This window comes from Pongo pygmaeus, chromosome 19, assembly GCF_028885625.2.
Source record: "Pongo pygmaeus isolate AG05252 chromosome 19, NHGRI_mPonPyg2-v2.0_pri, whole genome shotgun sequence".
Taxonomy (NCBI): Eukaryota; Metazoa; Chordata; class Mammalia; order Primates; family Hominidae; genus Pongo; species Pongo pygmaeus.
In genome coordinates, this window is record NC_072392.2 from 19,664,822 (window position 1) to 19,774,963 (window position 110,142).

At 50.5% G+C, this 110,142-nt stretch overlaps 4 protein-coding genes and 2 pseudogenes across 5 annotated transcripts; 3 read left to right on the top strand and 3 right to left on the bottom strand.

The window, feature by feature from the left end:
- Positions 1-4,651: 4,651 nt before the first annotated feature.
- Positions 4,652-9,195, bottom strand: LOC129017727 (keratin, type I cytoskeletal 14-like; annotated as a pseudogene).
- A 21,955-nt stretch (positions 9,196-31,150) lies between these two features.
- On the bottom strand, positions 31,151-33,637 carry LOC129017510 (keratin, type I cytoskeletal 16-like; annotated as a pseudogene).
- A 6,977-nt stretch (positions 33,638-40,614) lies between these two features.
- LOC129017729 (keratin, type I cytoskeletal 17-like) lies at positions 40,615-46,135 on the bottom strand. The gene is made up of 9 exons (XM_054458407.2): positions 46,014-46,135; positions 44,240-45,030; positions 43,866-43,872; positions 43,400-43,619; positions 42,630-42,791; positions 42,001-42,126; positions 41,693-41,913; positions 41,559-41,593; positions 40,615-40,719 (listed from the first exon to the last, which is right to left on the bottom strand). Exons 2-9 carry the CDS (start codon positions 44,682-44,684, stop codon positions 40,625-40,627), a joined length of 1,311 nt encoding a protein of 436 aa, XP_054314382.1. The 5' UTR covers positions 44,685-45,030; positions 46,014-46,135; the 3' UTR covers positions 40,615-40,624.
- Positions 45,609-97,061, top strand: LOC129017511 (misshapen-like kinase 1). The gene is given in 29 exon segments (XM_063657028.1): positions 45,609-45,662; positions 46,281-46,460; positions 67,800-67,865; positions 71,129-71,185; positions 71,277-71,399; positions 74,468-74,495; positions 74,498-74,577; positions 75,021-75,111; positions 75,590-75,720; positions 76,018-76,072; positions 76,225-76,303; positions 76,556-76,731; positions 77,208-77,277; positions 77,680-77,872; positions 82,303-82,391; positions 82,722-82,882; positions 83,023-83,450; positions 86,981-87,058; positions 87,351-87,521; positions 92,992-93,079; positions 93,082-93,170; positions 93,495-93,755; positions 94,188-94,273; positions 94,687-94,799; positions 95,031-95,119; positions 95,473-95,636; positions 96,321-96,409; positions 96,698-96,782; positions 96,956-97,061. Coding segments are annotated over 29 exon segments (3,480 nt in total).
- On the top strand, positions 81,650-83,781 carry LOC129017728 (CMT1A duplicated region transcript 15 protein-like protein). Of its 2 annotated transcripts, XM_054458405.2 has the most exons (3): positions 81,650-81,732; positions 81,985-82,882; positions 83,023-83,781. In XM_054458405.2, the coding sequence occupies exons 2-3, from the start codon at positions 82,618-82,620 to the stop codon at positions 83,601-83,603; spliced, it is 846 nt and encodes a 281-aa protein (XP_054314380.1). In that variant the 5' UTR covers positions 81,650-81,732; positions 81,985-82,617; the 3' UTR covers positions 83,604-83,781. The 2 variants fall into 2 exon arrangements, with proteins under 2 accessions (XP_054314380.1, XP_054314381.1); XM_054458406.2 differs by having other exon boundaries at positions 81,652-82,882.
- A 671-nt stretch (positions 97,062-97,732) lies between the features above and the next one.
- Positions 97,733-108,638, top strand: LOC129017512 (macrophage receptor MARCO-like). The gene is made up of 8 exons (XM_063657029.1): positions 97,733-97,790; positions 98,428-98,526; positions 98,617-98,679; positions 105,520-105,564; positions 106,662-106,760; positions 107,317-107,360; positions 107,953-107,986; positions 108,484-108,638. Exons 1-8 carry the CDS (start codon positions 97,733-97,735, stop codon positions 108,636-108,638), a joined length of 597 nt encoding a protein of 198 aa, XP_063513099.1.
- Positions 108,639-110,142: the final 1,504 nt, after the last annotated feature.

Here is a 110,142-nt window from a genome sequence, read left to right on the forward strand (position 1 = left end):
CTGAGGTGGGAACAAGCAAAGTGACTGCCAGGGCAGGAGTCCTGTGTGGCTGAAGGGCAGTGGATTAAGTCAAGCAAAGGATTTCGGTGGGAAAAAAAAAAAATAGTTCTGACCTTGGCCAGGCACAGTGGCTCATACCCGTAATCCCAGCATTTTGGGAGGCCAAGGTGGTCGGATCACCTGAGGTCAGGCGTTTGAGACCAGCCTGGTCAACATGGTGAAACCCCATCTCTACTAAAAATACAAAAATTAGCTGGGCATGGTGGTGGGCATCTGTAATCCCAGCTACTTGGGAGGCTGAGGCAGGAGAATCGCTTGAACCTGGGAGGCTGAGGTTGTAGTGAGCCCAGATCGTGCCACTGCACTCCAGCCTGCGTGACAGAGCGAGACTTGGTCTCAAAAAAAAAAAAAAAAAAAAAAAAAATAGTTCTGGCCTCATGAGGTTGTTGTGAGGCTTAAAAGACCTCATATTGTAAAACTGCTGGTGTGGGTCTGGCACATAGTGGGACATCGTCCTGACTGTCGGTGGCACTGTGGCTGCACCCAACTTCCCCATGGACCGTCTGGGCGACTTGGGTTCTCAGCTCCGTTGCTTATTATTTGCCCATCCCTCTGGCCTATTGAGCCCCAATTAAGATCAAAGACCTGTCCCTGTGGGGCCTGGGGAGGACACTGGATGGTTGGAGGATCATAGTTCCTTCCATCAAGGAACCTCCAGTGTTGCAGGCGAGACCCTTGTTGCTTTGTCTGCACTGTCGAATTTAATCTTCACCAACTGTTTCAGGAGGTATGTGTTAATTTTCAAATCATTTTACAGGTGAGGAAATTGAGGCTCAGAGAGGGTATCTTGGCTGCAGTCACAGAGCTAAACAAGGCGGGAGTGGAGCCAGGGTTTGTCCGCCAGTGAGAAGGAGCTACAGTGGACACAGGCTCAGGGCTCCTGCTCTCTGTCCCAAGCCCCACACATGCGCTGGGTCCTTCTCTACCTTCTTCCTCATGTTGTCTCTTTTTTTATTCAGTCTGTCTCAATTCACCCCATCTCCCCTACACCTACAACAGTTAAGTTTTGATAAGTATGTGTGAATGAATGAATGAATGAATGAATGTTCCTCCCTGCCTAGTACTGGCCCAGCGCCCTCACTATCCTTTCTTTCCCTGGCTCTGTCTCTCTGACTCTCTCCCTCTCCTTCCCTCTCTCTCTCTCTCAACTCTATATCCATTTGTTTCTCTCTATTTCTGTGTGTCTTTTTGCCCTCTCTCTCATGCCAAGTCACCCCCAAAGTTCATCAGAGCATCTTAAAGGAAAAAGACTTCCTTTCCCAGGCCTGGCCTTACAACTGAGAGTGGCACAGAGGGAAGCCCCGTCGGGAAAGCTTGCGCTCAGCAAACAGCAATGGAGGAGGAGCTGGTGACTGCCCTGCACCTGCCTGAGGCCCGTCCATCGCCCTGGAAATCCCTGACATCCCTTTGTCCCCTTTGTGGCAGCCTCCAAGGTCAGTGAGGTGGGCCAGAGAACCTCCTGGGGTCCCACCAGGACATCAGGACCCCCCAGCCCCTGAGGATCAGGCCTCCTTGGGGCTGCCTCCTCTGATGTCTTCCTGTAGGAACAGTCGCCTACATTACCCAAGCCAGGTTGTCTGTGGCCTTGGGGAAGTGCCATTTGCCTGATTAGGTAGGCACATTTGCCAGTTGCTGCCTATAGAGTTCCCTGGACACATTAGAGATCTTTTCACTATAAAAAAAAAGTTCCCAAAAATAAAGGGGATTGAGAATTTCAAGGTCAGTTCCACACCATAAAACAAAAACCATGGAGTAAGCTAAGAAAAATGCACACTGCTCCCATGGGTCTCTCGGTTTTATCTCATCCCTGAGAAAGAACGGAACAGGAATGAAGCCACCCAGGACGTGGCAAAGCCTGAGCATGGACAGGACTTTGTCACTTTCAGCCTGTAGGACCTGGAGCAAGCCAGTCTCCCTAGGGTGAGGTTGGAGGAGTCTTCTCAGTGGCTCACCTAGCACTGCCCAGTTCTGAGTGCCGGGAGGGTGGAGAGAGGGTTTACAGGGAGGCGGAGCCAGAGAGGTCACCTGACCAGCCCCAGGACTCAGAGACGCAATCCCACCTGCTTCCACTCGTCACTTTGCTGGTCTGTTGCTTAGCTGAGCAGAGGCCGAGGGAAGGCAGTCACTGTTGTCAGAGCTGCTGGGCTCATATCTTGAGTTGGATGCTTGTGGCTGCCAGGCTCTGTGAACAAGAGCCCTGTTCATCAGCAGGATCCAAACACTGGCCCTCCCCTCCCCAGTGAGGTACGGTGAGGAGATCCCAGGAGGAGGGGCGTCCATGTGAGACCCCTGGGGCCACTGCCCTGTCTGCCCTCTTCCTCTGGAGTCTGACAGTACAGGGTGGGACCACCTCCCAGCCTCCCTGCTTGACTTCCTCCTCTCCTGGTTCTGAGCCTGTTTTCAGCCAGGTGGTCCCAGCCGCCATTTTTACCCGCAAGCAAGCCCAGGTCTCCTGTGTATTCCCTCCAAACAGTAACGGCAACCACTCAGAGAGGAGGCTCGCCCCACCTCACCCCAGTCTAAGAGACCTCAAGTTTCTATATTCCTCTAAAGCAGGTCTCCTTTGGGCACAGAGACTTTAATCTGGCACCACCTCCAAGGTAGAGAGGTGTCTGGGGATTCTTATGAAGTTCAGGGCGTTCTGGGCTTCCATCCCTACTGGTGACTCTTGCCATATTTTGCTCTCTGTCCAGGCTCATGTGACCTCTCAAGTGTGGGCCACTCCCAAGATTCTTTGCCACACTTGGGCAGGAGGTTCTTTGCCCAACTGGGAACCTTAGGAACCAGAATCCAACACCCCTAGGAGTATCACAAAGCCCCTCCCCACACTAGGGTCCTGTACCCTCTAGGGACCTCAAACCCACCTCTTCTCATTCTCTGAGGAAGCACCCTCAAACCTTCCTCCTTCCTGAGTTGTCCCCTGTATCCCTGAAACTCTAGTACTTCACCTCCAGGATGGCCCATCCTCACCCAGGGATCACCCAAGGTCAACCCTTTCTGATGACAAAATTTAGGTTAAAAGATATCCCAGAGTTTCAGAAACACAAAGCAGTCCTCTTTTTCCTGTGGTGGAGGTAGGAACAAGAGAAACCAATATCTCTTCATTCCTTTTCCTAATAACTCACCCCATTACCATTTATAGGATGCTGACTATGTGCCAAACACAATGCCAAATTCATTGCCTGCATGAGGTCATTCACTCCGGTATCAGCCTTATGCAGCAAAGGTGTTTATTCCCTACCTTGTGAAAGAGGAATGTGGGGTTCAGTACCTTGCCCAAACTCTTCAAGGTTATTCAGCGTAGGAGCCAGGACTCCAACCCAAGCAGTCTGATTCAAAAGCTCAGGCTTTTAGATCCCTTGCCCAAATTTAGTCTTTTTTCAGTCCCTTCCCTACCCTTGACTCCCCCTACAAGTTTTCTTCAGGCAGCCGGATGAATGAGCTGTTGAAACTGACACAGGGCTAGTCAACTCTTTCCTAGCTTGGGGCAGTGAGCCCCATCTACCTCTGGAATCTTCACCACTTACTAGGGTGAGGCTCCTTCCCTTCCCACTCCTTTTCTAGCCTCTCAAAGAGAAGGAAAGGCATTCCCCACCCAGGGGAGGCTCATACAGTCTTGGCTCTTAAGGTATAGTCTCTCACTGGATTCTTGTATCAACCTCAAGAAGCAGGGCTCAGCATCCTTACTATACAAGTAAAGACACTGAGACTCAGACTTTCCAAGCTCACATCTGTTACAGAACAGAGCCATGGTTAGAAACCGGTCTATTCCCAAACCCTCTAAAAATGCTCTCATCGTGGGTGGATAATCACCATGCCCTAGAGATAGTTTACCCAGTATTGCCAGCACAGCCATGCCTTGAGCCAGCACTATGCCAGGCCCTGTGCTGGAGGCCTTAAAGGCATTCTTCCAGTGAATTCTCCCAACAAGCCCATAAGGTAGATACTATCATTATGACCCTTTTACAGAAATGGAAGCTGAGGCTGGGAGATGGTCATCAACTTGCCCTAGGTCAACCAAGTGTAAGAAGGATTAGATCCAGTACCAGAGGCAAGAGCAGGTGGGGTGGAGGGAGATGAGACTGTCAGGAGAGCTTGAGTTCCTACCTTCGGTTCATAGACCTCCAGTAAGGAATTCTAGGAGACCCCTGAACCCCATGAAATTGTATGCAAATGTATGTATGCTTATTTGAAGGTAGGGGACAGAAGGAAAGATCTATAGCTTTATTATTCTCCAAGGAATCCCTGATCACAAAAACATTAGGAATCCTTAACCTAACATAGTGCCTGACATCGGGGCACTCAATGTCTGGTGAATGAATGGACACACATGAACATGAGTGAGGAAATGAATGAATATCCCTCCTTACTCTAGGAGACACCCCATATGACCTGGTACACTCATCTATCTTTGTCTTCTGAGATGGCGAAAGATATCCTGGGACCTGAGCCCAACCCACCCACATGACTTTTCTCCCAGTCCCAGGGGCCATAGCCAGGTGCTATGACAAGCTCAAAAGAGATGCTTCTCCCACTTTCTCCCCATTCCCACTCCTAACAAAGACCAGACAGAGGCGAGAATTATGCAACTCAGATAATGAAGCTGTATTGATTGCCAGGAGGGGGTGAGGGTGAAGCAGGGTCCAGGTGTGAAGTGCTTAGGGGGCAGGAGAGGGGATCTTCCAGTGGGATCTGTGTCCACACAGGGGGCCTCCTAGGCCTGAGTGGGGCTGGGCAGCCTCAGTTTTTGGTGCGAAGGACCTGCTCATGGGTGGACACCACCTTGACATCCTGCACATCCATGACCTTGGTGAGGATTTGGTGGCTGGAGGGGGTCACTGGGGAAGAGGCCAGAAGAGGACGTTACCAGAGGTGGACAGACAATGGACTAATCAGGAGTAAGGAGGCCAAGAAGGTGAGGAAACTCAAACTGTCTCCCCGTTGCCCTCTCCCCTGATTACTGCTTCACTCCCTGCTGTTGCCCAAGCACTGATACCGTCAACACATTTCTTTCAGACTAGGACTCCCAAAGGTCAGAGACAGAGTCTTTGTCCTCAGATTAGAGCTTCCTAAGAGCTCACACCCGGCTGGTTCCGTCCATATTCACCCAGTGGAGTGGTCTCGGTGGGAAGAGCCCTGCAAGGCCCTGTTCATGGTGCTGAGCACCACAGCAATGGGATCTGCCACAGACACCAGGTAGAAGTAAGAGGTGGGGGCTGCCTCTCCTAGCCCCAAGGAGGGTTTAGAAAATAGCTTCTTCCATCCAAGGAGGTTCCCAAGGGAAACTGGGTGACATCACTAGAGCTCAGCCCCTCACGGAGCCTCTAGCCAATGCCTAGACCTGCTTGGGGTACAGAGGGCGGCCTGGAGCCCAGGTCTGCAAAGGATGAAGGTCTTACCGGTCTCTGGATGACTGCGATCCAGAGGAGAACTGGGAGGAGAGGCTGTGAAGACAGAAAAGGGCAGGATCATTAGATACATGGTGGGGCCGTGACAGTGCCATGGGGGTGTGGATTAGGGGGAGGGCCAAGAATCACTGGGCATCCTCACCCTCCAGCAGGCAGCGGTAGGTGGCGATCTCCTGTTCCAGCCGCATCTTCACGTCCAGCAGGATCTTGTACTCCTGGTTCTGCTGCTCCATCTCGCAGTGGAGCTGGGCCAGCTGCTCCTCCACGCTGTCAATCATCTCCTGGATTTGGGCCAGCTGCACGAAGTAGTGACCTTTGGTCTCCTCCAGGCTGTTCTCCAGGGATGCTTTCTGTGAGGGAGGGAAAGGGAATCAAGGATTAGTGAGTGTGGCCATTCTCTCTCTGCCAGTCCTGAGCGCACCACTGGGCCTGGCACTATTCCTACCATGCTGAGCTGGGACTGCAGCTCAATCTCCATGTTCTGCATGGTGTGCCAGAGCTCCGAAATCTCATTCTTGCTGCTCTGCACCAGCTCGCTGTTGGTGGCTACCTCGCGGTTCAGCTCCTCTGTCTGCAAAAAAGAGAATGACATTCACACCAGAAGGCCCCAGAAGGCAGGTGGTCTGGGTTCCTTCCACCTCAAATGACACCCACCTTGGTGAAGAACCATTCCTCCGCATCCCTGCGGTTCTTCTCTGCCATCTTCTCATACTGGTCACGCATCTCGTTCAGAATGCAGCTCAGGTCCACACCAGGTGCAGCGTCCATCTCCACATTGACATCTCCACCCACCTGGCCTCTCAGGGCATTCATCTCCTGCACAGCCAGGGATAGTCCATACTCAGAAGCTCCACCATGGCAGTGGATTGGGGTTCCTTAGTCAGGCCTGAATACTGCCCTCCCACCATCACAATTCTATCTCGACTCTCCCTTCTCTCTCTCTCTCTTTTTTTTTTTTTTTTTTTGACAGGGTCTAGCCTTGTTGCACAGGCTGGACTCGAACTCCTGTCTTCAAGTGATCTTCCCATCTCAGCCTCCCAAGTAGCTGGGACTGTGGCATGCACCACCGTACTCAGTCTCCCTGCGCTTCTTTTAAGCTGGCTTTTCCATATAGTTCTCACCTCGTCGTGGTTCTTCTTCAGTTAGGCCAGCTCCTCCTTCAGGCTCTCAATCTGCATCTCCAGGTCAGCTCTGGCCAGGGTCAGTTCGTCCAGCACCCCAGCACCCGGCACATGCCATTGATGTCAGCCCCCACACTCATGCGCAGGTTCAACTCTGTCTCATACCTGGAATGACCCCAGAGAAAAGGAATGAGACACCCATCCTGACCACAGTGAGGGCTTTGTTCTCTTCTCCCTGCAGCTTCTCCCAGAGCTGGTGCCTTGTGGGTGGTTTAAGGAGCCAATCTTGAAAATGGCATGGTTGAACACAGTGCCCATGGATTGCTCAGATATGAACATTCCTGGGGCCTGGGGATAAGGCAGTTCATTTTGCTGCAGAATTCAGGAGGGGGTTGCGCTTCTAGCTTCAGCCAACAAATAATGCATAAGTCCTCCAACTATGATTCCCTCCTATACTTCAGGGGCAGTTGGGGAAGTGGAAAGTGCCTCTCCCTGAAGCAGCGGTTCTGAAAGCTGGCTGTGGACAAGAATCACCCAGGTAACCTGCTATAAATAGCTTAATCAAAACTCCAAGGGTGGGGCCCAAGAGTCTTATTCTTTTATAAGTACCGCAGGGAGTTTTCATGCAGCTATTCTGGCACTGGCTAGTTCTATTTGGGAAACACTGCTCCAAAAATGCCCTACTTTGGGGACACTGGATGTTCTGGCTCACCACTGCAAACTCGCTTGGTGCGGAAGTCACCCGCGGCCAGATGGGCATTGTCAATCTGCAGAAGGACCTTGGCATTGTCCACTGTGGCCGTGAGGATCTGCAGGATGGAAAGGGCACAGGTAATTTTTCAAATGGACTTCACAAGCCAGACTTCACTGTCACCTACATTAAGCTCTTGCTTCATGTTCTTGCCTGAATTCCCCTTTTCCCCCACAAAACTTGACCATAGCAGCCTAAAGGAAAACAGATGCCCCAGGCCTGTCCTAAGACTTTGCTAACTCATGGTCAACAGAGGGGGTAGATGCAGCCCGGGGCTTAGAATCAAAAGCCCAGGAGTTCTGGTCGCAATTCTGCCACTGACTTGCTGCAAAACCTAATGGGTCTTGGGGCTTCAAGTTCCCCACCTCCAAGTAAGGAGAATAATCTGAGACTCCCTAGCCCTCCTTCCTGAGCTGGCCTCTCTTCTCTCTGCATCAGCCAGCCCTGCCAGTCCTCTGCAGAGATGCACATTCCTTTTCAAGCTCATGGGCCATGGGACTTCAAATGGAACTTTCTCAAGAGATAAAACCCAACTGGCACAGGGGATTAGAAAAGAGGACTCAAGGGAAGAATAAGATATATTGGCCCCTGAGTCTGATTGGAGTTCCCCACCTCATCATTGAATTTCCCTAATCCATGCAAGGCATTAGAGCCCAGCAGACTCCCGCAGAGAGGGATCCTAGGTGATGTGGGAGCAGTGAGGAGGGGGCTGGAGTCAGGGCACAAGCCTGCCAGGCTCCCTTTGTGCAGGGCACATCAAGGGGCCACACTGATTATCTCTGCAGGCTCTCCGTGCCTGCCTGGCTGTGGGGAGGGACCAGCCTGTACCAAGGCCTATGGGTGGCGGCAGCCACAGCCCAGACTAGTGAGCTAATGAGTGGTTTGGATGTCTTGCCTGGTCCCATTAGAGCCTCGCTCCTTGCCTGTGCTGGAAGGTAGGACACAAGGGCCCCAGCCTTGGCTCTGCCATTAATTTGCTATGTGACCTGCAGCTGGTCACAGCACCTCTTGAAGCTTCAACTGCTTCCTCTGTAAAATGTAAGGACAGGAATCACTGATCTCACTTGATCTGAGGATTTGAGATCAGAAGGGGATGAGCAGGCTGGGGAAGAGAGAGCATCCTCTCACTGATCAACTCTTAGGGCATCCAAGACCTCAAAAGAAGGGATCTGGGGTGGGCTCTGTCTTATAGAGAAATCTTAAGGTGTCAGTGTCCTGGGGAATCTATTGTTCCCAGAAGGAGCTAGATGGAATGGCACCTTCTGCTGCCCATTCACTCGTCTTGTTCCTCAGATCCTCGATGGTCTTGAAGTAGGGACTGTAGTCTTTGATCTCACTGGGCCGCTGCTTCTGGTACCAGTCACAGATCTTCACCTCCAGGTCAGCGTTGGCCTCCTCCAGGGCACGCACCTTGTCCAGGAAGGAGGCCAGGCTGTCGTTGAGGTTCTGCATGGTCACCTTCTCACTGCCCACCAGAAGCCCATCACCACCAGCAAAGCCACCACCCAAGCCAGCACCCAAGACACCACCGAAGCCAGCACCAAGGCCACCACCATATCCTCCCCCAAAGCCACTACCAAAGCTGCTGCCGCTGCCGAAGCCACCGCCATAGCCGCCCCCCAGCCCGCAGGCTCCCCCAGAGGAGAAGCGGGAGGAGGAGACAGACAGGCCGCCCCCGTAGGTGCTGGGGGTGCGGCAGGACCCTCCGGCCAGGACGGAGGAGATGCGGCTGGAGCCGCCCCCGATGCCGCCCCCGATGCCGCAGGAGCCCTTCATGGAGCTGGAGGAGGTGAACTGGCGGCTGCAGGTGCTCATGGTGCCGAGGAGGGAGGTGAGTGAGCAAGCAGTTGGCTGAGTGAAGAGAAGGTGCTCAGGTAAATTGGAAAGGGATGTGAGTGCTTTATACTCCTGGGTAGGGGGTGGGCCTGGCACTTTCCATTCCCCTTGGCTTTCATCACCCACAGGCTAGCGCCAACTCCCAGCCAGGTCCCTCCTCTCCTCCACCTCATCATGTCTGTCATATTTTACTGGAAACTTATTGTTTGGGGTGTTTTTGTCTTTCTTGTCCCGCCAGGCGTGATTCACAGGGGAATGTGTGGGCCTGCAGGCTACACTTTCCCATGGGGTCCCGGGAGTCCCAGCCCTCAGGAACCTGCACACTGGGCTCAGCCAGGGTGACAGAGAGCAGGGCCTCTGCACCTTAAACCTGGTGACCTGCTAGCTCTCCATGAACTGGATGGGCCTTTAACATCCACTTAGAGGAAGCCCACCGCTGCAAGGGACAGGTACCCAGCTGGAGGGCACCGGCATGGCAAGGTCATCTTGGGCACAGAGAGGCCTCCCTCACCATGACCCGCTATTAGAGACAAGGAGGTCTGGGGGGCCCTCCCAGGCCTGACCTGCCATGCTGTGCTGAGAAGCCTGTCCCGTCCCTGAAATACACTCAGCCAGTCAGGTGTATGGTGATTCCCACCCCAACACCCCCATCAAAGAGAAATCCAGGCAGCTCTCCCCAGCCCTGGGCACAGACCCTAATTTCCTCCCTACGGTGAGGATCTCACATCCACCACACCATAGGGTGGGTGGCCTCATGGAGGCCAGGAAACAGCCTGGAGTCAGGTGGGTCCCGGCTCTGCCATTTACGCCCTGTGACCCAGGGCTTGGCACTTCTCTGAACCTCAGTGTTCTCACCTGCAAAGTGGGAGTCATACCATCTACTCTGCCTACTGCAGTCAGCTCTGAGAAGCCAATGCGATGGCGTAAGTGAAAGGCTTTTGTAAACCGAGTATGGCAAGAAGCCTGGTTGGCATTGTTGTAGCCCAGGCTTAGCCCCAAAGTGGATGGAGCTGCATCCAGGAACAGGCCTGGGGGGCCTTTTTTTCTTCCAGCCCCAGATATCCTCTCAGACCCCCAGAACATCCCTAGTGTAGGCAGAAGTCTGGCTCAGGCTCCCTCGTTTGAGCCCCTTATGGAACTGGCCCAGGAGATGTTCTGGGGAGGAGTAGAGGCTGGAGTGGTGCCGGGCTGTGCCAAGGGCAAGGCTGAGGTGGACACGAGGGTCCCTGACTCCTGAAGCCCCAAGGGTCGGGGGACATTTCTAGGAGTCCACTTGGTCCTGCTTTGGAGGTGTGTATATCAAAACTTCAGTCTCCCAGACAACCTCCCAAAGCAAACCCTTCCGGCCCCCACCCCACCCTCCCGTCAGCCCCTCGGCTCCTCAGACCCCGGCAGGCATGTTGGGAGGAATGTGGTCGTGTCTGGGGCTGCCTGACGCATCCTATCTCCTCAGACAGGCCCCAACAGCCCCTGCTGGAGGCTCCAGTGCTCTTCCTGGGATCAACTGCTCCTAGAAGAGAAGCAGGACCCTCTCTCACCCCACCCCCAACCTTGACTGTCACCAAAGAAGAAGCCAGAGAGGGGAGCCCCCCACTACTGTGGCCTAGGTGCTTGGAAGACAATGCTGAGACAGACACCTGAGCTGTGGGCTCCCCAAATCTGCCAGCAAAGGACTCTCGAGGACGTGAGTAAGCCAGGGCCCCACCCCGCTCCACCCACCCCTGACAGACACTCCTAATCTCCCTGCAGAGAATGGTCCCCCAACCCTGGCCCAGCCCTACAATTTCCCCAGAGAGAGGCGACAGGGGTTTTGGCTGAGGGACAGATGCTTTCGTTGGGAGGCAAGTTGCTGTTGGCTGTGGGGCAAGGGGAGGCTGTGCTCACTGGAGAAAAATGCTGTGTCCAGAGGGATCTGGGACTGGGAATGGGGTGCAAGGCCCAATACCGGCTTCCTCTGTGCCCCGCCACCCCCACCTACCACCACCACCCTGTCTCCTTCTTCTGCAGGGATCAGGAATAGAAGCTCCGGCGCCCAGGACATAGGAACAGCTCTACTTTCCCTTTCATTTGATTCAGTGGAACCCAGAAGAAACTCCTTCCTCCCCCTCCTCCGAGGGGAATCCAAAAGATAAAGATGGCAGGGAACCAATGACAGATCAGTCCATGCACATAATCTTAAAAGGCACTTCTGCAGCCCCACCCCAACCCCACGCACCGACTCCAGAGCCCTAGCATGGAATATAAGCCTGATCCCCCACACCCGGTCTTAGAACCGTGGCCTAACCTGGAGCCTGAGACCAACCTCTCTTCCCCTGCAGACAAGGACTCAGTGACCAAGGAGCTGCAAACAGCCTGGCCAAGCAGGGAGCAGACAGAGAGGACACCACACTCCCGTCCCCTCCCTGATGCCGAAGAAGCATGGTACTCAGACATTTTAAGGGAGGGCATTTTCTGGGGCATCAGGGGTTAAAGGGTTGCCAGTCTTGACTGCTGAGGCCCAGAGTACCCCCCACCTCTGGACTTCTAGGCAGGCTTTGTGTGAGCAGCATTACCTGACCCTCCCTCCAGCCTGCCCCAAAAGAAGGGGGGTAAAGGAGGAGCCCCGGGCAGGACCTCTTGTGGTTAGTGAGTCTCCCTGCACCACCCTACATGGGGGAGCCCCATGCCAATCCAAACAGGTGAAGCAGGCAGGGCCAGGCAGCCCCCACAGAGCCCACACTGTGTGCTGAGGACTGTGCTGGGCACCAGGAGATGGCATCCTAAGGAAGGAGGAGACCTCAGGACAGCCCCCACCCTTGGAGTGCACAGCCTAATGGAAGAGACGATCCCTGCCTGTAGGAAGGTCCCAGCATGAAAGAGAAGCAGGAATGCACATCAACATTACTTAACATACAAGCAAACAGAAGAAAAGCACAGACAAGAGAGATTGGTTTCCCAGGGCTGCCATAACAAATTACCACAAATTTGATGGCTTGAAACAACTGGCTGGGCACGGTGGCTCATGCCTATAATCCCAACACTTTGGGAGACCAAGGCTGGTGGATCACCTGAGGTCAGGAGTTCAAGACCAGCTTGGCCAATATGGTGAAACCCCATCTCTACTAAAAATACAAAAATTAGCTGGGTGTGGTGGCAGGCACCTGTAGTTCCAGCTACTCGAGAGGCTGAGGCAAAAGAATCACTTGAATCTGGGAGGCAGAGGTTGCAGTGAGCCGAGATGGCACCACTGCACTCCAGCGTGGGCAACAGAGCAAGACTTCGTCTCAAAAAAAACACACACAAAAAAACAACAGAAATGTATTCCCTCTGGAACACATTTCTGGAATACATTCTGGAAACCGTAAGCCCTGAATCAAGGTGTTGGCAGGCCCATACTCCCTCTGAACACTCTGGGGAAGAGCGCTTCCTTGCCTCTTCCAGCTTCTGGCATTGTCGTATCCCTGCCTTCATCTTCACGCAGGCTTCATCTCTGTCCTTTTCAGTCTCTTGTAGGACACTCATTGGATTTAGCAATCACTCTAATCTAGTAGGATCTCATCTCAAACCTTACCTTACTTACATCTGCAAAACCCCCATTTCCAAATAAGGGCACATTCTGAGGTCCCAGGTGGACCTGATTTGGGGGAACCCTGTTTGACCCACTATACCACATAACAGACTGGGTGCTCGTCACCTTGCAAAGCAATAGTAAAAACTAGGTAGGGAGATGGTTGAGACGAGATGTGGGGGCGGCCCAATCTGGAAGGCTTCTGGGAACAGGCTTTAGCGTGACACGTCAAGTTGCCAGGGACTGGATGGCAGGGAGCCACAGAATTCTCGGGTCTTGGGTCCGTACTTGACATCATCCACTTTTATTTATTTATTTCTTTTTTTTTTGACACAGGGTCTCCCTCTGTTGCCCAGACTCTGTTGCCCAGACTGGAGTGCAGTGGTGGGATCACGGCTCACTGCAGCCTCAATCTCCTGGGCCCAAAGGATCCTTCCACCTCAGCTTCCCAAGTGGCCAGGACTGTCACCATGCCCAGCTAGTTTTTACTTCTTTGTAGAAACGAGGTCTCACCATGTTGCCCAGGCTGGTCTCAAACTCCTGGGCTCAAACGATTCTCCCACCTCAGTCTCCCAAACTGCTGGCATTACAGGCATGAGCCACCGCATCCAGCTTCTTTTTTTTTAATTTTTATTTTGAAATAATGTTAGACTTGGCTGGGTACAGTGGCTCACACCTGTAATCCCAGCACTTTTGGAGGCCAAAATGGGTGGATCACTTGAGGCCAGGAGTTTGAGACCAGCCTGGCCAACATGGCGAAACCCCATCTCTACTAAAAAATACAAAAAGTTAGCTGAGCATCATGGCGAGCACCTGTAATCTCAGCTACTCGGGAAGCTGAGGCAGGAAAATCGATTGAACCCGGGAGGCAGAGGTTGCAGTGAGCCGAGATCGCACCACTGCACTCCAGCCTGGGCAACAGAGCAAGACTCTGTCTCCAAAAAAAAAAAAAAGTTAGCCTTTAAGAAAAAGTTACAAAATAGTACAGAGACTTCCTGTGTATCCTGTGTATCCTTCACCCAGCTTCCCCTAATGGGAACATACTACATAAGAATCATACAATTTCTGAAACCAATAAATTGACATTGCCACAATACTATTTTTTTTCCCCGAGATGGAGTTTTGCTCTTGTTGCCCAGGCTGGAGTGCAGTGGTGCAATCTCGGCTTACTGCAACCTCCACCTCCCAGGTTCAAGCGATTCTCTTGCCTCAGCCTCCCGAGTAGCTAGGACTACAGGCACTCGCCATGAACCCCTGGTGATTTTTTGTATTTTTGTTAGAGACGGGGTTTCGCCATGTTGGCCTGGCTGGTCCCAAACTCCTGACCTCAGGTGATCCACCCGCTTCGGCCTCCCATAGTGCTGAGATTACAGGCATGAGCCACTGCACCCAGCTGACACAATACTATTAATGAGCTAAAGGCTTTATTGGAACTTCCACCAGTTTTTCCACAAATGTTCCATTTCTGCTGCAGGGTCCAATTTCGATCTCCACATTGCATTTAGCTATCACGTCTCCTTAGTCTCCTCCTATCCATGACAGCTCCTCAGTCTTTTCATGTCTTTCATGACCTTGACACTTTTGAAGAGTACTGGGGTGATCAATTATTTTGCAGAATATCCCTCAGTTTGGGCTTTTCTGATGTTTTCTCATGATCACATTGAGGTTATGCACTTTAGCAAGAAAACCACAGAAAAGAGGTTGCATCCTGTCAGGCATGTTGGACAGATATGTCGTGTGTCTTACCTACTGCTGGCGCCGCCAGCCTTGTTCGCTTGGCTAAGGTGGTGCTGCTGGATTTCTCTACTCTCACGTTTCTGTTTCTCCAATTGAAATTAACAAATACCTTGAGGAAGGTACTTAGAGACTCTGCAAAAATCCCGTTTCTCCTTAAAATCTAACCCACTGAATTTTGCCTCCATCAGTGGGGGGAATGAGCTCACGTCAACCTGAGTTTAAGAGCCTCATTTGAAGGAACTCCTTGAGGGACTGTGGCTTGCAGGAGAGACTTTGGGACATCCAAGCCCAGAGAAAGAACTCTTTCCTGCTCTCTTGTCCAGCCCCAAAACCTCTCAAACCCTCTCTGTGCTCCAAGACAGCAGTCCCCAACCTTTTTGGCACCAGGGACCAGTTTCATGGAAGACCATTTCTCCATGGATCTAGGGGGTTGGGGGTGGGGATGGTTTCAGGATGAAACTCTTCCTCCTCAGATCACCAGGCATTAGTTAGATTCTCGTGAAGAGTGAACAACCTAGATCCCTCGCGTGCACAGTTCACGAGAGGGTTTATGCTCCTATGAGAATCTAATGCCGCTGCTGATCTGACAGGAGGTGGAGTTCAGGCGGCAGTGCTCACTCACCAGCAGCTCACCTCCTGCCGTGCGGCCTGGGTCCTAACAGGCCACAGCTGGTAGAGTCTGTGGCCTAGGAGTTGGGGACCCCTTCCCTGAGACACTCCCATGCCGGCTTCCCTTCACAATGTATTATTGTGGAGAAATAGCACGTATTTCTCTCACGATTGTCAAGAGCCTTGCTAGGCTCCCACCAGCCCTGGGGGAAGAAGAGGGGAATCTGGCTCCTCTCATGTCACAGATGGGAAGTCTTGAGTCCAGAAAGGCCCGGAGTCAAGTAACAAGTTGGAGCCCCCCTTGTGATTCCCAGGCCCCCAGAACCTGCCTGGGGCTGAGCTTCTCCTTTCCTCCTGGCAGAGTCCTGCACCCCTCCCTCTCCTCTCAGCCCTTCTGCACCCTCCCCTGGAGTACCCCCCACTTCTGGACTTCTAGGCAGGCTTTGCGTGAGCAGCATTGCCTGACCCTCCCTCTAGACTGCCCCAGAAGGAGTGGGGTAAAGGAGGAGCCCAGCGCAGGGCCTCTTGTGGTTAGTGAGTCTCCCTGTACCACCCTGCATGGGGCAGCCCCGTGCCAATCCAAACAGGTGAAGCGGGCAGGGTGAGGCAGCCCCCCCAGAGGCCAACCCCCTTCACCTTGCCCATCCCTCTCCCTGCCAAGCCTCAGAAAACTGTGTGGAGAGTGGGTAAAGCTCCTAGAGTTCAGGGCTGTCACTTGCAGAGACAGTGGGCTGGGGAGGGAGCAGCCTCTGCTGCCAGAAGGGCAGGGCTTCCATGGAGGCCATGAGTCGGCTAGCAGGCAGGATGGCAGCACAAGGGAGCAGGAGCCTAGAGCACCTCCTGAGGCCCCAGGTCCCCTTTCCCCCAGAAAGCAGGAGCTTAGAGCACCTCCTGAGGCCCCGGGGTACCCTTTTCCCCAGACAGCTATGCCACCTGCTGATTTCCCAGGCCAGCCTGCCCATCTGGGCTGACACAAGAGATGGGCTGAGCCAGCATTTCAGTGTCTGTGTCCTTGTCTGAGCCTCTGAGCTGTGCCACAAGGCTGACAACAGAGCTTGGCCAGCCCACATTATAGAAGAAGAGGCCAGGTGCGGTGGCTCACACCTGTAATCCCAGCACTTTGGGAGGCCGAGGCGGGTGGATCATGAGGTCAGGAGATCGAGACCATCCTAGCTAACACGGTGAAACCCCATCTCTACTAAAAACACAAAAAATTAGCCGGGCATGGTGGTGGGCACCTGTAGTCCCAGCTACTCGGGAGGCTGAGGCAGGAGAATGGTGTGAACCCGGGAGGCAGAGCTTGCAGTGTGCGGAGATCGTGCCACTGCACTGCACTCCAGCCTTGGTGACAGAGCAAGACTCCATCTCAAAAAAAAAAAAAAAGAAGAAGAAGAAGAAGAAGAAAGCTCAGAGGTGGAGGAGTTCCCCCAAGGCCCATAGCAAGTCAGCTGCTCACTCAGGGTTCCACCGCAGCTCAGCTGGCTGCAAGCCTTACTTTTTAGTGACAGGTCCCCTCCTGCTAGAAAGTCCCCAAAAGTCAGAGCCAAGAACAGCATCTAGACCAGGCTCTTAACTTTACAGATAGAAAATGTGAGTCCCAGCCAGGGGAAGGAATATATCCAAGGTCACACAGCAGAAGTGTCACCCAGGGCTCTGAGCTAGGCAGAGTAAGAATATGCCTGGGGTGAAAATGGCTGTGCCTGCACCCCAGAATCATGTTCGGGTTTTTTAAAATGCAGTCAGGTAGTCAAAGGCAAGAAACAGATTAGTTTACAACCCTGCTGCTAGCTCCCAGTTCAGGCAAAATGCAGCTTAAATGCTCCAGCCCATCACTCATGAGGCCCCACTGTAAACTGGGTCCCCTCCCCAACAGGCCTGTCCCCTTGCTGGTCCCCACATCTCCATCCATTTCCAATCTCTGCCTGAATTTCCACATATGTCGTCTCTTCCTACCCAAACCCCTCATGTTCTTTAAGGCCAAGCCTCAGTTCCGCATATAGATTATGCAGATTCCTACAGGCTGTGTGGCACAAAGTAGGTGCTCAATGAAGGAAGGAAGGACAGAGGGAGGGAGGAGGGAGAGTAAGAGGAGGCAGGAGAGAAGGAGGACAGAGAGAGGGAGGGAGGAGGGAGAGCAGGAGGAAGGGAAAGGGAAGAGGGTAAGGGAATGTAGAAGAGGGATGGATGGATGGATGGATGGATGGACATATAGACGGATGGATGGATGGATGGCAGGTGGACAGATGGATAGATGAGTGGAAGGAAGGGGAGAAGGAGGGAAAGTGGAGGGATGAATGGGTGGGGTGTGGTCAGGCAGGGAAGTAGATTAATGGATGAATGGAAGGAAGGAATAATAATGGATGAAAGGATAGGGGGATGAACAGGAGGTAGGTGGATGGTGGGTGGGCAGGTGGGTGAAGGATGGTGGAGCGCTGAGAAAGGACAGTGAGCCCAGCTGGGGACAGAGGGGGCCAGCATCCTAGAGGAGGTCTTAACTGATCTGAACCTTGAAGATGAGTAGATGCTGAGCAAGCAGCGGAAGTGAGGATAGATGTCCCATTTGCCCAAGGAAGCACCTGGGCGAAGGGCAGACGTGTGAAAGACTGGTCTGATGGAAACTGCAAGCAGTGTTGTATTGCTAGTGTTCACAGCTCAAGGCTGGGCCTGCCTGATGAAACTGATAGCCTTAGGCCAGGTGGTGATAAAGGTGCTGGGAAGCTCAGACTTTATCCTAACGACGCTGGAGCCACTGAAGGGTCCTAAGCTGGCAAGAGATGCTGTCAGATGTTTCACGAAGGCCACCCTGGTGTCCATGCAGAACATACTTTGCCATGGTGTGGGGGATCAGTAGGCAGAATTTGCCATATCCAGGTAAGGGATGTTGTTGGCTCAGATCTCTCCTCTTCCAGGAAGTCCCACCTCATCAGCTCAGGTCACCTGGCTTTCTCCCCATCTCTCAGCCCTCCCAATGCTTCTGTGATCTGTGCCCCCACCCTTGATTATACCTCTCCATAGTGCCTTAGGGGTCCACAAAGTGTTTTTCACATAGTCAGTCCTCAGCGTTACTCTGGTCTGATGTGGGAGACACAACCCTTGCCCATGGGCTGTCCAGTTGATGGAGGAGGGTTTCAGAGCCCAGAGTTTTCTCTGTGCCATAGGCTGAGGGGAGCCGGGAGCACAGAAGCCACAAGGTGGGGTGGATTAGCACACACAAGTTTTCTTGCAAAGCGTGTGCTTTGACTCAGGTTTTCAAAGAAGGAAGAACTCTGGAGGGTGCAGTGGGGAGAGGGCGTGGCTGTGGGAACTCCAGCACAGTGGTCAGTTACGGGGAGATTCAGCACCTGGGAGTCGGAATGTCTGTGTCAGGAGTCCTGAGCTCTGGTCGGCAGGACAGAGGGAAAGGGAAAGAGGAAGGGAAGGGGTCGCCGAGTAGTTCTAGCCTCATGGGTAGAAAGAGTCATTTCCCACAGTCAGAGATGTGGGAACAGATTCAGCATCTTGCACCCCACCTCCCTCCCCAGACGTGATACCACATGGGATCAAGGAAGGAGCAGGGCCTCCCTGATCAGAAAGACCAGCTTTCAAGTCTTGGCTCCATCGCTGACAAGCCATGTGACCTTGGACAGGCCGTTGCAGCCATCTAAGCTTTGGTTTTCTGTCAAATGGGAATAGCACCAGTTCAGCCTGTCAGGATTATTGAGAGGAGTGGGTAAGTCAGGGCAGGTGGCCAACATGGTACGTGGCACAGAGGAAATGTTTGGTAAAAGTTCACTTAAATTAAGCCCTGGAGTTGGACCAAAGGGGGTAGGGGGTGCAAATGGAGAACAGGTGTCAAGGTTCAGCCAAAGACCTTGAGGCAGAGAACAAAGAAGAGTCCAGGATGTTACTGGAGCTCCTGTTGCAGGAGCTGGGAGCTGCTGAGGTCAGCCGGCCAGGTGATAGGCTGGTGAGTCTGCAAGGGCCTGGCCAGGGTGGAGGCTGTGGGAATAGGGCAGGCCTGGAAACTGATGAGGAAGAGTCAGCGGATGGTTTAGGTGTGAGGGGAGGAGGCCTGGGAGCTTCCAGCAGGGCCCACATTCTGTGGCTGGAATGAGGGGATGGGGAAGCAGCCTCTCAGGTTCCAGTGAGGCCATCCTGGCTGTCAGTGCAATATCTGCAAAAAAATGACCACTTCTGTCTCCCAGTTCCAAAAGAAAGCATGGATGGCTTATGATGAAAGACACATTTACAATAAAACTAAAAATATCCAGCAAGGATAGAAGAAAAATCAATCAAGAATTAGGTAACAGGATATATTGATGGGCAGATTTTGGTTGCAAGCAACGGAAACGCAGCTTGAATTAACTTCTAAAAGAGGCAATTCAGGGCTGGGCATGGTGGCTCACACCTGTAATTCCAGCGCTTTGGGAGGCTGAGGCAGGAGGATCACTTGAGCCCAGGAGTTCAAGACATGCCTGGGCAACATAATGAGATACCATCTCTACAAAAAATGAAATAAAATAAATAAAATAAAATAATTAGCCAGGCATGGTGGCATACACCAGTAGTCCCAGCAACTCGGAAGACTGAGGTGGGAGGATTGCTTAAGCCCCAGCAGGTCGAGGCTGCAGTGATCCATGACCGCAGCACTGCACTCCAGCCTGGGTGGCAGAGTGAGACCCCATCTTAAAACAAACACAACAAAAAAAGACAATCAATAAAACAATAAATCAAGCCCCAATTTATAACGTTTATTTTTTTCGTGTTGTAAATATCCCCACTGTGGCCAATTTCAAGCAACCAACAGGGAGTCACTTAACACAGGGTTGGGAAGAGACGTGCAGTAGCTCACTGCCTTATAGCGTGTCCAGCATATAGATAAAATGGTCATAAGTACCTCAAGAGCACAGATATTAGTACAATGTAGTAAAATAATTTGGAAGGAATGAGTTTTCTGTATGCATTACCTTTGTTCTCAATATAATTCACTTAAAGTTCATATAATTTAATTGTTGATGAGCACCATATTTAACAATCACCTTGTAAAATTCCTGAAATTTTAATATCCAGCTCCTAAGAGCCAGCATGAGCCAGCTCCAGCGTGCCAATGAGCCTAGAGGTTTAGGCCATAAGCAAGAGACTAGGAGGGACAAAGGGAAAGCTTCTGGATAAAACAAAGTGAAAGAGGGAAAACCAGATTGGGGGAGGATATTGGTGAGGGAAGGGGAAGAAGAGTTGGTGGGCCCCCGCGGTTAGGGAGACAGCCTAGGTGGACAGGAGCAGAGGCAGCATCCAGAGGCTGTCCAGCCTTCACAAGGCAGACCAGGCACTCTCTGCCTCCCAGGGAGCCCCATGGGGGGATCCAAGTCTGTGCTACCTCATTATCTCAATTATCTCATCAGTGTTCTGTTGGTTGTTCTCTCTGTCAGCATCTAGTGAGGACTCTTCTACTGCAGCACTCAGTGTGCATCTGTCCTTTGACTGTCCCAGCTTGAGTGATGTCTGTGTGTCCCAAGACTTTGTTTACTCCCCGTCTAACTTAACCCATATGGACAACACCCCCTTCAAAGAACTAGAGGAGTGATTGGGGGAAAGGAAGTGATGGTGCTGGGGGTGTTGGAGGTACTGGAGGTAGTGGTGGTGGTGGTGGTGGTGATGGTGGTAATGGAGGTGGAGATGGTGGTAATGATGGCAGTGATTATGGTGGCGATGGTAGGGATGGTGGTAGTGGGGGTGGTGGTGGTGATGGTGGTAATGGAGGTGGAGATGGTGGTAATGATGGTGGTGATTGTGGTGGCGATGGTAGGGATGGTGGTAGTGGGGGTGGGGGTGGTGATGGTGGTAATGGAGGTGGAGATGGTGGTAATGATGGTGGTGATTGTGGTGGCGATGGTAGGGATTGTGGTAGTGGGGGTGGGGGTGGTGATGGTGGTAATGGAGGTGGAGATGGTGGTAATGATGGTGGTGATTGTGGTGGCGATGGTAGGGATGGTGGTAGTGGGGGTGGGGGTGGTGATGGTGGTAATGGAGGTGGAGATGGTGGTAATGATGGTGGTGATTGTGGTGGCGATGGTAGGGATGGTGGTAGTGGGGGTGGGGGTGGTGATGGTGGTAATGGAGGTGGAGATGGTGGTAATGATGGTGGTGATTGTGGTGGCGATGGTAGGGATGGTGGTAGTGGGGGTGGGGGTGGTGATGGTGGTAATGGAGGTGGTGATGGTGGTAATGATGGTGGTGATTGTGGTGGCGATGGTAGGGATGGTGGTAGTGGGGGTGGGGGTGGTGATGGTGGTAATGGAGGTGGTGATGGTGGTAATGATGGTGGTGATTGTGGTGGCGATGGTAGGGATGGTGGTAGTGGGGGTGGGGGTGGTGATGGTGGTAATGATGGCAGTGATTATGGTGGCGATGGTAGGGATGGTGGTAGTGGTAACAGTGGTGATGATGGTGGTGGTGGTGGTAGTGGTGGTGGTGGGGATGGTGATGATGAAGGTGGTGATGGTGGTAGTGGTAATGATGGTGGTGGTGGTGGTGGTGGTGATGGTGGTGATGGGGGTATTGGTGGTGGTGGTGGGGGTGGTGGTGGTGGTGGGGGTGGGGGTGATGGTGGTGATGGAGGTATTGGTGGTGGTGGTGGGGGTAAAGATAGTGATGATTATGGTGGTGATGGTGGTGGTGTTAGTGGTAATGATGGTGGTGATGGTGGTGGTGGGGGTGTTGGTGGTGGTGGTGGTGGGGGTGGGGGTGATGGTGGTGATGGGGGTATTGGTGGTGGTGGTGGGGGTAATGATAGTGATGATTATGGTGGTGATGGTGGTGGGGGTGGTGGTGGTGATGGGGGTATTGGTGGTGGTGGTGGGGGTAAAGATAGTGATGATTATGGGGGTGATGGTGGTAGTGTTAGTGGTAATGATGGTGTGATGGTGGTGGTGGTGGTGGGGGTGGGGGTGATGGTGGTGATGGGGGTGTTGTTGGTGGTGGGGGTAATGATAGTGATGATTATGGTGGTGATGGTGGTGGTGGTGGTGGTGGTGGTGGTGGTGGGGGTGATGGTGGTGATGGTGGTGATGGGGGTATTGGTGGTGGTGGGGGTAATGATAGTGATGATTATGGTGGTGATGGTGGTGGTGGTAGTGGTAATGATGGTGGTGATGGTGGTGGTGGGGGTGTTGGTGGTGGTGGTGGTGGTGGTGGGGGTGATGGGGGTGATGGTGGTGATGGGGGTGTTGGTGGTGGTGGTGGGGGTAATGATAGTGATGATTATGGTGGTGATGGTGGTGGTGTTAGTAGTAATGATGGTGGTGGTGGGGGTGATGGTGGTGATGGTGGTGATGGGGGTGTTGGTGGTGGTGGGGGTAATGATAGTGATGATTATGGTGGTGATGGTGGTGGTGGTGGTGGTGGTGGTGGTGGGGGTGATGGTGGTGATGGTGGTGATGGGGGTATTGGTGGTGGTGGGGGTGATGATAGTGATGATTATGGTGGTGATGGTGGTGGTGTTAGTGGTAATGATGGTGGTGGTGGGGGTGGTGGTGGTGATGGTGGTGATGGGGGTATTGGTGGTGGTGGGGGTAACGATGGTGATGATTATGGGGGTGATGGTGGTGGTGGTCATGGTGGCGGGAGCGGTGACGATGAAGGTGGTGATGGTGATGCTGGTGGTGTTAGAGAAGGTAAGTATGACAATGAAACCCCTGAGTCAAGTTTCTTGTTGTTCTGTAGAACAGAACAGAACCAGTTTAAGCAGTCATCCCCTTGAGCTAGCTTAGGGGTAAAACATACCCTCTTACAGTCTCATTCCACCAGAGGTTAACATGTATTGAGGACTTACCAGGGGCCAGGTCTTAACTTCATCGTGTCTTCTAATCCTCAGAGCAACACTAAGGCAGGTAGGGAGTGGGGCTGGGGTTCAAGCCCAGGCAGATCTGCTCCTGGGGGTGGGTGGGGGGTGGTTATTCTCACTGTAGAGAACTCACTAAGGCTGCAATTCTTGTGGCCTTGTGGGCAGATAGGGCAAACACCAGCCACTGTTTAAGCCTCTGTAGGTCCACAGCCCAGTCCCCACCCCCTTACCTAGAAGAGGAGGAGGGAGAGAGGAAGCATCAGCCAAGGCCCAGCTATTGAGAAAGAACTCTGCCAGCAGGGGAGCTGCCCATCCCCTCACACACCAAAGGCACCTCTAGGAGGAGGAGGACAAAAAGCACAATTACCTGTGTAGGTGCTGTAAGTAAGTATCTTATTTAAGGCCAAGGTGGCTCCTGACTTATCACTGAATCCCTCCCCTGCCTCCACCCCGAGCCCAGCACAACACCTGGCCCAGAACAGCCCCTAAGTGGACTTGGACTGAATTCATTGGCCTACTGCTAGCACCCACCTTCTCTGCAAGCCTGATCAAGTCAAATGAGACCAGAGATTTGCTCAGCAGGGAAGATCTATGCAGAGGCGGCACAGGGTTGGGGGTGCAGGGCATTCTGACACCCCATCTACTACTAGTCATGCACCCTTGAGTAAGTCGCTCAGCCTCCCTGAGCCTCAATTTCCTCGCCTGTAAAATGGGATGAGTCAGGTGCATGGAGATAGCAAGGAGGCCTTGCAGGGAGCATGCAGGGAGGAGGCATTTGCTCCAGCTCAGCTTTAGGAAGCAGAACACAGCTGCCTGTCTGCAGCCTAGCTGCCAGAATCAAATCAGGTAATAAAGGGTTGGGCAACATTAAAAATTGTCCAACAGGAGAGAGAAGGAGCAAAAAATATTTATTGGGTACATACTGTGTGTTTTATCCACCCTTTATCTCCTTTATTCCTCAAATAAACTCCTTCAGATAAATACTAATACCCTAAATGTACGGATGAGGAACCCGAAACTCACAAAGACCAGGGGCGGGTGAAGGATCCCTCCAAGTTCACGTTGGAAGTTCAGCTTCAGGTTAGCCTCTGCCCTCCCCCCAGCTATTCGACACTACCTCCTGCAAAGGACTGTGATCTGACCTTTTTAAAAAATGTGTTCTTTTGGTTATCAGTTTTAATTTGTATAGTTATATTATTATCTAAGCATAAAGTAAATTAAAAATCTATTTTATGATCACATAAAATTGACAGGCCAGAATATTAGTGCATGCAATCTGTTTCTAATTAGGAAGTCGATGTGGTATTCAACAAATTAATTGCTTTTTTGGTTCTTAAATTGTTGTTTAGTTTCTTTATTCATATTCGCACACACACACAATTTTATGTATAAGTATTAAAATGTGTGTGCACTCTTTTTGTTCCTTTCCTGTTTTTCTTGGCTCCCCTTTTCCCCTCAACCACTGCCACCCACATCAGCCTTCAACCCCACCCCCACCGTAATCTATCTTAATAACTCTGTATGTATCTTTTCATATTGTTGGTGCGTATATAATCTCACAGACACATGTACATGCATTTACATAAATGAGGGATGAAGGATTTGCTGTTTATTTCACACAAATGAAATCAATATCCTACATGTACGTTTCTGCATTCCACATTTCTCTCTCCCCAATCCCTGGAGGAATCCTTCCTTGCCATCCAATAAATAGCTCCAATTTATTGACTATAATGCCTGCTTAATACTCCAGGGTAGGAGTGGACCATTATTTATTCCACCTGTCCACTATCAATTTTTAAAAATCTGTTTGCCATCTTCTGTCACTACAAATAAACAGCAGTAAATATCTTTGCACATATGCCTTTTTATACTGGTCTGTTATTTCTATTAATTTAAAATTAAGTGAAGTCCCTTAAATAATTTGAAAATCATCTTTGCTGTATAATCATATATAACAAAGCCAGAAAAGAACCTGGGAGAATAAAAGTTCTGGTGACAGAACAATGGATGAATGTTTTCATTTTCTATATTTCCTTTTATTTCGTCACACTATTCGTATGGTAGATAAAAGCTAGAGACGTATGGGATTTTTTTGTTGTTTGTTGTTGTTGTTGTTGTTTGAGACAGGGTCTCACTCTGTCACCCAGGTTGGAGTGCAGTGGCACACTCTTGGCTTACTGCAACCTCCACCTCCTGGATTCAAGCGATTTTCCCACCTCAGCCTCCCAAGTAGTGGGGCTACAGGCACATGCCACCACGCCTGGCTAATTTTTGTATTTTTTGGTAGAGATGGGGTTTCACCATGTTGGCCAGACTGCTCTCAAACACCTGACCTCAGGTGATCCTCCCTCTTCGGCCTCCCAAAGTGCTGGGATTACAGGTGTGAGCCACTGTACCTGGCCAACGCATGTGTTTTATGTGTAACAATCCTATCATGGTAGGAGAAAGAGGGACCCTTGCAATCAGCAGTGTGTTAACAAGGGGTGAAGTCAGAAATGGCATCTCCTGAATAGCGGCCACTATTGCTTTAACACTCCCTGATCTGCTCAAAGCCCTTTGGGGGTCTTGGACTGTTGGGGATTCCAGGATGCAGACAGCTCATCAGAGGAGGGGCCAGATAAGGAGCTCCACTGCCTCATGCCTCAGTTCTATAGATGGGGCTCTATCCGTCCAGGGCTCAAAAAAGATATTTGCTTTCACATCCATGCCAGCTTGTCAATACCTACCCATGGAGACTGCCCTGTGCCAACACAATGGGAGGCACGTGGAACCTGGAGAAGCCTGCCCTCAAGAAATTCTCTTCTGAGCAAGTTCTGTGGAGTCCTGAAAGAGCAGAGACTTTTAAACCAAACTTCCATGGCCTGACTCCACAAGTCTTTACTGAGTGTCCCTTGTGGGCTGGGTACCATCCAGGGGCTGTTGGTGACTAGCAAAACAAAAGTTTCATTACTGTTTATGTTTCAGAGAGCAGACAGAAGGTCTTAAACAACAAGCTACAGCAGTGAGAAGACAAGCATAAGAAATTGCTTATCTCATACACTAGGAGGGACACTGAGCTTATTACAGCTCTCAGAAAAAATGGACCCAAAGAAAACTGAGCTTTACAAGCATACCACTCATTCATTTACATCAGCAGATGCACTTTATGGGCTGCCATTAATTCTCACTCTGGTCATTGTTTTTGCACCTCATGCAATTATCTAAAGCAATATTTCCCAAACTTTGACAGTAAGTCAAGCATAAGGAATCTGAAGGTGCGTTCAAATTAGACAAATTTCAAGAACCACTGGGAGTACTCAACCTTCTCAGCTCAGGTGCCAGGATCTTAGGGAGTGGGAAAGACCAGACAAGAGCAAAAGGCAGTCTGATTTGGGACTTGAATCTTAGTTTGAGAAATCCAGGCAGTAAGCCATTTCCGCATGGAAATTCCAGTTCCCTTATTGAAGGGAAAACTCATATTTCTGCACAATATTGTCCTTCTGTTTAAAAGGGGCTCATGATTTGTTTCTACAAGATAAGAGCAATGAACGAGAGATAAGTGATTCCTGCTCTCCCCCAAGAAAGTTTTTTTTTTTCCTTTAACTACTGTAAACCTGAATTTCTGCATCTGTCAGGTAGAGGCCTTTCGTGATGAGCTTTCCAAGGATCTGCTCCTGGGGGTTAAGCACTCTGAAGATACGGGTACAGACAACTTCTTTAAAATAGCACCCATGCCCGGGCTGGGCGTGGTGGCTTACGCCTGTAATCCCAGCACTTTAGGAGACCAAGGCGGGTGGATCCTGAGGTCAGGAGATCGAGACTGTCTTGGCTAACACGGTGAAACCCCATCTCTACTAAAAATACAAAAAATTAGCCAGGCGTGGTGGTGGGCGCCTGTAGTCCCAGCTACTCGGGAGGCTGAGGCAGGAGAATGGTGTGAACCCGGGAGGCAGAGCTTGCAGTGAGCTGAGATAGTACTACTGCACTCCAGCCTGGACCACAGAGCGAGACACCATCTCGGGGGAAAAAAAAAAAAAAAGCAGAGAGGCCCCTATAGCTCCTCTCTCCCCTCTTTGTCTGAACCCAACCACTCCATGATTACTCCAGGAGAAACTAGATGTTTATGCTGGAGAATTTCCCCAGAGGGACTCTGAATCCTGAGACACCAAGCAGGGCCAATAAACTGCAATCAACTAGTGGCAGAGTAGCTGAGACTGAGACCTTCTCTGCCCCCTTCCCGCACTCAGCTTCCAGAAAGCTGGTAGCTTTTACAATCCAGACAGGGAATTAGAGGTATTCCTTCTGAGGAAGACCCTACCCAAGAAAAGTCCTACAGATAACTGTCCCCCAATGAAACAGCTTATTCTCCACCAGATTACTCTATACTGAGACCTACCAGTGGCAAGCTCCCATGCTATCCACACACATATACACATATTCCAATCAGTTTCTCAGTGACTTACTCTTAAATATGAACGACTACCAAGGACCACTAGACATCTGAGAAAAGCCTTCTGGCATGAAAGATGGAGGCAAGACAAACAGCAAGAAAGGAACTGAGGAAACCGAGCCGGTGATGGAAATAGAAACATTGCTGGAGCCAGGACTAATAGGCTCAAAGAGATCAGAGAAACCATTGCATCTTGAAACAAGAACAAGAGACTGTTGAAAAAACATGCAGAGCTATGAGATATGAAAAATATAAAAGATTGTTGTTGTTTTTAAGACAGGATCTCACTCTGTTGCCCAGGCTAGAATGTGATGGTGTGATCTCAGCTCACTGCAGCCTTGAGTTCCCAGGCTCAAGTGATCATCCCACCTCAGCCTCCCTAGCAGCTGGGACTACAGGCGCAAGCCACCACATCCAGCTAATTTTTATATATTTTGTAGAGACAGGGTCTCACCATGTTGCCTAGGCTGGTCTCGAACTCCTGGGCTCAAGCAATCCACCCACCTTGGCCTCCCAAAGTGCTGGGATTACAGGCATGAGATGCTGTGCCCGGCCAAATACAGCAGATTTTTTAAAACTCTGAATAATGGAGTTAGAGATCAAAGTTAAAGAAATTTCTCAGAAAACAGCAACAAAGAAAAAAAGACAAGATGGAAAATAAAACAGAATACATAGGAAAAAGAGCCATTTCAGAAAGAGAGAAAATGGAGGGAGGAAATCATGAAACACGAAAATTTGCCAGAATTGAACAACATGAGCTCCCACATTGGAAGTTTCTGCTAGTGTCCAGCCAGTGGATGAAGTCACAGCTGCATCAATTCAACACATGGTATTTCAGCCTGCTGGAGAGAAAGAGAAGAACTGAAAAGCTTCTAGGGAGGAGAGTGGGAATAGGATAATAAGAAGTGATCTAGAATCAATATGGCATAAGACTTCTCAACAGCAACACCAGAAGCCAAGAAACAGTGAAACTGTACCTTCAAACGCTGAGTGCAAATGATTTCCAAGCTAGAATTCCATACCCAGCCAAACTATCAGTCAAGAGTGAGGATCAACTAAAGATCTTTTTGACACAAACGGTCTCAAAAAATTTAACCCCGATAACTCCCTTCCCAGGAAACTACTTGAGGATGTGCTTCACTAAAACAAAGGGAAAAATAAAAACAGGAAGGAGGAAGACATTGGATCCAGAAAACAAGGAAAGCAACACAGGAAAAAGAAGGGATTTCAGGATGATGGTGAAGAGAGATTCCAGGATCACAGCTGAGGAGGAGACCCAAACAGCACCCAGAACAGACAAGAGCAGGACAGAAGGCCCTAGCAGACACATCTTCATGAGGATGAAATTGAAGGAACACCCAGGGTTCTAAAATACTGAGGAGATTTATGCTTCCAGCAGTGAATCAGGAAACAAATTAATGATCAATACATAGAAAGTTTAGGCAAATTGAAAAAGAGATATTTATTCCAAGGAAATTTAATATAGTATAAAATGTAATATAGTATAATATATGGCTTGACTATGAATAACATTTAAATAGTCAAATAATGTAAACATTTATGTAACAAAAATATGAATATATTGAGAAGGTGGGAAGAAGATATTTAAAAAAGAAGTGGGGAGGGGCAATGCTGTATAACAGATCTACATCCTCATCCTTCACAGCCAGAAGTCAAGCGATTAAAAACTGAAACAGAAAAACCAAACAATAGCAAGGTAAAGCCTGTTATTTAGAAGTAAGGAGACAAATCCCAAAAGAAACAGCTGAAGTTGAAAAGGGGAGGCGGGAACAGAGCTGTGGTATCCAGTCTGGGGATGGCTTTTTCATCAAAAAAAAAAAAAAAAAGTCTTATTCACAATCACAAAGACTTGGAACCAACCCAAATGTCCATCAATGATAGACTGGATTAAGAAAATGTGGCACATATGCACCTTGGAATACTATGCAGCCATAAAAAAGGATGAGTTCATGTCCTTTGCAGGGACATGGGTGAAGCTGGAAACCATCATTCTAAGCAAACTATCACAAGGACAGAAAACCAAACGCCACATGTTCTCACTCATAGGTGGAAGTCCAACAATGAGAACACATGGGCACAGGACGGGGAACATCACACATCGGGGCCTGTCAGGGGGTGGGGGGCTGTGGGAGGGATAGCATTAGGAGAAATACCTAATGTAAATGATGAATTGATGGGTGCAGCAAACCAACATGGCACACGTATACCTATGTAACAAACACACACGTTGTGCACGTGTACCCTAGAACTTAAAGTACAATAAAAAAAAAAAGTCTTGGCCGGGTGCCATGGCTCACACCTATAATCCCAGCACTTTGGGAGGCCAAGACAGGCAGATCATGAGGTCAGAAGATCGAGACCATCCTGGCTAATACGGTGAAACCCTGTCTCTACTAAAAATACAAAAAAAAATTAGCCCGGCATGGTGGCAGGTGACTGTAGTCCCAGCTACTCGGGAGGCTGAGGCAGGAGAATGGTGTGAACCCGGGAGGTGGAGCTTGCAGTGAACTGAGATCGTGCCACTGCACTCCAGCCTGGGCGACAGAGCAAGACTGTCTCCAAAAAAAAAAAAAAAAAAAAAAAAAGGCTTATGATGTTGTACATACATAACTTTCTTTAATTTAAATATTTAAAATATGGAAGGCATCCAGGAAGAAGGAACGGCAACTGAGAGGTATGGGTCGTATCTCAGTCAGGTAGGGGTGACTCAAGGGTTTGGAGCTGGGAGGGGCAGGAGGACACCAAGCTGGACTGAGACTGAAGGCTGAGTGCTGGAAGGGAATGGGATCCATTGCCGGCTGTTAAGCAGGGGAGTCCTGATCTCACCCTTGTTCTTGATCTTGACCACATTCTGGTGGAAATCATTCAGTGGAAATTGAATGTGGATGAGATTGACTCTCAAAGGGACCCAGTTAGGCTGTGCCCAGGTCTAGGGAGAGAGGAAGAAGATCTGAACATGGCAATGGCCATGGGGCAGCAGGTGTTTCCTAGGGTGCTCATCAGCACGCAATTCACCAGCTGAGGGGAATGAGGAAGGAGGAGTTGATGGGGTGTGAGGAGAAGCAGGCTGGGAGAAGGAGGATTTCAGGTCTGACAAGGACATCATTTTCAAGACAGAAAGCACTCCCTTCCACCCTCCAATGTAGAAACTGTGTGCAGATGTGGGGGAGCCCATGGGTAGAGTTAAGATTCAAACGTGGGAGTCTTTGGGTTAAAATACCTAAAAAGGTAGAGTGGTGTTCAAAGAAAGGCATGGACTTTGCAGACAGACAGAACTGAGTTTGAGCTCCAGCCGTGCCACTTACTATCTGCATGATTTTATGCAAGTTACTGAAACTCTCTGAATTCTGGGGGTTGCCAGTTCCAAAATGGGCCTGACCACACCCACCTCACAGGGTTGCAAGGGCAATATCATAAAATAACCTCTGTAGAATGCCTCCATGGTGTCAGTCAGCACGTGTGGACACTGCCCCCATCCTGTGTCCCACCTCCCACTTCCACAGAGCATGGAGGTCTTCCAGGAAGAGCCTTCAAGATCTTCTGAGATTTGTCCCATTTCCCACATCTCTCAGGCTGTGAGGCTCCAGGAGGTTTCTGGAAAGCACCTGCAACTCCCTTCCCATCAGTTCAAGAACAGAGATCACACAGGTTTGCATCAACCAGAAAGTCAGCTTTATTAGCCCACCAGCAGCAGAGGAGCAGGGGACACAGCTGGGAACTGCGCCGGGAGAGCAAGGTCCTGACCCAGGCCTTCAGGAGGTGAGGCCAGCTGGTAGGCAGGAAGCTGTGGTAGAGGCAGCTCAGTTCTAGGAGCACTGGCCCTGGCTGAAGCTGGATGAGCCCTGCTCCTTGAGGATGGGCCAGGTCTGATGGCTCGAAGAGGACCAAGAGGAGGTGAGAAGGGGTCAGAGAGAGAAGAGGAGGTGAGAAGGGGTCTGAGAGCTAAGCTGACTCCAGGGCAGGGAGAAGGGAGGGCTGGGAGCTCTGAGGAGAAGGGCCCGGCCCACACTCCATGGAAACAGGCAGAGGGGCTGCGGTGCTGGGGAGCCTTAGGAGACTTACCCTCTGGGGAAGAATAGGATTGGCCAGATGCGTGTGGGGAGGAAAGGCTGTGGGAGAGAAAAGGCAGGGCAGTCAGTTGTGCTGAGAGCAGCAGGGGGGCTAAAGGGTCTGGGAGGCAGAACTGAGGGGCCTGGGACTCACTGGGCGTCCTCGCACTCCAGCAGGCGGCGGGTAGGTGGCGATCTCCTGCTCCAGCTGTGTCTTCATGTCCAGCAAGATCTGGTACTCATGGCTCTGCTGCTCCATCTCACAGCGTAGCTAGGCCAGCTGCTCCTCCACGCTGGCAATCAGTCCCTGGATCTGGGACAGCTGCATGCAGTAGCAGCCTTTGGTCTCCTCCAGGCTGTTCTCCAGGGATGCTTTCTGCAAGTGAGAGAGAGAAAAAGAGTCAATGAAGGTGGTCACTCCTGTCTCTCCAGGTCTCTGGGCATGTTTTTTGAGAGGTGCCTGGATTTTGATCCCAGTTGGGGTACTGATGGGCCAGACAATATGGAGAAATGCTAGCCCACTATTCTAGGGCTAGTTTCTCTATCTATATAATGGGTCCGATGAGTCCTCTGGTCCCATCCTGAGAAAAGAAAGGTGGAACTAAATTGTGGCTTGTTGAGGGGGTGGTGGCCATTACTGGTGACTTGGGGGCTGCTGCTGTGCCAGGTCCTTCATACTATGCTGAGCTGGGACTGCAGCTCAATCTCCAGGTCCTGGAACACCCTCTGGAGCTCCATCACCTCACTGCGGCTGCTCTGTATCAGTTCGCTGTTGGAGGCCACTTCCTTGTTCAGCTCCTCGGTCTGAGACAGGAAAGCAGAGTGAAAGGTGAGGCTCTCCCAAAGCCCCCAGCTGGGAAGTGCTGCAGGCTTACTGAGGGCCCGAGCCCCACCTTGCTCAGGAACCAGGCGTCAGCATCTCTGCGGTTCTTCTTTGCCATCTGCTCATACTGGTCGCGCATCTCATTCAGGATGCGGCTCAGGTCCACGCCAGGTGTGGCATCCATCTCCACGTTCACATCTCCACCGGTCTGACCTCATAGAGCAAGCATCTCCTGGGAAGGGATGGCAGGAGGCGGTCAGTTCAGCAGACTCCTCTCCTGGTCCTGGGTGCGTCTGGCAACCCCACCAAACCAGCCTCCCATCCCGGAAGCCAGCAGCAACCGCACCTCCTCGTGGTTCTTCCTCAGGTAGGCCAGCTCCTCCTCCAGGCCTTCGATCTGCACCTCCAGGTCAGTACTGACCAGGGTCAGCTCGTCCAACACCCGGCACAGGCCATTGACGTCAGCCTCCACAGTCTGCTGCAGGGCCAGTTCGTGCTCGTACCTGGCAGGACAGAAGTCAGGTCTTCAGGCTGCAGCCCTGAGGATTCTGAGGCTCCGGGTCTGCCGGCCCTACTGGGTGGACAGCCCCACTCTTTGTCCCTTGCCCTCTGCCCCCAGCCCACCATGCTGGGAATCAGGCTCCCGTTCCTGGAGCCGTTGGGGCCAGTGGGGCCTTGGCACAGGTGGCTTTGTGGCAACTGCTTCCCCAGGCAGTGAGTCAGCCCTTCAGAAGAACTCCCTGCCCCACAGTGACAGCCTTGGCTGAAAGAGACCTCAGTGATGCCATCCTGGGCTGTCCTGGGGAGCAGTTGCAGGGATCCTACATGTCCCACTCTGGGCAGGGGCAGAGTTCGTGTCTTCACTCTGCTTGCTGTGTGGCCTGAGGCTCCCCACCTCCCACCTCTGGGCCGGTTTCCCCTCAGTGGTGACCAGGCTGGACTGGGTGGCTGCAGAATCCCTTCTGGTTCTAAAAATCCTGTGACTCTCTTTCCCATCTTGGATCTAATTCCAGTTCTGGAGGCTGCCTTGAGCCCCCGGGATCTCCAGAAGTGTGTGCACCATACAAACAGCACTGGCCGTGGAGCCAGACAGGCGACACTAAGTCCCTGCTCTGCCCTTACCAGCTGTACAGCACAGGCTGGTCCTATAGCCCCTTGGTCCTCAGTTTTCTCATCTGTAAAAGGGGATGACACACCACTAGCCACAAAGAAACATGCGTGAAGGACCCCACCGGCCCTTCCCCAAGGGCCAGCCCTGCCCCTCATCTTCCTCATCCTCCCCCTCCAGCCACCTGCTCCTCACACTCACCTCTAAACACTGGCACCCTCCCGCACCGCTACACGGGGCCCTGCGCCCCCCACACTCCCAGCTGAAGAACACCACAGCCCCACACCTACCTCCTCCACTCCTCTACCGCCATCCCCTAATCACAGGCACCCTACCTGCAGGCTGGTGGGAGGGAGCCCCATCCTGCCACTACAGCCAGGTCTGAACTCTGACCCCGCCGTGGGCCTCAGAGTCCCCCCCACCCTGTAGAAACAGGACTGGCTGGGGATTCATTCCCAGCAGTTCCCTCTCCTGTGTCCACAGATCCCAGGCTGGGCCTGGCAGCTCCATTCATCCAGCTGAGCTGGGGGAGAGCACTGGTCATGGGCCCACTCAGGCATGCATGGTGTGTGCCGTACGGTTCTGTGAGCGTGGATGACGGGGGCGTTATTCCTGCCACCAGTCCTCAGGCGAGGGAGCTGGGATTCAGGGAGGGTAAGTGGTCTTCCCAAGACACCAGTCACTGGAAGCTGAGATGTGAACCTGCCTGCCTGTTCTCCTTGCCTAAGCCTGTTCCATCATCCTGAGCCCTCTCTCTGTGCGTCTCAAATTTATATAATTTTCTTGATCAGAGGGGACAGAGGGGTAACCAGATACAGGTGGAGATTCACTCAAAGTCACTCTGCTTTAAGCTGCAGAGCTGCAACTAGAACCCAGACCTCGGCCCTCTCCAGGCTCCCACCATGCCTGCAGGTGGGGCCGGTATACCCAACTCTCACCCACCTCCCCACGATCACTGGCATGAGGTCTGCCCCAGGGTGGGCGTGGCCTTGGCCTGAGAGGCTGGTCCAGCACCGAGGACTGGAGGGAGGGGGAGGGGTCTGGGCACCAAGACGGGGCCTCCTCAGGGTGCTGTGGGGCATCCCTCGGTGCTGGCCACTGGCCTTGCTCTGCAGTGCCTCTGTTGAGGTGAGGAGCCCAGAGACAGCCTGCCTCTGCCTGGGCTCCACTGGAGCAGGCAATTCCTTGTCTCAGCAGAATCAGGGTTTTGTCGCTGCTACATCTCCCCTGGTCACTCATCCCAGAGGTAAGAGCAGAACGGATGCACATGTCTTAAGAGCCAAACCTGGGAGAGGGAACTCGACACTCCCCACCTGAAGGGGTGGCCCGCTCCTCCACACCTGTGGGTGTTTCTCATCGGGTGGGATGAGAGACTGAGAAAAGAAAGAGACACAGAGACAAAGTATAGAGAAAGAAAAATGGGCCCAGGGGACCAGCGCTCAACATACGGAGGACCCGCGCTGGCCCCAGTCTTTGAGTTCCCTCAGTATTTATTGATCATTATCTCTACCATCTCCGAGAGGGGGATGTGGCAGGACAATAGGGTAATAGTGGGGAGAGGGTCAGCAGGAAAACATGTGAACAAATGTCTCTGTGTCATAAACAAGGTTAAGGAAAAGGTGCTGTGCTTTGATGTGCACATACATAAACATCTCGATGCATTAAAGAGCAGTTTTACCGCCAGCATGTCTCACCTCCAGCCCTAAGGCCGTTTTCTCCTATCTCAGTAGATGGAATATACAGTTGGGTTTTACACCGAGACATTCCATTGCCCAGGGACGAGCAGGAGACAGATGCCTTCCTCTTATCTCAACTGCAAAGAGGCCTTCCTCTTTTACTAATCCTCCTCAGCAGAGGCCCTTTACGGGTGTCGGGCTGGGGGACCATCAGATCTTTCCCTTCCCATGAGGCCATATCTCAGACTGTCACATGGGGAGAAACCTGGCTTTCCTAGGCAGAGGTCCCTGCGGCCTTCCGCAGTGTTTTTTGTCCCTGGGTACTTGAGATTAGGGAGTGGTGATGATTTTAACAAGCATGCTGCCTTCAAGCATTTGTTTAACAAAACACATCCTGCATAGCCCTAAATCCATTAAACCTTGAGTCCACACAGGGCATGTTTCTGCCAGCACAGGGTTAGGGGTAGGGTTACAGATTAACAGCATCTCAAGGCAGAAGAATTTTTCTTAGTACAGAACCAAATGGAGTCTCTTATGTCTACTTCTTTCTATATAGACACTGATCTCTCTTTCTTTTCCCCACACCCACCCCCACCCCAAAGAGGGGCAAAGGGGACCCCGGAATCTTGGGCAAAAACCTCAGTGTTCAGGTGTCAAGGTGGGCCTGGAGTTCCGGTCCAACCACAGACCTATCACCCTCAGAACTGAAAATGGTCTTCAAGGTCACCAAAGGCTATCAATACACCAACCGGAGAGGGTGAAAGCCTTATCCAGGTTAAGCAGCACAAAAGTGAGGGAGCAGAGACTCAGCCAGCTCTAACTCCCAAGCCAGGATTCACACCGACTCTCGCAGTGGAGTCTCTGAGAACTCTTCACTCTCTGCCCCCACCGTGTGTGCGTGCACACACACCCCTTTCTCATTGGCTCACTGCCCCCCGCCAAGTTCCCCATTCCAGGAGGTGTCAGGGTGGGATTATACACAAGCCCAGCACTGCCGACCTGAGGATCTGCATGGGCTGAGAAGCTGCAGGAAGTTGCTGACCAACGCGCCAAACTGCTCAGCCACCTCCATGGATCACACACCTGCCTGCCGTGTGCACAGCTCTCGGGGGCTGGGGGTGAAGAGGGAGATGATGACATAGTCTCTGACCTTAGAAAAACTTATCATTTGACCCTGGAGGGAAAACTAACGCTGGAAAATACAGAACCTGGCTAGAAACCCTGGGGTGCTGGGCTTGCCTGCCACGCCCACACCACAGGAGGCAGCTGGGGTAAGCATTACCCCGCTGAGCCTCAGCAGTAGAGGAGGGGGCTGCCCTCCTGGCCTTGATCCCTGAAAGGGTCCTAGCAGAGGGAGGCACCAGCAGGGCCTCAGAGGATCCGAGTTGACAGAGGAGGAGGAGGCGTTTCCTCTGCATCGGTGATGCACACCTGCCCCAAGGTGGCCAAGAGCCAGGACCACTAAGCCTGGTGAGCACAGAGAAGCCCAGTGGGCATCCTCCAGGCAGAGGATTCCTCCCTGCACCCTGCCTCCTTCCTGTCCTTCGTCCTGCCCATGTCAAGCATGAGGCATGAGATCATGGCATACCTGAGGAGGCTGGGAATCACCATTGGCCAATGCCACGCCTTGGCTTGCAGTGATTGTCCAACCAGACAGATCATCAGAGTCCCCAAGAAGATTCGCAGCCCTGCTCCAACTCCGCATCAGCACCGCTCAGGACAAGCCTGCTGGTGGGGCTGTTTTACAAGCTACCCAGTCAACTCAGGCTGGGAAGGCAGGGGGCAGCTTAGGGGGCTGAGGAGGGGGGCAGAGAAGCTGAGGGGAGAAAGGGGGCTGTGGCAGGGCCCCCAGCCCCGGATGGACAAGCCAGAGCCACAGGCTTCAGGGCAGGAGGAAGGAAAAGTAGAGCCCCAATGATCCAGGACAGAGCAGCCTGGGATCGGAGAAAGCAGGGGCGAAAACTTGGGCAGGACATTCAGCCCCTCTGAGCCTCAGTTTCTTTCTCTGGGAAATGGGAATAACAGCCCTGCCTCACAGGCATATTAGGGGATTAGAGGCCAAATAAATAAAGCACCTGGCAAAGGCTGGTGGCTAGCGTTATGTTTATGAGCAGGTGTTTATAAAGTACCTACTATGTGCCTGGCATTGTGCTGGGCACTCAGACTCAAAGAACAAGACAGAGAAGCCCTGGAGACATAGTCTTCTGCGGGAGAAGGTGGTAAAGACAATCCCAATACACTAAAGTCAGGCCACGATGGGGTACTGGGGCCCTGCAGAGAAACAGATGGAGCAGGGTTCCTGGGGGAGAACGAATGTCCAGGCCCAGGCTCTGCCCCGTGACGGCTCCCGGGATCTGGGGAAATCTGTGAGTGCCAGGCCCACCTTCGGGGGTCCTCTCCCCTCCTGCATGTTTGACGCCCCCCTTCTGAAGGTGGGGCTGTCATAGCCCTTCACAATCCAACCACAGATCTGCAGCTTCTGCCTTGATGACGGGGTGAAACATTCTGTGCAGTGGGCACAGTGGCTGTGGATGAACTGTGAGTCCCTCCATGAGTCCCACAGCTGGGTCCCCAATCCAGCCCAGGCACATGTCCTCAGCAGCCTGGGCCCACTTGGGGTGCCTGTTCTGCACAAACAAGGGGCCCGGACTCCTATGTGAGTCTCAGGAAACCCCCAAGAGGGGCTCCCATTGCCCCCACCCCAGGAATGTGAGCGGGAAGCTGGTGCCTCCAGGGAAGGCTGCGGACCCCAGTGGGGTATGGGAGAAAGAGTGGGCCTCTCTCAGGGATGTTTCTTCAAATGGTCACTACAGCTCAGGGTGAGGACGGGTCTCTGTCAAGCTCAGTTATCCCCTCAGCTCTGTGCATGTGTGGAGACCTGCCTGGCTCTGCTCCCTCTGTTCCCCTCATCTCCCCAAAACCTTGGTTGCCACAAGAGACCCACACCGCATAAGGGCTGAGGGACTGTTGTCAGTCCCTCAGGTCCCCTCGGGGCAGGCAGTTTCTCGGGGTCAGGACCGGTGTCTCCTCCTTCCCCTGGACTCAGTGCACACCAGATGCAGAGCGATGTCATGCCATGGATGAGTGTCCCCCACCACATCCAGCTCCCTACGAGACATGCTGCCAGGTCAACCCCTGCAAGGGGGGTCCAGAGGCAGGCTACCACTGGCATGGGCCTGGCCTGAGAGTCCTATGTGTGTGTCCATCACATGAGACCAGGTGTGGCAGCTCCATAGTGCAACCACAGATCCGCAGCTTCTGCCTTGATGACAGGGGTGAAATATTCTGTGCAGTGGGCAGGGAGTGTGTGGACGAACTGTGAGTCCCTCCTTGAGTCCCATAGCGGGGTCCCCAGTCCAGCCCAGGCACATGTCCCCAGCATCCTGGGCCCACTTGGGGTCCTTGGACAAAGTCACTCAAGTCTCCCCACCAGCCCCTGGCAACCACTGCCTCTACTGGCTCAGCTCTCTGGGCACACCGGGGGGCTCCCCCATTCTGGCCTCCTGAGCCTCCCACCCACTCACTTTGTGGAGAAGGGCTTCTTCCCCAGCAGAGGGGCACAGTCTGGGGCTGTCTCTGGTCCTTCCCACACTCTGACCCCTCCTCACTCTCACCATCAGTAATTGTGGACCCCAGGCTCTACAGGAGGGAGAGATAGCCCTGCCTGGAGGCTGAGGTGGGGGAGGAGGTGGGGCTTGGCTCCTCTTCCCAGCACAGAAGCGGGGCCCACTCCCCTCCCGTGCCCGTCTCCACTACTGACCCCCCAGGCTCTGGGACAAGGGCTGAGTCACTGCTCCTTGGGGCCTCAGTGTCCCCATCCACACAACAAGGCGCCTTCCCCTAGACCCTCCCTGCTTCCGGGGACTATTCAGACAAATGAAGTCACCCTCCAGAATGAGCCATCTGCAGCCCAGGGCTGGTTCTGGTTGTGGCAGGATGTGTGGTGGGGGCCTGGTGCAAACAGTGCCTGCCTCCTGCCCTCCATGGTGCCACATTTGCTGCCAGACAGCAGGGAGACATCAGCCTCTGACAGAGCAGAGCGTGCCCTTGCTTTGAGTCGTGCAGATGCCGCTGCAGGCGCAAGTCCCCGACTCCAGGCAGCCATCTCCCCTGCAGAGAGAAACACTCTCCCGGGATGTCATAGCTCCGAGGTCCAGGGAGGACGTGTGACCAGCCCGAAGTCACCCATACCGCAGTGGTCAGTACCCACCCCCATCCCTGGCCTCTGCCAGTCCCAAACCCCCACCAACCCAGGCTTAGAGGGCTCTGGTCATTCCCATTCTCCTCGGGCCTGGGCCCCACCCCCAGCCTCCAGGCACCAAGAGAGAAAGGGTGTTTGGGGGCCCTGGTCTGATTCTGCAGCAGCAGAGACACCACAGGTCCAGCAGTGATGAGGTGGAGACACCCTCCTCCCACTAACCCACTGCTTGAAGAAAACCAGGAAAGCAGGCCAACCCGCCTGGCAGTTTCCAGATTTACTAGAAGGAACATTTCCAGGTGTTAGGCTCACCTCCCACAGACTGGTCCCCACAGCCACATTTGCTGCCACCAGCAAGAGCTGGGGCTGGTGCTCAGAGGGTGCTGGGAGTGGCTGGAGCAGGACTGTTCCTTCTCATTTTCCTAGGAGGCAGTTTCTACCCTTCCTCATGCCACCCCTGTCCCTGGTGGGGAACCAAAGAGGATCCAGACCGCCAGGGAGAGTGGCACTGCTCCCTAGGCACAGCCACCCCATCTGCAGTGCCCCCCCACTCTGCCCCGTCCCCATCCTGAGCAACAGCTGACTATGTGAGGAAACATCTCTGAGAGGCCCCACCCTTTCTCCCATACCTGCCTGGGGTCTGTAGCCTTCCCTGAAAACACCAGCCTCCCACTCACATTCCCAGGGCGGAGGCAATTGGAGCCCCTCTTCGGGATTTTCTGAGACTCACACAGGTGTCTGGGCCCCAACCACCCAGCCTGCCTCCCCCACCCACCCTCCCTTTGTGCTTATCCCAGCCCTTGCCCACCTCCTGCCCCATCTAGGGGGAGGGCACAGCCCACAGGACAGGGAGGAGCAACTGACAGAGTGAGTCATCTCTGAGGATTCGGGCTCCCACACCTGAGATCTTCCCATCCAATTATGGATGGGAAAGCAAGGCTCAGTGAGGGGAAGTGACTGCCTAACTTCCCAAAGTCACAGAGCTACTCACAGGGCAAGCAGTGGCCACCTAGGACCACAACTGATACACCGACTCCACCCTGGGTCTAGCGCAGTCTGGACCACCCCCTGAAAATCTCCAGCCCTTGGGAGATGCGAGCATCCCCCCCAAACTCTCCCCAGACTTACTCTTTATATTGGTCTAAGCTGACCCCTGACCTGCCAGTCAACAACAGTGGGTATCCAAGCACCATCTCCCCTCACCCTCACTCCTTCCCATTTCACCCTTTTGTCCCTAGTGCCCACCTGAGGGGCCAGAACAAGGACACATTTCATAGCTGAGTCAACGAGCTTTATTGTCATCAGGCAGGGAAGCATGGGGAAGGGACTGAAGCAGGGGGCTGAGGCTGGAGAGGCCAGAGACTGCAGGGCAAATGGGGCAGCTGCCTCCCTGCCTCCTGGGGGGCTGGCCGGGGAAGCTGAGTCCTCAGCGGGTGGTCTGGTGGACCTGCTCGTGGGAGGAGATGACCTTGCCATCCTGGACCTCTTCCACAATGGTACGCACCTGATGGGTGGTCACCGCTGCAGAAGCAGCAGGCGCTTTAAAGTGGGTAGGGGCCAGGAGACCCTCGCTTGCCCCCTAGTCCTCACGGACAGGACCCGGCTCTCTCCCTCGTCCTCCCCCAGGTGCTGTGAGTGCCTCCACTGGCACCTTGACATCACACTGCACGCACATCCCTCCTGTCCCTGCCACCGCCTCCCTTCTATCCCATCCCTCTGCCGGTGGCCCTGTGTGAGTCTTGCCTCCCCAGATGGGTTATTTGATTCTGACCCAGTGTGTCCTGCCAGGGAGGAGCCGTGTGGACGCCATGAAATCCGTCTCCATTTCTCTGCAGTCTCCAGGACATAGATTGGCTCCCATCTCCCCCATCAGACTGGGATCGCCAAGACAAAAACCAGGCCCCTACCTCCTCCATTAGACTAGGAACCCTGGGGCTAGGATCATATCTTCTCCATCAGACTGGAATTTGGAGGACAAGGACCATGTCCCTATCTCCCATCAGGCTAGGGTCCCCAGAGACAGGACTGCTTTTGCTCATCCGAAAGCTGTCAAGAGCAAAGATCATGAGACCATATTCCTATCTTCCCATCAGATGACAATCTCCAGAGCTGGGACCTGTCTCCTCCATCAGACTAGGATCTCCAAGGTAAGGACCAGTTCCCTGGCCCACCCCCATCAGACCAGACAGCGTCTCTCTCATTTGATCTTTTCCTGAGTATCAATTCTCAGTGCTAATGGGTCGCTTCTCCCACCTCTGCTGAGGGACAGCCATCAACTCCTGGAGCCCTGGGGACCCAGCCCCAGCAACGTGCAGGTGGGCTGCCTGTCCCATGCACCCAATCCTCAGGGCCTCAGCCACGAAGATGCTTATGTTCTTTCTTGTACTGAGTCAGGCTGAAAGAAAAAAAAAACAGAGAGGAAATTAGGTGTGAGTCTGAGAGCCCCACCCCTGCCAAGAGGCCCGCAGCCCTGACCCCAGGCTCCCCTACTCACTGGGCATCCTCGCCCTCCAGCAGGCGGTGGTAGGTGGTGATCTCCAGCTCCAGCCGCGTCTTCACGTCCAGGAGGATCTTGTACTCCTGGTTCTGCTGCTCCATCTCGCAGCGAAGCTGGGCCAGCCACTCCTTCACGCTGCCGATCAGCCCCTGGATCTGGGACAGCTGCATGCAGTAGCGGTTCTCTGTCTCCGCCAGGTTGCCCTCCAGGGATGCTTTCTGCCAGGAAGGCAGGAAGACCAGGGGTCAGTGAGGGTTGTCAGTGTCCTCTTCTGGGCCCACCCCCATGCATAGGACTGTTCCTACCACGCTGAGCTGGAACTGCAGCTTGATCTCCAAGGCCTGCATGGTGTGCTGGAGCTCCAAAATCTCGCTCTTGCCGCTCTGCACCAGCTCACTGTTGGTAGCCACCTCGCGGTTCAGCTCTTCTGTCTGCAGAAAGGACACAGGACAGGGTGGTGTGAGCCTGGATCCCTCTCCCAAGTCAGGCCTCCTCCCAAATCTAACTGCGGAAAGAGTGGTGCCTTCTCATCAGCTTCCCACGTCCCGAAGCCCAGAAACATGCCATTTGAAATGTTAACGTTTTATGGTTAATCCCTGTGTGTAGGAGGCACAGACCAGGAACTTGAGAACCAGCCAGAACATGCAGCCTGGCCCTTGGTGCTAGTTCCTGACTTCTTGAGAGAGAGATGGGGACTCCCAAGGTCTTTACCCTCTGCCTTTATTCTGTGGGGTCTCCCTACCTCCCCACCCACCCCCCAGATCCCAGCTTGAGCTCAGCTCCAGGTCTGTTGATGCAGCGGGTGACCCTGTGGCCCATGCAGCTTGCTGAGGAGGGGGCACCTCCAAGACACCTGGCCGTGGGCTTACTGTCAGTGCTAAGGCCCCTGAGCCCCAGCCCTTAAGAGAGACCTCTGGCCTGCAGCAGCCCCCACCTTGCTGAAGAACCAATCCTCGGCGTCCTTGCGGTTCTTCTCTGCCATCTTCTCATACTGCTCACGCATCTTGTTCAGGATGCGGCTCAGGTCCACGCCTGGGGCAGCGTCCATCTCCACATTGATCTCACCGCCCACCTGGCCTCGCAGGGCGTTCATCTCCTATGGAAAAAGGGGATGTGGATGTGCGCATCTGGACCCATCCTGACCTCTCACTCCCAAGTCTTCCCCCACGAGGGGACCCCACTCCCCACAAGGACCCCTCCTTTGTTCTCCCTCTGCTCTATCTGACCCTCTAAATGATTTTATTCATCTGCTCACTATTGCCTCCACCATCAGACTCTATCTCCCCCATTAGACCAAGGGCTCTCCAAAATAAAATCTAATTCTTAGGCCTATGCCCCAAAATTTCCCCTCTAATTTCCAAGCTTCTATGTAGATGTTCAGCTTTGAGAGTTTGAAATGGGACAAGAAGGAGACTTCCTTACTTATCCCCCGCCCTCGTGAGGGAAGCCAGGGCAGGTAGAGGGAGCCTCTGCGGGCCCCTGGGAGGTTCCTTGGGTACAGAGAAGCAGTGTGGTACAAAGAGGAGTCTGCCCTGCACGCTGGACCCCAAGGATCAGGGCTCTGCAGACAGGGAAGCCCTCTAAGGTGACTAATCCCAGTGCGCCTGCTCTGCTCTCTCCCACGGCGTCAGCCATGGCCCAGCCCCGGGGCTCTGCCACACACTCCTCAGCATCTTTGACCTTCTTCTGCCCCAGCCACCTCACCTCCTCATGGTTCTTCTTCAGGTAGGCCAGCTCCTCCTTGAGGTTCTCAATGTGCATCTCCAGGTCGGCTCTGGCCAGGGTCAGCTCATCCAGCACCCTGCGCAGGCCATTAATGTCGGCCTCCACACTCAGGCGCAGGGCCCACTCTGTCTCAAACCTGCCGTGGGAATCAGGGACTTCAGCCCAGGCTGCTCGGACCTGCAGCTCCAGGTCCTGGCTGCTCACCTGCCTTCATTTTGCCAGGACTCTAAGAGGTTGGAAGGGCTGATGAGAGGGTCGAGTGGAAACGAATCCCACCCCCTGGGGTTTGCTGAGCCCATCTTAAGGGACAGTAGGAGGAAAGGAGAAGCCAGAAAAATCCCCAAATCAGGCATATCAGAGGCCTTCCCCACCCTGAGGTCCCGCCCTCTCCTTTCTGCCTCCCCCCGCAGCAGGTGCTATCGGGAGCTCACTCAGACACCCCCACTCCACATCTCCCAAAACCCCCTCCTGCTGACCCCTGCTCCAAAGGAGCAAGACACCACGCATCCAGCGGCCGATGGGCCCAGCCCTCCATCTGCATCCTCCTGCCTCATCCTTCAACCTCTCCTGGTGGAGGAGGTGCACGACGGAGAAACTGAGGCTCCAAGGGGCTCCACGAGGCCTGTTTGTTCCTGACTCAGCCTGCTGCCCCCAGAAAAGGGGGATGTGGGCCACACAGAGGCCCCAAGGCAGGTTCCCAGAAGCTAAGCCACAGCCAAACCACCCTTGGCTCCCTGAGACCCTATGGCTGGACTCCAGGCCTTTGGCCAGGGCAGGAGTTGGGGGGAAGAAGTCATGCCCCCTGGAGACCCCTCCCACCAGCAGGTCCTACCTTGTTCTGCAGCTCCTCGATTGTCCTGTAGTACTGGCTGTAGTCATGGGCGGGCCCCGGGGCCTGCCTCTGGTACCAGTCACGGATCTTCACCTCCAGCTCAGTGTTGGCTTCCTCCAGAGTGCGCACCTTGTCCAGGTAGGAGGCCAGGCGGTCATTGAGGTGCTGCATGGTGGCCTTCTCACCTCTGGCCAGCAGCCCATCAACGCCCCCAAAGCTGCTGCCATAGCCACCGCCAGAGCCAAAGCTGTAGCAGCTGGAGTAGGTGCTACCCCTGAGGGCGCTGCCCAGGCTGCCAGCAGATCCCAGCCTGCAGGAGCCAGCACCCAGGCCACCAGACAGCCGGCAGGAGGCGCAGGACGAGCCACCCCCCAGGCCGGAGGAGCCCTTGATGGAGCTGGAGGAGGTGAACTGGCGGATGGTGGTGGTCATGGTGGCGGCGGCAGGAGGCAGGCACACAGGAGAAGGGCTGGAGAGGAGAGGGGCCCCAAGTTGTGTAGGGCTGCCGGGGTTCACACGCTTCCTTCATAGGCCACCAAGTGGGCGTAGCGATTACAACAGGCTTGCTCCTCTGTTTCCATTCCCCTGGGCTTTCATCACCACAGGCCACCTGCCAGCTCCCAGGTGGCTGGGGACCCCCTCCCCACCCATCATCAGGAATTTGCCTCATTTCTCCAAATCCTCGTGCTGGGTGCCGCCTGTGTGCGTGTGCGTGCCACTGCTCTCAGGCCTGTCACCTGCGATTCCAGCGGGCCCTCCAGCTATGCTTTCCCATGACCTAATACGGAGAAGAGGAGAAGGCAGGACTTCACCATCCCCAGACCCTCCCAGGCAGCCAACCACCCCAGCCCGGCCTGCCTCAACCCTGTCTGGTGGGGAAATGGGTTGCAGTGTCAGGTGACCCCCCCAAAGTTGCTGTCTTTCACCCCACACTGCTGCACCCATGGTGTTGGCCTGGGGCTGGGTGCTGAAGAGAAAGAGGGGACCGAGAGTCTACCCTGCCTTGGAAACTGAGCTCAAACCCACCAGGCCCACCTCACAGCACAGAAATGCCATCAAGCCTCGAAGACCAACCCACATCGCAGATAAAGAAATTGGGGCTCCAGAGGGGTGCAGTGTCTACACTGGCCCCTTCTGCAGAGCCTGACACCCAGGAATGCACTCTAGGGGCTACAGTTCCATCCAGTCAGCTTCTGACCCTGCGCCATCCCTAGAAGCCCTTGCTAACCCAGTCTCCTCGTGTAAACCTTTCCCCGGGTTTACACTCCAGGCTGGGGTGGGCAAACAGGGGCTCAGCTATAGGATGGGGAAATGGTGGGCTGTGCTAAGAGAGGATCTAAACCAACTGAGAGGGGGATGCCCCCTTCCACTCCTCTCACCCTTCTGTACCCCAAGAGACCTAAGGGTCAGGTGAGGGGCATTTATCTCTGGTCTCAGCCCACAGGAAACCTAAAGGACATTGCTCACGAAGAGGCTCTTATAGAGACCCCAGCCAGCCGCCCCCCCACTCCAGGCTCCCCAAGATGTGGCTCCTCGTGTGGGCCATGTGCCCCACCCTACAGCCCCACCCTGCCCTGCCCACCACCCCAAGCCCGGCCTAGGGTCCCTGGCCGGCCTCTCCCTTGCACCAGAGCACAGGTGCCTGGTGAAACGGGCAACCTGATGCTCTCTGGGCCCTGCCCACGTTCCCCTTCCATCCACCCTCCTCTGCATCTTTCTGTGCCTGGGGCCCCCATACGAAGCGGTCACATCCAGACTCACCAGGCCTGAGATGCTGGAGGATGGAGAAGGGCTTGCCACGGGAAAAATCCTCCAGGAACACATGAACAAAACTTCGCCTGCACCCGGGACATCCTTCTCTACGGCTGGCCTACGAGGCAAGTGTTCTGCGCACTTATTATCCAATAAGAGTTGTCGAAAAAAGTTCCTTCTCACCCAATCAGAACCAAGCTTCCAAGATACAGCGGTTGAGTACAGCCACTGTAAAATGGAGGCGAAGGCCCATTCCGCCATTTTCTCTTCGTGGAGGCTGGGCTCGCGTGCTGCTCTGCGCTGTGGGCGTCATGGACCGGAAGCGTGTGCGGCGCGCCTGCCTTGAGGCCAGCATCAGGGAAGGATGTCCCAGGTGCAGGCGAAGCTTCCTTCACGTGTTCCTGGAGGACTTTCGGCTCGCAAGCGCTTCTCCATTCTCCCAACGTCTCGGGCCTGGTGAGTCTGGATGTGAGCGCATCCCACGGGGCCCAAGGCACAGAGAGAGAGAGGAACGGGGTGGAGGGAGGGAAGCGTGTGCAGGGGCCAGGAGCGCCAGGCTGCTCGGGCTTCCCAGCCCCTGCAGCCCGCCAGGAGCTGTGGCCCCGCTCGGGCCAAGGCAGAGGCCCGCCCTCCTGCTGCTGGCGCTGTCACCTCCCTGTGGTCCTGCCTCTTGGGTCCCTGAGGGCCTCTGTCATCTGGAACTGGAAATAAGTTAGTGAAGCGAAGTTTTGTGAATATTTATTGGCCTTTGCGTCTTTGTCTTCATTTTCAGTGCTGGTTTTTCTGTTGGGTCATTTGTGTTCTTCCGTTGATTTGAAGAATTTAAAAAGGTATTCTAGAAATTAATCCTTTATGGGGTCATTTCTAGCGCAGAGAGTTGTTTCTTAGTCTGGTCATTGTACCTTAATTTTATTTCACATTTCTTTCTTGCTGGTAAATAAGAAACTAATTGATTTTGTAGATTGATTTTGTATCGTGTTACCTAGCTTTATTCACATATTCATAGCCATCATTTTTGGATTGTGGTGGGTTTTCCATGTACTTATGTACATGTAGTTGTGTACTTATGTACTTAAATACTTACATACTTAAATACGTATGTACTTAGTGTCAGCCACGTATAATAACAGCTATATTGCTTCAATGTTGGTTGTTACACCTTTATTTTTCTTTATTTTCTCCTTTTATTGTCCCGATCACACCTCCTGAACACGGTGTGTCTGGTTCTGATTCCAGGGAAAAGGTTTCAGTGATCCTGTATTCCTTATGTAGTTTGTTATAATTTCATTTTAGACAAACTTAATCAGATTAAGGAGGCTGCCTTCTTTTACATATGCTAAGAGTTGTTTATGACTAATTGTTGAATTTGAATAAAGGCTTTTTTTGCATATACTGTAATCATATGTTTTTCTCCTATTTTTCTGAAAATAGGATATTTTACATGAACTATTTTTGGATGTTAACCAATCCTGCATTTTTTAGTATATCCCACTTGGTATCCATGTGTTAATTTCCATATGTGGTTTAATTCATATGATATGATTTTTTTAGAATATTTGTATTTCTGTTAATGAAAGAGAGGGCCTATAGTTTTTTCTTTAATGTACTGTTCAGATTGTGGTGTCAACGTAATGCTGGCTTCACCAAAAAAAAAAAAAAACTGAAAAATATTGCCTATATTTCTTTCTTTGGAAGAGTCTGAGAAATTTAGGTGTTTTCTTTTTAAATATTTGGAATATTTCTTTGGGTATGGAATTTTCCATGTGGAACAGTATTTTTGTTGGCTGGTTTGACTTCTAATAATTCAATTCCTTTGGTATATGTACGAGTTTTCTTGTTTTATGTTATTTCTGTGTCCATTTTAGTAAGTTTATTTTTATTTTTTGGGGGACAGAGTCTCGCTCTGTCTCCCAGGCTAGAGTGCAGTGGTGCGATCTTGGCTCACTCCAACTTCTGCCTCCCGGATTCAAGCAATTCTCCAGCCTCAGCCTCCTGAGTAGCTGGAATTACAGGTGTGTGCCACCACACCGGGCTAATTTTTGTGTTTCTGGTAGACACGGGGTTTCACTATGTTGGCCAGGCTGGTCTCGAACTCCTGACCTTGTAATCTACCTGCCTCAGCCTCCCAAAGTGCTGAGATTACAGGTGTGAGCAACAGTGCCCGGCTGTATTTTTTAGTAGAGACAGGTTTTTGGCATGTTGGCCAGGCTGGTCTCGAACTCCTAGCCTCGTGATCCACTTGCCTCAGCCTCCCAAAGTGCTGGGATTACAGGTGTGAGCCACAGTGCCCGGCTGTATTTTTTAGTAGAGACGGGTTTTTGGCATGTTGCCCAGGCTGGTCTCGAACTCCTGACCTCGTAATCCACCTGCCTCAGCCTCCCAAAGTGCTGAGATTACAGGTGTGAGCAACAGTGCCCGGCTGTATTTTTTAGTAGAGACAGGTTTTTGGCATGTTGGCCAGGCTGGTCTCGAACTCCTGGCCTCAGGCGATCCACCTGCCTCGATCTCCCAAAGTGCTGGGATTACAGGCATGAGCCACCATGTCCGGCCTAGTAAGTGTATTTTTCAATGTGATATTATTTGGATCTCTGTTGTCAGACTTGTAGTCCTAAGTATTTCACAGAACCCTCCTAGTGTCTTAATACACTGCTCTATAGAGCGGGCTTCTGTTTTGATTCCTGATATTGGTTTTTTGTGTCTTTTCTCTTTGCCTTAGTTAGTTTCACTAGTGGTTTATTAAGTGTATTAATATTTATAAACCAACTTTTTTTTTTGAGACGGAGTCTGACTCTGTCGCCCATGCTGGAGTGCAGTGGTGCAATCTTGGCTCACTGCAAGCTCCGCCTCCTGGGTTCAGGCCATTCTCTTGCCTCAGCCTCCCGAGTAGCTGGGACTACATGTGCCCGCCACCCCACCCGGCTAAGTTTTTGTATTTTTTAGTAGAGACGGGGTTTCACTGTGTTAGCCAGGATGGTCTTGATCTTCTGACCCTGTGATCCGCCCGCCTCGGCCTGTCAAAGTGCTGGGATTACAGGCGTCAGCCACCGCGCCCGACCCTATAAACCAACTTTTATCCTTGATTTGTTTCTGTTGCAGTTTTTTTCCTATTTCATTGATGTCTGCTCTTTATTACTTTAACTCTGCATTCTTTCATTTTGATTATTTTTAATTCTTGAGAAGGGAGTTTATGTGATTGATTGTCAATCTTTTTTTCTATTCTAACACATTCCTTTAAGGCTGTAAATTTCTCTCTAAGCAGGGATTTATCTGACAGCTCACATTTTCCATCAGGTGTTTCCAAACCCTGTGTCTGCAGCCGCGTTGACCTCCCAGTGTCTCCACCCTGTATCGCCTACAGCCATGCCAGGCCTTGTGTGTCTCCATCCTTGTGCCTGAAGCCTGTATCTTCTCGCCGGTATCACCATCCCATAATGACGGAAGCCCACGTCTGCCCTTGTGTATCGTCACCTGGTCTGTCCTCTGCCTGCACTTTATGCCCCCTGTCAGAAGTCTCCATTTCTTGCTCCAGCAGCCCGTGCCAGCCGTGTAAGTCTCCATCCTGTGTGCTTGCAGCACATTGCTTGCCTTGAATGTTGCCATCTCCTTAGCCTTCAGGCAGTAGCAGTCCTCCAGTGCCTCAATCCCTGTGTTTGCAGCCCATTGTGATGTTTTTGTCTGTCTGTCCCCTGAGCTTCTGCCCATGCCAGCTTATGTTTGCTACATTCTCTGTCCCCCTAATCCATGTCCACAGTCAGTGTTTTCATCCACGCTTTTTGGGCCATGTCTGCACTCGTGTGTCTCCTTCTCCTGTGCCTTCAGCCCATTTCTGTCCTTTATCTGGATCATTTCTCCCAGGAGACTATGCCCAAAACTCCTATCCCCAGTGTTTGTACTTGTAGCCAGTCTCTTTCATTGGGTATCTCCGTCTGTTGTTACTGCAGCAGAGGCCTGTCATTGAGTGTGCCTGCTTCCCATGCCTGTCTTCCTGTGTCTCCAGCCCTTGTCCATGCAGCCCACATTAGGACTTTTGTGACTCCACCCTTCAGCCTACAGCCACATCTACCTTCAGGTGTCTTTATCTCTGTGCCCCCTGCCCACACCAAACTTCACCTACTCCTCTGTCCTGCACCTGTACCGATGTCTGTCCCTGGTGTGCCTCTCTGCCATGCAGCTGTAGCCAGTGAGCTCCCTTTTTGTCTGGATGCCCCGTGACTGTAGCCCAGGTCTTCTCTCCTGTGCGTGCAGCCCGTGTCTGCCCTTGAATGTCCCCATCCTCTGTGCTTGTCACCCGTCGGCCAGGCCTAGCATGTTTCCACTCTGTGCCTACACCCATGTCTGCCTCCAGGGTCTCCACTCATGGTGCCACAGTTTGGTTCCCGGTCCCTATCCTCCTGGGGTGGATTCTGGCATTGTGTTGGGAGGGAGAAGGTGACCCATGAAAGGGAAGCCTGGAATGATGTAATGGGCAAGGAGGCTGCCATTCAGCAGGCTGCACAGTGGCAGAGAAGACATGGCCAGTCAGAATACTCCCTGCATCGGGGAACTCACGTGGTGTTGTGCCTTGTGTGGGGAGTAAGGAGAAGCTGGAGCAGGAGGTCTGGAGCCACCTGGCCCTCTTGGGCCTGAGACCCTCCCCACTGCAGGGGCTCCATCACTTCCCCGGTGGTCCTGCCTCCTGGGATCCTGCCCTGCAGTGTTTCTGTAGGGATCCTCTCACCTGGAACTTGCAGTGGAGGGTTTCATGTGAGGTAGAGTTTAGCAAATGTCTATTGGCTTCTGTGCCTTACTTTTCTTCATATGCTTTGCTCATTTTGTGCGTGTTTTTGTAGGGTCCTTTTTTTTATATTGATTTGAAGGATTTATCTTAAATCTGCAAATTGATCCTTTATTGGCTCGTTTTGTCATAGATACTTGTTCTCTAGTTTGATCATCATTTTCTATTGGTTTCATACTAGTATATAGTAATCTGGTTGTAACAATGATGTATCCAGTAAGTTATTAATTGTAACAGTTTTGGGGTTTTCAGGGATTGTCTAGGCATGTAATAGTGTCATATACACATAATGACAATTTTTTTGGTTTAAAAACTAATCCTAATGCCTTTTTATTTCTTACCGTATTGTTTTTCCACTGCAAAGCTGATTAAAGAGTGATAGCAGGCATCCTTGTCTGGTCCTGCACTGGGGGAAAAAGCTTCCCATAATTCTCTGTTAATTATGTTATTTGTTATTGGCTAGTATTAGACTTTATCAGATTTCATCAAATTAAGGAAGTTGCTTTTTTTTTTTTTTTTTTGAGATGGAGTCTTGCTCTTGTCGCCCAGGCTGGAGTGCAATGGCTCAATCTCAGCTCACTGCAACCTCCACCTCCCAGGTTCAAGTGATTCTCCTGCCTCAGCTTCCTGAGTAGCTGGGATTACAGGCACCCACCACCATGCCTGGCTAATTTTTGTATTTTTAGTAGAGACGGGGTTTCACCCGTTGGCCAGGCTGGTCTTGAATTCATGACCTCAGGTGATCCCCCTGCCTTGCCTCCCAAAATGCTGGGATTACAGGCATGAGCCACCATGCCCGGCCGGAAGTTGCCTTCTTTTTTTATTATTTTTAATTTTTTTGAGACAGAGTTTCACTCTTGTTACCCAGGCTGGAGTGCAATGGCACGACCTTGGCTCACCGCAACCTCCGCCTCCCGGGTTCAAGTGATTCTCCTGCCTCAGCCTCCCGAGTAGCTGGGATTACAGGCATGTGCCACAATGCCCAGCTAATTTTGTATTTTTAGTAGAGACGGGGTTTCTCCATGTTGGTCAGGCTGGTCTCGAACTCCCGACCTCAGGTGATCTGCCCGCTTCGGCCTCCCAAAGTGCTGGGATTACAGGTGCCTGGCCCGTTCTTTTTTTATATTTTACTCAAGTTTTTTTGTGTGTGTTTGTGGTTCAATTTTAAATTTTATTAAATGCTTTAAAAAACTTTTCAGCTAAATGATCTTACTATTTTCTCCTGTATTTTTCTGCTAATGGGTTGACTTACATGATTTATTTTGAATGTTAAGGACCTTGCATTTTGGTGTATATTCCATTTAGTATTGATCTACTGTGTTTTCATAGGTGGCTTCATTCATATAATATTTTGCTTAGAATATTTGTAGCTTTATTTATTTGTTTATTTATTTATTTATTTATTTATGTTTATTTATTTATTTTGAGATGGACTCTCGCTCTGTTGCCCAGGCTGGAGTGCAGTGGCACGATCTTGGCTCACTGCAAGCTCTGCCACCCGGGTTCATGCCATTCTCCTGCCTCAGCCTCCCAAGTAGCTGGGACTACAGGCGCCTGCCACCACGCCTGGATAATTTTTTTTTTTTTGTATTTTTAGTAGAGACGAGGTTTCACGTGTTAGCCAGGATGGTCTCGATCTCCTGACCTCGTGATCTGCCCACCTCGGCCTCCTAAAGTGCTGGGATTACAGGCGTGAGCCACCGTACCTGGCCCCAGCTCTGTTTCTTAAAAAGGAGATACATACTGTTTATGAAAGAGGTGACATAATTTTATTCATTTGTGTTCCATAATGTGTCCTGGTCCAATTGTGTCCTCAATGTAATGCCAGCTACACAACAAATTTTAAAAATATTATCTTTATTTTCATTTTAGTGTTTTTCTTTGTATGGACTATTCCATAATTATGAGCTGGGAGTTTTACTTGTGGAACATTTTTGTTTGTTGATTTGATTTTTTTTTCCAAGAATTTATTTGATTTGTTTAGTAGACTAGGAGTTTTTCTATTTCATGTTATGTTTGGGTCAGTTTGGGTAAGTTGGTTTTTAAATGTGGTGCATTTTGTTCTTTGTTGAATTTTTAGACCCACATATTTCACAAAGTCCTCTTAAGTTCTTGTTAAGGTCCACAGGCCCAGTGAGGAATGTGTCTGTGTTGATTTCTGATATTGATGGTTTGTGTTAACTTCTCTTTTTCTTAATCACATTGACTAATGGTTTATTGATGTTATTTGTTGATTTGTTTTTGTTGTGCTTTATTTTTTGCTTATTTATTGATGTCTGCTGTTATGTTTTTTATTGCCTTTATTCGGTATACTTCCAATTGGATTGTTCCTTAGCTTTGATCCCCGAGAAGGGAGCTGAGATGATTGATTTTCAGTCTCTCTCTGTTCTGACATCCTCACTTAGGGTGTACGTTTCCACTAAGCTCTGATCTAAGCATCTCCTGTATGCACTCAGCTGTTTCCAACCCCTGTGCCTGCAGCACTGTCTCTCAATGTCTTCACCCCTGTGTCCCTGCAAACATGCCTTGCTTTGTGTATCTCCATCTCAGTGCCTGAATTCTGCAGGTTCTCTCCATGTCTGCCCTTGTGTGTTGTCAGGTTTTGCCATCCTCTCAGCCTACAGTACAGATCTTGCTTAGATTGTCTCCTTCCCCTACGCCTGCCTCCCATGCCAGTCTTCATTTGTCTTTGGTCCCTCTGCACGTAGCCCATGTCTTCCCTCATGTGTATCCATTCCTTGTCCATATGGCCCATGTCAGGATACCTGGGTCTTCACTCATCACCTAGAGGTCCATATCCATCCTCAAGTGTCTTCATTCCCCAGCTGCCCTATGCCTGCAGACATATCTGTCCTCAAGTGCTGCCATACCATGTGCATGTGGTCAGTGTCTTCCTTTTATATCTGAAATCCTTGTGGCTGCAGTCTGCCTTCTCATGTGTCTGTCCCCATTTCCTCTGCTGCACCCTAAAGGTCTCATGTGTCTCCATCACCTGTTCCTGCCTCGGGTTACAAGCGACACAGTTTGGTTATGTGTTCACTGAAGGACGATTTGATTCCTTCCAGGTTTTCGTCATTGTGAATAAAGCTGCTGTGTGTATTTTCTTGTTGGTTTGTATGTGGATGTGTTTTCACACCAGTTGGGTAGATGTGTAGGGGCACGGTTGCTGCATACTATGTGATGCTGCAGTTTCCTTTGCAATAACATGCCATGCTATCTTGTGAAGTGGCTATGCCATTCTGCAGTCTCCCCAGTAATGAAGGAGAGTTCCTGTTCTGTATCCTCACCAAGGATTGGTAGTGCTGGCTTTTGCTTGTTTGTTGTTTATATAACTGTCCTAATCGATATATAGGCTATCTATCTCATTGCTGTTTTAATTTGCTTTCCTTAGCGTACAGTGCATTACTTTTTTCTCCTAATTCCCTAGTGTTCACCATGTCTTTATATGCTTATTTTCCATCAGAATATCTACTATTGGGAGGTATTACTACATATATTTGTCTATTTGCTAAATGTAGTTTATTTTCTTACTTTTGAATTTCGCAAGTTCTTGGTATATTTTGCATGCAGGTTCTTCTTCAGATGTGTGTTTTGCAAATACTTTCTTTAAAGATAAGTCTGGCAAGGATGCCCTCTCTCACTGCTCCTTTTTAACATAGTATTGGAAGTTCTGGCCAGGGCAATCAGGCAAAATAAAGAAATAAAGGGTATTCAAATAGGAAGAGAGGAAGTCAGATTGTCTCTGTTTGCAGATGACATGATTCTGTATTTAGAAAACCCCATCATCTCAGCCCCAAAACTCCTTAAGCTGATAAGCAACTTCAGCAAAGTCTCAGGGTACAAAATCAATGCGCAGCAATCACAGGCATTCCTATACACCAACAATAGACAAGCGGAGAGCTGAATCATGAATGAACTCCCATTCACAATTGCTACAAAGAGAATAAAATACCCAGGAATACAACTTACAAGGGACTTGAAGGACCTCCTCAATGAGAACTACAAACCACTGCTCAAGGAAATAAGAGAAGACACAAACAAATGAAAAAACATTCCATCCTCATAGATAGGAAGAATCAATATTGTGAAACTGGTCATACATTGGTCATAAATCCAAAGTAATTTATGGATTCAGTGCTATGCCCATCAAACTACCATTGACATTCTTCATAGAATTAGAAAAAAACTACTTTAAATTTCATATGGAACCAAAAAAGAGCCTGTATAGCCAAGACAATCCTAAGCAAAAAGAACAAAGCCGGAGGCATCATGCTACCTGACTTCAAACTACACTACGAGGCTACAGTAGCCAAAACAGAGATAGAGACCAATGGAACAGAACAGAGACCTCAAAAATAACAAGACACATCTACAACCATCTGATCTTCAACAAACCTGGCAAAAACAAGCAATGGGGAAAGGATACCCTCTGTAATAAATGGTGCTGGGAAAACTGGCTAGCCATATGCAGAAAACTGAAACTGGACCCCTTCCTTACACCTTATAAAAAAATTAACTCAAGATGGATTAAAGACTTAAATGTAAAACCCCAAACCACAAAAACCCTAGAAGAAAACCTAGGCAATACCATTCAGGACATAGGCATGGGCAAAGACTTCATGACTAAAACACCCAAAGCAATTTCCACAAAAGCCAAAATTGACAAATGGGATCCAATTAAACTAAAGAGCTTCTGCACAGCAAAAGAAACTACCGTCAGAGTGAACAGGCAACCTACAGAATGGGGGAAAATTTTTGCAATCCATTCATCTGACAAAGGTCTAATTTCCAGAATCTACAAGGATCTTAAACAAATTTACAAGACAAAACAACCCCATCCAAAAGTGGGCAAAGGATGTGAACAGACACTTCTCAAAAGAAGACATTTATGTGGCCAAAAAACATATGAGAAAAAGCTCAACATCACTGATCATTAGAGAAATGCACATCAAAACCACAGTGAGATAACATCTCACACCAGTCAGAATGACAATTATTAAAAAGTCAAGAAACAATAGATGCTGATGAGGCTGTGGAGAAATAGGAATGCTTTTACACTGTTGGTGGGAATGTAAATTAGTTCAACCATTGTGGAAGACAGTGTGGCGATTCCTTAAGGATCTAGAACCAGAAACACCATTTGACCCAGCAATCTCATTACTGGGTATATACCCAAAGGAATATAAATCATTCTACTATAAAGACACATGCACACGTATGTTTATTACAGCACTATTTACAATAGCAAAGACATAGAACCAACCCAAATGCCCATCAATGATAGACCGGATAAAGAAAATGTGATACATATACACTGTGGAATACTACACAGCCATAAAAAAGGATGAATTCATGTCCTTTGCAGGGACATGGATGAAGCTGGAAACCATCATCCTTGTTTGTTTGGGGGGTGAGATTTATTGGCTCTGTAAGCAGAACATGAACTTTTGCCCATTTATAAAATCAGATTGTCGGCTGGAAGCAGTGGTTCCTGCCTATAATCCCAGCACTTTGGGAAGCTGAGATGGCAGATAGCCTGAGGTCAGGAGTTCGAGACCAGGCTGGCCAACATGGTGAACCCCTGTCTCTACTAAAAATACAAAAATTAGCCAGGCGTGATGGTGGGCGCCTGTGATCCCACCTACTTGGGAGGCTGAGGCAGGAGAATCGCTTGAACCTGGGAGGTGGAGGTTGCAGTGAGCCGAGATTGTGCCACTGCGCTCCAGCCTGGGCGACAGAGAGAGACTCTGTCTCAAAAAAAAAAAAAAAAATCAGATTGTCATTATCTTCCTTATTGCTTTTAAGAGTTCTTTATGTATTCTTGATATAAGTCCCTTGTCAAATAATTGTGTGGCAAATACCTTCATCCAGTGTGCCTTAAATGTTCTTCTTTTGGTGAACAAAGTTCTTAAGTCTAATTCATCAATCTTTTCTCTAACGGTTAATGCTTTTTGTATTCTGTGTAAGACATTGTTTATTCCAAGATGATGAAGATACTCTCCTATGTTTTCCTGCAGAAGCTTTATTGTTGTATCTTTCACACTAAATAGAAACCCTCCTTAAAATCACCAACTCCTACTGCGTTCTTAAAATATTTTGCTAAACCTTTCGAAGATTCTGGCACCACAACACTCCCTTCCCAGCCTCAAACCTTTTGGGGAGGTGGGGACAGAGAAAGAAAGAAGCTGGCAGGGAAAACCCAGCCTCAGCCAAGACCTAGCCCAGATAGTAAATTAGCAGGGCTGGGAGTCTCCGTCATATCAGCAGTCATATGTCTTAAAACCAGAATCTACCCAGATTATATATATATCTTGTATCTGCCACCGCCATTACCTTCTTTTCACTTTATGTCAAAAAAAGAAAAAGAATCCCAGCACTGAGGCAGGAGGATTGCTTGAGGCCAGGAGTTTTAAGTCTGCAGTGAGCTGTGATAGCGCCACTCCACTCCAGCTTGGGTGACAGAGGGAGACCCTCTCTGAAAAAAAGAAAAGAAAAGAAAACCTGTCATGTTACTGACCAGTAATAGGGGCTCCCAAAGTATAAACTCGCCTCAGACCCCTGTTTGTTCTTCCTGCTACCCTGTCCATTCTGCCTCCGCCCCGTTCCGAGGCTGGACCATACCATGAAGGAAGGCCCCTTGGTTATAGCCTCCCCAGCCCGTCAGCCATGCTGCCAAGAACACTGGAAAGAATACAAAGCTAGAGGGAGGTGGCTGCCTGCAGGAGGTTTAGCATAAAGGAAATAGGAATGGTAACAGGAAATTGAAGAAAACAGTTAAAAAGAGTAGTCATTCAAGAATGACTCCACTGATGCCACCTGTGCTGTCCCCCACCTGACAGAAATGGACCGAGGCAGCTGCCAGAGTGGATATGCAAAGGCAATTCACATTTTCATTAGTGCCCTTTTATGATGTAACCTAGTCATAATGAGATTGCAGGGAAGAGATAGAAAATAAGATGCTTCCAATCTTGATCATAAGAATAGTATTTCTTGCTGGTGTGATTGTGTGTGTGTGTGTGTGTGAATATTTTGGATTAGTTTTCAAAACATTTTACATTTGATGAAACCCAAAACTCATTTTGCCTGGAGTAATTTTTATTAAATTGTTAAATCTCTGTAAAATTAGAAATATAAATATGTGTCTGCTTTATTTACTCTTCACAAAATATGGTGTCTAGACCTGTTTGTCTATGATGCCTCATAGGCTTGTTCTCTCCGAATTAGGAAGCCAAAAAAAAGTGGTGAAAGTCAGATGGTTCATAGTCTTTTTGAAAACCAATAGCCATGTGCATTTTACTTAAAATAACTTTTTTTTACCTCACCAAAGTACAGCATGATAGGTTATGTTCAGTCCCTCTCTCTCTCCGTGTGTGTGTGTGTACATATATATTTTATTTTAGATTGTGGGGGGGTACCTGTGCAGGTTTGTTACATTGCTATATTGTGCGATGCTGAGGTTTGGGGTACAGTTGATCCCATCACTCAAGTAGTGAGCATAGTATTCAATGGTTAGCTTTTCAGGCCTTGTCCCCCACCTGCCTCACCCCTCTCGGAGTCCCTAGTGTCTGTTGTTCCCATCTTTGTGTCTCTGTGTACTCTATGTTTAGCTCCCATTGATAAGTGAGAACATACAGTATTTGGTTTTTTGTTCGTGCCTTAGTTTGCTTAAGATAATGGTCTCCAGCTGCATCTATCTTGCTGCCAAGGACATGATTTCCTTCTTTTTTATGGCTGTGTAGTATTTCATGGTGTATATGTACCATATTTTCTTTATCCAGTCTATCATTGATGGGTATTTAGGTTAATTCCATGTCTTTGCTATTGTGACTAGTGTTGGAATGAACATATGAGTGCACATGTCTTTTTGGTGCAATGATTTGTTTTCTTTTGGGTACATATCCAGTAATGAGATTGCTGGGTCGAATGTTAGCTCTGTTTGAAGATCTTTGAGAAATCTCCAAACTGTTTTCTACACTGGCTAAACTAATTTACATTTCCACCAGCAGTGTATAAGTGCTCCCTTTTCTCTGCAGCCTCATCAGCATCTGTTATTTGTTTGACTTTTTAGTAGCCATTCTGACTAATGTGAGAAGGCATCTCATTGTGGTTTTGATTTGCATTTCTCTGATGATGAGTGATGATCAGCATTTTTTCATATGTTTGTTGGCCACTTGTATGTCTTCTTTTGAAAAGTGTCTATTCATGTCCTTTGCCCATTTTTTAATGGGGTTGTTTTTTGCTTGTTGATTTAAGTTTTTCTTATAGATTCTGAATATTAGATACATCGTTTGTGAATATTTCTCCCATTCTGTAAGTTGTCTATTTACTCTGTTGATCGTTTTCTTTGCTGTGCAGAAGCTCTTTAGTTTAATTAGATTCCACCTCTTTTGGTTGTTATTGCAATTGCTTTTGGGGACTTAACCAAAAATTCTTTGCCAAGGCCAATGTCGAGAAGGGTATTTCCTAGGTTTTCTTCTATAAATTTAATAGTTTGAGGTCTTGCATTTTTTTTGTGTGTGTGTTGGAGTCTCATTCTGTCGCCCAGGCTGGAGTGCAGTGGTGCGATCTCAGCTCACTGCAAGCTCCGCCTCCTGGGTTCACACCATTCTCCTGCCTTAGCCTCCCGAGTAGCTGGGACTACAGGCTCCCGCCACCATGCCTGGCTGATTTTTTTTGTATTTTTAGTAAAGATGGGGTTTCACCGTGTTAGCCAGGATGGTCTCGATCTCCTGACCTTGTGATCTGCTTGCCTCGGCCTCCCAAAGTGCTGGGATTACAGGCGTGAGCCACTGCACCTAGCCAATGTTTTTTTTTTTTTTTTTGAGACTATTTTATTTTTTGTAGAGGAGTGGTTTCACTATGTTGCCCAGGCATGTCTTGAACTCCTGGGCTCAAGTGATCCTCCCACCTCAGCCTCCCAAAGTGTTGGGATTACAGTTACAGGTGTGAGCCACTATGCCCATCCTTTTTATCTTTTGATAATAACCCTTTAACTGGGGTGAGATGCTATCTCATTGGGTTTTGATTTGCATTTCTCCTATTATTAGTGATATTGAAGGATTATTATATTTAATAACAGCTTTACTGAAATATAATTTACATGCCATAAAATTTACCCTTTTAAAATATTTTAGGCCAGGTGTGGTGGCTCATGCCTGTAATGCCAGCACTTTGGGAGGCCAAGGCGGGCAGATCACTTGAACTCAGGAGTTCAAGACCAGCTTGGGCAACATAGTGAAACCCCATCTCTACAAAAAATATAAAAATTAGCCAGGTGTGGTGGTGTGTGCCTCTAGTCCCAGCTACTTGGGAGTTTGAGGCAGGAGGATTGCTTGAGCTCAGGAGGCGGAGGTTGCAGTGAGCTGAGATCACACCACTGCACTCCAGCCTCAGTAGCAAAGTGAGACTGTGTCTCAAAAAACAAACTAACAAAAATTAAAATAAAATATTTTAAAGTGGTTTTTGGTATACTCACAGACTTATGCAACCATCTTCACTATTTCATTTCAGAACCTTTTTATTACCCCCAAATGAAACCCCGTATGCATTAGCAGTCATTACCCATTTTCTCCTTCCTCCCAGCCCCTGGCAACCACTAATCTACTTTTCATCTCTTTAGATTTGCCTATTCTGGACATTACACATAAATGTAGCCACATAATATGTGGCCTTTTGTGACTAGCTTCTTGCATTAAGCATAATGTCTTCAAGGTTCATCCATGTTGCAACATCTAGCAGTAGTTTATTCCTTTTTTTGTTTGTTTTTAATTTTTTTTTTTTTTAGAGGCAGGGTCTCACTCACTCTGTCACCCAGGCTGGGGTGCAGTGGTGCTATCATAGGTCGCTACTGCCTTCAGCCCCTGGGCTCAAGGGATCCTTCCACCTCAGCCTCCCACATAGCTGGGACTACAGGTACATGCCACCATGCCTCACTAATTTTTTAAATTTTTGTAGAGATGTGGTCTTATTGTCTTGCCAAGGTTGGTCTCAAACCTGCCAAGCAGTTTCAAACCACTTGACCTCAAGTGATCCTCCCACTTCTGCCTCCCAAAGCGTTGGGGTTATAGGCACGAGCCACCATACCTGCTCTTCATTTCTTTTTATTGCCAATATCATTCTATTATATAGATATACCACATTTATCTATTCATCAGTTGATGGATATTTGGGTTGTTTCTACTTTTTGGTTATTAATAATCCTCCTGTGGGCATCCATCTACATATTTTTGTGTGGATATATGTTTTCAGTTTTCTTGAGTATCTACCTAGAAGTGGAATGGCTGGGTGATATGATAACTCATTGTTTAACATTTGAGGAACTGCCAAACTGTTTTCCAAAGTGGCTGGACCATTTAACATTCCCAGCAGCAGTGTATGACAATTTCAATTTTCCCATGCCCTCATCAACACTTTTGACTGTCCATCCTTTTCTAGATGGGGTAGAGCGGTGATCTCACTCTGTTGCCCAGGCTGAAGTACAGTGGCATGATCATAGCTCACTGCAGCCTCGAACTCCTGGACTTATAGGATCCTTCTGCCGCAGCCTCCTGAGGGAAATACAAATTAAAACCACAATGAGATACCACTTCACACCTACTAGGATGGCTCCAATCAAAAGGATGGACAGGCTGGGTACAGTGGCTCACTCCTGTAATCCCGCACTTTGGGAGGCCGAGGTGGGTGGATCACTTGAGGTCAGGAGTTTGAGACTGGCCTGGACAACATGATGAAATCCTGTCTCTACTAAAATACAAAAAATTAGCCAAGTGTGGTGGTGGGCACCTGTAATCCCAGCTATTCAGGAGAGTGAGGCAAGAGAATCACTTGAACCCAGGAGGTGGAGGTTGCAGTGAGCTGAGATCGCACCACTGCACTCTAGCCTGGGCGATAGAATGAGACTAAGTCTTTAAAAAAAAAAAAAAAAAAAGGATGGACAGAGTCAGGCATGGTGCCTCACCCCTGTAATCCCAGCAGTTTGGGAGGCCAAGGCAGGTGGATCTCGTTAGCTCAGGATTGGAGACCAGCCTGGGTGACATGGTGAAACCCCGTCTCCATAAAAAGTACAAAAATTGGCTGAGCGCAGTGGCTCACGCCTGTAATCCCAGCACTTTGGGAGGCCGAGGCAGGTGGATCACGAGGTCAGGAGTTCGAGACCAGTTTGACCACATGGTAAAACCCCGTCTTTACTAAAAATACAAAAAATTAGCCAGGTGTGATGGTGCGCACCTGTAGTCCCAGCTACTTGGGAGGCTGAAGCAGGAGAATCGCTTTAACCCGGGAGGCGGAGGTTGCAGTGAGTCAAGATCGCGCCATTGCACTCCAGCCTGGGTGACAGAAACTCTGTCTCAAAAACAAAAGAAAAATCAACTCCTCAAACATCCACCCTTTTTGGCTTCTTCCTCTCCATAATCATGAACAATCTTCCCTATTTTGAAAACCCTATTGTCTGACTTTGCTGCCAGCTCTAGCTGTCATCTGATTTACCCCCTTCCTCTCAAGGTTAGACTTCTCCAGAAAGGGTGCTGCCCTCAATTCCTCAGCACACTCCTGTCTCCTCCAGCCCCCGCTGTCTGCCCTCTGCTCACACAGTGGCAGTTCCCAGTGGTTTCCTAGCTGCTGAGGTCAGTGAGATTTTTTTCAGTGCCCTCTGGCTGCTCTGCTGCATTCAAGGCCATCACTCCCCTTATCCCCCCTGCAGCCTCCATGACCATCTCCTCTTCTGGCGTCTGTTCTGCTGCTCTCACATGTTGCCCGTGGCCATCCACACTCTCCCTGGATATCTTGTTTGTGTCTCCAACTCTCACGCTCACAAATGCTTGTAAATTGTATTTACAGATCCTTGTTTCTAACTGCCCAGTGGAATGTACCTGTGTATCCTTTAACATCCCCGATTCAACATTCAAACCCAGACCGCTCTCCCACAGCACAGCATGACAATAGAATGTACCTGTGTATCCTTTAACATCCCCGATTCAACATTCAAACCCAGACTGCTCTCCCACAACACAGCATGGTCTTCACCACTCTTTTTTCTTTTCTTTTTTTTTCTTTTTTTGAGAAGGAGTCTCACTCTTTCACCCCGGCTGGAGTGCAGTATCACAATCTTGGCTCACTGCAACCTCCGCCTCCTGAGTTCAAGCAATTCTCCTGCCTCAGCCTCCCGAGCAGCTGGGTTTGCAGGTGCCCACCACCATACCTAGCTGATTTTTGTATTTTTTAGTAGAGACGGGGTTTCACAATGTTGGCCAGGCTGGTCTCGAACTCCTGACCTCCGATGATCTGGCCTCCTCAGCTTCCCAAAGTTCAGGGATTACAGACATGAGCCATCACGCCCAACCCTAAAGTGGACTTTTTACACAATCCAACCCCCTCTTAGCTTGTGGGAGGGGAATGAGGCCTCAAACAGTTAAATACTTGCGCAGAGACACATGACTGGTGCCAGAGTTGAAAACCCCCTCCCGTGCTCTTTCCGCCACACCAAGCAGCATTTCAGCGGCTTTTGTGCTTTCGGCTGCTGTTATAATATATAATCGTAGACTGCCACATTTTCATATTTGAGTACTTGGCCAATCTATAAAATTATAAGGTTTTATATTTCTCATATATCGGTGAGCTCCCTTTGTGTCTAATTCAGGAGTTACTACATAGTTTGTGCTCAAGAAATATGCAATGGATGAATGAAATGAGATACAATTACCTTACAGGTTTTCCCTGCTTAGGGCTTAGCCCAGTGCAGGGCAAATGGAGGCGCTCACTCAGAAGATATTTAGTGGTTGGATAATAATGGGGCATCATTAAATAGCAGGCTGAGGTGTTGGGATTCTCTGAGCATTGGGGAGCCCCACTACCAGTTCTGGGCAGAAGAGTAAAATCAGGAAAGCGCCATTTTGGAAGAATTAAATCAGTGGCAGCAGAAGGAAGACATGGGGGAGGCTAGAGCTCCAGGAGGGAGGACATGAGGGATTGGTCTGAGGTGGTGGACAAGCCAAGCACATTTTGAAGGCAGAAAGGACAGGGTGGCTGCGATACAGGAAAGGGAGGAGGAGGAGGATTAGGCAGAGCCTGGACTGTGGTGGGAAAGCGGTGCTGCTATTGAAACATGGAGCGTCTGGGTGGGGAGGGGGTGAGAGACCACAATCAGAGTGCCGCGTGCGGGACCTCAGCTTGCTTCTCTGAATCACCCTTTCCAGTAGGAGTTTTCAGGAAACCGACTTGAAACCCATTAAATGTCAATATCCAAACCCAGGGTGTCTGACCTCAAATATTCCTTCATCCCTCAGTGCCGCCCAAACATAGGGGAAGGAGACAGATTGGGAGTCAAGGTTACAAAATTAAAATGTACTTGTAGTGATTTGAGTTGATGGTGACAGATCATTATAGCTCTAACAGGCCCACAGTATTTTCCCTCTTAGATTAGGAGTGTTCAGAAAATTATGACCATAGGTCCTTTTTCCTGTCTCCCTCCGTCTCAGAAAGAACTACAGTTTGATTCAAGAAAGGACTTCCCAGCAGTCAGTTCAGAGGCCCCGGAATGGATGAGTTCTTCTGTTGGGCAGCTCTATAGGGAACTCTATGGTCTTTGAGCCTCTAATCTAGAACTGAAGACAGATGAGATGACTTTTCTCAGGTTCCTTGCAGTTCTCAGGGTGAGAAAGACCTCTCGTTAGCCCTCTGCATTGCAGTGACAACACCTCTCTTTCCTGTGGATCCTGCTGTGATTTATGCCTCTCTTTCCTGTGGATCCTGCTGTGATTTACGCCTCTCTTTCCTGTGGATCCTGCTGTGATTTACGCCTCCTTTCCTGTGGATCCTGCTGTGATTTACGCCTCTCTTTCCTGTGGATCCTGCTGTGATTTACGCCTCTCTTTCCTGTGGATCCTGCTGTGATTTACGCCTCTCTTTCCTGTGGATCCTGCTGTGATTTACACCTCTCTTTCCTGTGGATCCTGCTGTGATTTATGCCTCTCTTTCCTGTGGATCCTGCTGTGATTTACGCCTGTTAAATGTTGTTTTAGCTGTGCATGCTGGGTCATGCCTATAATATTAATGTGTTGGGAGGCTGAGGTGGGAGGATTGTTTGAGCCCAGGAGTTCAAGGCTACAGTGAGCTGTGATCATGCCACTGCACTCCTGCCTGGGCAACAGAGCAACATGTGACTCTAAAAAAAAAAAAAAAAATTGGGCCGGGCAAGGTGGTTCACACCTGTAATCCCAACACCTTGGGAGGCTGAGGCGGGTGGATCACCTGAGGTCAGGAGTTTGAGACCAGTCTGACCAACACGGTGAAACCGTGTCTCTACTAAAAATACAAAATTAGCTGGGCGTGATGGCACACCCCTGTACTCCCAGCTACTCAGGAGGCTGAGGCAGGAGAATCATCTGAACCCAGGAGGTGGAGGTTGCGGTGAACCAAGATCTTGCCATTGCAATCCTGCCTGGGCAACAAGAGCAAAATTCCATTTAAAAAAAAAATGAATAAATTTGTTAAGATTTTTTTTTTTTTTTTTCCGAGACAGAGTCTCGCTCTGTCGCTCAGGCTGGAGTGCAGTGGTGTGATCTCGGCTCACTGCAACCTCCACCTCCTTGGTTCAAGCAATTCTCCTGTCTCAGCCTCCCAAGTAGCTGTGACTATAGGTGCCCACCACCACCCCTGGCTAATTTTTTGTATTTTTAGTAGAGACGGGGTTTCACCATGTTAGCCGGGATGGTCTCAATCCCCTGACCTCTTGATCTGCCCGCCTCAGCCTCCCAAAGTGCTGGGATTACAGGCGTGAGCCACCGTGCCCGGCCAAGAATTTTTTTTTTCATAACTTTAGCTGAAGCCAAATAATTGAATGTAGACTCACAAAGTTCTTGGTCTGGTCAGCCCAGTCCCCTTCAGAGCACAGAGAAGGAACCCCCTTCAGCTCTGTCATTACTTCCTCCCGAGCAGGCTGGGGTGTTTTCTCAGACTGCTGCATGCCAGGCCTCAGCAAGGTGCTAGACATCTGGTGAGCAAGGAGGGCTCAGTCCCTTTCTCCAGTGAATCAGACAAGTAAATGTAGAGTCACAATGCCTTGTGGTACATGCTCTGATAGGGCACACACAGGGTACCAGGGGCACATCTCTGCTCTCCAGCTCCTCTTTGAGAAAATGGAAAAAGTGCACATTGAGGACATTTTTTAAAAGCCTTGGGCTGGTGTCTCTCTGGTCTTCAACACGCACAAGTCATCTCCCTTGGGCTTATTACTTCAGTGGATGAAGTGCTTTTATTGGCATGGATGTGGGGTTTTTTGGTTGTGGGATTTTTTTTCCTCCCAGAAACCCTATATTAGCTTTCAAAATCAAGGGGAAAGGAGTTTTAGTTGTATGCTTTTAGTATTGTCAGCACAGAGGCCACGTGTTGCCAGGAGAGTTTATTCCTAAGTACCATCCTTACTTTCTGCCTCCGCTTGGTCCCCGCAGCGGTGGGGACGGGCCCGCCCTGTGAAACACCAGAACTGTCAGAACTGTTGGCTCTGAGGCAGGCGTGGTGGCTCACACCTGTAATCCCAGTACTTTGGGAGGCCAAGGCAGGAGGACTGCTTGAACTCAGAAGTTTGAGAACAGCCTGGGCAACATAGTGACACCCCGTCTCTACTAAAAATAAAAAAAATTAGCCAGGAGTGGCGGTGCAGGCCTGTGGTCCCAGCTGTTCAGGAGGCTGAGGTGGGAGGATTGCTTGAGCCCAGGAGACTGAGGCTGCAGTGAGCTATGATTATACCACTGCATCCAGCCTGGGTGACAGAGTGAGACTCAGTCTCAAAAGAAAAAAAAAAAAAAGAGCCATCGTTCTGTAGGATGTGCAGGAGTGTGGACAGTACAGGGCTGTATCTCTCTTCAGCTTGCAGCTCCACCTTCCAACTTCTTTCTCTCAAAAAAAAAAAAAAAAGGTTCTGCCAGGAGGGTGCGGGTGGCCTCCTGACAGCAGCTGTGTTGCTGAGGCCAGGCCTGCCTGCTCTTGGTCCAGGGGGAGAACCAGCCTCTTTAGAGGCTTTGTTCGAGCCCTTTGGGCCCTCTCCTCCTGGCACTGCTTGGCTCAGAAAAGTAGGAACAGAAAGTTCTCCCTTCTCAGAGGCCCTTTCTCACCATCACCTGCTCACTCCCTCCCTCCAGGTCCCTTTGCCCCTGATTGCCCCAAACCCTGGCCTGGAAGCCCTCAGTCTCAGGGGGACTGGGAAGAGGGAAGGACAAAAGGATTGTGACCCTGAAATTCCTGCTCCCTGCTAGCTTTCCTCATCCCTGCTTTTAAGAAGTAAGATAATAATGGTCATTAACTTTTACTGGGCACACGCTCTGGCGCCAGGAACCATCTGAAGCATTTGATGGGCATTTCTTCACTTAAAATGTGAGTACCAACCCCAGAGGAAGGTACTCAGGCACCCTCATTTTGCAGATGAGGATACAGATGCAGTTTCTCAGTGGATTTGAAATTGGGAACATGTCTTTGAAAAGCCATCTGGGCTCTGACTTCCACGTTCTCTCACTTTTTTTTTTTTTTTTTTTGAGATGGAGTCTTGCTGTGTCGCCCAGGCTGGAGTGCAGTGGTGCAATCTCGGCTCACGGCAAGCACCGCCTCCTGGGTTCACACCATTCTCCTGCCTCAGCCTCCCGAGTAGCTGGGATTACAGGTGCCCACCACCACGCCTGGCTAATTTTTTGTATTTTTAGTAGAGACGGGATTTCACCGTGTTAGCCAGGATGGTCTCGATCTCCTGACCTCGTGATCCACCCACCTCAGCCTCCTAAAGTGCTGGGATTACAGGCGTGAGCATCGCACCTGGCCACTCACTTCTTCCAACTTTTCCCATAGAACATTCACTCTGAATCAATCCAGGAAAAGGGCAGCCAGCCACCAGGGTTCCCGCCACGTGCCCTCCTGATGTGCTGGTGTTCACTCTCATATCTTGACTGGATACCACTTTACCCCCATCTAGCTCTGTAATCCTTTTCTAAATTCCTGACACAGTATTCTTCTGTCTCCCTCCTGTCCCCTGCCCCTAGGACCCTGCTAGGATCTTTGAGCTTGTGGAGGTGGTTGGCAATGGAACCTACAGACAGGTGTACGAGGTGAGATGAATGGTGTGGAAGTATGACCTCCACATCTGCAGGGCACTCTTGGGAGGAGTGGAAGGAAGTAGGTTTCTGGTCTGTAGGTCTGAGGGGGGCTATGGGAGATGCCAGAGGCTGGGGCCCTGGAAAGGTAGAGGCGGGGAGAGGAAAGAGCACCCAGGAGGAGGCACTGTTGATGCCTCTCTCTATCTGAGTGCAGAGCCAATCGCGGACATGGTGGGAACAGGCCAGCAGCCACGCAGGGTGGCCTGCAGCAGTGAGAGCAGGTGGAAAGGCATACGGCCTTGTGTGTCAGAACTCTCCTGGGATTCAGAGAGAGCTAAGGCCAGAGGTGTGGGTTTGGCTTCTCCCTGGACCACAAAGAGACACAGGACTTTGAGGTACTGGGACCTAATGGGTGGCCTTCTGCAGAGGGGAAGTGACCTGTGCTCCCACAGCGGGCCTGCTGGAGCCAGAGCTCAGGCTTCCTGCTTTTGAGCTGCCTCTGTCCCTGACAGAAGTGGCATGTTTTCAGCCACCGATGGTAGCTTTTAGGTTGGCCTGGCCAGCCCAGCCCTCTCGTGTGGCCTGACCACTGCTCACACTTGGATAGGGGAGCTGCTCCAGCGGGGAATGAGGTGGCCTGACCACTGCTCACACTTGGATAGGGGAGCTGCTCCAGCGGGGAATGAGGTGGCCTGACCACTGCTCACACTTGGATAGGGGGAGCTGCTCCAGCGGGGAATGAGGTGGCCTGACCACTGCTCACACTTGGATAGGGGGAGCTGCTCCAGCGGGGAATGAGGTGGCCTGACCACTGCTCACACTTGGATAGGGGGAGCTGCTGCAGCGGGGAATGAGGTGGCCTGACCACTGCTCACACTTGGATAGGGGAGCTGCTGCAGCGGGGAATGAGGTGGCCTGACCACTGCTCACACTTGGATAGGGGGAGCTGCTCCAGCGGGGAATGAGGTGGCCTGACCACTGCTCACACTTGGATAGGGGGAGCTGCTCCAGCGGGGAATGAGGTGGCCTGACCACTGCTCACACTTGGATAGGGGGAGCTGCTCCAGCGGGGAATGAGGTGGCCTGACCACTGCTCACACTTGGATAGGGGGAGCTGCTCCAGCGGGGAATGAGGTGGCCTGACCACTGCTCACACTTGGATAGGGGAAGCTGCTCCAGCGGGGAGTGAGGTGGCCTGACCACTGCTCACACTTGGATAGGGGGAGCTGCTCCAGCGGGGAGTGAGGTGGCCTGACCACTGCTCACACTTGGATAGGGGGAGCTGCTCCAGCGGGGAGTGAGGTGGCCTGACCACTGCTCACACTTGGATAGGGGGAGCTGCTCCAGCGGGGAGTGAGGTGGCCTGACCACTGCTCACACTTGGATAGGGGGAGCTGCTCCAGCGGGGAGTGAGGTGGCCTGACCACTGCTCACACTTGGATAGGGGGAGCTGCTCCAGCGGGGAGTGAGGTGGCCTGACCACTGCTCACACTTGGATAGGGGGAGCTGCTCCAGCGGGGAATGAGGATGCTCAGGGTGAATGCTGCCTCTGATTGGAGCCTCCTGGGGCCCGTGGCTTTTTCATCTCCAGACAGAGTGCTGGATACTGTCACAAGTCTCTTCTGCATCTCTAGCCCTGTGTTTCCTGTGTCACTGAGACCACCTGCCTTTCTCTTAGGCTACTTCTCTTGCAAACTTTGGGGAAACAGGCACCCCACCCGCAATCTCTTGCCTTGTTGTTGCCGTGGGAATAGTGGTGCCATCTGCTCCTGCGTCTCTGGGCTTGGGGTCTTGAATGGCTGAGGATAAAAATTACCCATGGGCTGGCAAAGCCAGTCCATCCCCATGAGGGGCCACCTTCCTCCACCCTGCTCCTCCCCAGGAAGCCTTTGGGCTTTCCTCTCCAAGCCTTAGATGCTCCCAGTAGGAATTTCAGAAGGATGTTGGGGGAGGAGAGCAATGGCTGGGACACACTCAAGAAGAGGAAGTTTCTTCCCACTAGGACTGGTGACAGGAGCATTAGCACATGTCGGCTGGCCCGTCTGTGTTTCTCTGAGTTCCCTAAAATCTCAGCTCTGTCTCTGTTCTTTCCCTGTCAACAAGAATAAAAAGCTTTGTGGGTGAAGTTGATTCTGGGAGAGGCCTCCTGGTCCAGAGTTGGTGAGTCAGGAAAGCACCGCAGCATTTTGTCTTGCTTAGGAGAAGAGGGTGAGGCAGAGCCCCTCCCTCCCTAGCCTCCTTCTCCTACTCCCTCCATCCTCCATTAGTGTGGAGAAGTATCTTTCGTGCCCTGCTCTAACTTTCAGACTGTAGAAAGTCCAAGCCAGAGAGGCTGGAACGAACATAAATGTTTCTCCCTCATCTGTCGTGAGTTTTTATGGGAGGAGCCCCTTCGCCTTTATTGAGCCTGTAACTTGGAAGTCCACTGTAGGTGGTTTTTCTGTTGGCCATGATGGCTCGGGAGCGCCTCCCTCTGTCCACTCCCACGAACAGCACATTCACTGAGGTGTGTAGCCACAATGAGGGGTACTTTCTTTTTTTCTTATCTTTTTTTCTTTCTTTTTTCCTTTTTTTTTTTTTTTTTTTTTTGAGAAGCAGTCTCGCTTTGTCCCCCAGGTGGCAGTGCAGTGGCACGGTCTCGGCTTGCCTCCCAGGTTCAAGCAATTCTCGTGCCTCAGCCTCCTGAGTAGCTGGGATTATAGGTGCCCACCATGACACCTGGCTAATTTTTGTATTTTTAGTAGAGACGGGGTTTCCCCATGTTGGCCAGGCTGGTCTCGAACTCCTGGTCTCAAGTGATCTGCCTGCCTCGGCCTCCCAAAGTGTTGGGATTACAGGTGTGAGCCACAGCGCCCGGCCGAGGGGCACTTTGTAAGATAGAAAACAGTTGGGCCGGGCATGGTGGCTCACGCCTGTAATCCCAGGACTTTGGGAGGCCGAGGTGGGCGGATCATGAGGTCAAGAGACCGAGACCATCCTGGCTAACACGGTGAAACCCTGTCTCTACTAAAAATATGAAAAATTAGCCGGGCTTGATGGTGGGCGCCTGTAGTCCCAGCTGTCTGGGAGGCTGAGGCAGGAGAATGGCATGAACCCAGGAGGTGGAGCTTGCAGTGAGCTGAGATCGCGCCACTGCACTCTAGTCTGGGCGACAGAGCAAGACTCTGTCTCAAAAAAAGAAAAAAAAGAAAACAGTTAAAAGCTGTGTCTCCTAGAGTCAAGCCCTCTCTGCGTTCGGCTCTCTGAGCATAGACTCAGATCCCTCTGTCCTGCAGGGTCGGCATGTCAAGACTGGGCAGCTGGCTGCCATCAAGGTCACGGATGTCACGGAGGTAGGGAGTTTAGCTGGGCAGTGGGAGGGTTGGACCAGCGAGAAGGGAGTGTGGGGGGAGTCTCAGGGCTCAGCTCCTCCCATTTGCCTAGGACGAGGAGGAAGAGATCAAACAGGGGATCAACATGCTGAAAAAATACTCACCACTGCAACATTGCCATCTACTGTGGAGCTTCATCAAGAAGAGTCCCCTGGGAAACGATGACCAGCTCTCGGTGAGAAACGCCCCCCTGCCTGCCCTCCCCCCAGTCCCTGTCTCCAGGCTGTTCACTAGGACTCAGTATCAGTGCCCAGCATCTCTCCTTGCCAGCTACCCTCCCTCTGGTCTACCCAGCCTCCCCTGTCCCTGGACCCAGAGGGGCCTCCTGCCTCAAGGATGGCCCTGCACTCCAGCCCCCATGAATTGCAGCACCTCGTCCTTTGAGTGTTTTGTAGGGAGGGGTCCTGGCGTTTGCCCCAACCCTTCCCCTAACCAGTATCTCACACTGTGCGATCGGCTGTTAATAAATAAATATAATCTTGGCAAAGGCTAGAGAGACTGTGGGGAGGCCGTCCATCAGTTTTCCTGCCTTTGAGCACAGCTCCTGGGAAAGCAACAGAACCAAAATATTTGTGGGAGATAACAGGGCCCAGATCCCTCCCAGCACCCCAGATGCTACAGTGCACCCAGCCCTTCTGTGTCATCATTCAAACCAGAGCCTGCTGCGGAGCTTGGGGCCTCCCCCAAATTCCTCCTGCCTGGCCCAGAACATTCCTAAGAGTCATTCCTCTCCCTAGCCTGGGCACTGGTGCTGACATGTTTTCCCAGCCTCACCCTTTGTGATACTGAGCCCAGTCCCTGAGGATGGAGCAGCAGGGAGTGTGGCAATGGCTGTCGGGAGTTTCGGCGCTGATGCCAGGTCTCCCCTCCCAGCAGCCATTCAGATGACAAGCACTTACTAAGCACTTCTGTATACTCTGTATAGATGAGCACGAGCCATGGTCCTGGCCTCCAAGGCCCTTTGGCTTTTTGGGAATACACACACACATGCACACAAAGAAAGGGAGAAAGGTGGCAGGGAGGTCTACCTCCCCGGTGTGTGTGGTGGAGATTGTGGCCAGCTAGAGGCATTAGTGGCCAGGCGCCCCCTTCTGGACCTATTGGGCACAGGTCCTCTCCTCCTCTCACTGTGCTCTGCTCTCCAAGGAGTAGGCACATGCAAATTACTTTTATTGCATATGCAAATATACGTGTCCATCCAACCTGTTCCTGCATTGGATGTGGCTTTTAGTGAAAACTTGGACAAGCATGCTGATTCCCAGGAAGACTGGTTGGAGCCATCTTCTCTGCCTCTGGGTCTCAGCTGCTCTCCCTGGGAGGTGCAGACCCAGAGCCCTCCTCATCTCCTGGCCTTGTTACTCTCTGTGCTGGAGGAGTTTCTCTCCGGGTCTTCCCAGGTTCCCTGTTGCAGCTGTCTAGGTAGACCCTACGCACTCTTTCTGTCTCTAGCGGACCTGGAGAATCACTGATTCTTAGCCCCTTTTCTGCTTCTAAGTCAGGGACTGGCAAACTTTTTCTGTGAAGGGCCAGATGGTAAATATTTCAGGCTTTGCAGGTCATATTTGCTGTCCCAGCTGCTCAGTTCTGTTGTTGTACCACGAAAGCAGCAATAGACAGTACGTAAATGAATGAGTGTGGCTATACCCCCAACGCCTTCACTGAGGTCACTCATGTTTCAATGTTTTTTCACTTTCACATGTCATAAAATACGATTCCTTTTTTTTTCCCCCGCAACCATTTAAAAATGTAAAAACCAGGCCAGATGCAATGGCTCAAGCCTGTAATCCCAGCACTTTGGGAGACTGAGGTGGGTGGATCACCTGAGGTCAGGAGTTCAAAACCAGCCTGGCCAACACGGTGAAACCCCGTCTGTACTGAAAATACAAAAATTATCCAGGCATGGTGGCGGGCACCTCTAATCCCCGCTACTTGGGAGGCTGAGGCAGGAGAATCGCTTGAACCTGGGAGGCGGAGGTTGCAGTAAGACCCTGTCTCAAAAAAAAATAAATAAAAACCATTCTTGACTTGCTGACCACACAGAAGCAGGCCTTGGGCCAGCCCCTGATCCAAAACAGAAGTTCTTTTTTTTTTAGAGACAGCGTCTCGCTCTGTTGCACAGGCTGGAGGGCAGTGGCATGATCTCGGCTCACTGCAACTTCTGCCTCCCGTGTTCAAGTGATTCTTCTGCCTCAGCGTCCTGAGTAGCTGGGATTACAGGCGCCCACCACCACGCCAGGCTAATTTTTTGTATTTTTAGTAGAGATGGGGTTTCACCATGTTAGCCAGGATGGTCTCAAACTCCTGACCTCGTGATCCGCCTCCCTCGGCCTCCCAAAGTGCTAGGATTACAGGCATGAGCCACTGCGCCTGGCCCAAAGCAGTAGTTTTTTGTTCTTGTTTTTGAGACAGAGTCTCACTCTGCCACCCAGGCTGGAGTTCAGTGGTGCAATCTCAGCTCACTGCAAGCTCCGCCTCCTGGGTTCATGCCATCTTCCTGCTTCAGCCTCCCAAGTAGCTGGGACTACAGGCGCCTGCCACCACGCCCGGCTAATTTTGTTTTGTTTTTTTTTTTTAGTAGAGACGGGGTTTCACCGTGTTAGCCAGGATGGTCTTGAACTCCTGACCTCATGATCCACCCGCCTCGGCCTCCCAAAGTGTTGGGATTACAGGCGTGAGCCACCGTGCCCAGCTGTGAAGCAGTAGTTCTTAACTGCTTTAGGGTTTGGAATCCCAGTGAGAATCTGATGAAAGTACTAGACTCTTCCTCAAGGAAAATGCATATACCTGCATCATTTTGTCTACAGTTTCAGGGATTCTTTGGACTCCTACCCTAAACCCAGCCCCACCCTGCCAGTTCTTTTCCATCTGTATTCCTTCTCCCCCCTCTCTCTCTTTCTCGCTCTTTTTTTATTTTTTTTCCTTTTTTTGAGACAGAGTCTTGCTCACCGTGTTGGCCAGGCTGGTCTTCAACTCCTGACCTCAGGTGATCCGCCTGCCTCAGCCTCCCAAAGTGCTGGGATTACAGGCATGAGCCACCGCACCCAGCCTTTTTCCCTCTCTCTCTTGACTTCAGGAGATCCTGTGGCCTTTGCGAGGCTTCTGCGGCCCTTGCTGTCTAGCTCATACCAGTTCTAGCCCCAAGGTCTCTGGTCCTCCTCCAGGAGTTTAGTGGGGGATCGGGACAGGGGAGGAGGGGCTTGTCTGACTCATACTTTTCCTTTCGGTACCTTCCTGGGATCCTAGCTGGTGATGGGGTTCTGTGGTGCTGGTTCATGACTGACCTGGTAAAGAACACGAAAGGCAACGCCCTGAAGGAGGACTGTATCGCCTACATCTGCAGGGAGATCCTCAGGGTGAGTTCAAGGCCCCTCCCCTTGTCTTCTCCTCCTCTGCTACCCTGGCTGGAGCTTCTCCATGAGCAAAGATCCTCCCTGCACTGGGAGGAGACATCACTGCCCTCTTTAGGGAGCAGCAGGCCTGATGCGGGTGGGATGTGGAAGCAGGGTCCCCACCTTGAGAAGTCTCAGGCTGTTGGATGAGACAAGCTCCTCTGTTTCCAAGCTCTGCCGCTTCTCCACCTGTAACCCTGCAACTGCTGGGAATTCACCTGCAGCCACCTCTCTGAGGAAGCTCTCCAGGACAGCTCAGCTTGCTTGGGCTCCTGGTGGAGAGGATCTGCTCCTTCAGCCCAGCCCTGTCCAGACTGATTGCTCCTTGTCCCCTCAGCTCACTCCCCACTTACTCTTTCCCACCCCGTCCAACAGCATGGCTAATTTTCCCTGCTCTCCTGTCCCAGGGTCGGGCGCATCTCCATGCCCACGAGGTGGTCCGTCGAGACATCAAGGGGCAGAATGTGCTGCTGACAGAGAATGCTGCGGTCAAGCTAGGTGCGCCGGCTCCTTCTGAGGCTGATGGGGCCCTTTCACCTCCAGAACAGAGAATGAGGGGCCCCCTTTTCCCCTCTGGTGGCTCAGGCCCAACTCCCTCCCTACTGGGGAGGCTCACTCCCTCCCCTTTCCCCTGTCCCCCTGGAATGCCCTGCCTCCTGCTGAAAATCCCTCGGGAAGCTCTTCACCTGTCACCTGTTACGGGCCAGGTGCTCTGCAGGTTGCTCTGGGGAGATGGGATCTGACGACCCTCCTGCCTGGGCTAATGTCCGTGATCCTTTCACCTGGGTTTTCTCTAAGATGCAGGAAGATGGAATCGGGTTCTTCAGGGTGTTGTTGGGGTAAAGGAGGGTGCTGGGGTGTCTGGGTCGGGCCAGGACCACAGCTGGCTCAGGCGAGTCCTGTGTGCATGCAGGGATGTGAGGCAAGGAAGCAGAGGTGACTCCGCATGCTGACCCCTCCCTCTGTGTCTTCACAGTGGATTTTGGGGTGAGTGCTCAGCTGGACCGCACCGTGGGCAGCCGGAACACTTTCACTGGGACTCCCTACTGGATGGCTCTAGAGGTCATCGCCTGTGATGAGAACCCTGATGCCACCTACGATTACAGGGTATGGAGTGGAAAGTTGGGAGCATGGGGGCTGCCAAGGGCAGGAAGCAATATGGGGACCGTGGGGCCTGAGCAGGCTGGGGAACAGAGGAAGGTCGGATGATGTTAGCAGTGAGGGGCTGGGGAACATCTTATGGCAAGGCAGGTGTGGGTGGGAAGATGGGATGGGTTGGAGGGCACTGCTGCAGGAAGGGGTGTGGCCCAGGAAGGCTCCTGAGAGGCCAGGATGGTGGGTGAAGAGAGGTTGCACGGCAGAGTTGTCAGGAATATTCACTTGTTCCTTCTCTCCCGTCTATAGAGTGACATTTGGTCTCTAGGAATCACAGCCATCGAGATGGCAGAGGGAGCCCCCCATAAGTTCTGAGTCTGCCGGGAGTAGGAGGGGAGGGAAGGGAAGGGCCCAGAGAGCGGCTGTAGGGAGGAGGTGGTCCTGTAGCTCCGAGGAAGCTAGTCCTGTAGCTCCCAGTGCAGTGAAAGGGACTGAGGGCATCTCTTCTGTGTCCAGCTCTGTGTGACATGAACCCCATGCGAGCCCTCTTCCTCATTCCTTGGAACCCTCCACCCAGGCTCAAGTCCAAGAAGTGGTAGGTCTCTGAGAGTGTGGGCTCTGGGAAGGAAGGTCCCTGGACAGGGCCATCCCCACCTTCATGCTCTCTGTGCTCAGGCTTGAATCTCACCAGAGAAGAGATTTTGGGGGGCAGAGGGCGGTGACTGGTGTTGGGATATGAAGACAGGAGGGATGTCAAGGTGGCTTGTAGATGAGTGATCCACCCTCTTCCTCTTGCACCCATCCCTTCTGAGGGGACCCTCCCAGTGTGAGCCACCACTGTTTCCAGGTCTGAGAAGTTCATTGACTTCATTGACACATGTCTCATCGAGACTTACCTGAGCCGCCCACCCACGGAGCAGCTACTGAAGTTTCCCTTCATCCGGGACCAGCCCACGGAGCGGCAGGTCCGCACACGGCTTAGGAACCACATTGACCGATCCCAGAAGAAGCGGGGTGAGAAAGGTCAGTGGGCAGGCTGGAGGGGGCAGGTACTAGGGGACAGTCCAGCCTGGCTCCTCTCTGCCAGCCCTGCTCGCTCCTGGCTCCCCTTCCTGCTCCCCTCCTTGGCCCCAGCTCTCCCTGTCCAAGGAGATGGTTCTCAAACTTGCAACCCCCAAGGGGTTTTCCCTCCTTTCCCTCCTAATCTGAGTCAGCCTTCCAAAGGAGGACCGGCCTTTCACATCCTTACAAAAACTCCATGCTAATAACATGTGTGTGCGAGCACAAGCACAGGCTCTGTCACACCTCACCTGCCCTGGGACCCAGTCCCGGTCCCTGTCCAGGCCCACACCTGAGACCCACTGTCCTCCCATTACCCCCAGGAAGTGGGGGGGCCCCTCATGCTTGCCCACCCAGACAGACCTTCTGGTTCTCCCCACCCGAGGTTTCCCTGGCTCTGGGGCACTGGGTGAGTTAACTGCAGTGGTCTCCCCCTGCAGAGGAGACAGAATATGAGCACAGCGGCAGCGAGGAGGAAGATGATGGCCATGGAGAGGAAGGAGAGCCCAGGTAGGCCTGGCAGGCGGAGTGGGGGTTGGGGGGGGTCATCACTGAGTTGGGGGTCTACAGTGGTGCTTGGCTTTGGGGACTCTCGGCCTGGGGGTGGTGGGCACAGAGAGGTAGAGACTCCTAGAAACCAAATTCCTGAGTGCTAAGAAGTGGAACGAATGACTGAACAAGAGCTGGGGAGAGAGCAATTCCGGGGTGAATGTGGGGCGCAGCAGTAACAGGAAAGGAGGACAGCACTGAAGACCGGGCAGAAGGGGACGGTAAGTCTCCTGGCCACCTGGGAGTGGCCAGAGGCAGAGGCTTTGATCCAGTTAAAGCACCCACTCAGGCGGGCCCATGGGGTTGAGAGTGGGAACCAACAGGGTTGTGACCCCAACGCTTCTTTGTGCCACCCCTGCCCAGCTCCATCATGAACGTGCCTGGAGAGTCGACTCTACGCCAGGAATTTCTCCGGCTCCAGCAGGAAAATAAGAGCAACTCAGAGGCTTTAAAACAGCAGCAGCAGCAGCGAGACCCCGAGGCACACATCAAACACCTGCTGCACCAGCGGCAGCGGCGCATAGAGGAGCAGGAGAAGCGGCACTGCGTGGAGGAGGTGGGCTGTCTCTGAAGGGCGCAGGCCTGGCGCGGCCTCCTGCTGACCTGGCCCTGGGTCCGTTAGGGCCTCGGAGAACAGGTTTTAAAATGCCTTAAATGAATGGCATTTCTGTTGAAACAGTTACATGGTTTCAAATTTCATGATGAGCTGGACTTAAAAAAAAAATGTAATCCCATCACTTTGGGAGGCTGAGGTGGGTAGATCACCTGAGGTCAGGAGTTTGAGACCAGCCTGGCCAACATGGTGAAACCCCATCTCTACCAATAGTACAAAAATTAGCCAGGCGTGGTGGCACATGCCTGTAATCCCAGCTACTCCAGAGGCTGAGGCAGGAGAATTGCTTGAACCCGGGAGGCGGAGGCTGCAGTGAGCAGAGATCACACCACTGCACTCCAGCCTGGGTGACAGAGCGAGACTCCGTCTCTAATAATAATAATAATAATAAGCAATAACCCCCAGCACCCACACTGTCCACCTGCTACCCCCAAAGCAGGTCCTCTCATTGTTGAACAAAAAATAATTTGCAAGAAAACCTGCTACAGAAGAACCTTGTGCAGTTTTGAAAATATAGGCCAGGCGTGGTGGCTCACGCCTGGGAGGCCAAGGGGGGTGGGGGTGGGGCAGATTGTGAGGTCAGGAGTTCGAGACCAGCCTGTCTAATATGGTGAAACCCCGTCTCTACTAAAAATACAAAAAATTAGCCGGGCGTGGTGGTGCACGCGCCTGTAGTTCCAGCTACTCAGGAGGCTGAGGCAGGAGAATCGCTTGAACCTGGGAGGTGGATGTTGTAGTGAGCCGAGGTCGCGCCACTGCACTCCAGCCTGGGGAACAGAGCAAAACTCCATCTCAAAAAAATAAAAAAAATAAAATAAATATAGCGTTCAGATAGCATAGTAGCAAAGTCCTATCTTTTTTTTTTGTTTGAGATGGAGTTTTGCTCTTGTTGCCCAGGCTGGCGAGTACAATGGTGTGCTCTAGGCTCACTGCAAAATCTCCGTCTCCCGGGTTTAAGTGATTCTCCTGCCTCAGCCTCCTGAGGAGCTGGGATTACAGGAATGCGCCACCACGCCCGGCTAATTTTGTATTTTTTCAGTAGAGACGGGGTATCTGCATGTTGCTCAGGCTGGTCTCGAACTCCCGACCTCAGGTGATCCACCTGCCTTGGCCTCCCAAAGTGCTGGGATTACAGGCGTGAGCCACTGCACCCGGCCTAGATCCCTCATTATTCTTTTGCATAATGTTTAATCTCCCAAGTGGCCCTTTTTGAAGTTCTTCCCCAGTCCCTCATCTGACTCTTTTATTTACATATTTATTACATTTATTTATTTATTATTTTGATTGGCATTTGCATTATATGTATTAACGAGAAATAATTTGGCATCTTAAAAATGTCTTATTCTTTCCTGATCATAAAATCACATGTTCATTACAGAAGATTTAGAAAATATAGAAAGTGTAAAAAAGAAAAGTATTACCTTTAATTTCACCACTTAAAGGAAAAAAACTGCAAACATTTTGCTGTCTGTCCTTTCAGATTTGTTCTTAGTTTATACATGTTTGAGCATGCATAAAACTTGCATTGATATGATTATGATGTTTCATCTTCCTATCCAGAAGAATAGAATATGTCTTTCCACATTCCATTACAAAGAACCAGTTGGATTCATTTATTTATTCCACTGTTAATCTGTTTTGATTAATTCTTGTATCCTACTTTTTGGACATTTCTTTGATTTCTCACTAGTTTCTTGAGTAAAATTCTTTGTTCATTTCACTTTGTTCTTTCTTGATTGATAATGAAAGCATTTAAAGATATGAATTTGACTCTTCTTGTAGCTTTGGGTAAATAGAGACAATAAAATCTAGAAACTTCTGAAATAAATTAAACCTAATTTAGAGAAAAAAGGAAAGTGTACATTTTCTGTAGAGTACAAGGCACTATATATGTTTAAAATTAAGCTGTTATTAATATTATAAAATCAAGTTATTATTCATATATCCATATCTTAGTGCATGCTAGCTAGAATTATCAAATACTAACAGCAGGACAAAAAAGTCCTCACTAGTAATTTTAGGTGAGCGTTTGAGGCAAAGATGTGGGCATGATATCACATAGGGTTGCTTTCATATCTATCAAGACCTTAGGTCTCTGATTTTCTGCTTTCTTATATGCACAGAAACTGATTTGTAATTGCAGTGAACTTGTAACATACTAGTCTTCCTGCCTTTTTACATTACCATAGATAAAGCAAAACCCAGACCTCCTAATCAAACTGATAGCTTATTGTATCTCTACCTCAGAATATCAACTATAATAATATATATAATTTTGTGTCTGCCGCAAGGGCAGAGTCCTCATGGAGAACCTCTGCTAGGGCAGGGTAGAAGTGAAATGTGGGGTTGGAGCCCCCATACAGGGTCCCCACAGGGGCACTGCCTAGCAGAGCTGTGAGAAGAGGGCCACCATCCTCCAGACTCCCGAATGGTAGATCCATCAACAGCTGTACCATGTCCCTGGAAAAGCTGCAGGCACTCAATGCCAGCCTGTAAAAACAGCCAAAGTGGCTATACCCAGCAGTGCCACAGGGGCAGAGCTGCCCAGGGCCTTGGGAGTGCACATCAGAATGCCCTGGATGTGAGATATGGAGTCAAAGGAGATCATGTTGGAGCTTTAAGATTTAATGACTCCCCTACCAGATTCGGGACTTGCATGAGGCCCGTTGGCCCCTTTGTTTTGGCCAATTTCTCCCATTTGGAATGGGAACATTTACCCAATGCCTATACCTGCATTGTATCTTGGAAGTCACTAACTTGCTTTTGATTTTACAGGCTCATAAGTGGAAGGGACTTGCCTTGTCTCAGATGAGACTTTGAACTTGGACTTTTGGGTTAATGCTGGAATGAGTTAAGACTTTGGGGGACTGTTGGGAAGGCATAATTGGTTTTGAAATGTGTAACGGGCATGAGATTTGGGAGGGGCCAGCAGCAGAATGATATGGTTTGGCTCTGTGTCCCCACCTAAATCTCATCTTGAATTTTAATCCCAATGTGTCAAAGGAGGGACCTGGTGGGAGGTGATTGGATCATGGGGGCGGTTTGCCCCATGCTGTTCTCATGATAGTGAGTGAGTTTTCATGAGGTCTGATGATTTTATAAGTCACAGTTTCCCCTGCTCTCCCCTGTCTCCTGCTGTCTTGTGAAGAAATTGCCTGCTTCCCCTTTGCCTTCCATCATGATTGTAAGTTCCCTGAGGCCTTCACAGCCATGCAGAACTCTGAGCCAATTAAACCTCTTTTGCTTATAAATTACCCAGTCTCAGGCATTCTTTAGAGCAGTGTGAAAATGAACTAATATACATGAATTCAAATGATAATACTTAAGAGACTCATGTCCAAAGGATAACAGGAGCAGTTTTAGAACAAAACTAAAATGAAGGATCTAAAGTGCTGTACTGGGTTCTCTTGACTTACCCAGTGAGCAACGTTATGACCTTGGGCAGGCCCCTTTACATTGTGCAATGTGGAATTGAAATGTGATGGTGGATGGAATCTTGTCTTGAACCTAATTCTATGGGAAGCATTTAATATTTCATCATGACATATGTTTGTTGTAGGCATTTGGTGCTTACCTTTTATTACCTCATGCAAGTATTTTGCTAAGAGGGGTTTCATTTGTTTGTGGTGTTTGGTTTGTTTGCTTGCTTGTTTTTTAGAGAGACAGGGTCTCATTCTGTCACCTAGGCTGGAATTCAGTGTTGTGATCCTCACCCACTGCAGGCTTGAACTCCTGGGTTGAAGCGATCCTCCCACCTCAGCCTCCTGAATAGCTGGGACTGCAGGCACATGCCACCATGCCTGGTAAATTTTTTAATTTTTTTTTAGGAGATGGGGTCTCACTATATTGCCCAAGCTGGTCTCAAACTGTTGGCCTCGTGATCCTCCCACCTTGGGTTCCCAAACAGGTGGGATTACAGATGTGAGCCACTGTACCCAGGCAAAAGATAACTTTGGAACACCAACTGAAAATGTTACTTACAATGAATCCTATATCCTCATTCTCATTTACTTATTTGGATGGAGTTTCCTGAAATTTGTCTCACTATCATCTAGGATCCTTTTTCTTTCTCCAACTGGGAGATTGTGTCTGGTTTGGAAACTGCAAGCCCTGCTCAGGAAAAGGGAAAAGACCCAAGGTACACACCCAGTCCCCAGGTGATCATCAGGCCCAGGTGAAAACTCAGGGCTTAGGTGCACATCCGGCCTTAAGTGGACACCCAGGCCCCAGGTGATCACCAGTCCCCAGGTGGACACAAGGCCTTAGGTGAACAACAAGACCTGGTAGGCCATCAGGCCCCAGCTGGATACAGTCCCCAGGTGAACACAAGGCCCCCAGAGGGACATAGGCCCAAGGCAGACATCAGGCCCTAGGTGGACATCAGGCCTGAGGACATCCGGCCCCTGGTGAACATCAGGCACAGGTGTCCAAACAGGCCCTGGGTGGACATAACTGTGGACAGGTAAGGAGTTGACCTGGGGGGAGGGTGAGCAGTCAGCAGCCCAGTGGAGTCCTGAGTAGGTCTTAAGGAAGGAGGGGGCCGAGGGGACAGAACCTTAAAGAAGCGACCTCACTTCCTTGATGATGACACACACGAACAGAACTTAGAACTCTGGTAACCAGGCGCCCATATCCTAGAGTCAGTGCCGTAACCAGCTCACTTGGTGGGAGACGCTCAAGAGAGCAAGATGTTCTCATGTTGCTTCCCCACTTCGAGAGGTTGCTGCTTCAGGAATGGCAGGAGTGACAGCCTTTTCCGACGATGCCAAAGAAGGCTCATCTCTCACCCCAGATGCCTGTGGCCCTTTGTAAGAAGGTGCACCCAGGTACCACGGGGCAGCCCGGGGCAGGTCCTAGCAGGCCAGGCCACACCAGAGATCCCATCGGGGCTGCATCTGCACATTGTCCCTGTCCAGGAGGAGATTCGGGAGCCCATGGAGGCACAGACACATGGTGAGGTGGCTGCAGCCTGGAAGACTTTGCAGGGGTGGTGCTTTTGGGCTGGAATTCCTTTGAATTCAGTGAGGTTGTCTCTGTGTTTGGAAATTCCAGTGGAAAGTGACTGATGCTGGTGACCCTTTCTCCATTTTCAGCTCCTGGTCAATATGCAGAAATAGCAACACCTGCGGCACCAGCTGTAGAGCCAGAGCCAGCATGGGAAGAGCCCCCTCCAGAGAGAGTGCTGGAGCTGGAGGGAGCTCCAGCCAAGGACCAGATCAAGGAGGATCTGCCTGAAATCATGGCACCTACTGTAGCCACTGGCCTTAGCCCTGGAGCTGAAAGTGTGGGTGGAGAGAGAAGTGGAAGGGAAGGGGTGACTAGCACAGCTTCAGCCAGCAGCTCCCATGCTGCCCCTCATCCTGGGCATGGTGGCAAACATGGAGGTGGGGACCAGGGCATTCAAACTGGACGACTGTACGTTGCTGGAAAGGAGCTTCTCTCATTCATTAGAACCACAGCCCTGCTGCTGCAGTGCCTGTTTGTTGTGCTAATACTGCTGGGGTATATCCTTGAGCAGAAGGTGCTCAAAAGCATTAAAAGAAGGCTGGGAAGAAGAGTTCCAGTAGCTCCTCCTGCTCTCAGACGCAATCTCCTCTGCCAGGCATGGATGCGTGTCTGCAACTGGGCATCCAGGCTGTTTGCCCCTAATGTGCTGCCCCGAATGGGCTCTTAACAGGTGGGCAGGGGTTGGGGGGACCAGGAGGTGGCTCCAAAGGGTACAACAAGGAAAGCTTTTAAAGACAGCTGTTGTGCCCCAGGCTCCCCATGCCACCACCTGCCCTACCATTTATTAATAGTGTTAGAATTACAAGTTTATGAAATGAAATATAAATAAAGTTTGATTTCTGAAACTTCTCACCTTTTTGAACTCCCTAATATTAGATGGTGTTTTTGAGGCTATCCTGAAAATCTCTGATAGTTGTGTCTTTTGTTGTGGTTCTTTGTGTGATTGAATTACCATCGAGTCAACTGTTATTGGAAACTTTTCAGGTATGGCTTTTAGAAGACCTTGACCCACTCTTGCCTGTTTTGACTCTCTGGTTTATTGTGGAAAGAGGGAAGATGTAGGCTCATGCCTCCGGCAGATCAATCACCTTTGGCCATCAAGGATTTGGCATCAGAGTTTCCAAGAATTATGTGTGCAAGTTGACACGCTGGTACTTTAGCTAATCTGGGTGTCAAAACAGAATGCCATAGACTAGGTAGCATAGAAAATTGATTTCTCACAGTTCTGTAGATGGTAAAATCCAAGGTCAAATGGTCAGCAGATTCCGTGTCTGCAGAGGGCTGGTTTCCTGGTTCATAGACAGCCATTTTTTTACTGTGTCTTTACATGACAGAAGGGATGAGGGAGCTCTCTGCGGTCCCCTTGATAGGGGCACCAATTCCATTCATGAGGTCCCTGCCTTCATGAACTTTATCACCTTCCAAGGCCCCACCCCCAAATACTATCACATAGAATTCAACACATGAATTTGAGGAGGACAATAACATTTGCTTTACAGAATCAGGTCACCCCGAGCCATATGCACTCACAGGAAATCTATAATCTTCTATTAAGTATTTGCTGGTCCCCTCTGGGGATTGTCTAAACAAAATTATCTAAACAAAAATTTAGACAATTTTTGTTTTCTTTAAGAAAAATGATCTTTCATGTGATCCATGGTTTATTCATAGAAAAGCACTGTGAGTTCACACATTTGCTAAAAAGAAGGGCAATTGTGATACAAAAATGAGAGTGACCTGTCTCTCTCACTTCTCTCTCTCTTTAACCAACCCAATGGGCTAAGACATTGTAGGGGCTGGGCAGTAGGACTTGAGTAGCCATGAACGGCAAATACAACTTCTTGGTCAGTTTGGAGTAGAAAAGGTGACAGTTTGTCAACAAAAGAAAAAGTAAAGCAGATGGGGAAGTTCTTATTTCGCATTCTAGCTATACCACCCCTTCTTTATCAAACTCCACCCCCAACTCAGGATCTAACACATAAAAGAGTAAACACGAAGGCACTGGCAACCAACTGACTCTTCTGAATGTCCTTGCTGTCTCCTCCAACAATTCCAGGCTGAGCATAGGGGTCGGGAAGGTAGCAGGAACATGACGATACACTGTGGAGGGCAGCCAGGGCTAAGACAGGGCTGCTCACTAGGGCTAGAAATTAGGAAGGGAGAGGCTAAGTGCAGACCAGCCCTAGCCTCCAAGTCAGCAAGCATTGGACTGTGACAAAAGCAGGCAGAGGAAGCTTGAGGTAGAAAGGCAGGGGAAGAAAGCAAGTATGGGGCAAGAAGGGAACTGTGCAGTGAAAGCAGCCAATCTGATGGCAGAGGGAGACTGGTGCTTAGAAGCTCATTTGGTGAGAGGGAATGAATAGAGGAGGCACAGAGATGGGGAACAAACATTTAACTAGTGAGAGAGATTGAAGATGAATGCGAAGAGAAACCTCGCAAAAAGGACATTCATGCAGATCCTCAAAGATGAACATGCAGTCATCCCTACATGTAGAAATATGCTCAGTTACACACATAAAAACACAGATGCATGGAGAGCAAGCATACACACAGACACATATTTCTACACATGCGCTCATGTGTGCCCAGATACACACACACTAAACATGCAAAACATGACAGCATTTACACATAGATATGCACCCTCACATGTACACAAATGTTACATCCTCACACAGAGACCCACAGTCCAGTGTGCACGTATCCGCACAGGTACACAGCCATAGAACTGACATACATACACATCAACATATAATGTGCACATACAGACAGGCATGCGCAGATATATCTATGCACATAGACACATGTACTCAGTCATACAGATACACACACTCTCTAACACAAAGGTGACCAGTGTCGATGAATATTGTGAGCTCCGTGGCTTCCCAGACCTTCATCTTTTCCCTGCAGTTGTTTCAAAGGTGCTCAGCAGACTCCTGGCGAGGCTGTGTGAGGCAGGGGCAGGAGCTTCAGAGTCCTCACAGCTTTGTGAGGCAAAAGTCTGAGTCCAGTCCTGGCCTCTGCCGCTCACCCACCACTGGGCTATTAATGTCCTGTCTGTAGGCGAGAGATTCTGCATAGACTAGTCTTGGGATTTTTTCAAACTGGCCATTTTTCTCCTTGGCACCCCCACTATCCCACTGGTAATGGCATACACTCTGCAAGGGAAACCTGAGAAATGGTTGTGAGTCTCCTCAGACAATAAGCATATCCTCCCACCCACAGCTACCTCAAGCGCCCATCAAATCAGAACCAGGATTGTAAGTACTTATGACTTTACAGTAATTGGCGACACATATACTATAGTTTTTACAGTACCATAAATGCATCTATTTCTCTGGTTAAGCAATCTCTGAGATGGAACAGTGTTCTGTGTTTGCCAAGGGAGACAGGGCCAATGCCCAGGACATGCAGGACATAGGGGCAGAAGGTGGCATATCGTGGGGGTTTCTGGTTGATTTGCAGGGCCTAATTCCTCCATTGACAGTGGGCTGTAGTGAGAAGCTTGCAAAGGTATACATTTCGACTAGAATTGGACTCTCCCCATCCTTAGCCCTGTGATCCTTTGGCCTTAGCCACAGGTGCTCAGAGTCCTCTCAGTGTGGACAAATGTTTCAGTGTTTTTGGCCTGACCTGATACTCCCTGGGGACCCAGGCTGCCTGGACGGTGAGCTGTCTGCTTTCTCAGCCAAAGGGCTCTCGAACCAGCAGCATCAGCTTTTTCTTGCCTTTGTAGATCTGTTTGTGGTTGCTGATGAACAGGGCAAATTGCAAGTAGCCATCCTAGGGCAGCAGGAGGGTCGCCCAAGCCTTGCTTAGAAACTCAATGAACTGTCCATACTGGCAATGGCTGATGTGTGTTAGATGTAGTGTGTTGATGTAAGCATTGCATCGGCAACTCGCTCAATGGAGCTCTGTCAGTGGAGATGAGCTTTCCAGAGCTGCGGTGGCCTGGGGTGCCAGCCAGGCCAGGTGCAGTCACCGTGCAGCCCTGCACACAGGATGTCTGAAAGCACCATGGCAATGTGCACTCTTCACCACCAGGGAGATGAGAACTGCCAGCTCATTCTTGCCCAGAGAGTGGCTGAGGGCACAAACCCAGAGCACATCATTGATGGCTGGGTGGGTATCCTGGTTATGAGCCAGGTTAAGATGGCTCATGGCCAATAAGGCCAGCTTGAAGGCACGGAGCACGTAGCCACGGAGCTCCATGTAGCAGGCAATGGTGAACAGCTGTGAATGGGTCATGCCACCGGCAGCAGCCTCAGTGGCAATCTGGCAGACTGCCTCAAAGCCAATGTGGTCTTTCTCACAGAGTGTAAGGGCTGACAGGGCACAGCTCTGTGGATGCTTCATAGCACACTGCAGGGCCAGTGTGCAAGCAGAGCTAGCCAGTTCCTCCCACTGCGGATAGTCAAGACTGAGGCACAGGATAGTGGTGTGGGATATGGCTGTGGCAGCTACAATACTAGCAGCCTCAGTAGGGGTGAAGAGTGTGTACCAGCTCTGCAAGATGCTCCCTGGGGCCCGCACACCTGTCAGGGAGAGCCTGAGCTCAGCCATGGCCATCTGGGTCCTGATTCAGGTCAGCTCAGATTACTGTGTGGGGTTTGAACTTGGCCTGCAGAGATGAGTTCTCCCTCCTCCTCGGCAACCTTGAGATGATCTGAGGCAAACCAGGGCAAGGGAAGCATCCCAGATGGCCAAACCTTGTTTGGGGTCTCTTCCTATCCCTTCCTTCCTCAGGTCAGAGGGTTGAAGGTTTCTGCAGGTGCTCTTAGCCCCTCACAAGGATGGAGCAGTAGAGCCTGGGGTTTGCTTGCCCCGAGGCCAGGGTTGCAGATCTGCCAGGGGTTCTAGCTGAAGTGGGGCCTCTCAGGGTAGAGTCTTGTGCTGGGGCTTTGGGCTTTAGAAAGGGTCCTGAGCCTCCAAGCTGTCTGGGGTTTCTCACAAGCATGGACAGGGATGGGGACAAAACCACCAGGCCCACTATCTCCCAAGGGCACACTTGAGTATTGGGCAGCTGAAAATTCATCCTCTTAGACATGTCTCTGATGAGAGGGTCAAAGTGCTGCTGACATCAGAATATGGTTGGTTTAAGCAGTGAGGACAGAACTTGGGCTGGCTGAACAGAGGCCATCTTCTCCCACCAGCAGCCCCATCCTTTCTTAGGCCATCAAGAATAGGAATATGAGAGCTCCAAGGATTCGTTGTCCTGTCCCAAGAGTAGGGTATAGAAACTCCTTTCCCGTGGGAGTAGAGGGAGGTCGGCGATACCCACTTCTGTAGCACAGGTCACCAACCATCGTACCATCTCTCCACATCTCCAGTTAAGGGATGATAAGGTCATCGCATCACCTGTAAGCCAGGTTCCAGGGACACGTTGAGCAGGGTGCTGTCAGTACTACTGTTAGTGGGAGTAGCAATCTTGAATGCATTTTGGGAAGAATGAATGTGCTTCTGCATTGCTTCCAGAATTGTTCAGAGCCTCAAAGTGTCTCCTTTGGCAGCAGTCAGCATGGTGGAGGCCAGTTCCCACCGCTGTGATTCCAAGTGTCCAAGCGTGAACCAGGGAGGATAATGGCTGGGGCACCAGAGACACCATACAATGAGTGAGGGACGTGTCGCCTGCACAACCTGAATTTTGTAAAACAGGTAACCTTATGACTTGTAAGCCTAATTTATAGGCAGGGTCTGGATCGTGAGACAGCAGAGCTGAGAACAAATACTTGGCAGAGATATGCATGGAAACACTCTCTCGGTGGATGACTTCTCCCAGATCCCTGAAAGGGCCCCCTTCCGGCAGCAAGATGCACTATTTTTGGAGTGTTTGCACTGGGTCATCATCCAATTGCAGCTCTTGGAGTTGACTGAGGAGCTGCTCCTCATTATGGCACACCTTGTCCTGTGCACCTGATGCAGCTTCCAGGGCCAATGACAAGTAGGACTCACTGCTGTTTGGGGAGCTTACAGCCACAGGTACATGTTGGTACACGGGGGGTCTGCTTTCATTCATATCTAGATAGCCGTCATGATTCAGGAGGCAGGCCTCAGTCAAAGTGAGAAACAGGCAGCCGATGGGATCCAGGGGGTGGCCCACCCAGCCTTCCAGGTTTGTGATGTTTGTGGTTCCTCTCTGCAGCGCTTCTTTCTTCTGATGCTTGTAGATTTTCAGGTGCCACCACTGCTGAACCTCAGAGTATTAATAATAGCCACAGTGAGTCTGAGGGCCTCTTTTGGATAACCATGGGAATGTGGGGCATCAACTCGGACACAGGCTGTGGCACCTGCTCAAACCACAGTGGCTGGCCTTGGGAATTAAAGAGTAGTCTTGGCCGGGTGTGGTGGCTCATGCCTGCAATCCCAGCATTTTGGGAGGCCGAGGTGGGCGGATCATGAGGTCAGGAGATCAAGACCATGCTGGCCAACGTGGAGAAACCCCGTCTCTACTGAAAATACAAAAAATTTAGCTGGGCGTGGTGACGGGCCCCTGTAGTTCTAGCTACTTGGGAGGCTGAGGCAAGAGAATGGCATGAACCCGGGAAGTGGAGCTTGCAGTGAGCTGAGATCGTTCCACTGCACTCCAGCCTGGGTGACAAAGTGAGACTCTGTCTCAAAAAAAAAAAAAAAAAAAGATTAGCTGGGCATGGCAGCATGTGCCTGTAATCCCAGCTATTGGGGAGGCTGAGGCAAGAGAATTGCTTGAACCCGGGAGGTGGAGATTGCAGTGAGCCCATATCGTGCCACTGCACTCCAGCCTGGCAACAGAGCTACTAGACTCTGTCTCAAAAAAAAAAAAAAAATTGTGCAGATCCCTGAAAATATGATTATATACATTTTCTTTTTTGTTTTGTTTTGGCTTGGTTTTTTGAGATGCAGTTTCGCTCTTGTGCCCAGCCTGGAGCAGTGGTGCGTTCTCGGCTCACTGCAACATCCGCCTCCCGGGTTCAAGCCATTCTCCCGCCTCAGCCTTTCAACCAAGTAGCTACTTTTTTTTTTTTTTTGAGATGGAGCTTCACTCTTGTCGCCCAGGCTGGAGTGCAATGGTAAGTTCTCGGCTCACTGCAACATCCGACTTCAGGCTTCAAGCGATTATCCCACCTCAGCCTCCCGAGTAGCTGGGATTACAGGCTCCCACCAGGAAGCTCGGCTAATTTTTTTGTATTTTTAGTAGAGACGAGGTTTCATGATGTTAGCAAGGCTGGTCTCAAACTCCTGACCTCAAGTGATCTGCCTGCCTCGGCCTCCCAAAGTGCTGGGATTGCAAGCATGAGCCACCATGCCCAGCCTGATTATATACATTTTCAATAAACATATATGAAAATGGGCTCTGGCATTTTAATAATTAGAAGACCAAAATCAATAAAAATGTAATAACATTACCCACTAACCAGAATATATAAAAGAAAGACTGACAAAATCAGGTGTTGGAAAGGACATCTAATTAGAATGCTCTTAAACTTGTGGTTGGGTTGTATATTAGTCAAAAAAATCTTTGGAATTACAAAAATTGATAAATTGTGTGTATTTGTGGTGTACCACATTATACATATATACACACACAGACACGCATTGTAGAATAGCTAAATCTGTATATATAGATATATAGCCACAGACATACATTGTAGAATGGCTAAATCAAGTTACCTAGCATATCAGTTAGCTTAGATACTTATCTTTTTTTTTAAAATTTTTTTATTTTTAGATGGAGTCTCCCTCTGTCACCCAGGCTAGAGTGCAATGGTGCAATCTCCGCTCACTGCAACCTCTGCCTCCCAGGTTCAAGCGATTCTCCTGCCTCAGCCTCCTGAGTGGCTGGGATTACAGGCGCCCGCCACCAGGCTCGGCTAATTTTTGTATTTTTAGTAGAGATGGGGTTTCACCATCTTAGCCAGGCTGGTCTCAAACTCCTGACCTTGTGATGCACCCACCTCGGCCTCCCAAAGTGCTGGGATTACAGGCATGAGCCACTGTGCCTGGCCAATCAATACTTATCTTTTTGTGTGTGTTTGGTGAGAACATTAAAATCTGCTGTCAGCAATTTCAAATATTACCACTTTTTTTTTTTTTTTTTTTTTTGAGACGGAGTCTCACTCTGCCTCCCAGGTTAGAGTGCAGTGGCACGATCTCGGCTCACTGCAAGCTCTGCCTCCCGGGTTCACGCCATTCTCCTGCCTCAGACTTCCAAGTAGCTGGGACTACAGGCACCCACCACCATGCCCGGCTAATTTTTTGTATTTTTAGTAGAGAAGGGGTTTCACTGTGTTAGCCAGGATGGTCTCGATCTCCTGACCTCGTGATCCACCCGCCTCGGCCTCCCAGAGTGCTGGGATTACAGGCATGAGCCACCACGCCCGGCCACCACATTGTTGTTAACTATAGTCAACATGTTTTACAATAGAGCTCTTGAGCTTTTTCCTCCTAGCTGACATTTTTAGTGACATGCACTGCATTTGAACATATGCAGTTACTATGACCAAGCTATTTTATTTGTAGGGCTGTACTTAACTAAAATATACATGTGTACCAAAAGAAATTAACAAGAATGTTCACAGTGGCTTTATTCCTAATAGCCCCAAACTGGAAACAAACCGATTTCCATCAACAGTAGAATTGATAGATGTGCCATATTCATGCAGAGCACCACCGAGCAGGGAAAAGAAATGAACTGCTTCATGAAACCGCATGAAGGAGTGTCACAAATGGAATGCTGGGCCAAAGAAGCCACACACGAAACCATTCCTACTGAATGGCCTTCCATGCATCCATTTATGAAACAAGCAACACTAATTGGGGCTGCTAGAAACCAGGTGACTCTTTGCTTTGACAAGACAGATGGGCAGTGGTTAGGGAGCAGACCTTCAGGAGAGGGATTTCCAGATTGTTATTTTTATTTCATTTTCTTGGACTGTGTGGTAGCTCCAAGCATGTGTTCTCTTTGTGATAAATTACTGAGCAGTAGAATAACAGGATTCCTGTGTATATTATACTCTATTAAATGTATTTGAATTCATTTTTGCCATTGGGACAAAAATTATTATATTGGTGGATTTTAAGTGTATATTTATTAAATATTGACAAATGTATGTCAGTGTAATACAAATCTCTATGAAGATCTACAATATTTGTCCACATATATTTTGTCTTATCCCCTTTCTTTTTTTCTTCTGGGATTCCAATTAATTATAATAGGTATATGTTGGAACTTTTGATATTGTTCTGAGGGTCTCTGAGACTTTTTTTTCTTTTTCTTTCTTTTTTTTTTTTTTTTTGAGATGGAGTCTTGCTCTGTCGCCCAGGCTGGAGTGCAGTGGCGCCACCTCGGCTCACTGCAAGCTCTGCCTCCTGGGTTCACGCCATTCTCCTGCCTCAGCCTCCCGAGTATCTGTGACTACAGGCACCTGCCACCTAGCCTGGCTAATTTTTTGTATTTTTTTAGTAGAGACAGGGCTTCATCATGTTAGCCAGGATGGTCTCAATCTCCTGACCTCATGATCTGCCTGCCTCGGCCTCCCAAAGTGCTGGAATTACAGGCATGAGCCACCACACCCGGCGAGACTATTTTTTTTCAAGTATCTTTTTTCTCTCTTCTTTAGATTCAATAATACTGATCTTTTTTCAAGTTCACTGCTCTTCTTCTGTTATCTTCATTCTGCTAAGTCTATTGATGAATTTTTTTATTTAGACATTGCATTTTTTTTAGTTCTAGAGTTTACAGTTCATCATTGTAGTTCTCCTCTACTGCAATTTCTGATTTTTATATTATTGCAAACCTAGATAGAGTCTGCCTTTAACCACATAGATTCTGCCATTAACATTACTTACTACACTTGCTTTATCAAATATCAATCCTCCTATCCATTCTTTTATCCATTATTAATCCTCCTTTTGGGGGGAATAAATTTCAGAGTAAATTGAAGACACCAATAAATATTTCCTTCTAAATACTTAAACATATATATCATTTACTGGACTTCAACGATCTCTTTTCATGTATGTGAGCTTTAAAATCTTTGTCTGCTAATTTCAGCTGGCCTGCTTGACATCCCTTCACATCACAGGTAGAAGAGAGAACAAGGATGAACAAGCAGCAGAACTCTCCCTTGGCCAAGAGCAAGCCAGGCAGCATGGGGCCTGAGCCCCCATCCCCCAGGCCTCCCCCAGGCTCCCAGGACCCCTTTCCCAGACTCCTCCTATGCAGAGGCCAGCGGAGCCCCAGGAGGGACCGCACAAGGTGAGTCTCTCCCCACTCCTGTCTTAATGCAGACACATTAGGAGCTTTGCTCAGAGCACAGGTACACACACACAGACACACACACACCCCTACACCTGCTCAGCCCTGAGCCAGGATTACAGAGCACAGGCTTTGTGGACAGAGACACTCACCTGCTTCTTGCTGCCTGTGTCTGTCCTGACTTAGCTGTCTTCAGGCTCAAGGAATCCCTGTCCTTCAATGGAGGAAGGGGCAACTAAAGTCCCTTCCTACCCCAGACCCTGATTCATAGGTGGGGACGTTCCATGGAGCAGGCAGCCCACCGTCCCTGGTCTGTCCCTGCAGAGGCTGGTGGCACACCGGGTCCCACTGAAGCCATATGGAGCACCTGTACCCCGATCCCAGTCCCTGCAGGACCAGCCCACCCGAAACCTGGTTGCCTTCCTAGCCTCCCATGACCCCGATCCTGCCATCCCCGCACCCACTGCCACGCCCAGTGCCTGAGGAGCTGTCAACGGCCAGAATGCAGACCCCACCTCTGAAGGACCTGGCCCCAGCCCGAACCCCGCAGCCTGGGTCCGCCCAGATAACGAGGCCCCACCCCAGGTAAGGACAGCCCTGCGGGCCCAGGGAAAAGCAGAGAACTAGTCATGAGGAGAAGGAGGGCAGTGAAGGGGCGGGCCACATGGAGGAAGAGTGTAGGGCGGGAAGCGAGAGAAAGCTAGGGTGCTGCCCTGCCAGGGTCAGCCATCCAGCTGAGGAGGCAACGCGGAGGGGTGGCATCTATCCCCGTGGGGAGCGTGGGAACGGAGAAATGCCCAGGTTGTTTCAGGGGTGCTAAGGGGCAGACTTTGCGAGTTAGAACCTCAGCTCCACCATCTCCCAGCTTCATAACCCTGGACGGATTCACTAACTCCCCTGAACCTCAGTTTTCTCATCCATCAAAGTGGGGGAGCTCACCTCTCAGAGGTGAGGCTTAAACGTCTGTGAGGTGCCCGTCGCAGCACCAGCTCACAGCACGTGGACTTCTCTCCACAGGTGCCTCAGAGGACCTCATCTATCGCCACTGCCCTTAACACCAGTGGGGCCAGAGGGTCCCGGCCAGCCCAGGCAGTCCATGCCAGGTAATGCCTGGGTAGGGCAATGCCTGGGTGAGGTCTGAGGGCAGCCTAGGGAGTAGCGGGGCACAGGGACTTTACCAGCCTACCCACCTAGGGGTGGGCAAGCCCCAGCCCCATCACCTCAGCCCCCCCTCCCCTCGGCACCCCTGTGCTCCCTTCACAGACCTCACAGCAACTCTGCCTGGCAAATCTATCTGCAAAGGCAGGCAGAGCGGGACACCCCAAAGCCTCCAGGGCCCCCTGCTCAGCCCCCTGGCCCGCCCAATGCCTCTGGGTAATAGAGTTGTCCCCCGACTCACTCCCCCCTCTCACTTCTGCCACCTGCTTCCCTGGCGATGGCTCCCTCTGCAGTGCAGCTCACACCCCAGAAAGGAGAGCACCCTGCCTCCCTGAGCCTGACTCTGTCCCCCCAACAGTAACCCCGACCTCAGGAGGAGCAACCCTGGCTGGGAACGCTCGGACAGCACCCTTCCAGCCTCTCACGGGCACCTCCCCCAGGCTGGCTCACTGGAGCGGAATCGCGAGGGAGGTATGTGAGCCAGGGCTGGGCAGCCTGCTCTGGGCCTGGAGGCTTATCAGGATGGACCCTGCCTTTGGTAGCTTTGGACTGGGACACCCACAGGGACAGGGAGGACCTGCGTGGGTATGGAACTTGGGGCTGAATTCTGGGGCTCAGGGCCAAGGGGTCAGCCCAGGTGTGGGCTTGAGGCCATCCCTTGTCCAGGCATCAATGACCTCCTTCTTCCACCCTGCTGTCCAGCCTCCTCCAAAGTGGACAGCTCCCCAGTGCTCTCCCCTGAGAATAAAGCCAAGCCCGATGACCACCGCCCACAGCCAGGCCGGCCCACAGTGAGTCGCCTGGTGGCAGCATGGCCTGCCTCGTCCTGGTTTGGGGCTTAGCCCCAGGGAGCTGGGTGTCAGGGGTGGGGTCTCCGCTGATCTACTGAGAAGGGCTGTGGGGATGGAGGGACTGGTGCTTCTCATGGTACTAACCTTTTCTAACCTCTCTCCTAACCTCTCTCCTGGCTCTTTCTTCCCCTGCGGCCCCTCCCAGAGCTATAAGCGAGCAATTGGTGAGGTTAGTGAGATGGGCCTGCTTGTGGGAGCCCCTCCTGTCACCCTGCTGGGGTGTCCCGGCACCCTTTGTCTACCTCCACCCAGGCCCACCTTCTCCCTGCCCCTCACGTGACTCCTCCCTGCAGGACTTCGTGTGGCTGAAAGAGCGGACCCTGGACAAGGCCCCTCGGCCTCCCAAGAAGGCCATGGACTACTCATCGTCCAGCGAGGAGGTGGAAAGCAGTGAGGAGGATGAGGAGGAAGGCGAAGGTAGGCCATCAGAGGGGAGCAGAGACACCCCTGGGGGCTGGTATGGCATCGGGAGTGGGGCCCTCGCACTCCAAGGCACAGGGAGGGAGGGGAAGTGGCAGTGGGGGAGAGGTGGGGCTTCGGGGCAAGTCTGAGGGAGAGTGGCTGAGGATCCTTCCAAAGCTGGAACAACACAGTTCTCTCTATAGATGGCAAAGGGAGACCCAGACTTTCTCAAGGTGGTCCCACCAGCCCCAGAGAAGGGGCCACAGCCAGGTCTTTGCCCACTGAGTCTGAGTTATGCTGCTTCCCATCCACATTGTCACAAAGGCAAGCATAGAATCCACACCCAGACTCAGGCCTGGAAACGCTGTGGTCGGTGAAGGGAAAGGCAGCAGTTTGAGTTCTTCAAAAATCAGGACTCTGACCCACCCCTTCTCTTCCCAAATCTCCTCTCCCAAGATCATGAGATCTCTCTTACCCATGGCTTGCTCAGTCCACTGCCAGCGGCTGGGCTGTGCAAACCAAGGGAGACCTGACCTCAATAGTGCTGAGATTTTACCTATTGTCTTCCTGCTAGTAGACAAATAAGCCACCAACTTGAAGTCCCAGGGGATAAGCCTATTTTCCTCACTCTACTACTTAGCTACAGTTGGAAAGTTCTGAAGTCAGAGGCAGCTGTTCTTCCTTGGCTAGAGCCAGAGTGTGGTCCTCTGACTGAGGTGATACTGCCCTCCTCCCAAAGCCATCCCCTTTGCTGGGGAGTGGAAGTTATAGCGACACAGATGCAGGCCCAGACCATTCTGAAGAAACCTCGTGTGGCCCAGCAATGCTGTAACTTGATGGTCCTGGCCCACAGCAAAAAAAAGGCACCAACAGATTCCTCCAGGGAAACTCTCAGTGCCTTCTAACAGGTGCCATTGGCCCCTTCTCCAGAGTGGGCACTCTGAATGGCCAAGAACAGCCTTCTCAGCTTTTTGCACCTCCAGCTGTTATAGGATGGCTCAGCCATAACCAAGTTCTTTAGGATTGCTTTGTCTTCCTCAAGGAGCAGCCACACTTCAAGTATTCAGCCATCTCAAGGGGTCTGATTCATGAGCCTCACAGCTTGTGAATTGACAGCACTCAGTGCCAAGACCCAGGGCTCTCCCTTCTTCCTCACCTCTTCAGAGCTCTCTCTCCCCTTTTCTCAGTCACTGGAGAGAAGGTTGGTGTCACGGCTGAGTCCTCCCCAGCTTCAGAATTATCAAAATCATAGAATGGAGCAATAAATGCCTTTTAACAAAATTGCCTCCCAATAAGCCTTTTTGAAAGCTTAAAAGGTTGTGTTAAGGTGAGACATTCCTCTTTAGACCTTTGCCCCACTCTCCCCACCCCCAGAGGAGTGGAGTTGAGCATGGACACCCAGCTGATGGTGGGACTTCGGCAGCCTACCAGTAGTACCCTGCATTGCGTGGCTGGCAAGGTCCAGGCAGTCCACCCCTAAACCAAAGGAGTCGCAGAGCCCTACTGCAGTGAGGAGCCTCTGTCAACTGATATGCACCAGGCACCAGCAAGAGAGGAGGGAACCAGAGGACTCAGAAGGGGACAGGCTAGGATGAGCTCTGAATTCTGATGATAAGTGGAAAATTTGAAATCTTGGGTACCAGGAAAGCCCATGTCTGAAGTGCTGGCAGGAACATGAGCTGCTGCAGTGTTTTTCTCTCTATTGATGCCTCCAAGTTACTATTCTCAGCATTTGGGATCTGCTTTTTGGAATACTCAGGTTTCAATTTTTGAAGTGAATTCAAATAATTGCCAAAATGCAGACACTAAAACAAGCCAGACAGTGCTGGTTGGGCCTGGGCTATTGTCCCTCCCAAGGGGACGAGGGCTTTCTGTTGACTGTCAGCCATACCAAGTCACCTCACCAAATTTTCATGAGTTTGTTTTTTGGCTCTGGGGCAAAGTGGTGCACTCCTTGAGGTCAGCGGTCATATCTCCCACTCATGGGCACCAAGTAGGAGCTCAAGGAGTTTAGGGTTTGGGATTTCAGTGGAATGGGAGTGTCAGAGGAAGACGTGGTGGCCTGATCGGAGTTCCTCCCACACCTGGCTGAGACTTTTTGATTTTTCAGGAAGCAAAGGGGACAGGGGCATGAAAGGAGACACAGGGGTCATGGGGCCTCCTGGAGCCCAGGGGAGTAAAGGTGACTCCGGGAGGCCAGGTCCACCAGGTAAGAGGGCGTGTGGTCACATCCACTGACGTCTAGGTATTTCCTTTTATTTTCTGGATGGCTGAGCCAAAGGGAAAACAAATTCCTAAAAGTTCTTTTTCATCTTAGGTTTGGCTGGTTTTCCTGGAGCTAAAGGAGATCAAAGTAAGAGCTACAGGAATCTGGGCGGCATCCCAGCTACCACTGTTCCTGGCAGAGTGAAGTTGGGGACCTGACTCCACCATCTTTTGCTTCATTGTAGTGTTCACCCAGAGCACCTGGGATTTCTTTAAAACCTGGCCCTGGCTAAGAGGAACAGAGCAGCCAGCGGGGGGCAGGCCTCGCTGATGTTTCTCTCTAGACTTCACCCCACTTTGCCACCCATGGCGTGGAGTTAGACAGTCACACCCAGAGCTCCTAGTAAGTCCATAAGTCCCAGACCTTGCAGATGGAAAAGTTTAGTATGTTGCTGAGAATAATTTTCCTCCTACTAAGAGGGCTAGCTCATGGCTTCTAAAGAGAGGCGTTAAAGCTGCCAAGAGGACTGTAAGGTGTGAAGAGGTACATGTCTCACTGCTGAGAAGAGAAGCACCAGGGGTGGGGGTAGCCAGGCCCTCTGCCAACCACCACAGCCTGGCAGTCACTACTTTCCTTTCAGGACAACCTGGACTGCAGGGTGTTCCAAGCCCTCCTGGTGCAGTGGGACACCCAGGTGCCAACGGCGAGCCTGGCAGTGCTGGGTCCCCTGGGCTAACAGGTGAGGTCCTGGGTCCCATGGCGGGCACAGGGAGTGATGTGTGAAAAGCCTAGTCCAGCCCTTATTCCCTCTGTGGTGTTTGTTGTCCAGGATGTCCAGGGAGCCCCGGGAGTCCAGGAGCCGTGGGCCTGAAAGGAAGCAAAGGGGACACAGGTAACAGAGGGTGTGCTGGGTGAGTAGGTGGGCTTGCTGGGTGGCAGGATGGATGGGGAGAAAAACTGCCTCCTGTTAGGCCCACGGAGGAGGCAGAGGGTCTTCTGTGCCTTGGCCTCTGAGGTTCCTGGTTATGGAGGGCAGTTGCCCCGCCAGGACCTCTTAAGCCCAAGTGCCTAGGGCTGTTCTTTCTCTTCTCAGGGCTCATGAAAGGCCTTGAATGCCATGACCAAACCTCCAGCATCAGGGAGGCGAGCAAAGCACCTGGCCCATACCATCTCGCTGGTCTGCCTCCCAGCTGTATGTTTCTGCTCTCTCCTGCTGACCCTTCATTGGGACCCCCAGGAGGGGGTCCAGGAGTCTGGATTCAGGCTGGAGGGTCCAGAAAACTCTTCTTCCACATTTTCCTAGGGGGGCAGCCTGGGAGCACTGACCCACACTAGCCAAACTCACAAAGACTAGTTTATACAATAATGCCAACCGAGTCTAGGTTATATACCATCATGTCTATTTAGTCTAGATCGTAAACCATTGTACCAATATAGTCTACTTTATAAGCCAGTTTGGTCCAGTTGCAGTGTGCTCACTTGGTCTAGAAAGTCCAGACCACTGTCACAATGCATAAGACCAATTCCTGCCTTCCCGCCCTCAGACGTGCAGGGTAGTGCAGTGAACAGAGGGACTGTTGCCAGATGGTGTGGGCACACTCTGATTGGGTATTTCTATGGAGAACTGTTGCACACATTGGAAAGCCAGGAGCAGGCAGGAGGGGCTATGGGGAGGGCAGGGTTGTGACGTAAAGCTGCATGTCTGCCAAGGACATCTGTAGACAGTCTGTCTCCACCCCTGTCCTCTGCCTGAGAAGGTCATGCTTGTGTCAGACAACCTGGATGCCCTCACCCCTGCGCTGTGCTAGAGACCCACACTGGGACCTGGTCCTCCACAGTTCTAATCAATTGATTGATTCATTCACCACCTCCTCCTGGCAAACCTTGGACTAAGGGCCTGAGCTTTTGGGTTTTTTTTGAAAGCTGTCGGGAGCCATGGCAAGAGCGGCTTTTACACCCTCTCTGTCCTTGTAATCTGTCCAGCCCCAGAGCAATTGTGTTTTTTATGGATGGTGTGTTGGTTTGGGAGGTTCCCTGCTACCTGATCCCATGTGGATGCCACCTGAAGGCCACCAGCAGGGTCTCACCATGGGAAAGGTTCCATGTGGGTATAGTCGTCAGACGTTCCCGACTTGTTCACTGCCCATTCTGATCTTATAATTCCATCTCCTGTGGTCCCCATGTGACTGTGAGACCTGATGCTCTCTTGCCCCTGAACCTTCTGTGTGGTTTCATGGAGATGACTGCTTTCATCTCGGTTGTAAATGGTAGTCACCCTCTGCCTCCACCCCCACTGCCAGACTAATGGTTCTCGACTAACCAAGAGTATTGGAGGTAAAACATGATTTTACCCACAGGAGCATTGTGCTCACTCCCCAAGCCCCAAGCCTGTGTCTTCCACAGTCTGAGGGTAGGGAATCCTGCCCTGCCCTTTGCATCCTGGGAGGATTTGCAGAACAAAAGCAGCTCCTGCTAATGAGCATCTTCTTGACACCCAGTGGGACAAGCACTCTTCGTAGCGCAATTTTATGGTCAAACAGCCATTAAGAGATGCAGCCAGGTTCAAATCTAGGCCCGTACAAGACAAAGCTTGGGGTCTTATTAGTACAGTCTATCATGAGGTCTCCCTCCCCAGCCCCACCATCAGGGTGTGCTGATGAGTGACACCTCCTCCCTTCATCCCAGTTCAGAAAGGATTGGAGCAGATGGTAGCAGCTTGCACCTAGCCTCCAAGTTGGCATGGTATTTAGGAAAGTTTCCCCAGATGGGCAAGACAGCAATGGCTCCCTCTCTACAAAACATAAAAAAATTAGCTGTGCATGGTGGCATGTACCTGTAGTCTCAGCTACTCAGGAGGCTGAAGGAGGAGGAGGAGGAGGAGGATCACTTGAGCCAAAGAATTTGAGGCTGCAATGAGCTATGATTGCACCACTGCACTCCGGCCTGAGCAACAGAGTGAGACCCTGTCAAAAAGAAAGAAGAAAGAAAGAAATTTTAGCTATTTTGAAATCATGTTTGTTTAGAAATAAGGAAGGACTCCACTTCAGCTTGTAATCATGACATTTCTCTTTTTACTGTTTACACCTCATGAAATAACGTTAGAAGCAGCCAAAACACTGAAACTCCAAAACATTAATCTGATTGGAAATTCTTTATCTCAATGGCCTTTATGTCGAATCTATAACAATGTGAATTTTCCATGCCCTTTTATTTTCCTCTTGGGGCAAAACTGAAGCACAAATAACTCAAAATCCATTTTCTCATCTGTATTTGAAGATGTTTTACTTTAAATATAAGCCAAAAAGATCATCCATAATAGCAGTTGAGCCCTATATCATGAATATAATTTCTCAGTTAATTCCATTCCTCATATCTAAGTACTGAGATAGTCCAATAATTTATTAAATTCTACTAAGTCAAATCACTAAATTGTCATTTATAAAACTCTTCCTCATTTTTCTCTAAGTTTCTTAGCTCTGCAGAAGTGTACACATACCCCAATTTTGAGTCCCTTATCCTTCATCTCACTTCTTACCACAAGGTTGATTTGTCAGTTATTTAGCTCAATCCTAAATTTGCCAGGTTGCACCTAGCCTCCAAGTTGGCATGGTATTTAGGAAAGTTTCCCCAGACTGGGCAAGACAGCAATGGCCCCCTCTCTATAAAACATAAAAAAATTAGCTGTGCATGGTGGCATGTACCTGTAGTCTCAGCTACTCAGAAGGCTGAAGGAGGAGGAGGAGGAGGAGGATCACTTGAGCCAAAGAATTTGAGGCTGAAATGAGCTATGATTGCCCCACTGCACTCCGGCCTGAGCAGCAGAGTGAGACCCTATCAGAAAGAAGAAAGAAAGAGAGAGAGAGAGAGAGAGACAGGAAGGGAGGGAGGGAGGGAGGAAGGAAGAAGAGGAGAGAAAGAAAAGAAAAGGAAAGAAAGAAAGAACAAAAAAGAAAGAAAAGAAAGAGAAAGAGTTTTCTTAATGTATTGGGAATTTCTCCATTTCACTCAGAATCAGGAGATCTGAGCCTCAACTTGAACTTACCCCTGACTAGCTGGGTGACCACAGGCTCAGCTACTTGACTTTGCTGAGCCTGTTTCCTTTTCTGTGGTGTGCAAGCAGTGTAGAAGAACACCAGGTCCCTGACAGTTTCACAGCAGTCTGGGTTTGAAATAGGCAGCTTCCCTGGGAGCAGGAACAATTGAAGACTTTAGTCAGAACACCAGCTCAACACTAAACAACTGGAAGGCCTGTGTTTTCTAACTTAACACACGTTTCTTGGGAGAATATTATTTCTGTAAAAGCTTTGCAAGTAAGTATTTGGAGCTCTCTCAGCTTGATAAGGCTGTGATACTGGAGGAAAGCCAGTTTGCTTATGGTTAAGAAGAAAAATCCAGCACTTATTTGCTCTCCAGTGTAGTTTTACAACATGCAGCTCTAGAACCTATTTTTTAGCCATTTCTCCCTCTACTCTGCAGGAACTGATCATATCAGGTTGCTGCCCTGATTTATAGTGAGGTAATTACTAGTTCCTCCATCGATTAGTCCATGAACAACCACTCAGCCAGTGTTCTCTTAGAGTCCAGCGAGGCTTGGAGAGAAATCACACAAACCTCAATTCTAATTTCCAATACCCGTTAAATACATATCAGAAGGCATTTCATCAAGGTCCAACCTCTGCCATATAAACTTTGGGTCTGGGAGGGTTCAGACACGAGAGGGGCTGTGAGCACCTATGGAGACAAGGAAGGCTGCTTGTAGGAGGTGGGCTGTGAGCTGGTCCCTCAAGAATGAGTGAGAGTTGTTTAGGGCAGTGCTACTCAAAATGTGGTCCTGAGACTTGCAGAATTAGCATCACCTGGGAACTTGTTAGTACTGTGGATTCTTAGATTCCCACTCCACTCCCACTAAATCAGTGACTGTGGTGGGACCTAGCAAGTTGTTTACTAACAAGATGCACCCAGATGATTCTGATGTATACTCTAGTTTGACTACTCCTCTTTTAGGGGGAAGAAGTGGCCTCAGGGAGGCTGGAGGTGTCTTGGGAACCAAGTGCATAGACCAAGTGAAACTCCAGAGAGGAGTGAGCCTAGTACTAGTGGAACAAAGGTGTCTTCAGGGAACACTGGGAGGCTGGGCCTGGGTGACAGCCCCAACTTCCCCCATTCACTCCTATATGACCTTGAATAACTCACCTAGCATCTCTGAGTGTGTACTTTCTCCTCTGTAAAGGAGGGAAATCACACTGCCCTGGAGAGTGGCTGAAAGATCAAACAAGGTAATGGACGTAAAGCCCCTGGCACAGTGCCTGGCACGATGCAGGCAGCAGAAGATGCTGAGTCCCCTGGAGGTGAGGAGCTAGGAAGGGAGAATGTGGGAAATGAAGAGGGAGGGTCAGGCTTCGGGCCATGGACTTGGTGAACAGGGGCTTTCCTATGATTCCTGTCTTTGGAGGGCGTTTGCTGTTCAGTGCTTTAGGGGACAGTTGGAGGGTGCATCTCTTTGGTTGGTCACAATAAAGGGAGGTCACAGTGTTTTGAGGCCCCTTCTGCTTACCTGCATGTGAACAGTGTATGTCAAGATTGGTGGGGAGAAAGGCCACCATCTATATGTCTATGATGGTGATGAAGCAGGAACCAGTCCACATCCAGACTCTTGGCCCCTTCTCTCCGCATCCCAGAGGGTGCCATGTTGCAGAAATCTCTACTTGAAGAGCGTGTCCCTAGAGGCAGTGTTCAGGGACCCCATGACACTGTAACCTCCCCGGATGTGGACTGTTTCCTACTTCATCACCATCATAGACATATAGAATGTGATCTTTCGCCCAACCCATCTTGACATATGCTGTTCAGATGCAGGTAAGCAGAAGGGAAACATCTGTCGCTTCTCCTGGGCAATCTCAGCTAAGTCCTTCAGGTCAGTAGCAGACATTTGCTGGGTGCTAGCTGTGCAGCAATCCTGGTGCTCATGTGTGGACTCAACCTCAGTGCCTGAGGTGCTCCCCACCTGGAGGGGACACAGGACACTGTGGGTCCTGTGACATCATTTATTCAGCACTGGCCAGGCACTGGTCTCAGCACTTGACACACACGATTTCATTTCAGCCTCACAAATGCCTCAGAAGGCAACAAGGAGACTCAGAGAAGGAAACTGAGGCTCAGAGCAGGAACACCTGGCTCAAGGTCACAAAGTCGGTATAAGACAGAAGTGGACTCAAGTCCAGGCTGTCAGACTTTGGAACCACTTTGCTTTACCGCCTTGGGAGAAAGGATATCATGTCATGGGAGAGGGAGGGAAGGCTTCACAGGTGGTGACATCTGACATCTTTGCAGAGTTTACAAGCTAAATGTGAGTTCTCCAGGTGAACCAAAGGGGTGAGGCATTCTATTCAGAGGACAGGTGTGTGCACAAATGGCCCTGTGTAAGCTGGGGCCTGTCTGCCAGGGGCTGACCTCTAACGCACCTCCAGCTCTTACAAAAACCTATCCCAACCTCAGTTCTGTCCCTTTCCCTAACACGAGGAACAGAAGTAGCTGCCCTCTCAGAATCTTCTGGTGCTTCCTGCTTCTCTTGTTGCCCGGGTCTGCAGAAGCAGCTCCCAGCCCCTTGGCTCTCTGGCCCTCCACCCCAGGCAGCGCCAAGCCTGGGGGTGGGATCTGAAATGGCCCTGGAGTCACAACTTCTCTTGCTCATTATTCCAAGAAGGGGCCCTGAAGAGGTCTGCCAGCCCCTTGCCTCTCCCTCCACTGACCAGCACACTGCAGGTGCTTGGGAAATCCAGGGATTGAAGTGAGTGGCAGGGCAGGGCAGGCAGAAACTTCCCCGAGGCCACTGCAAGGAGGACTGAGCTCCCTGCTTGGCTGGGGGCACAGATACTTATGACTCACTGTTGGTGTTCCCCTTGTTACCCTCCAGTAACTGTTATTGATAGTCAATAATGAGCCTGCATTTTCCCAAGTTTGTGTAACTGCCTTGAGGAGTCCTATTTCTCTGAAATAAAATAAATATTGGCACTTAAAACCAAGAGGACATGATCTTGCTAAATGAACAAACTATTATCTCACAGTGACCCAGCAGGGTGCTGCGGACAGTGAGTCTTCCATGAAAGTTTACTGAAAAAAAGGATGAATGGATGGAAAGAAGGAAGAAAGGGGGATCTTTAACATTAACTATAGTAGGATCATCACCAATGATTGTAGTTATTATTTTTCCATTTTCTGGACATCAGACCCTTTAGCCACATGAATCTTTAGCCACTGGAGGCCATAGTGAAATAAACCAACAAATACTTGTAGAGCATCTACTATGGGTGAGGACCCCTGAAGTTCCTGGTGCCCACTGAGCCCCCTTCACAGTCTTGGCAATAAAGATAACTTTATTTACCAAATATCTCCCAGTTCTCTTCCAATATAAATGCAACAGCAGGGAATGGGATTGGATTTAGATGCCAGGTCAGGTTACTGATGGGCAGGGAAGGCTAGCGGTGCATCCGGGGTCTGCCTAATCCAGGCTTTCATCCAGTACTTTGCTGTTTCATTCCCAACACACCTGTTCTCATCCATCTGCAGACTGTCTCTTTTTACGATCTGCTGAAGAGGCTTTAAACAATCGTGGAGAACCAATGTACCTTTCCATCTGCATTAATCAGACAAAAGGTAGAGGTTGTCTAAGATTAAAAATGTCTAATATCTAAGTTTTATTATCTCCTCCCCCCCTTTTTTGTTTTGATCTTAGGACTTCAAGGACAGCAAGGAAGAAAAGGAGAATCAGGAGTTCCAGGTAAAGGGCTGGCTGCATTTTCATCCCTCGGAGTGATGACGGGGAAGGCCTGCCTGCTCAGAGAGCAGGTCTTGTTGACTTTGAATGCACAGCTGTGACCTTCTCCCAAAGTGGAGGTTAAGACTCCAGGGCTCTGTCACTCAAGCCTCAGATTTCTCTGCTGCAAAACCTGGGAACAACAGGAACTCAGCATCCTGAGGGGTGTAGAGTGTGGGGCAGGGGCTGAGGATGGCAAAGGGGAAAAATGTCAGGAGAGCTGGGGGTGCAGGCAGAGGCTCCAGGCTGTGCAGCTGCCATGGAGCTGTGCCCATTCTGCTCCATCCACGGCTGCTGCTTCCCCACCTCAGCTGTGGCCCATTTGCCTCTTCTTCTTGGCCCCCAAGCCTCTCCTGTCTGCCTCCCACTGCCTGTTGCTGGGCTTTCTTATCCTTAGCCTCACCTCCAGAGCCTGTGCTTCAGTTGGGTACTGAGCTGGCACCAGCTGCAGGGTGTTTCTAGGCCTCTCAACAGCCCTGCCCCTGTGAGTGCAAAAGTGAGATTTTTCAGACACATTTCTTGAGCAACTTTTCTTCCTCATAAGCTAGATATTCTATTACCATTTTGTGTTTTGTTTTATTTTTTTTTCAATTTTTTTAGAGACAAAGTCTCTGTGTCACCCAGGCCCGAGTGCAGTGGTGCCAGGATAGCTCACTGCAGACTTGGCCTCCCAAAGCATTGGGATTACAGGAGGAAGCCACTGTACCTGGCCTCTGTTGCTATTTCAGTTCACTAAAGGACACATCGAGGCTTAGAAACATTCCAGCAAATTCTCCCAGCATGGCTAGAACTTCCACATAACTATGTAATTCCAGAAGGATGAACAATCTGTGGAATACCACCAGCTATTTCAGCCTGCCTATTCTCAACAGCATTTACCTAAGAGTTGAGAGATCAGTGCAGCCCCTGTATGGACCACAGACGGGCTGAAATTCAGATAGCCCAGCCATGGGGGAGGTCTGGCAGTTAAGGGTAACTCATTTATTAAACAGCAAGGCCCTTGGGTCTCTCTTGGGAAGGCAAAGCAGGGCACCTGACCAGGGCAGTGTCTGTCCTTCCAGGCCCTGCAGGTGTGAAGGGAGAACAGGAGAGCCTGGGGCTGGCAGGCCCCAAGGGAGCCCCTGGACCAGCTGGCCAGAAGGGAGACTGGGGAGTGACAGGTAAGGCCTCTGCATCTGATTCCTTGCTTCTTAGGACTATGCTTTACAGCCAATTCTGTACCTTAAAATAGGAAAGGCCCTGTTTTAAGAGTTTTGGGGGTTTTCAGAACCCAGGAGGGTAAAGGTTTATTTCCTTAATTGATAAGTCTTGCACTGGGGGTTGCCCTAGGCATGGAGCACACAGCAGTGGGTTAGGCGCAGCTCTAGCATCTGAGGCAGGGGCATGAACGTGCACTTGAGCCATGCCCCACAACCCAGCACCCCTGGACGGTTTCCATGAAGGAGATGAGCCCATCCCACTCCATGTCACTGACCAGACCAAGTGTCCCTCACCAATCTAACTTCAACCCCTCTTGCTGTAGCTCAGGCCCATTTCTTCCTGCTCAATCATTGACACCCGCAGGACATCCCGTCCCCGTAATGCCAGGCCACGGGTGAGACCCAGGGAGAGTCTAACCACCCCCAACCCTCCACCCGCTCCCCACTCCCGCAAATGCAGGCAAAGGCATCCTGCCTGGGTTTCTTTCAAACCGTGTGGGTTTTCTCCTCATGACAGGATCTTCTGGGGAGAAAGGAGTGAAGGGAGAAAAAAGTGAAAGGGTAATCACTATATTCTCTTTAATGTGTGCTTTAAAGTCAATTCTGTACCTGAAAATTGTGTGTGTTGGGGGAAGAGAACTTGGTTCTCAAATAAATTTCTCATTTGGGGGAAGAGCTGAGGGTCTAGTCCCTTGAATGAGCCTGCCCACAGCACAGAAGAGCAGTTTGCCTCCCCAGCCACTCTCTCCCTTCCTTCCTTCTCTCCCTTCCTTCCCCCTTTCTACTGCTTCCTTTCCTTTTCTCTCTCCCTCTCTCCCTCCCTTCCTTCTCTCCCTTCCTTCCCCCTTTCTACTGCTTCCTTTCCTTTTCTCTCTCCCTCTCTCCCTCCCTTCCTTCTCTCCCTTCCTTCCCCCTTTCTACTGCTTCCTTTCCTTTTCTCTCTCCCTCTCTCCCTCCCTCTCTCCCTCCCCTTTTCCTTCTTTCTTTCCTCTCCCTCCCTCCTTCCTTTCCCTCTCTCCCTCCATTCTTTGCTTCCTTCCTTCTCTTTTCTCAACTTTTCTTTTTTTCTCTCCACGACACATGACAAGACGTGGTGTATGCGATTTGCAAACCAGCCATAGGGGCACCTGCCCCCCTGGCCTTGTGCCTGCAGGCCCCAGATGCACAGAGGCTGCATGCCAGGTTGGGTTGGTACTATAAAGTGGGATCTTCCAGGCTCTGGTGACAGTCAAGCAGGGGCATTTCTTTTCCTTAACTGTAGAACTCCAAAATGAAAAGAAAGAGCCCGTACTTACCCAAAGTCCCAAGGGGGCTTCCTCGCCTCTCCCACATGTTGTTTCTTTGCCCAGGTGAAAACGCAGTGTCCGTCAGGATTGTTGGCAGTCATAACCGAGGCTGGGCTGAAGTTTACTACAGTGGTACCTGAGGGACCATTTGTGATGATGAGTGGCACAATTCTGATGCCACTGTCTTCTGCCGCATGCTTGGTTACTCCAGAGGAAGGGCCCTGTACAAAGTGGGAGCTGGTAAGTGAGTCACCAGCCAGGGGCCTCTTCCCCAGAGGTGTGGATGTGGCTGGTGGGGTGTTGGCAAGTGACTCTGTGGTTTTCCTTAAAAGAAAAGTATTGGTCCAAGCAACCAAAAAGCTCCTGCAGTGCAGGGCTCCAGGTATGTGTCCTTCCAGCTTGGCAACGCCAGCAGAAAGATGGCCTGTCTTCTCCAGCACTGACAGTGAAGGCTGGCCTGGCTTTGGTCAATGTCCGTCCAGCCCTGGAGTCAGAATGCCACATGGCTGAGGGTGTTTGCCAGGGATGGCTCTCCAAAGGACAGCTGAGTTGATGGAACTGGAAGAACACAGAGAAGATTCAGAGCAGGCAAACGCAGACATTCACTCCAGCTGTCTGCAAATCAGCAGCCTGGATTGACCAGCAGTCTTGGCTGTGATCATCTGTAAAGAGAAGATGGGAAGGGAAGAGAAAACAAATCAGAGCAGGGACTTACTAAAATTTGGGGAAAATGTCTTCGGATGCTGGAGACTCAGCCTATGTCTTTCAGCCAAAAGTTCAAACCTTGAGCAAAGGAGTTAAGTCCCCAGGCAGAGCCCTTTTCTCTGGCCATAGGAACTGGCCTAGCAGGACACGAGGCCAGTTCCCCTTGCTCCCAACCCCAAGTGCTCCCTGTCCTTACCCCAACCCAAAGCAAATGCCCGCTTTAGAGCAGGGCAATGGCTTGATTACAGAGGCATGTGAGGAAGGTGGACGCAGCAGGAGTGAATTAGCAGGGAGGAAACTAAACGCTGGGACACCCACCTAGGAAGATATTTCAAATAGAGTGGGGTTTAAGTATTAAATATTTGCATGAGACTTTTGTCAAAGGGTAGAGAATAGAACGGAGGCAGAGTCATTATAATACCAACAACAACAACAACAAAAACAGGCTAAGCCAGCCATCAGCACATTGGGCCGGAATGGGCCAGAATGAGTGAGAGAATTCAGCAGTCTACCCCAGATGGAAGCTCCCAGGCACACACATGGCTGCTTTGCTTTGACTCTAATCCTACCCTTCTTGCTCTCTCTCTTGCTTTCTATGTGATGTGAAGATGTGAAGAACTTTTCACATCTTCTCCCAATGTATCAGCTACTCTCTTTGCTTCCTGCTTCCCTTTGCTAGCTAGCACTTTGGGAGATCAAGGTCAGGAGATCAAGGCCATCTTGGCTAACACGGTGAAACCCCATCTCTACTAAAAATACAAAAAAATAATTAGCCGGGCATGGTGGTGGCCGCCTGTAGTCCCAGCTACTCGGGAGGCTGAGGCAGGAGAATGGTGTGAACCCGGGAGTCGGAGGTTGCAGTGAGCTGAGATTATGCCATTGCACTCCAGCCTGAGGGACAAAGCAAGACTCCGTCTCAAAAAAAGAAGAAGAGAAAAAATAGGAAGCAAGCTGGGTATGTGCGTTTAGAGGTGCTGTGCATTTTCAGCATTATAAATGAATAGAGATGAGTGGCAATAGTTTTTTTGGTCCATAGATTTTTGGTATCTTAACTAGTTTTGGATCTCTTCCACTAAAGGGATTGCAGAGATGAATAGAGAATGAATAGAGATGAGTGGCAATAGTTTTTTTGGTCCATAGATTTTTGGTATCTTAACTAGTTTTGGATCTCTTCCACTAAAGGGATTGCCTGTTGAACGTTGTTAGGAATGTAAGTACTGAAGGCGGACTGCCTGGGTTTGAATTTTGTTCTGTCCCTTGCACCCTGCCTGGCTTCAAATCCTAGCTCTGCTTATGAAGTTCTTTTAAGGGGATGATCTTTGAGCAAATGTCTTAGCTTCTGTTTTCCCAAG

What these genes read in the sequence shown, in the direction of transcription:
- LOC129017729 (XM_054458407.2), bottom strand. Translation starts at nt 44,684, where the DNA reads ATGACCACCACCATCCGCCAGTTCACCTCCTCCAGCTCCATCAAGGGC. An exon ending in AGGATTGGTTCTTCAGCAAG is followed by an intron (nt 42,127 to 42,629) that starts GTGGGGGCTGCT and finishes TCCTTTCTGCAG; the next exon opens with ACAGAAGAGCTGAACCGCGA. An exon ending in CTGGAGGGCGAGGATGCCCA is followed by an intron (nt 41,594 to 41,692) that starts GTGAGTAGGGGA and finishes TTTTTCTTTCAG; the next exon opens with CCTGACTCAGTACAAGAAAG.
- LOC129017512 (XM_063657029.1), top strand. Translation starts at nt 97,733, where the DNA reads ATGGGGCCTCCTGGAGCCCAGGGGAGTAAAGGTGACTCCGGGAGGCCA. An exon ending in AGGAAGCAAAGGGGACACAG is followed by an intron (nt 98,680 to 105,519) that starts GTAACAGAGGGT and finishes TTTTGATCTTAG; the next exon opens with GACTTCAAGGACAGCAAGGA. An exon ending in GGGAGACTGGGGAGTGACAG is followed by an intron (nt 106,761 to 107,316) that starts GTAAGGCCTCTG and finishes TCCTCATGACAG; the next exon opens with GATCTTCTGGGGAGAAAGGA.
- LOC129017728 (XM_054458405.2), top strand. Translation starts at nt 82,618, where the DNA reads ATGTTCTCATGTTGCTTCCCCACTTCGAGAGGTTGCTGCTTCAGGAAT. An exon ending in CATGGAGGCACAGACACATG is followed by an intron (nt 82,883 to 83,022) that starts GTGAGGTGGCTG and finishes CTCCATTTTCAG; the next exon opens with CTCCTGGTCAATATGCAGAA.